Source organism: Tasmannia lanceolata, unplaced genomic scaffold (assembly GCF_043159265.1).
Source record: "Tasmannia lanceolata isolate RefF3 unplaced genomic scaffold, GAP_Taslan_0.1 ptg000013l, whole genome shotgun sequence".
Lineage (NCBI taxonomy): Eukaryota > Viridiplantae > Streptophyta > Magnoliopsida > Canellales > Winteraceae > Tasmannia > Tasmannia lanceolata.
The window spans coordinates 50,756,977-50,867,287 of NW_027518690.1; the positions used below are offsets into that span (position 1 = coordinate 50,756,977).

Here is a 110,311-nt window from a genome sequence, read left to right on the forward strand (position 1 = left end):
TCGAAGCAGGGCGGCCCTGATCTCTGACCAGCTCTTCGATTCTATTGTCGATCTCCTGGATCCTCAGCAACATTGGCAAATCAGCCCTTCCGGCCCTACCATAACCTGTTACCGATTTTAGACCTAACAGGGCCTATTAAGGATTTGGTCCAACTCAACAGGGGCAACTGCCCCCCTTTTGCTTAATGTAGCTCTAACCCTCCTTCCATTTACATTATAGAAATGTACAAAGGTTGAATAATGCAATCAGAAGGATGTTAAATAAAGCAAGTTCAACTACCAAAACATGGGTGTGTATATCATTTCCCGTGTATGCTTGAAACTGTCAATTTGATTTTTGTGGGTGAAAGAAGATAAGACTAGAGATTGGATGATAATTTAATTAGCAGCGTGTCTACAAAAAATTTTGAACTTAAAATTTTTTCGTTGGGTGGGCAACGCCGCGTGTTGGTTGTGCGACTTGACCAAAAAGTAGCACATTTCTTTCCAGCTCCTACGTACTAGAAGTCTAGAAGCATGGTTTTAAATTTCGGATTTTGGTGGGAACCGAAACCGAAATTTCCCAAAATTTGATATTTCGGGAAATACCAAATTTCGGCAGAAATTTCAGAATTTCGGTTCGAAATTTCGAGAAAATAGCATTTTTTAAAAAAATGTTGCAAAATTTCGGGCAAAATTTCAAAATTTCAGTCCCAAATTTCGAAACTTAATACCAAATTTCGGATTTTCGTGGGGTCCGAAATAGGTACCGAAACCGAAATTTAAAACCTTGACTAGAAGGATGACACTTTCCTACCCAAAAAACTTAATTAAATAATTCCTTCACCTACCAAAAAAAAACTTAATTAAATAATTTACCTTTGATTGACTTGCTACCTATTAATTTGGGCACTGCCACCCATATCAATTTTCTCATTTTTGATATATTTGAGAGAACGATAACACAAAAGCTCTTTTACAATTAATACTGCTTTTGTTGATCTTTTTTAGGCAAAAAATAGGAGCAGAAATTTACTGCGTCACCTCCGCATACATGGGATCCACCTCAGCCGACAAAGAGAATGAGGTAGATCGGAAAATCAACTAAATGCCAACCAAACAACCAACCAAGGGAAAGGGAACCAAACTGACCATAAATGAGGCTGTTCTCAAGGAAATTTGGCTTTGGATTAACAAATCTGATCATGTAAGCTAGGCAGAAGTGAGGCTAAAAGTAGCGTAAAATTAACCCCTTTCAAAAAACAGAACTACTCCTCATTTTATCTCAATAGATTTTTTACAGGAAGACAGAGATGAGAGCTAGAGCCACAAAGCACCTGCCTTTTTCAAGATGGGTACAAGATCGCCAGAAATATGAACGGCCATAAGACGATCTAGACCTCCAACGAGTCTCCCTCCAATGAAGACAGCCGGAAATTGCAACCTCCGGTCGCCGGAGACCCCTTCCATATCTTCCACCACAACAACCACATCCTCATCATCCTCCTTTAACTCGTAAACCACTGGGTTCACTCCATGACTCACAAGCAGATGCTTTACCACGTGGCACATGCAGCATCCTCGTCTTCCCACAACCAAAACCGCGTTCTCCAAAACCAGTCTCTGAATTCTCTCCTTAGCGCTCATCTCGTTGTTTTCCGTTTCTTTCTCGACGGACGGAGTATGAATCCCTGACCCCGTTGAAACTAGTTCCCTGGTTCTATAAGGAATTCCTTCTTGCATGCTTTCTCTCTTCTCGCCTCTTTCAATGTAATTGAGAGAGAGGGGAGAGAGAGATGGAAGGGGGTGCAAGAGAGGAGAAGGAGGGGGTGCTATTTATATATTGGGTGGGTTGACGTCGTTGGTCGGCATGTCCAACGTCAACGCCAATTACGCATCTCCTCCCTTCTTACGCGTCACACTCGTTGTGAATGACGTATCCTTACGACATCTCTCTCTCTCTCTCTGCGTGTGTTTTGACTAGTGAGTCACATGCTGGGTGGTCCTGTCATACAAGTATACAACTTGGAGTTGAAATTTATTATTTATGAAGTATCATTGTATATAGGAAAATGCTAATTAACAAAGAGAAAGGATGGTTGGGGGAATAGGGGTGCAACTTGGTTTGGGCTCAACTCGAACCCGACACCCGACCCGACACGTTCAACCGGATTTTGGCTTGGGCTGTTTTGGCTTTTTCTCGGGTTGGTTGGGTTGGGTTAGTGTTGGAAAAGCTAACACGATTTAATTTGGGTTTTGGCTTAGGGGTTGAGGGCAACCCAAACCAAACCTCAACCCGACCTAAACTGGACACTGGACACTAGGCACCACCTCCATCTTCTAATTTTTTCATATTTTTGACTTCTTACTGTTGTGCTTTCTGTATTTTTTTTCATGCATTTGCCCTTGGCTTACTCGGAACCAACCTGACTCAGCCTGACCTGATTTGGAAAACATAGGTTACACAGGACGAGTTAGGTTGAGAGATTTAGAGGCAGGTTTGTTAAGGGTTGACCATCTTCGAACCCAGGGTTGGGTTAGGCTATGTTAGGGTTGAGGGAATGTTATTTCGGTTCCGTCAGCGGAAGCTATAAGCCATTGACTTTTTCAGTTCTTTATATCTTATGAAGGAGACCAAGACCGTGTGTCACCTCATGAAATTCTAGAAGATCGACGGTATTGTATTGACACCATCATGCGGAACCCAGTATTGATCATCGCCATTGATCTTAACCGTTCTTTGTGCCTAGTCTCTTGTGTATTATATATTTTAGGGAAAATTACATTTACACCCCCTCTAGTTTCTGACACATCCACTTCCACCCCTATAGTTTAAAACGTGACAAATACACCCCTGTAGTTTCAATTTGTTTAAGGTAGGCCCCCTCAGTTGAAGGTTCGTCCATAGATTGAAGGGTTAGGATGATCCGATGGAGCTGATTTTTTAGGCACACCCTATCTATGTCAGGGCCCATCAAATGAACGCTTTGGATCATCCAAACAATGTGGGCCCACATTATTTGGATGATTTTTTGGTAGTGTTTGGATTCGGGTATGGGCCCACATTATTTGGATGATCCAAAGCATTCATTTGATGGGTCCTGACATAGATAGGGTGTGCCCAAAAAATCAGCTCCATCGGATCATCCTAACCCTTCAATCTATAGACGAACCTTCAACTGAGGGGGCCTACCTTAAACAAATTGAAACTACAGGAGTGTATTTGTCACGTTTTAAACTATAGGGGTGGAAGTGGATATGTCAGAAACTAGAGTGGGTGTAAATGTAATTTTCCCTATATTTTAACTGAAACTCCATGTAAAATCCATGTCTACGGTTAAAACTTTTATCAAATCTAATCGGTGCCAATTTTGGCCGCTCTCATTGGACCGAATTGAGTATCATAATTCAATGTATAATTCCCACGTAGGATTTTCGACCTTTTTCGTGTTTATAAAGAAAAGTAGCTAGCTATGAGAAGCTTGAACCCAGCACACCGAAATGGTGTCAGCATTATATAGACACTTGGCCCCACCATGTAGATGACATAATAATTAATCCCATTTCTTAATCAACCATTTGAATCAGATTAGTGCTATCTTAATATGATGTTATCTTTTTCGGAAAGCCCACCAAATGAAGGGTGCAGATCAATCAGGTTTCTATAAAACCCAGGAACATGATATTCATTGAATAAACCATTGTAACATACACAATAGATCTAATGAAAACTATACTAAATATCAATATAAATGAATCTAACCATGCATTAAATCTAGTATACAGGCAGAAAGATTAAAAAATTTATATCGATCAGACATGGCAGTGACTGATTGGGCCGAATCTTCTACTGCCTATCTGGTATGCCAGATCTTTGGTGGGAAAGATCTCCTTTGGTCAGGTTAGATGCCAGCAGAGGCCAACCACTTACTTGTAGAAAAGCCCTCCTAGAGTTCTATCCACAATAGAACTCTATTTGACTCATCTGTTTAACCAATTACACTATCAGACTTAGCTGATGCAGTTGAAATGAGCTATAAGAACCATCCACGTCTCACGAGGATGAGAAACATTGATTGCGAACAGAACTTGGCTCCGCAACGTTGCGGAGAACTTCCTCCGCAATGCACTAATAGCATGGGGTGTGGCTATATAAATTCCATGGTCTGTTGTTACAATTGATATTTCCATACCCCTTACTTACCCTTGCTTTTAGCGCATTGCGGTTGAGGTTCCTCCACAACGTTGCGGAGTCAAGTTGTGCTCATTGATTGCCCTTATACCTGTTACTGATCACTATGGTCAATAGGTAATTTCAGTCATTTCACTCTTAATCTCTTTGTTCAATCTAGACAGTCGATCTTCGATCAATGATTGCCCATATAAGTTCGTACAGTTTCTCATTGACCATGTCGAATCCCCCGCTTCTCACCTCTGATAATGTCAATCTTCTGTATTTACGCGCATAAAGAAATTTAAAATGGGGTGTTATGGTCATAGCATGAATAGTTACCAAATTAGGCTAGCTTTATTGAAGAATATTTTTCAAAAAAGAATTTGAAAGTTCCAATGTCCCTCTCAAAAACACACAAAAAAGAAGTGTAAATGTGAGGTTCTTCAAAAGAACGCAGGATACAGAGACAAAAATACAAAGAAACAGGAAAACAAATTATTCACATTGTTAGCTGCAAGTCACAACTCTCACGAATTATTTCGGCCCCAAAAAAGCAACTTCAGTACATTTTTGCTGGATATCGGCATTATTATATTTTGATAATGGCTCCAATCATTTTGTTGTACACTTTTCTGATCGTAATGTTGATAGAATCGTGACTACTGTGACAGTCACGAAAAACTAATTAAAATGTGTAAATGAAAGTAATCAGTACCATTATCAAAATATGGTAGTGCGGATATCGCTCACCTTTTTTATCACTCCATTTAAAACTTAAAGAGTTGTAATTCAATAAAAAGGAATCCAGTTAGAAGGTGCAATAGGAATAATTCGGTATTACTAAAGAATGCATACCACATCTCTATCATCCAATTAGTATCCATTTCATCAGTCCAAACCATCCAAAAAAGTTATAGTTGTAGGGTTTGGATTTCTCAAATCAACCCTCTAGAGTTTTATTTTTGTCTGTCAGTAAAATTTGAAATAAAATAGAGGCTTTTAACTAGGGGTGCAAGTTTGGCCCTGTCAGCCTTGACCCGTACTGAGCTCAAACAAGGTCAGAGCTGGATTTTCTAACCCCGAGGACGGGTCAGGGTTCATTTTGTTTTTTACCCTGACTCAGGTCGGGCGGGCTCGGGTACCCTGACCCGGCCCGACCCTAAGTTTTCTATTATAGAATTGAACCATATGTGCATGTTTCTTTTGCTAATGTTTTCTATTATCTTGGATTGATATTTCTTTAGATTATTATTATTAATTGTCTCTGTTGCCCGCATGTTGTTGAATTCATATTGTCTTATTTTGTTCCCTTTCTCTGTTTATTGATCATTTTGTTCCATATGATAAGTGGTTGCTTTATTTTTAACACTCTTAACAGTTATTTGCACTAGAGTCAATTAGGGCCGTCCCGGCCCGGCCCTACCCAATCAGGGCGGACCAGGGCCAGCACAATACCCTATAGGGCGGGTAATGGGTTGAGGTTTTCTGGCCCTGACTCAGGGTCAGGGCTAGACCTGGCAAACGGGCGGGTCGGGCCGGGTTTGACCCGGCCCGTACGGGTCCGGGTCAAACGGGCCGGGTCAAAGTGACCCGGAAAATATTACGGGTCATTGACATTGGACCCGCACCCGGCCCGTACGGGCCGGGTCGACCCGCAGGTCACCCGGATTTTTTACGTATTTTTTAAGAGTTTTTTTTATTTATTTAGGGATTTGCTAGCCACCTTCTCCTGGGCTATTTTTCGGCTTGTAGCCTCTCCTTTGCTGCAAAGATTGGGTGAAGTACGGTCTGGGCAAAGGTTGCTAGCAATAAGAGAAGTAATCATTACGGATTTTGCAAGATTCTCGAATTAACTAAGTTTGAAATGAAATATTACCGTAAAAAGGACACAAGTAGAAAAATTACCTAAAAAATACCAAAATGATGTAGTAAAATATGACAATTACCAAGAAAAAACACGCTTTTAACTTTTCTACGGCACCCGCGGGTCCACCAGACCCGGCCCACTTTTGACGGGCCGGGTGGACCCGCGGGTCAATTTCAAACGGGTCATCAATCGGTGACCCGGACCCGTAATTTAAGGGGCGGGCCGGGTGGACCCGCGGATCCGGGTCACTTTTTGCCAGGTCTAGTCAGGGCCGAGATAATGGGATCCAAGGTTGGGCTAAGGTTTTGAAAAACGAATTAAGTAGATGGTGGTAGATTTCAGCCGTTGGATGATAGCGACTTAATAGACACCAAAAATTCTTTGTAAGATGTACACCAGGTCATTTTTCAGAAAAATAAGTTGCTTTATCTAAGTTTCATTAAAGCTTATAACCTAGAACAAGAATATTTAGGACAAGCACCGATTGGTCCGTGTCTCGTTGTATGGTTTGATCTTGTCAATGGTTAGGGTTCTTCCCATGTTTCGTTTCTATTTTTTACTTTTTTTTAAAGCACCGATCGATTTGTTGGTGTACAACGCGGACAAGGATTACAGCTGACGTCACCTCCACATCGTGTGTTTCGTTTAACATGCTATCTGGGCCCACGATGTGCTCCCTGCTGACGTGGTATCTCTTCATTCCATTGTTGATGCTTTGCCACGTGGCATATATATGCAGTGCTTCACCGTCAAAGGCAAGACAGCAGATTATGGCTTTGACGTGAGGTGTAGTTAATCTAACGTCCAAGAGTAGAAAGGCACGTGGCACTAAGGTGTCAATTTTGGCTCGGCTCATAAGCTCGCTCGAGCTTGGCTCAGAAAAAGCTCGGCTCTAATCCTTAATGAGCCGAGCCCAAGCTAGGCCAGGCTCGGCTCGTTAAGGCTCATTAAGAATTTAATATATTTAAAGATATATATTATATATTAATCTATACACTAAAAGAGTTGTCCGGGAGTGAAAGGGAGAGGCAAAATATGTCACTTCTTTTTTGGAACCCCATTTGTTACTTGGACCACCCCCGTAGTGTAAAAAGAGTAGTCAAATTATACTAGATAGGGCTGTCCAGGGAAGATGAGGGGTATGAACTTAATATAACCCGAGCTCGGTAAGGCTCGCGAGCCTGACCGAGCTCGTTTACTGGTGGCACATGGGGAACAGACGGCCTTTCGTGGTTGTGGCCTCAGCAACTCCACGTGGACGCCGATCGAGATCATAAGGGAGGGTAACTCTCAGCCGTCCGATAATTTAATCTTTGGATTGGTGGGTTGTCCAATTGGGGCGATTCTTTTATCATGGATCCATCTCTACGATTGTCTTGATCTGGACCGTCCGGCTGCTCTTGTAGTCTAAAGTCTAACAATTGGTTGTTTGAGGTTAAAAGTTGCGTCATGTTGTTTGTACGACTACAATGGGAGGTTCTAATATTGACCTTAGGATATGATGAAATTGAAAACTAATATAAATATAAATACGTTAATTGATAGGAATTGTCCGCAAGGAGTGGAGTTATTAAAATAAGGGAGGGAGAGCAGATTATGGGTTTGGATGGGGGTGTGTTGAAGTAAATTGTGAGGGACATGGTCATCTTAACAATTAATTCCTACTTATAATGTCCTTTGGATCGTAGACATCAATCATCATCCATTTGATTTTGATTCCATTACAGCCCGTGTTGGGTGTATTTCTCCTTTGCAGAAAACTTAGGCGTCTGGACTTGCGACCAAAGCTACCACCATTTCATCTCCAATCAGACTTTGTTACTTTTTAGATTTAGATTTAGATTTGTATCTTTAGAGCGATGATTTTGTTTTTGAGGGCAAAATATTTCACTAATGGTCGGTACAACACTACCGGCCAGCATATGCATGTGTTGCGCATCGATTGAGGAGCCAATCTAATGGTTGCAAAGAATTCAACTTCAGCTATGATCAAATCACACAGCCCCTCTCCCCCTCGACTCTATATCCGCTACAACACTTCCACACTTCCAAACCTCTCTCTCTCTCTCTCTCCCCCCCTCCTATGTTCGGCCCTACAATTAATTTGTTGGAAATCTTTGAACAAGGTAGGCCCCACCCATATTTTTCAAAATGAACCGTGCAGCCCACGCCACTGGATGATCCAAACCGTCCATTTGATGGGCCACAATGTAAATAGGTTGCGCCCCAAAATCTCATTTCCGTAGCATGATCCTAGCCCTCCGATCTAAAGAGAAATTCCATTTTGCTGTAACCTCTATAGATTCGAGGGTTGTGATCATCCCATGGAAATGATTATTGGTGCACAACCTATTTACATTGTGGCCCATCAAATGGATGGTTTGGATCATCCTATGGTGTGGGTCCTACGGTAACATTAAGGCCCAATTGTAAGACCCACACCATAGGATGATCCAAGCTGTCCATTTACTGGGCCACAACGTAAATAGGCTGTGCACCCAAAATCATTTCCATATGAAGATTACAACCCTTGATCTATAAGCTTTCCATAATATTCAGTTTTTCTTTAGATCGGAGGACTAGGATCATCATGTGGAAATGATTTTTTGGGACACAACCTATTTACGATATGCCCCATCAAATGAACAGTTTGGATCATCCTATGGTGTAGGCCGCACAGTTCATTTTGAAAAACATGGGTGGGGCTTACCTTGATCAAAGATCTAAACAAATTAATTGTTGGACCCACCAACCGTTCATGTTGAGAGAGAGAGGATATCGGTTTGGAAGTGTTGCACCTGGTGTAGAGTAGAAGGAGGAGAGGGGTGATCACTGCCCAAAACTCAAAACACAATAAGATCTATGGGGATTTGACAAGTATGTGAAGATACTGGTTCCTATTTCTACAGAAAACAAATTACCAAAGAGAAAACGGCAAAAGAAAATAAAGGGAGTGTAGAAAATGCGTTAGAAGCGGCTACTGTATTGTAGCCACAATGGAATTTCGGATTCTATTGCAAATGGTGAATTTTTGGCATATCTATTGACATTTTGGTACCTCTTGAACTTGAATTGCACTCTTTAAATTGCGTCTGATAAAGGCGGGCTAAAATCTTACGACTACATTGCACCCGAGATTGTGATTCTACGATCCAGATCGTGAATGGTTATTTGATCGTTGCATCGTGACCAGTTGCCAACCTAGGGTGTGTTCGGCAACCATTTATTTACCGCATTCTTCCCTTTTTAGGCGTGGAGAATGATAAATGAAAAGTATCTCAAAAAATCTAGTTCAGCAATCCAGCCCGCTAAGCCCGTTTCTAAACTTTTGCCTTAATTTTAGGCTAAAAGCTAGGATTCTTTGGAGGACTAATAGTCGCTTCCAAGATTCTCATCGATTCGTTTTTAATTGGACAAGAATGAGAAGCCTTGACGAACATGCCCCTACTGTCTTGATTGCTCCCAATTGAGTTCCAATCGTTGGTACAAGTCCAATCATACCAAAAAGCATCACTGTGTGCCTCTAGTGCCCTATAAAACATGGTTTGAAATTTTGGTTTCGGCATAAATTTTGAACCTAGCCGGAATTCAGTAAAGACACACGAAATGTCAATTTTTTGGGCCGAAATTACCGAAATTTTGGTAATTTCAGCTGAAATTTGAGAAAGGAATAAAAAATTAATATTTTTTTTGAATTTCGCTTAAATTGACGAAATTTCCACAATTTTGACTGACATTTGGTACGTTTCGCCAATTTAGGTTTCGGTCTTGACTGAAATCCGAAATTTTGAATTTCGGACAAAATTTAAAACCATGCCTACAACTCACTACTCACACCGTGTGCTCGGATAGTGCGGTGCGTCCTATTGCATTGGCCCACCATTTGCAATAGACAAGTGCTTTTAAAAGAAGGGAAAACTCCCCAAAGTTTTCTTAATTACCAATAGCATGGTTTTGTACCTTAGATAGCTTTTAATTATTTCATTGACGCATTTTACCCTTCCTAAAAATCTTTCATCAATTAAGGATACATTAAATTGTATGAAAATCTCTCTCTCTATATCTCTCTTAAATAAAGGCAACATCTCATCTTTATTTTTTTTTGTAGGTAAGTTGGGACTGAACCTGATACCTCAAAGTTGAGATACATGCTCATCCAATTGGCTACAGGCCCAAGCCTCTCTATCTTTATTGGTGAATGTTTTTCTATATTTTTACTGTCTAGAATCCTTGGAGGGGGAGAATTTCGGTGCAACGTCCGTTCATAGAAAAGCCCATTAGATAATGGTTTGGGTCGTTAATGGCTAGCCCATGTTTCTTAAGAAAAATGCAAGCCACCATCATATAAAAACCATATTCCTTTGGAAACCATAATAAAATTTCGCATTTAACATAAAACAAATGAAGGTAGTGGAAGGATTTAAGACTTCAACGGCAAAGGCCAACCTATATACTAATTTATTTCATTTTTTAGATTATTTCTACAATCAAAATACATAAGATTCAAAGACGAGAGAGAGAGAGAGATTTTCAAAGGATTTAATATTGCCTTTTTTTTATAGGAAGTAAGCCGAAATCCCCACGGAATGCAAAAATTGGTGACTTTTTATGTGAAAAAAGTTTTTTTGTAATTCAAACTTACAATGGGGTGTTTTTAGTCATTATATGTATGCTTTTGGGCTTCTCATTCAAATTACTTGGGCTTCCCTCCAAAAGGACTGAAGTCATGAGAAAACTTTAGTCCTAGATGGAAAGTGTGAGAGGATGAGAGTGGCCATATATATACTTTCACTCTCTTAGCCTTGTGAATGAGCAAGAGGTCATGGGGATCCTACGCACACGGATCACCCACTTGGGTCCGGTGGGCTTTTGATCTTACCACACACTGCCGGGCCGGGCGTGGGCCCAAGGATTTTTCTTTTTTCTATTATTTATTTTTTTCTCTTTTTCTTAATGGTTCAAGAGTTTATTTTGTTTTAACTTTTTTTACCATTTGAGATTCCTTAATCGTGGTTTAGTGACCGTTTGGAAAACGTCTCTCACGCACTAAAAGAGTGTGACGTTTCACCCTAACGTGTCGATTGCTTTTCTATAAAATCAGTTTTAGAGAAAACAGAAAGATATCCTTGACGGATTCTTCTTCTTCTCTGGTTTTCTTATCTTTTTCCCCAAAGCTTTCTGATCAAGGCTTTTGGCACATATAAGCGAGTTCTTAGGCATCCAGGCTGCGTGAGTGCACACCCCTGGAGCAAGAGTTGTATTCTGGAGGCATACGCCGAGACGCCCATCTGCACCATTGATTCGTCATAGTGGAGGTGAGATTTGCCTTAAGGACAGCGTAGATCCTTCGTGCCTCAACTCGATAAGTGGTCTAACTATTTCTCTGTTTTATTACAATTGATTCTTGCAGAATAGTTACTGTTGATTTCTGTCTTCTCAAGTAAAAGGGTTAATTCGTTATAAGGTATTCTCGAATCCTAAATTACAGATTTGCAAATCATTTTCTAACAAAAATCATTGGGTCAATTCCAACTTCCAATCTCGTCTTTCTTTTTCCAGATGAAATCCCGTTTTGGAAGTGTTTTCCTAACGATTTTATTCAGTCAAACTCATACTTAAAGAAAGCTAAAGCAATAAATACCAAGTTATAGCTTTTGAAAAAGTTGGTAAGTTAACATGGTATCAAAGCCAAAGGTCTTGAGTTCAAACCTCCCAGATAGCAAAAATCCACATGCGATAGTCGGCTCAAAGTGGGACCACATGTGCCACGTGTTTGCCAAGTGGGCCACACATGCGGGGGAGTGTTCATGAAAGATAAATAACGCCTTTCTCCAACAGCTTAAGCTTTTGGAGAAGTTGGTAAGTTAACATTGGTTGCCGATTCTTGGGACTTTTGTGGAATTTCCGCAGGAAACCCACATTTGGTTGGTGGGCCCAAAATAATCCCAAGAACCAAAAGAACCCCGCACGAAACCCCAGGAAGGAAAAAAAATACTCCCAGGAACAAAAAATAAGCTTGCAGAAGAATTTGTTTTCTTCCCAATAGTTCAAGCAACCAAACAAAGCTTTTGTTCCAGGAAATTTTTTTCCCCACCATAGTCCGGTCAACCAAAAATGGGATTTTTATTTTACCAGGATACTTCTAGGGAATTTTTTTCCCACCAATCTCCCAGGAAGCTTTTTGTTCTACAAAAATCCCAAGAACCAAAAAAATTCTGGTATTGTTTGGTTGCTTGAACTGTTGGGAAGAAAAAAAATTCTTCTGCAAGCTTATTTTTGGTTCCTGAGATTATTTTGGTTCCTGGGAGTATTTTTTTTCCTTCCTGGGATTTCGTGCGGGATTATTTTGGTTCCTGGGATTATTTTGGGCTCAGCAACCAAGCGTGGGTTTCTTATGGAAATTCCACAAAAGTCCCGAGAACCAAAAAAAATCCGGCAACCAAACGGATGGTTCTGCGATGGTCCCTAGCTTGATTATTAGCATGGAAATCGTCATTTACAATAATTAAATCACATCCATTTCTCATACAGAGAATAATTAAATCACCACATGTGCCACGTGTTTGCCAAGTGGGCCACACATGCGGGAGAGTGTTCATGAAAGATAAATAACGCCTTTCTCCAACAGCTTAAGCTTTTGGAGAAGTTGGTAAGTTAACATTGGTTGCCGATTCTTGGGACTTTTGTGGAATTTCCGCAGGAAACCCACATTTGGTTGGTGGACCCAAAATAATCCCAAGAACCAAAATAACCGCGCACGAAACCCCAGGAAGGAAAAAAATTACTCCCAGGAACAAAAAATAAGCTTGCAGAAGAATTTTTTTTCTTCCCACAGTTCAAGCAACCAAACAAAGCTTTTGTTCCTGGGAATTTTTGTTCCCACCATAGTCCGATCAACCAAACATGGGATTTTTATTTTACCAGGATACTTCTAGGGAATTTTTTTTTTCCCACCAATCTCCCAGGAAGCTTTTTGTTCCACAAAAATCCCAAGAACCAAAAAAATTCCGGTAACCAAACGAAATTGTTTGGTTGCTTGAACTGTTGGGAAGGAAAAAAAATTCTTCTGCAAGCTTATTTTTGGTTCCTGAGATTATTTTGGTTACTGGGAGTATTTTTTTTTCCTTCCTGGGATTTCGTGTAGGGTTATTTTGGTTCCTGTGATTATTTTGGGCTCAGCAACCAAACGTGGGTTTCTTATGGAAATTCCACAAAAGTCCCGAGAACCAAAAAAAATCCGGCAACCAAACGGATGGTTCTGCGATGGTCCCTAGCATGATTATTAGCATGGAAATCGTCATTTACAATAATTAAATCACATCCATTTCTCATACAGAGAATAATTAAATCACCACATGTGCCACATGTCTGCCAAGTGGGCCACACATGCGGGAGACTGTTCATGAAAGATAAATAACGCCTTTCTCCAACAGCTTAAGCTTTTGGAGAAGTTGGTAAGTTAACATTGGTTGCCGATTCTTGGGACTTTTGTGGAATTTCCGCAGGAAAACCCACATTTGGTTGGTGGGCCCAAAATAATCTCAAGAACCAAAATAACCCCGCACGAAACCCCAGGAAGGAAAAAAAATACTCCCAGGAACAAAAAATAAGCTTGCAGAAGAATTTTTTTTCCCACCATAGTCCGATCAACCAAACATGGGATTTTTTCCAGGATACTTCCAGGGGATTTTTTTTCCCACCAATCTCCCATGAAGCTTTTTGTTCCACAAAAATCCCAAGAACCAAAAAAATTCCGGTAACCAAACGAAATTGTTTGGTTGCTTGAACTGTTGGGAAGAAAAAAAATTCTTCTGCAAGCTTATTTTTGGTTTCTGAGATTATTTTGGTTCCTGGGAGTATTTTTTTTTCCTTCCTGGGATTTCGTGCGGGGTTATTTTGGTTCCTGGGATTATTTTGGGCTCAGCAACCAAACGTGGGTTCCTTATGGAAATTCCACAAAAGTCCCGAGAACCAAAAAAAATCCGGCAACCAAACGGTTGGTTCTGCGATGGTCCCTAGCATGATTATTAGCATGGAAATCGTCATTTACAATAATTAAATCACATCCATTTCTCATACCGAGAATAGATTAGAGATTAGAGATTAGAGATTAGAGAGAGGTGAGAACGTGAATTTCTTTGTGTCGTTCTTATTTTAAGTCTAGGTCAATGGAAGCGTTTGGGAAGCCACGTTTCGGTTCTTATCCGTTCTCTATTATTTCCTAATAAACGAGCGGTGACACCTTAAAATGCATGTGATCTTCTGACTAAACATGCAAACGCCTTTTCATCTTAGGTAGGAGTCATTGGGCCTACCGACAGCTTGCTTGGAATTGCTGCAGGCAATCAAACAAGTTTTAAAAAAAAGGATTCTATCAAACCATGTGGGTGGAAATATAACTTCATATATCATATCACAAGATCCTTCCTGTCATCTTCCTCAAGCCGAGTGACAGAGAGCCAGAGAGGGAGAGAGAGAGAGAGAGAGAGAGAGAGAGAGAGAGAGAGATGCATTCAAAATGAACTGATAATCAGATAACTTCATATATCATATCACAAGATCCTTCCTGTCATCTTCCTCAAGCCGAGTGACAGAGAGCCAGAGAGAGAGAGAGAGAGAGAGAGAGAGAGAGAGAGAGAGAGAGATGCATTCAAAATGAACTGATAATCAGATAACAAGACGACTAAAAACCAAAACAGATGAGAAAAAGATAGAACAAAGAACATGAATTTGCGTATGAATGACAACACACTCCTATATTTAAAAAGCAACCCCCATGAACACCAATACAATTCCAAGTACAATACTCCCCCTTACATTCCTCCCCACATGACCTGCACTAGTGGGCGAATTCACCGATGCTGCCTGCCCTCCAGTCGACGGTGATGACGGAGAAGGTGGGGATTTCCCGGGGGTCGTCGGTGGCGATGGAGCTGCAGAAGGAGGTTTAGTACCAAAGAGATCAATTGGTAATAGCACCTTATCCACTTCGTAAACTGCCAAGGGGGGCTGAGAGTAAAGGGCATTGTTGATTTGTGTAGTTACAATGCCTGTAGAAATATTCACTTGGTTGGTGTTGGGTATGGTGGTGAAGTTTAGGTAGTAAAGCCCGCCATCATTGCCGGAGGCTTGCGTTCGTTCCGGGTTGCTAATGGTGTCGAACATTTGAAGGCTGTAGTACTTGGGCAAGATATGGTATAGGATTAGTGCCACTTGTTGTTGGGGCGAAAGGGAGTTGAGAGTGCCAGGCTTTAGAGAGTTGAACGCATTGTCGGTTGGGGCGAAGAGGGTGAGGCCTTGGTTGCTGTTGTTGAGCTGGTTTATGATCTGACTATCAATTTGGGTTGTGCTTAGGAGGCGCATGAAGATGTTGTATTGCCCTCCTTTTTCGAGGATGGCTGTGAGGTTGAGGGGTGATGCCGATGGGGCTGGGGCCAAAGTGGATTGGGCATGAACTTGAGGGGTGGTGAGAAAGAGAGATGAGGTGAGGGCTAGGAGGAGGAGAATTTGGGGTGATGGAGAACCCATGGAGGTGAATGAGTGTTGAGTTTGGGAGAGGAGATGGGGGGGATTTATGGGATAAGGTGGGGGTGTAGGAACATGGTGGAATGAGCTGGCCATGGAGTACGATAAAAGGTGACTTCCACAATATCCTAATATATAATATAATTCAGCTACCTAATCTATTTAGGCTACCTCTTCTAACCAACTTGCCCAATCTACTATCAAGATCATATGAAGGTTATATCTCATCCTAATTCAATGGTGAGATCTCACATATTCTAACATGCCCTCCAAACGCATGTGGATCGAAAATCAACATACGTTGTATTACCATAGAATTCTCCAAATTACAAATGTAATCAAAATCCGCTAATTCGATGCACAATGTCAAAAGTTGATAGCGAAGATCCCTTGATGATATGACTGATGTTGTTGCCGATGATGGGGACTAATACCATGATAACATTTAGACGAGGCCACTACAAATTATTGTACAATTTACATGTTAACCATTACACCACTTAATTAATAGCTAAATTCGTAATATCAATTAATTAATAGGAGAAAACAGTTCGATATTGGTGGAATTGACCAAAACAAGTGGGTGATTCTATTAGCTTTCTTAGTTAAATGCTAGATTAGAGGTGGTTTTGGGTCCCACACCATCAACGTTCTAGTGTGACTACACCTTAGTTTGAAATAATTTATTTGTTGGGCCCCAGAAACAGGTATTATACATCCTAAATTATCTGTTAATGTGATATTTTATAGATTTTAGCTATATTTTTTAGGATTTTCATAAGAATTTGATCAGATTTTTTTTCAGATATCGATTCTATAATTTTGATGCGAATTTTCAAATTCCAATGATGGAATACTGAGAAGGACAGTGTTGTGTTGCAGGTTCCTTCTTAAAAGTAATTCACTGGGTCCCACTTCTGCCTCCATTACATAATCAGATCCATTGATCCTAATAGAAGCGATAAGTGAAGTCAAATCATGTTGAGAACACCTTAATCAAATGAGCATAGGCACTTGATCTATCAAGCCCTGTTTAGTGTGTCTCCAAGAAAAGTTAAACCATTGATTATTGTATTCATTAATTATCTTATGCTGATAGTCATAAATCAAGCTACAAACTTTGGGTGGTGGATGAACTTTTACACACAACCATCAGCTATTGGATATTCCGATTCTATATATGAAATTTACATTTTCAAAGAATTTATTGATAAAAAAGACCCACATTTTTTCTTCCTTTTTTGTCTTTTTTTTAAGGTGAACACGTGTTTCATGGCTGTCACCTTGGCAGCATTTGAGAGGAACGACCCACCCAACTTATTTTTGGGTGTTTCTTTTTCCATTTATTCTTCCAAAGCTCTTTAAGGATGTAGCAGTAACAACAATATTGTACAAAAGGAAGGTGCTATGTGTTTTGTTTCTTTCCTCTTTCCAGCACGGGGAATGCCGAGGGCGAGTTTTGTAGTTTGCTCCAAACGGTACATATATTTGAGGAGAAAACGGTTCCTACACATATGTGTAGATAAGTTATCTACACACTAGCTTAAAATACATTTGGGGCCACATTATTTGGGTGATCCAAACCATTCATATTTAAGGCCCTCACATAGATAGGGTGTCCACAAAAAATCAGATCCATAGGATCATCCTAACCATTCGAACTGTGGAGGCAAAAAATGGACTAATTTGTGAAGGTTTAAAGACATCCATTTTACCTCCACAAATCGTAGGGTTGGAATGATCCTATGGATCTGATTTTTTGTAGACACCCTATCTATGTGAAGGCCTTTAAAATGGATGGCTTGGATCACCCAAACAATGTGGGCCCCCACTGTATTTTAAGCTAGTGTGTAGAGAACTCTCTACACATATGTGTAGGAACCGTTCTCTCATATATGAGTTGGATTTGTGTCATTATTACAAGAGGGAAATAGAGATAAGAAGCTTGGTGGGTTGTTCTTTTAGAATAAAGAAAGAAGATATTCATCTCTTAACTACCATTTTTCTATAATAATAACTAATAGTAGTAAGAGGCCATTTCATCCCAGTCGCCCAAAATCAGCCCAATGAACGGTTCAGATTAAAAAAATGGTTTTTCAGTTAGACTAATCTCACCCGTTCATGGGAAAGTTAACGGGCTGATTTTGGGCAACTATGTGTATGTCGCCACTGAAGGCCCCCCTTTCAAAAACCAGCTGCAAGGGCGCCCCCATTGGATCTTGTCACCAATATGCATTTACAATAGCACCCAAAATTTTAAAAGTGAAGGAAATTAGCCTTTACTTGAGATATTTAATCCGAAAGGCTACTGAAAACACAAAAATTGGAAAATTAATATTTGTGTGTAAGTGTGAATATGACTGATTGGTGAATGAAATATAAGATTGCATATAAATAAAATAAACGAGATAATTAATCAGATATATGGACTTTAAATAAATTTAAGCATGAATAATGGAATGAAATACGTAATTATAAGCAAACAAAAGATAATAATAAAGTAAATAAATAAGAGGGATCAAGTACTTCCCCGATCCGTGTGATTCGTTGATCCGAGTATTGATCGTGGATCCGACGAAAGCGGATGTGAAGTAGGTGAAGGCGGGCCTCATAGGCCCTCTTTGAAGATCGAGGTGGACTTGGGTGATTGTTGGGTTGCCCCAATTTGAAATTGTAGGAAAATGATAAAGTGGAATATTTGGTAAAGTGGAGGATTTGTAAGAGATTGAGAGGAGATGAGGGAGAATAAGAGGAGCCTTGGTCCCTTTTGTAGAAAAGAAGAGAAGTGATGGTTTAGGAAGAGAGAAAAGAAGAATCCTTGAGAGAGAAGCTTTTTTGTCCTCTTGTATAAAAAAGGGAAAAGGAGAATGGTCTCTTGTGTTGTAGAAGAGGAGAGAGTGTATTGAAAAAAAAAATAAGAGAGAAAGATTTGGATGAGAGGGGTGTGTGTTAGAGTGTTAAAATGGAGCTCTTTTTGTAGAAGAGTAGAGAAAAATTGGACGTTGGGAGATTGCCAAAGTCAAGAAAAATATCTTTTTTTTTTTCTTTTGAATTTTGTGTCTTTTACAATTATTGCAAGAGAGAAAGGAAAGCATAATTTGGTTTCTAGAAGAGGTGAGACATTTTGAGAGATGTAGAAGTTAGCTAGTTGATTGGAATTAAAAGAGGCATGAAAAGAATTTTTTTTAATTTATAGCAACATGATTGTTGGGTAAAAAAGAAGGAAATGTGATGTGTTGTATAAAAGAATATATAAGATTCCTTTTTATTTTATCTTAATGATTTTTTTTATTTAGGTGTTTATAGGTGATATATTACATGTTATTTCTCTGGACCTCACGGGGGAGAGGCTCATATTTGATAGCGAGAGAAAATGAACAGAAAAAAAAAAAAAAAAAACAAAAAAGAACATAAAAAAAAATAAAAGAAAGGATATTGAAAAAGAAAGACCTAGATTTATCATTTGCTCCTTAAGGATGCCAAAGAAGCTGATCTCATTATCCATTGACCTTACTCTTAGCTAAGGTTATAACTCTTCTTTAAACAAAGTAAGTGTTAGGAATAGATTTTCCTATTTAGATGCTTTCCTTATTTATGTTATTGCTATCTTATATTAGATTTCCTTATTTCCTTTTTCCTATTCTGTTGATTTCTATTTCCATATTTTGCTTTCCCTAATTTCTATATAATGCAGATGCCGTATGGCTTTTGAGCAAGGAATAATCAAATTAGTGCAGTTTGCATATTGGAGGTCGAGTTTCCTCGAATTAACTCATTCTATCCCTTTTTCTATCATCTTCTTCTCTTTTTTCTCTTCTGATAGAACGGTGTTCTATCAAGTAAGTATCAGAGCACTTCCTGGTGGATGCCTCTGACGCCGCCTTCAAAAGAACGAGTTCGGTATCAGAGATTTGAAGGCTTATTCCATGGCTGCCGGGAACAAGAATGATTCATCATCAGAAGAACAAGCCTTGAAAGCGAAGCTGAAAGCTGAAATCATAAAAGCACTCGATGCGGTTTATCAGGCGCGATTCAACAACATTGAGACACAGTTACAAAAGATCACAGATCTTCTTCTCCAAACCTGTCCGTCACCTGAGCCAACAATTACTCATGACAATTCGGGTGCAGGGCTTAGATCTGTCAACACACTGAATCGACGGGACGATTACCGTTTTCGTCAGGAAGGTGGCTCTGGCGTTGAACGAGAGCAATATTGTCCCCATATGAAGATAGACTTCCCACGATGGGATGGTAGTGATCCAGAGAGATGGATGACACGAGCGGAACGTTTTTCCGATTCTATCAAACTCCCATCAACCAACGGGGTACCATCACCTCCATTAATTTAGAAGGTGATGCCATCTAATAGTTCAAGTGGTTTGAGGGGATCTATCACGGATCGCCAAACTGAAGAGAGTTTGTAGATGGATTGTTAGTATGTTTTGGCCCCTCCCAGTATGAGAACGTTCACGACGAGTTAGCAAAGATACGACAAAGTACGACAGTCTTAGAGTATCAAAGCCGTTTCGAACGACTCGCCAATCGTGCACAAGATTGGTCGGAACCTCAATTAGTGGGAACATTTATTGAAGGACTTCGTCCGAAAATTTGGGGGGAAGTCAAGATGTATCGTCCACGATGACGACAGCTATCTCTTATACACGATTGCAGGAGAAAAGACTAGATGAAGATAGTCGACGTTCGTATGATGGCTTTACTGGCCGACCCCCTGATCTTCTTTGAGAAGGTCCCATAGAATCCACGGATCGTAACATGCATGTGAAGCAATTGACGGAAGAGAAACTCAAGGACCGAACGACTAAGGGGCTATGTTGGCACTGTGATGAGAAATGGCATAAGGGTCATCGTTGAGGACAAAAACAGTTGTTGATGATCGAGCCAGCTAGTTATTCCGACGACGACGATGAGGATAATCAACCTTGAGGACAAGGTTGAGATTAAGAGCGGGGGAATGTTAGGAATATATTTTCCTATTTAGATGCTTTCCTTATTTATGTTATTGCTATCTTATATTAGATTTCCTTATTTCCTTTTTCTTATTCTGTTGATTTCTATTTCCATATTTTGTTTTTCCTAATTTCTATATAATGTAGATGCCGTATGGCTTTTGAGCAAGGAATAATAAAATTAGTGCAGTTTGCATATTGGAGGTCGAGTTTCCTTGAATTAACTCATTGGAGGCCTGAGTTTCATCGAATTAACTCATTCTATCCATTTTCTCTATCATTTTCTTTTCTATTTTCTCTTTTGCCGTTCTATCAATTAGGGTGTGCTTTTTATCAGTCTTATTTTATACATTTTTCATTATAACACATCTATTTCATGTTAATGTATTTCTATTTTACAGAAAGGAAATGATTTAAGAGGGGATAAAGGCTACATCTCAAGAAAGAAATTTTGGCAACCATGTTTTTTTTTTTCCAGGGACTATTCGCTTCTCAAGTGTTGAGGAAAGGGTAGGGAGAGTGAGAAGAGGGAGAGAATTGAGGGGATGGTGGGAAGTGGCTGAAAAATATGGGAAATAGAAACTCTATTTTGAAGAAATTTTCCCCTTGGAATATTAGAGGAACAATGAGGGTAGAAGAGGAATAAGGTTGAACAGGTGTGGAAGGGCTTATAAAGACTTTGGCACCCTCCTTTTAACTGCTAGCTTTTATAAGGGTGGAAGAGCGAGAGATTTTGAGAACGGATGCCGAACACGCCCTATGTTTTCAAGTCATGCTAAAACACTAGGGAGAGGTGGCTAGATAACACTGGCCGTCCAAGGTTGCTTCCTATTTGGGCGTCCCCTTTATCATAAATTTCATTTGAATTTGCCTCGCTGAATTTTTACTCTCTCATATCCTGCTGCATTTCTCTGTCTAACAAATTCTGAGAAGAAAGTCAAACCCTAGAGAGTAGGAAACATGGAATCGACATCAGCTCCTCGTGGCAATGGCGGTGCTTCTACTAGGATAACAAACGCAGCTTCTACATTGTTCTCCGACAATCAATCTCTCATCGCTGTAAATCTCCTTTCACTCTCCTCTCTTTCAGTAAGACCTACTTCTTCTTATTTCTCTTTTTTTTTTTTCAGGAAATCCGAAGAGCGATTATGGTAATCAGAGCGATCGCTGTCGACTTGGAGAAGGCAAACCAGTCTGAAAAGGTAATCATGCTACCAAAACCCTAAATTAGTCTGAGAAGGTAATCTTGTTACTAAAACCCTAAATTCATTCGTAGTGGAATTTTTATTTTAATCAATAGGACTCTCTTAATTCAGGTGAAGGAATTGGAAGACGCTGTCCTAGAGCTCTTGGCGACGTCCGATGATTGCACCTATTACTCCTCGGCGATCCAAAATGTTGGCAATGGATACCAGCCTGGAGACCAGGTGCTTCTCTTTGCTCATCTTTGTTATCTATGCTTCTTTTTTGCCCTAATCTTTTTTTTTTTTTTTTCGAATTGTATGTAGCCTACGGATTTCAAGAAGTTGTTGGAGGATGAGGTTGCAAAGATCAGGGTCCCTTCAATTCCACAAAACCACCCATTATTCCGACAATTCAAGGAAGCTATCTGGGTATGTCTTTATGGTTTCGGACTTTAAACGTTGAACACTAAAATTCTTGACATTTTATTTGAGTTATAACTGATTTCTGAAAGTGGGTTGATAGCTATGCATTGCAATTGGATTCTTTGAAAGCCGAGGATTTGCTGACAACGTTGTTAGTCAACAATCTCGACTGCCCATAGGACTTCACTCAATGACACTTGTTTAGAGTATTTGCAGGCTAGGTTAAAACTAATGACAAATGATAATAAGATTGTAGGGAAGGGAGTGAGTTGACTGTAATTCCATGGTCCAGAGTAACTTAATAAGAAACAATGGTGTTGCTTTCATTTCCTCATATGGAGAAGGTTAGATGCATGGAGTTTGTTAGAGCAGGGTCACAACTAGATTAGGCTGCTGCTCTGTTGTCCTCTTATGAAGAGTGAAGTGTCAGGGTTCTTGTGAAGTTTATGGGCAGAAGCAATGAAGCTTGCAAGGTTCCGTCAGTGCCTGGGAAGTTTTGTAGGGGTAGAGGAAAGTTTATCTTCATCCATTGTGAAATTGACTATCCCTTTTGACAGATCTGTCAGTGAAACTAGTGTTTTTCGAAGAATAGTGTACTATTTTCACCTTTGGAGTTTGGATTGAAAAACACATGAAGTTTATCCTTGAAGTAGGTCCTTGGACCTTAGGTGGAAGTCTTATCTAAATTTTGAAGTCGAGCCATTGCCTTAGTGGTGATGCCCCCAAGCATGCAGTGTTAAGGTCGGAGGTTCAAACTTCATTCTTACCCATCAAAACATAAATAAAAATAGAAAAGCTGATGTTTCAAGTTACAACAACTCGTAGTTAATTATACTTAACTTTCATTTGGAATTGTTTTAATAGGTTCTTTCATTCATTTGGAATTGTTTTGGTAGGTTCTTCCATTTACATTTTTATTGTAATGGCATGTTTTGCTCAACAAGGGATGAGGTTAGCCTTTACACTAGTTGTGGTGTCCTCTGGCATGTAGCTTTGAGGTGAGGGATTCATATTCCGCCGTTATCTTCAAAAAATGAAAGGGATGAAGTGTGTTTTCTTTGGTCGATATTGCTACAGCCTCAAGAGAATGTCTCGCTATGCTTGAGGTGACTAAAAGTGAGTGATACTTTACTATTCACTTTATTTTTCTGGAGTTGCATGCCAATTAATGAGAAGCTCTTCTAAGCATATCTATGGAAGGTAGAGGCATGGTTTTAAATTTTGTCCAAAATCCGAAATTTCAGATTTCGGTTGGGACCGAAACCGAAATTTGGCGAAATTTCAAATTGTGTAAAATGGTGGTTGTTAGCTACATTTTCCCATGTTTGAATTTCTCTTTTATATATACCATATCTTAGGGCTAGTAACTCATCTGACAATTTCTATAAACATTTGAAAGCCTTTTGTAGCTTGTTTTAAGAGTCGAGTGAATCCATTCCTTGGGTTCTCTTTTGGTTGAATGACTCAGCAATAGTTATCTTATTTTGGTATTGTATCTAGTTTTATACCAACAAAGTTCTCTCCATGATTTACCACGTGGCCTTTCTTTCCGTTTCCATTACCCACTATATCTCTTCCTAATTCCACTTTGCATCATTTATTATAAGAGCAAGTTCGATTCATGATGGTTAGAGGATGAGGAATTCGGACTACACACATGGCACCAGTCCATGATCTCCCTATTCGTGCAGAGATTGACATGATATGACAATCTAATACCATTTTTCTACGCATGATACATGAGCTCGTGTAGAATTCCGGCACAAGAATTGCCAGTCCTGGACAACATGACTATATTCTTGAAGATCCTAATGAAGAGGAACCCTTTGACTCTTCAAGTTCAATTTCAGCCCCAACATACTGGTCCTTGCAACAATCAAACTAAGCGATGGGACGTCTATCACGTGCCACATATAATACTAATAGAAGTGTTGAATAACATGTATTAGGGTAGTTTAGTCATTAGGTGTATTTTAGAGGGTATTGTTGCCATTGTACATCACTTGACCTATATGGGCCTATATATACAAAATATCAATGAGGAGCTCCCTAGTGGAGACTCTCCATCCTTAATTCCTCTTCTTCTTCCTCCCTTCTAACCCTAATCTCATTTCTAACATGGTATCAGAGCAAAGATCCTTTGGGAAGGGGTAGAAGGAAAGAAGAAGAGTATCATCTCCACGCCATTCTCTCTCATCTCTCGTATCTCTCTTTGCCTTTACGCGCAAGGTGTTGTTTCCTCTTTTATTTTTTCCAAAGATCTCTCCCCAAATCTTCCTAATCTTTCTCTCTCGGTATTCTGTCTTTCTTGCAACTCTCTCACACATCTCTTTTTTTTTCCATTTTCTTGTTTTTGGAGTTACCGTAAATAACAAAGAAGAAATATCCTAAAATCTCTCCCCCATATCTCCCGAAAATATCTCTTCCCTTCTTTTTAGTTTTCCATCCCAAAATCTCATGCTTCTCTAAGTCCATACCCTTGTTGGGCTCTTTCTAGTTTCTTTCACTTCTCTTTATGCTTGAAATCTTTTCTTTCTTCAAGATGCCCACCAAGTGTTCGGTGAAATGTCCTAAAGAGATTTGGTGCCTTGGACATCTTTTTTTCGTTTCAAGTTGAAGGCCTTTGGCTTCAACTTGGGGGGGAGTGTTGTCTAGTGTTGTCATCTCTTTCTTTCTATTGTTTTGTATGTCTTTTGTGTTGATGTCATCTCTCTCTTTACATTGTCTAGTGTTGTCTTATATTTCTTCTTATGTCTTTTATGTTGTTCTTCAAAGGTGCACACCAAGTGTTTAATAAAATGTATAAGAGAGGTGTAGTGCCTTGTTTTTCTTTGTTCCTTTGTCTTCTTTTTCAAGGCGCACACCAAGTGTTCGATGGAATGTCCGAGAGGTATGATTCCTTACTTGTCTACGTTTCGTTGCAAGTTGAAGGTATTAAACCTCCAACTTCAGGGGGAGTGTTCTCATGTAGTTCTTTGTGTCTTTTCTTTAGGGAGAGTGTTGTTCCTTTTTTCTTATTTTTTTGTCTTCTTAGTGTTTGTCATCTTTGTTATCTTTTCTTGAGGGAGTGTTATCATCTTTGTTGTCTACTCTTAAGGGGGAGTGTTGCCTTAGTATTGTCTTCTTGTGGAAGTACTGTCTTATCTCTTCGTGTTGTCTTGATATTGTCATTCTTGTCTTGTCATCTCCGGGATCATGTAGTCTCGCCCGAGGGGGAGTATTGTTGGTGATTATGTTTGTCGTCTCCTTCGTCATGTATCTTCTTTTTCATGTCTTCTCTTAGCGTAATTTTTACGCATTAGTCGTGTCCGGCTTTATGTCATATCCTCTCATTTCGGCTTTATGCCTTTTCCTCTCTTTTCCGAGCGATGGTTTCCATTCTCATCGTTGGTCGGCTCTCTTACAGGCGACAGTCTGTTCCCGTCAACCTCTCTTTTACGGGCGATGGTGTCCCCATCGTTGGTCGGCTCTCTTTTCAGGCGACGATGTTCATGCCGTCGACCTTGTCTCCAGACGATGGTGTCCTCATCGTTGGTTGGTTATCTTCTCCTTCATTTTCTTCCTATCTTCAGGCGACGATGTTCATGCCGTTGACCTTGTCACCAGACGATGGTTTCCCCATCGGTGGTTGGTTATCCTTTTCCTATCTTCTTCTTATCTTCAGGCGACAATGTTCATGCCGTTGACCTTGTCACCAGACGATGGTTTCCTCATCGTTGGTTGGTTATCCTCTTTTCCCTTTCTTCTCTCCAGGCGACGGTTTTCCTGTTGACCTTGTCTCCGATGGTTTCCCCATCGATGGTTAATTTCTCTTGGCGTTGTGCTGCTTCGCCGACGTTCGTTGTGCGCACCTTTGGTGTGCCCTTTTTTGTTCGCTGGACCGTTATTGTTCCTACTACGGTGCCTCCATTGCTCGTGATATGCTGATCTGTTTGCTATGATGTCATTCAAGGGGATGCCTTGTTTGATCGCTCTCGCTGTTGTGCTACTTCAGGGGAGCTGCTTCTTTTGATGGCCGTTGATCTCCATGCTATTCACTATGGCCGTTACTACTTTTTATTATACTTTCATTATGTATTCACCACACCAGCTTGAAGAGTGTTATAACAAGCTGGATGTGTGTGTAAGCTTATTGTACTTTTTGTTATTTTTAGTTGGTTGTTGTAGTCTCCTTTGTAGCAAGCTGGAGTTCCATAGTATACACACTCCAGCTTGAGGGGGAGTGTTGAATAACATGTATTAGGGTAGTTTAGTCATTAGGTGTATTTTAGAGGGTATTGTTGCCATTGTACATCACTTGACCTATATGGGCCTATATATACAAAATATCAATGAGGAGCTCCCTAGTGGAGACTCTCCATCCTTAATTCCTCTTCTTCTTCCTCCCTTCTAACCCTAATCTCATTTCTAACATAGTATAAGAGCTAACGGGCTGATCCTTCAAGAAGGAAAGAAGAAGAGTATCTCCCTTCATGTCATCATCCCTTTATCTCGTATCTCTCTCGTATCTCGTTTTCCTCTCTTTATCTCTCTATAGTTTCTCCCTCAAATCTCAAATCCCTCGAATATCTCTCTCGTAGTGTCTCTCTTTCCTTGTCTTTAAAACCCTTTTTTTTATCTCCATGCTATTCACTATGGTCGTTACTACTTTTTATTATGCTTTCATTATGTATTCACCACACCAGCTTGAAGAGTGTTATAACAAGCTGGATGTGTGTATAAGCTTATTGTACTTTTTGTTATTTTTAGTTGGTTGTTGTAGTCTCCTTTGTAGCAAGCTGGAGTTCCATAGTATACACACTCCAGCTTGAAGGCGAGTGTTGAATAACATGTATTAGGGTAGTTTAGTCATTAGGTGTATTTTAGACGGTATTGTTGCCATTGTACATCACTTGACCTATATGGGCATATACAAAATATCAATGAGGAGCTCCCTAGTGGAGACTCTCCATCCTTAATTCCTCTTCTTCTTCCTCCCTTCTAACCCTAATCTCATTTCTAACAAGAAGCATTCGAGTGAAGCATTCTATAGACACCTCATTTTGTACAAACTTTAACCGAACATAGTCTAGCACACCAATTATGAGCATATACTTCTCGAATCAAAGAAATAACCATGACCTCCAAAACCACAAAATAACTCTCAAACGAAACCATTCCAGCACCGAGAAAACCATCTCTAGAACACTCAATTTACAAAGGTGAAGCCCCCCAGGAGGGTCTGAATGGACGGGTACCCGTCTGGCCTGATTCCATCTTCATGGGCGGCAGCGACACCGTAAAAAACCCGCCATCCAACGTGTCATCGACCAATATGATAAGACCCAACACTTTCCATGAAAACCCCCATGCGGTCCATTCGGCCAGCGCCCGATTGTCGGTGCATCCGACTGAGGCCGAAATGAAATTTCATTGTAGTAATTTTTTACATGATTTCATACAATATTTGACCTTTTTCAGCCTTATGCTAGTACCAACTGTACCATTTCGGTTCACACGGCCGTAATCATATGAAATATTGACGATTCTTGAGCTTTTCAACATAAAAAAAGGGGGGAAAGGGGGAGGACCGGAGTGAAATGGGGGAAACGGAAACCATGTACAAAGTGCAAGGAGACTGATGCAGGAGCTTCCCTTGGGCATTTTACGTCAGTTTCTATGTCTCCCTAGTGTAGGTTTATTTTGGTTTCACTAGTATTAGTCATGTGGTGTCATGCTTGTATTTTTCTTATTTTCATGTGTCTTTAGTGGCATTTGCTTACTAGGGGTAGTTAAGTCATTTCATATTGTAATGGGCTAGTATATAAAGCCCCATGGTCTTTCATTTTTTGGAATCCTTTGATGATTTAAAATTTGGAGAGAAATTTTCTCTTTTCTTGTTTTTCTTGAGAAATGAGAATTGCAAACTATTGATTGTTGTTTCTTTTCAATTTCTCCCATCTTTTCATCCCTTGTTGCATGGAAGGTCCTTTGCCTACGATTCTGTGCTTGATCCGATCTTGAGCCCCCCCACTCCCGAAGTACTATCTAGATCCCTAACTTGTTCAAAATTCAAAAAATAAAAAATAAAGATCTAGATCGCTTCCGCCAATCGTGCTCTACATCAATTTGGTATCAAAGCTGACGTGCAGAAGTTTCTTAATTTCTGCAATCCTCAGGCAAAATTGATAGATCCATAGCCGAAAACTTGAAGATCTGCAAAAACCGTGAGTTTTCCTCATCGAATCTCATCCTCCATATAGTCTGTAAGTGAAAGCCTATCGTTTCTGTTCGCTTGCTAAATTTAGAAGGAATTGGTGGAAAAATACCCAGATTAAGCCAAAGGATATTAGATGTATGTATTTCCGATTTTGATCTCGGAACAATTGAATTGAATCCATCTGATTTGGCACTCAATTCGTTTAGAATCGTCACATTCAAGCATTTTCTTTAAAACTAGAGTGTCTGAAAGCAGATCTGCAGAGTGTCTAAGGAAAATGTGTCTGGGCGGTTTGATCCAAATGAAGGCGTTTTTGTTTTGTTGAATTCAAAGCAGTCGTGCTTTTATGCTTCTGGAATGATCTTCACGACTTGTGATTTTAGCTGAATTGGTTATGCATGTTAGAGGTTGTACACATTCTTGAATTTAAAACGGTGATTTTGGTGTGGAATTTTCTCATTAATCCATAGAATCTACACGAATTTTGCAATCTGATGTTGCTCTCGGTTTTGGAGAAGTATGTGTGATGCTAATGAGATGAAGTTTATCTCAGATTTGGAACTCTTCTGAGTCTTTGTAGGAATTAAGCAATTGCAGTCCATTTCAGCAACTATCGTTCATGCCTGTTTTAATACTGCCATTGCATGTTTGACTTGAGGTTCCTGCCTGGGAATTCTATTGCTGGTTGCCATTTAGGTAAGACCTTTGACTTCCTCTTATATAATGCCAGGGAATTTCGAAGCATCTAGTGAGGAACTGAAACTAGGGAGCTAAGACGATCAACTCTTGATGCTGTCCTAACTACTTTATGCCAAAATAACACAGAAATTGGTTCTTTGCTAATGCATGTATGCTATTTGATAGAAAACATGTGAGAGCTTGGTTAGTGTATAAACTGTGACGTTGTGAAAAGAAAACTGCCACATATGTTTTTCTATTCCAGGAATCTATTTGCAAAGTAAATTGAGAAGTTGAAAGATCTTTTATTAATTGCAATCAAGTACCCATTCAAAAGAGAATTAGCAGCACAATCTTTGTGGTGACAGCAATATGTCTTGAGGATCTGCTTGATCATCTATACCATGTGCATGCTGCCATTTAGGAACTGTTTAGTTCAGTTAATTTTGGATTTTACATGCTATTTCGTGGAATTATCACCAAACATTAAGTCCGTGCTTATACTGGTTGCAATGGGTTTGGATAGTTTATTGTTTGAGCACTTGTTGGATCATATAGATCGAATCCCCTTCATATAAATTTGTGCCTACGGGATGTTTGAACCAAGGCCCGACAGTTTTAGTGACTGTTGATGCTTGGAGAATTAGCCCCTAATAGCTCCTTTCATGTTTGGAGCTTACTAATCTTAGTTGGTTCACAAAAGCCCGCTCATACTATACCTTTAGAACCCTTCTAATCTCAAACAACTTCCAAGTCTGTGACAGTTTGGTACATTATGATATTCAGACATGGCTTCATTTTTGACACCTATTAGAGGGTTGTTTCACACTAGCGCATTGTTTTGATGCTCATTCAAGGATTGTTGCCTCTGCTCATTTGTTGGATCGACTTGTGTTTGGCTCGAATACATGTGGACTAATTGGTACTGTGTTCACGTTCATCAATTGCCATTTTGGTTCTTGAAGGCTAGCTTGGTGGATTAGAAGCGGCTGGTAGTTGCAAACCTATTTGTCATTGTCTTACCCAAAGCGAGAGGCATTGTAAGCCTTTGGAATGGTAGCTGTATTCACGATGGAGTGACGTCAATTTCAGCAAGTTTGTAATCACATTTCAGCAACTACATGGCATTGTAAGTAGCATGGCTCCACGTGTAAATTGAGGACAGTGTTCCCAAGGGAAGAAGGAATTCAATCTCCACTATCTCTTTTGATTTGAGAGCCAGATCACCTACAGAATTCATTACACAACCTATGGAAGTTTGTCTCAGTTGAGAGCTGTTGAGTGTCAGTTAAATTTCCGCATGTCAGATCTCAGATTAGCACCTTGTTGAACCAATTGAAGCCTCAACTACATCTAAGTCTTTGATCTATATTGAATTCGGCCAACTAATGGAACCCAAGAATTATTGATTATTATGTATACCTCTTTTATTATCAACTCTTCTTTTATCTCTTCTTTAATTAATAATTTGTTGTTATATACCCTTGTATAAACCTAAAACCCTAAACAAACTGTTATTCCAATATTATATTCATTGCATCTAGGGTTGCAACTCAGGTTGGGTTGGGTTGGGTTGAGGCCAACCCGAACGTGTGTCGCTTCAACACTAACCCGACCCAACCCGAGCCCCAATCTAAGATGCATGAACCCAACCCTAACCCGAAACCAACCCTATCCCGACCCGACTTCCAACCCGAGGATTTGAATAATGCAAGAGAGAAAGAGGTTTACTGATCCAAGCAGATGATATACAGCAATAGGAAATAAAACTATAAAACCTATGGATGCTACACTAGAAAAAAAAACAATAATGGGGAGAGGAAGAAGAAGAAGAAAGGGAGTGAAAGAGCAAAAACAGATGAAAGACTTACCTTACGAATGGTGCAGATCGTCCTTCCACATTGAAGCGAATCCAAGCCCTCTTTTGCCCTCAGAAACCCTCTTTGCCTAAAAGAATGAAGTAACTGAACTTTTTCATCTTTGTTGATCAAATTTTTGGCATTGTTTCACCCAACCAACCCTTCCCTTTGCATCTTGTATTCTGCTTCGGCCTTTGAAATTTAGGGTTAGGGTTCGCAAGAGAATCACGAGAGATAGATGGTATTTTAGGAATTAATAACTTTTATTTTACATTTTTACCCTTATCATTTGTCATAATAATAGTTTTAGCTGAAACACGTTCCAGCGCAGCCCACCATCGATTTTTTTGCTCACCACCACAACCAACACGCAAGCATGCAAACGATACTCTATAAAATTGATTTGTGTGCACCGCCAAAACCAACACGCAAGCATGCACGCGATACTTTTAAAACCAATTAAATAACGAAAAAACTTTGGATTTTACATTGGTCGGTTGCCTACGCCTCAACCCTACCCCGACTCGAAATTAAATCAGGTTACATTTTTCTAACCATAACCCTAACCTGACCCGAGCAGGTTCCAACCCAACCCGAAAAAAATCGGTTTGAACCCGAGGGCTTCGGGTTGAACTCGACCCAAGTTGCTCCCCTAATTAGTTTGTTAAATGAATACCATATTTATATTGTTGCAAATCATGATAGTAATTTTATATGTATGTATGATTGTATGTGTATGCGTGTATCACAATTTTTTAAAATTTTTAGGAGTTGCTATGTCAGACACCTCGTATCCATGTCGAAACTCAACACGCAAATTCATGTTCACAGATCATGATTATTTATACTTTCTATTTCAGCGTTGTCACCATTTCTAAATTTACAATGTCCTACACTCCGTGTCTGTGTTGACATACGGCACTCTTGTTCGTGTCCACAAATCATAGGATATTAGTATTACTCAGTCAAGCGTTCCAAGAGAAGTATTAGATGGATAGCTTGGCATGGGACACTAGTATTATTCAGTCAAGAAACCGTTTAGTCTCTCGAGCAAGCATATTTAACAAGTTGAAATGAAACTTCATTTTTATCTTTTTTCCTCTTTACTCAAATTTCTGGCCTGGAGCTTATAATGAACCGATGGTTCGTTTTTCTTGGCTAGTCAATTAGTGAGTTGTATTCATAATCTCTATGGGCTTCTTTCTCCCTTCTGTTATTCGTTTATTCTTTAAAATATTCAATACTAAAAACTATGAGTCAAATTTACATATTGATTACAGTATAATTCAGTCCTATGTTTGGAGCTACTACAAGTACACTAATCTATCTTCTTACTCTGTGTTAGGATAAAGTCTTGTATATTTTAAAATAAATCTGCATGCCTTTGATTCTTTCTACAGAATGTTCATCATGCAGGTCAACCAATGCCTGGGGAGGAGCAGGAAGACATTGTAATGACCAGTACACAGATCAATCTTTTGAATATCACATGCCCATTAACTGGAAAGCCTGTTATTGAACTGGAAAATCCAGTGCGCAGGTATTTTACTTCTGTGGAAGTTACTATAGTGTTAATTGCAATCGATTACAGTAAAGATATAATTTTGTTTGCTGGATACCAGTTCTGTAAACATTTACAGACAAAACTGAGATCGGCTTATTTTATATTTGCTGAGTATTCCTGAAGTATTTCTCTTTAGCAGCTTGAGGAACATTCATTTTTTCAATTACCTAAAACGCCACTAGTTCAGCAGCTTGAGGATATGACTGATCTGTATCCTCATTTTTGGTTGTTTTTTACATTTTTTGTCACTATTGTTAGGTATGCAATCTTTGTTTTTGCAAATGATTTTTTGTTCCTTTTATATTCATCATCAAGTCATCATAGCGGAAATGAGAACCGTAAGCTAGAGGGAGGGAGGGAGGGAGGGAGTCTCTAGGAAAGAAAGGGTTGATTTGTTTTATTAGACATGAGTTTGCATTTCAAAATTCAAAGCTTGTTTGGTTTAAACTTAAACTATCTTAACATTTTCTCAAACTATTTTAGAAAGTGTTATCAGATTGGGAAACTACCCTTAAGTTAGTTGAAGATTGTGATTATGAGTCTTCTATAGGATCTTAGTGTACGTGATATTTAATGCCTAGAGTAGAGGAGGGTAATATTCATGACGCTGTCCATTGAAGGGCTTTTCTGTACATTTTTGCTATTAGGGACAGCATAAACAGTTTTAGAGCTTTATTCAATAAATCCCTTTCTTTGTTAATCAATTCTTTCTATGAATTCTATTTTTAGGCTACATCAAATTGTTATCAAAGCTGTGTGGAGTTTGTGATTTTCATGGGTTTCTATGGTTGATCTGAGATGAATTTGGATCTTATAAGGTGAAGTCTCGATTGAGGTTCAAATCAGCAAACCTAAGCCAAAAGAGGGAAATCTCTTCAATTTCATCACGAAATTGACAAAGGAATTCAATCTATCAATCATGATTTTTGGAGTTACGAAGGCCGGTTTGCAACCCTGTCATAAAAGTGAGGAATAAACAATATTACGGTCATCAGAGGCCAAAATAAAGAAGAAAACCAACTTCCAAATTGAGCTTCGTGCGGAGGGTTATTTGAAGAGGATATTTTTACTCGGAATTTTTGCATCCTTTTTTTTTTTGGTAGGTAAGCTGGGATCGAACCTACGGCCTCAAAGTTGAGATACAAAGCCTCAACCATTGAGCTACAGGTCTAACCCCAATTTTTATTTTTTTATTTTTTTGGGATCCTTGATTGTGGTTACAAGAGTTTTGACACTCAGGTTATAGGTGGAAAGATTTACTTACCATAGATCAAGGTGCAATATTTGCTCAAAGATGATCTGATTACTGTGGATTCTATTATGATTTTTATGATAAGGACATTTTGGAAGTTAGTCAATTGTAACAGTGAGGAAGTAGATTTTGAACAATACAGTTTTTGGAAGGAAGATGAAATTGATGAGGACTTTAATGAAAATGGAGTGTACACCGTTGATTCTATGATTACTTGCAAGTTTCCTTCTTTCTACAACATTGAGTATTCAAAGTTGGAAGTGTCAAAATTTATGATGATGATTATTGAGGAAGAAAGAAATTTGAACGCGTCGTCTTTAATGATTCCAGAATTATTTACTTAAAGGTACATATTATTCTCGAAAACTTATAAAGAAAAGCTTCTGAAGTTTGTGGATGGACAACCTGTGGAAGTGTGACTCTATTTTGAGTACTTGTTTTAGTGGGAAGTTTCACCATAATATTTATTGCTTGAAAATAGATGAAAGAAGGATGAAAGCCCTCAAGGAATTTAACTCTGGAATGGGTTTTCTCTCCAACTGAAAGGAATTTATGCAAATCAAGTTGGCCAGTGAGTACTGCAAGCCTCTTATCGAAGAGAAAATTCAAAATAGAGAATTATTATTATTTGTTTTCCATGGTTTTTTAATATCTTTTTTTTGGAAAATTCTCAAATTCTTTAAATTTAAGAAATTTTGGGTTTCTTAGTAAGTTGTTGTAAGTAGACTTTTTCTAGTTGGTGGGATTTGAGTTTAAAGAATTATTCAGCGAGGAAACGATCCTAAAGTTAATAGGAGTTTATAATAATGAGTCTCTTCGTTAGGGTCTTTGTATATATGCTGGTTTGTGCTTGGAAAAGACGAGATTATTATCCATGCACTCTTCATGTTAGTGTCCATCTCACGGTTTATTGTATGTTTGTACTTCTGGAGACTAAATAAAGAGGTCAAGAGTTTTGTTCCGTAATTTCTACTCTTTTGTTACTGTATTCCTCCTGGAAACCTCTGAAGTCTCTTTTTAGACTACGTTTGTTTCTACTCTTTTATTACTGTATTCCTCCTGCACACATTAATCATGATCCTTTTCTGTACAAGACAGCAGTCACATTATTCTTGTTTCATTCTCCCAAGTTTCATCAATCAGGCCCAGACTTCATGTGGTGGTTTCTTTGTTGAGTACTTTATGTGCTGGTGGTAGAATGCAGAGTGATTGTTGTGTACTCCTTCAGTTTGGGTTTATTTGTAGCTATTAATAAAAATGTACTTCATTATTGATAAAAAGAAGAAACAAATAGAGATTGTTTACTGCCTGAAGGATCATGCTATTGGTTCTAATTTTTTACCCATAAACGTTCATATGCTACTTTAAACACATGCTAAAATTCTTACTTGGGCTACTAAAGAGGTTGCTATTGAAGCATGTCCACTGTCAGGTAGAGATTTATGCAAACTCTTTTTTTTCTCTTTTGGTTCAGTATGGATTGCAAGCATATCTATGACAAGAATGCAATAATGCACTACATGGATAAATCAAGCTCCAAGTGCCCTGTAGCAGGTACTTTGATTTGCTGTTCAGTGTACCTATTCATTATTTTTTGTTTGATGAGTCTTATTCTTGACCGCCGTTGGCATACTCAGGGTGTCCCAAGAGGTTAGCCGCAGCAAGGTTGGTGTGTGACCCTTTATTGCGTGTTGAAATTGACGAGATGCGTTCGAGGAATGATGAAACTGCACGACCTTCCATTGTTGAAGATTTCACCGAGCTTGACGAAGAATGATGTACAGAGCCTAGCAAAACCAAAACTTTACAACTGCTGCTAACCTCATGGCATTACTCTTTTAGAGTATTAAATTTGTGAATTGCTCATTTATTTCTTGTGCTCCATCGTCATCCTCAGCTCTTAGATGCCTAAGTCTGGCAATATCTTGCTCTTTAACTGCCTTATCTACTCTTTGCATTTCATTTTCTAGAAATGCAAGTTTGCTCGTTTATGACCTGCTCTATGTATAGAAGTGGATATGGTTTATGTTATCTATGGTTCCTGAGGAGTATTGGCAATTTTTTCATCCATATGAGTTGGTTTTGATTTTTGTTTGGTGTAACAAAATTTCTTGTTATTTTGAAACTAACCAAAGTCTCGGGGGCCATTTGCCCATGCAACCCAATTGCATTTTTTGGTGCAGTGTGCACTTTACACACAAAAGCTCAAACGGCCATAGGGCTGGCAATTTAACCTGTGAAACCAGGGATCCGCCCCACCCCGAACGGGGCGAGGATTCCCGACTGGGGACGGGACGGGGACTTAAAAAATTCCCCGAAGCGGGGGACGGGGCAGGGATGGAGATGGACCCGCCCCGTTTTACTATGCAAGCCATTATCAATATCCTCTTATTTTAGTATTTTTTAAGTTAACATTAAATATTTTTTTTATGCTAGTGATATTGGCACTACCATATATTTGATTAAAAAGCTTTTTTGAGGTGAGGATTTTTGTGTGGGGGCGGGGATGGGGATTAGGTATTCCCCGATGGGATGGGGACGGGGAATGCAACATCCGGCCCCGCCCAGTTGCCAGCCCTAAACGGCCACAGTATTTTGTGAAAATAACAAAAAACAATTTTTCATTACGGGTAAATGAGCTGAAAAGCTATTGTTTGTTTCTAGCAGTGATAAAGGCACATTTACCGGTTGGTAGTCTTTGCGGACTAGCTAGGAAGACACCCCTGTGTTAGGGAGGTCCCTAACAGCCCATGGCACTCGCAACACAAGATCACATTACTTTCTTTCTTTTTTTTATGACAATAATACCCAAACTTTTTGATAAGATGATGATAATAACTTGGTTTGGTGTATCAGATATATGGGAGAGTTCACTTTATAATTGTGGTTATTTAGGTTTGGGCCCATTTGGATGCCTGTAAGACTGCCAACTAACATTTGAGGTTCGCAGTTTCGATTCAGTTTGGTTTGTGATTCGTAACCCTAGGGCCAAGGGGGGGGTAAGTTTTGTGCCATTTAGGGTAGGCCATGCTAAAAGATCATTGTTGTCTTTTCCACATCAGAATGTGGGCACTTGTTGGATGCCTAGGATTTCAATTGCCGAAACTTTTTACCATGGCTCAACCACAGAAGGCCCAGCTAGATGCTCACTTTCAATCACCATTCAAGTGCTAAAATGTATGCATTGCCTTACGTTTAGGTGCACCTGTTGCCGAAACCGTCCATTAGATGGGCCACAGCCTAAATAGGTTAAGCCCCAAAAATTATTTCCTAAACCGTCTTTCCTTACTTATATCTAGGAGTCCTCCTCCTTGCAGAAGACTCTCCATCCATCTACTTTCTATTTGAATGGCGTTTGCTAGGGTTTGGCAGTCATATTACACCTCTCTCTCACGCACCTTTCCCATCCTCTCCACTGCACTTGGCCCTTCGTCTCTCTGGCTTCCCTCAACCAGAAATTTCAACATCTCTGCCTCCATCTCATTCCCTCCTCCAACTCCAATATTGCCTCTCAACAGCCAAATTGAGAATCATTGGAAACCCATGTGTTTGTATTACACCCAAGGTCTGTGTACCAAGGTACGCTATCTATACTCTGACCCCACTTCCTGTTTATAACTTTTCGTCTTCTTTGATTACCATATGTATGTTTGGCCTTGCAGATGAATGATCCCATGCACCTAGACAAGTTCAATCACGACTGCTCCAAGGAGCTTCCGGTGAATGCTGCTACCCAACTCAAATATTTGAGATCTCAGCATCTAGATTATTTCTTGGTGCTTGACTTGGAGGGGAGAGTCGAGATTCTCGAGTTTCCTGTTATAGTCATTGATGCAAAATCTTTGAATTTCGTAGATTGCTTCCATAGGTATGTCTTGCTAACTTCAATTAGCCAGCTGATTGAGAATCGTTATACTTAAGTTTTTTTTTTCCCGTTTTTACCCTCTTTCTTATACCACTTCTATTCCCTGTACAGGTTTGTGAAACCTACTAAAATGAGTGAGCATAAAATAAATGAGTATATTGAAGGAAAATATGGCAAATTTGGAGTCGATCGGTATGCACTCTTAATTCTATTTTGGTTATTACGTCTCTTAAACCTCTGAATTTTGCAGCTGAGTACTACTCGAGAAATTCAATTTTTGACAGTTGATTGTTTTCCTTTTATATGTTGGGTGTTTTTTACTTTTAGTTAGAGTTCACTCCATTCTATGCTGGTCTCTTCAAGAAATACTAATGTATGCCGCTTTTGTGATATAATCCTCTTCATTGATCTTCACATTTCCATACGAAAACTACATCCATTCGATCTTCAACTCATTAATTGCAACTAGCATTACCAGTAGATGATCAGCCTTTGACAAAGGACATGAGGTTCTAATGGCAATCATCATTACAATGGAAGAGTGAACTGAAACTATTTTCCTGTTGTATGAATTATGTTGTGTGGTATTATTTGATGTGGTATGTTGCAATCATCATTGCAGTTTTAGGATTAGTTTGGGTGTGCAATCAAATTGCATTTGGCTTCAATTTTGTATAATCTGCAATCAAGATTCAAATTACCCAAAATGCAAATGCCATTAAGTTTGTTTCTTTGTATTATTTATATTAGGATTTTGTAAACGAGTGCCCCGGGGGCACTTGTTAAGGTGCATTGGAAATGTAAATCTACAATAAATTTACATAGGGATTAAGAGTTTTGCATGGCTTTTGAGTCTTTTTTCTCAAACAATGTGTAGATTTACATTTCCAATGCACCTTAACGAGTGCCCCCAGGGCATTCGTTAACAAAACCCTTTATATTATTAGTTATTCAATATTTTATCTCTGTTAAATACTTTTATTTTCATGTTTTCCCTGATATAAACCCAAAAAGAATAAAATAAAAATAAAAATTCCGGTATTTTTGCTCACCTAGAAATTCCTAAGAACTATATTTGTGACGTAGGTAGTATTAGTAACTGCAATTCTTGCTTACGTACCAAAGCAAAAGCACTAAAGGGACTGTTCACCGTGGGAATAGGAAATCTTTGGAGGAGATGTTCTTGGGATTGGCTACTTGCTTGGATAAGTTTATCTTGAAATTATCGTGTTCAATGTTCACTTCATGAACAAAGGATAACATGTCTATCCAAGGATAAAATAAACTCCAGCTTGCTATCCCAGTGGTGAACAGCCCCAAAAGCACTTCACTAGTTTCTTTGTTGTGTGGTGTATCCAATAGTTCCCATGGCTTCAACCAATTTTGAAGTCTATGCCCTTGAAACCAGTTTTATATCAAAACTGCATGTTCTTGCAACCAGTTACTTCTCTATTCTGGGGGACGAGGACAAGTCACTTGAACAGCCACATTTCTAAGAAAATAGTTTTTTAAGTTAGGCATGGATTATCTGCTTCCATCTGGCCGCATACTATTCTGCGTCTCAAATTGGGATGATATCGACTGACTTGTTTAGGGTCTCGCCAGGCAACATGGTATCCAAGGGGAAAACCTTTAAGCCTGCTCTGATAGCATGAACAAAACATGTGAAGCAGCAAAATAGTTCCATGCAACTCTAATCTCTGTTACTAGATTTACATATATGGAAAAGCAGAAACTAACAAGCACTGCCTCCTACAACATGAAGAAAACCATTAAATGATAAATAGGTATTTTTTGTATTGATGGAGTAATCCTTTCTAATATGTGATCAAGCCAACATCTATGTTTTTTTTTTTTTTTGAGACTTTGTCTCGATTGGATAGTTATGTGTAGCATGTGTTATAGTTATGCCTTGGTTATGATCCGTGCTCTTCGCCTGGGTTCTGTAGTCAATCTCCTTATATTCCAACTTTTCATTCTTTATCTCTTCTGCTCTTACTCATATTGATGGAAACAGTGCAGACTTCATCAATCGTTTTACAGTAATTTCTAGTTAGCATTTAATCCTGCTTGATATTTTCTGTCAGTGGTCTCTCCAAGTGTTCCCACAATCTGAGCCAGAGTTTTAATTGTTGATAGAAATTTCACTGTAGATCCTAATATTTTGCTTAATTGAGTATGAAACTGTTATGTTTAATACATCTGGTTTAGTAACTAATCTAACTCGGGTTTGCAGTGTGTGGCATGATACAGCTATCCCATTTAAAGAAGTGCTCCAACAATTTGAGGCCTGGATAACACATCACCAGTTGTGGAAAAAGGACCTGGGAGGGTCTCTACATCAAGCAGCATTTGTGACTTGGTTAGTTGATAAATATGTACTTAAATAGCCAATTGGTCCTATATATTTTAGCTTTTGGTTCTCCACCTATTGTCAACATGTCAATCACGTTATCAACACTGGCATAAAATTTCTTAATAAATGTTACTTTTCAAAAAAATAAAAAAATTGGGCATAAAAGACGTAAATTCATCTGCTGTTAACATGTCATCAATTTGCTGGGAACATTTTTTTAGATCATGTTATAAGTGCATCTGCAACCCGATATAAGATTCTCATTGGTGACATTATATCTTTCACAAGTCGATGATATCTGATTCACCCATGCAAGCTTTTGCAAGTTATGTTCTTAAACAGTTTAGCTTGGTTGAGTCAGGTTGATCTGTGAGGTTTTTCCAAAAATAATTTACTTCTTTTAAGAATTCAGCCGTGCAGAGCATTAATTACAGTTTGGGACAAAGGCTTTGTTGAGTTGAGTTGAGTTGAGTTGAGTTGAGTTGAAAGCATTAATTACAGTTTCTTTTCAGGCAGCCGATTCCTCAGCCGACATCTTAACTAATTCTGACTTGACCCACTACCAACTATTTCCAGCAAAATATGTGCCAATTGTGTTGTTTCTCCAAAAGTAAAACCTATTAATCCTAAGTAGCTTGTAGGGAATATGATACCATGTTCCTTAAATTTAAGTCTGTCATTTTCTTCTTTTATCCTCTCAATGAAATGATCAATTAGAAGTGGAAGAAGTAATACCCGCATGGCATTATCTTGTTAATTATCCCAACTTGCTTTAGTAACTTATGTAGATCTTCATTATCTTGTTAAATACCCCAACTTGCTGTAGGCACTTATGTGGATCTTGGTCAACCAATAGAGGCAAACCATTCTCGATTGATGATGACTACGTCAGTCTCAGCCTGCAAACTCACTTGACATGGATTACTGCCCAGTTATAGATCACTTTTGACTTGACATGGCTAACTGCTCAATGCTATAACTGAAAACCTATCTGCCCAGTTATAGATCACTGTTATATGAAAACTGAAAACCTATTGTAACACATGGTTACAGACCATTATTGAAATTTTTTAGAAAAAACATATGTATGAAAAGATTGTTAATATGTGGAAGCAATCTCATATTTCACCTAATGGTACATGGTCCATACCATTAGATGAAAAACTTCAGAAAATGAAGTCAGAAGAAAAGGATGGAAAATTTTGTGGAAGCAGATCTTATATTTTCAAATAGTAATTAAGGAGTTCTCATATATTCATATATTTTGTGGAAGCAGATCTTATATTTTCAAGTATTAATCTTATAATATTCATCATATCTTGTAAGGAGTTCTTCCAGCTTACTTCTAGTCTTTTGATTGGCAGTGGTAATTGGGACTTGAAAACAAAGGTACCTCAGCAATGCAAAGTTTCAGGCATAGAGATACCTCCGTATTTCATGGAGTGGATCAATTTGAAGGACATCTATCTCAACTTTTACAAGAAGATGGTGAGCAGGCTTGGCAGAACTACTCAATTCAGAAAGTCGAGTCTTGATTTTTTATTTTTTTTCCCGGTTGCGTCTGCATGGAAACAGTTTACTACATGTATCCCTCACCTCTATTTGTGTTATTGATTCACTACACGTGATTGTGTGTTCTTGGATGACAGGCCACAGGAATGTGGGCCATGATGACCCAACTAGGAATGCCATTGGTTGGAAGTCACCATCTTGGGATCGATGACACTAAGAACATTGCGAGGGTGCTGCAACGTATGCTTGCTGATGGTGCAATCTTGGAGATTACTGCAAGGAGATCCAAGGGTCGTCATGATGTAGAATTCCTTTTCGAGAATCGTGTGAGGTGAGACAGTTGCTTGAGGTCAAATCTCCATCTAGTCGGAATTGAATGCATGGCTACAATCAAGCTGAGCAGTTTATTTGTTTTTTATTTTTTTCAATGGTAGCAGATGCATTAATAGAGAAGAAGAAGACCGAGGTGGTCCACCAAAAAGTACAACAATATAAACAGGAAACAGAAAATACAAAAAGAGAGAAAAACTCAAGGAGGAAGAAAGTCAAAGATCTCTGAACCCAATTTCTCAATGCCCTCCTTAGCAAGCCTATCCGCTATACACTATCAGCTGAGAGGAAGAAAGTCAAACATCTCCAAACCCAATTTCTCAACACCCTTCCTAGCAAGCCTATCCACTACACTATAGGCGGATCTTGGAACATCCATACACCTGATCAAACCCAATTTCTCAACACCCTCCCTAGCAAGCTGAGCAGTTTATTCCATTCCGAATTGTATTCGACAATGCAATTCCCTATTTAGTTATCTGCCCATCTAGTTAGTTTTGACTGGTAGACAGGATTTTGGGCCTTAGGAACAATGTAAATACTGTTATTTCAGTGGGGCTTTTTGTCCCCACGATATAACGTGGTTTCGTCTTATATATAAAAAGTTACCTTAAAACAAAGAAGAAAAAAAACAATGCAAAATCATCATGAACAGGTTCTGAGGCCTCAACCAATGATAGAGCTGGTTCCAGTCGCCCACCAGAAGGGGAAAAAAGGGGGAAAAAATGTAGTTGGCCTCATGAACCTTGCAATCTTACTGTACATAGAAGTATGCTATCAAACTGCAATTTATATGGCACTAGCATTTTCTAGCACGTGATGCGTGCTGGGTTTAAAGGCAGTTGCAGGATTGCCACTTGTTTGTGTTTCCCTCATCTAATTGCAGTTTGGAGTGTTGGCCCAGAGGTGAATTTGCCTGTCATGTATTGGGTTGAAGGTGATCTGCCACATCTCAAAGGCTCCTCAGCCCCCAACACATTTAGTGATAAACCAAATTCATTTAGCCTGCAGCGAGCATACGTTTGGTTTCTTTCATTTTTAAACAGTAAAAGGAAGGCTTCCCAATCTTCAGAGGGTTGCAGTGCCCTAGGGGTGAGCTATGTTAGATTCCATGGTTCAAAATGTCGTTAGTCTTTACTGCCAGGAGAGGGATATGCTTCAAGGCATGGTTCAAGAAGTCTTTCTAACGGAATGGTCTTTTGTCATTGTTATTATGTAAGTAAGAAGTGGTAGGGAAGTGATATTTGCAACATCTTTCTAGCATCTTCACCCCCTCTCGTTGGGTTTCTCCTAAAAATGGCTGCATTTTCACCTCCTTTTGTTTGTCTTTTCTTGAAAAAACAATCATATTAAAAAAAAAAAGACCAACAAACGGGGTTGAAATATCAGATCTCTAACTGGTTTAAGTAATGGTCATTTTTGTAATGATAGATTGATTCATTAAGGGATAAAAATGCTACTGGGATGGTCAATACTGAAGTATAGCAAGCATAAAAGCAAACATTTTATCAAAGAAAAACCAAAAGCATGGGAGCTTTGTATGGGAGGAAGAAAGTAGATGGTCAAAATGTTCCTCTCGGGTTCCCAGCCTGAGCTAACCTATCTACATCACTGTTAACTGACCCCTGTACTGAATTATTTTCGGATAATCTACTGGATCTAAAATCTCATTGATCATGTGTGCAAACCTCCATAGGTGAATATGTTTCTCAACCAAGGACTAGATAACATTAAGTGAAGTAATGGTAAGTATTTAAGATATGATAACAACCTCCTCAAATTGGAGGGTTAGTATCATCGTGTGCTGATACTTGGATCATCAAATGAAGGACACATATTGTATAATCCTAAACTGTCAATTAGAAAGGGGTTTTGAGTCTTTCCTATTAACCATTTGACTCTTCTGATTTGCAAGCCAAGATCCAATGGGTAGGATTATCTGATCAATGCCTTTTTAATTAATGATTCAAACACATACATGCTGACCCACCATACCATCCAGCTTCCCAACTACGGGAAGTTTCTTTCAACGTGAAATGGGAGAAACAAAATTCAAGCGTAAAAATTGTTTTAGGCCCCCATTTTACGTTGAAAAAACAGTCTCAGTGACTAATCACCATTCACCAGGATATTACCACACCTTACGAGAGATATAAGAGATTATTCTGTGTGACTAATTACCCGGTTAGTACACAATCCAGTTTTGGAGTCGATCAGTTCTTGAAATCCAAAACAAGCATGGTCTCCCTAAGAAGATACATAGAGATGGTCGAAAATCTTTTTTAGCACAATTTTTAGCACACGATACCTCATTGAACCGATAATTAAATTGGGGAATAATATAAGTTGAAATAAAAATGTAAAATTGAGGAACCAACAGTGTAGACATTCCCACGGCCAAATTTTCAGTAAAAGTGTCCGTCACATTTGCACAAGCAGTCTGCCTGTGTTTTACCTTAATGCCAGAATATCTTTGAGAAATTAAGTGTGATAGTCCCACGCTTGCCTTTGCGTACACATGCCTTTGTATTCCCCTGTGGTCTGAACCAAGAGAGTGCCACTCCTTGGGCATGGTTCGTCGCCACTGGTAAAGCATTTCTCAACAACAGGGTCACAAGGGATGCAATAGAATGTGTATACATAACACCCAGCAAGGAAGGTGAACCAAAGCTAAGTAGAGGTAAGTGGCACTGTTCCACGCCCATAGAGATTCTGCCCAATCCCAGAAGTCACCAATGCTGACCCCGCCAAACTCCTTCGAAGAGCCTTTCAAGATGAGCAGCGCCGCCGGAGGAAACCCAACAATCAGCAAAACTAAGTTGCATGCCATCAGTATAACTGCTCTCAAACTGGCAGCCCTCAACATATGCTTAAAAGGGTGCACAATCAAGCATATCGGGACCAAAACTACAGCTCCGATTTGAGCTGCTGCGAAATTAATGATTGACATAAGACCCAAGCCGATAGAAGCAGCTGCAATCGTTACTGCTTTCAGTGTGGTCCAATTGGCTGTTTGAGATTGGCTTGGTGAGGTAGCATTGGCGGAATATGTGTAAGGGGAGCCCAAAATGCGGTACAAGATTAGAAGGATGAAAACCGAAAGAATAAGCCAAGTTAACATGCTGGCGGTTGATGTTCTTTCAGGCAATTGGCAGATGAGATAGGGCAGTAATGAAACAATGGCTGCCCATATGTGAATTATGAATACCACTTTTGCAGCATGAAGCCATCTCCATGACCCAACAGCAAAACCCAGCTCCTCAGGGCAACCGTTTTGAGGTGTTTGATTTTCTTTATTTGTGCAATCATTGTATCTATTACCAGAATAGAGGGCAGCTGCGAGAATTGGAAGGGGTGCGACAAGCAGCAGGAAAGCAATCATGTAGACTCCTACCGACACAAACTTGCTGGGAGAGGTTAAGAAATACAGGAAAAAGGACTGATGAAACTTCTCGAGGAGATTATTCACTGACCGTATGACTCCCTCAATCAACCTATATCATAGAAACATTATAAGCACAAATCAGCCAGAAGCAATGAATCTAAGTTTGAACTTCCATAGATAAAATCATCCGCAGTGCTATATGGGTTTTCCACCATTGGGAAGTAGAAAATCAAAATAATGAAACATAAACAACTCTCATGGAACAATTAGTTGTACAACATTCGAAATATGGGTGCAGATCACATATGAGGTGCCAAACATCAATACTAGTAAAAAACAATTTAACTCATGATAAACTTGGCTGAACAGTCTCAAATCGTTGGATGGTATCATCAAGAGACAAATTAGACTTTTCACTCCTGTTAGAAGAAGGTGCTCAAAAAAGTTACTTTTACCATTCAAACAAAAAAAAGTTTGCACTTATACCAAAAATAGCATGCAAATAAACAAGTTATATATTTGTGTTTTTGGGTGTGTGTATGTGAAACATGCATACACAAAATAACTTCCAAATCTAATGAGTGGTCTTATTTAACATACCAAACATGATAATGAATCCTAAGGTGGATGCCATAAAACTCAAAGAGGACAAATTTGCTATTTGAATGTATATGCCTCTTTGGATGCAGAGATTGGAACTCTTGAAGAGCTTTATTCAAGAGCTTGCAACAATGCAATCCAATAGAAGTTTAAGCACTCAATGGAAATGAGGCTTCGATAAGGGATTTCTTCCCCGGCAGTGATCAAATGCAACTTGAAGTCTCATACTGTTCTTTTCTTTTCTTTTTACCCTTTTCTTTCTAATGGAAATGGGGGAACCCCATTGGTTTCCAATGCCCCAACATAGTCCAATTTTATTTTATTTTTTTAATTTCCATTGGAAAGCAATGGTGGAACTCCCTTGGATTTCATGCAGAAAAATAGTATTTTGGAAGAATCAAAAGTTTTTTTTTTGATAAAGTTAACGATTGTGACCTGGTGGTCATGGGTTCAAGTCACGGAAACAGCCTCTCTGCAAAGCAGGGGTAAGGCTGCGTACATCTAGCCGTCCCCAGACCCCTCAATGGCGGGAGCCTCGTGCACTGGGCTGCCCTTTGAGAAAGTTAATGATTTTATTTAGAGCTGTAAATATTTTACAACCACGGGAACAAGGCTTCCCTCAAGTGGTACAACAATTCCATAAGACCCACCCTGATTACTTTAAAGCCCACCCCAATTAAGCTTAGAGACCATTTCACAGGACCCACAAAATCTGCAGCACGGTGGGCAGATATGGTTACAACTGCGGCAGAAACATTGCTACGACACAACATGATTCCTGCAACCCAACGACACCCGTTGATCCACAAACGTCCCTTCCCAAGTTCAAACTGCTGTCAACAGATGGAGACTTCCAGCAGGCGAGTTTTTTCCATTGTTACGCTCCGATTGTACGACTTGCAGCTCCTCCCTCTCCGCACCATCTTTGGCTAAGTTGTCTGCTTCTTCGTTGGCCAATCGTCTCCTATGCTGAAAAGTAGGCATAATCTGCTCGACAAGATCCCTTATTTCGTCAATGATATCTGCTAGATGCCATGGGCCGGCTGCTTTGTTTCTGGCCCAAGCTAAAATGTTTGCCGAGTCACCTTCAACTATCAGCGGTCCCGATCCATGCTCTGAAATCCAAACCATAGTAATACTCTTGCCTCCGCTTCATAGTATCACAGATCCTGGCAAGGCCCAAGTAGGATAGGGATGCAACGCCATTTGAATTCTGAAATATGCCTCTAATGCCCCCCCTTCCCGGGTTTCCTTTTGAAGTTCCATCAGAATTCAATTTAATCCAACAAGCAGGGGGTGTAAACCACACTTCAGCATCACTTTAACTTCTTTTCTTTTTTCCAACAATACTACCTTCCAATTGAGTAAAATGTCCCCAACACTATCTATAGGATGATCTTAATCACTCCTACACCAATGAATAAGGTTTGCCTTGATATCAAGCGCTATCTTTCCACAAGCTCACTCTTTGTCCTTGAATACCCGATTGTTCCATTCTTTCCATAGATATCAAATTGTTGCGAAAGGAAACAACCGCGATATAGCCTGACTGACATCGCCGAAGGGTTCCCCATTCCATTCCAACATAATGTTTTTTTGTGGAATTTGGGAAGAAGCACGAGAGTCCAAAGGTGGATTGGCCCTTCTTTTCCTTTTGAAAATATATTAATTTTTAAACCTCTATTTAAATTCCCTGTCAAACCAACCTCTCTCTCTCTCTCTCTCTCTCTCTCTCTCTCTCTCTCTCCCTCCCTCCCTCCCTCCCTCTCTCTCTCTCTCTCACACACACACACACACAAACGAAGATAATGGAATTTATCAAAGAAAGATCATACTACAGGTGTAGCTCATTATTGGGTAAAGTAGCCCAGTGTACATCTGAGATCTAAACACTCTTGATCGGCTATCCTATCAACGAGATTTTTTTTTTTTTAATTGACAAATATATTCATACCAGTAAAATTTACAATGGGGACTAGTAGTCTCACCAGATTTACATAGTATGAATTGCCCAGGAGCATTTTCCTTGGCCCAAAATAAAAACCCATTACCCCTTACATTACCCAATAGCCTCAATTAAATTGAATCCAGCAAAAAGTGCCATATTTGTGGGGGCCCACCAAGTCAAGATCGTGACCTGTCACGTCACAGCGATTTCTCCACCACAATCCAGCTGGCAAATTCGATTTTTAAAAATCCCGCTCGAAGGCCCAGAGCTATTGTGCGCCCCTAACCATGCGCGATAGCCAACCACCCAACATCATCATCCGATCTCCGGCGGCCTCCACCTCGAACCACCACCAAACATCGGTGGCTCCCCATTAAAAATATATCAAATCCTTCCACCATCCTCCTCTCCAAAACCTACTTCCATTAACCCAAAAATCAGAATCCTCCTCCCCACTAGAATCAAATCATTCAGATCCCATCCGAAAGTATACTCCAAGTCCTAACCCCAACAACTATAATACTCCCATCATCCTTCCCCCTTCAAACTCTAATCTCCAAACCCTAACCCTAACAACTATAATACTCACCTCATCCATCCCCCTTCAAACCCTAATCTTCACACCCTAACCATAACGACTATGATACTCCCCTCATCCTCCCCCCTTCAAACCCTAATCTCCAAACCCTAACCCAAACGACTATAATACTCCCCTCTTCCTTCCCCATTCAACCCTAACCCTAACAACCATAATACTCCCCTCCTCCTCCTTCAAACCCTAACCCTACATGGCTGCTAATGAGTCTCATTGCCGCCGTCCATAACCTCCCTCACCTCCACATCCAACCTCCTTTTTTTCCCCTGAATCCTGCCACCCTTTTCCTTACTTTGCCCCCTTCCACAGCCTCTGACGACTCCCCCACCCACTTTCTTCATCAACCCTAACCAGATCTAGCCCCTTTCACCATTAAATCCAGCCTTCTCGAGCCCAAATTCGGCAATTCCGCCCCTCCAGCCACCATCTTTGCAATTCCTATGAGATCTGCCCATCTTCGGGCAACATCCGGCCATCATCTTCTCCCTTGCCCATCAAGAGAGAGAGAGAGAGAGAGAGAGAGAGAGATAGATCAGAGAGAGAGAGAGAAACAGAGACCATAGAGAGAGAGGGAGGGAGAGATCACAAAGAGAGAGAGAGAAAGAGAGAGGGCAAGAGAGAGAGAGATGAGCCTCCTCCCTCCCTAGGGATTCCGCCGACCTAGGGAGGGAGGGAGAGAGACGAGCTTTTCTTTTCCTCCTTCAACTGGTCTCTCGACTATCTGATTTTTCAATCAACGAGATTATTAGCACTTCTCAAGTGAGATATACAATCTCTCTCCTTCTAACAAACTAATAAATATCATCAACAAACCTAGAATGTCCCACGATCCAATATTTGTCTTAGTGTGCCCATGAAATCATCTTGGGTGAATCTCCCTCAACCTCCAATCTTCCCTCCATCTGACTGGTGAAGGAAAGTAAACCAAAATGAATAGCTCTCACCTCATCCTTCGAAGAATTAGCATGTCCAATCAGAGCGACAGATATATTAGATACAACCCCCGCTACCTTTAAAATCTCCACCTATTACCCTCGATCTAGGGTTGCCAGGATCATGGTTTTAAATTTCACTAAAACTGACACAAAGCAACCTAAACGTTTCCGTTTCCATCCCCACTAAAACATATACCAAAACTAAAGTGCATATCGAAACCAAAACTGTAAGTATTTCATAATCATATTTCATAATTAGTTGGTATTTCATAATTATATTTATATGAATTGCATGTGAAATGTGATGTATGTATTATGTATAAATATTTAAATAAATTACATGTGAAATTTGGAATGTACTGAATTATCGGGCATGTGAGACAATGCATGTCAGTAGGTGTTCGATGTTGTTGAACCATTATTGATAGGTTTTTCACTTATGTGATGGTTTTTATAGTATATTTGTGCTTCTTCTAGCACTTCCTAAAGTTTCACCTTAAATGCCCATCATAATTTGCATATGTTTCCATATATTTCTACAATTTTAGAGGATTTTCACCGGAATTTTCATCCGAAACCGATATGTTTCCATTTCTGTTAAGACTGAAACTGAAACCTGAAACCTTGCCAAGGGTGCAGTCATCGAAATTAAGAGGGAGGTGCCACCTCACCACTGATTTAACCTTTGACATCATTTCCATCAAAATAACCTTCTAGTTCCCAAGGATATGATATGTGAATATCTCCAAAACTCTTTCCTAGTCATCACCCAAGAAGTCACGTTAAACTTGATCTTCCAAGTTCCAAGATATTCAAGCCACAGATGTGTCACTCCTCAAACGTGCGAGAGTTGCCCAACCCTCCCCCTCCCAAAGTTTGCACATCAATGCACATGGATTTAAATCCCAAACAACCCAAGCAGGGAAATACACCAACTCTCTAATAACTCGTGAAGGATGGTGAAGGAACCCATCAGACACCAAACAAATCATATTCCTTATGCCAATGATGAAAGTCTCTTAACAGTGAAGGAACATATGGTCTCTCCAACAGACACCATATTGATTTTCTTGACCATGAAAGTCCAATAAAAAAATCCTGTATTTTGGTTGGGATCATAGCCTATCAAAGCTCCCTCGATGGATACGATGTCGGCCTTGGAGGGATGAGATGTCTACAAAACGAGTTTATAGAGATCAGGAGCCCAGACCTTGCAAGCCACCAAAACCTGCGAGACAAAGGAATCCTCCGAAATGCAAAGCAGGTTAGCCAAACTATCAAATTCAGTGTCCTTAAGGTTTCTATAAAAGACCTATTCACACACTATCCTCCCTCCCACCCCCTCAAAGCATTAAAAAATACTAGAATTTTTATTTCTCACAATCCTAAAGAGGCTCAGGAAAAACTGGGACAATGGGAGTTGGCCTAACCAAATGTCACTCTAGAAACACACCCTCATCCCATTCTAAACCGTAAACATATTATAAAGAATAGGACATATGTACTTTCAAGCTCCCAAGACATAGCCTCTCCTTAATCGACCGATGTCCCACCCATCCCCAACCACGTCATATTTCCCTCTAATAACTCTCTTCCACAGAGCTTCCTTTTCTTCTTTGAACCTTCATAACCATTTGTCGAAGAGGGCCTTTTTTCTAGTCATCAGATTACCAATTCCCAAGCCCCTATCCTCCACTGGGAGACACACCGTGTCTCATCTCACTACGCCTTTTATCCACGTCCCCTCTTCTTTTCCTTCCCAAATAAAATTACATTGCAGCTTCTCGGCTCTATTTGCGACCCCCACGTGGATTTTGAAAAGAGATATTAAATAAATTGGCAAATTAGGGTGAGGAGGCCCCTTGAAGAGGAAGAATTTCTTCCGATGAGCCAATTTTTTCTACATTCTCTCAATGATGTAATTCCATAGAAAGCCAAAGAGAATGCCAGAACCCAATGGATGCCCCAAAAAATAATATAAAAAGCATAACAAATAAACTTCCCAAAATCCCATCCCATTGAGTAAGAATAGGCAGGTCCACACTGCAACCAGTCACACAGTTGTTCCCTAGGTTCACTCTCAACCCAGATACCACTTCAAACCATCTCAAAATAATTTGTAGATTATGGATTGGAACCTTAACAGCTCTGGCAAAAAAAAAAAAGTGTGCCAGCGACATACTAAAGATGAGCAATTGACCCCACCTCCCTAATTATAACTCCCTCAATCAATCCCACTTGGTCCGCCTTCACCAAAATCTTAAAGCATCCCCCATGATAGTGAATAGGAAAGGCGACAAAAGGTCACCCAACCTAAGTCTCCAAGAACTTTGGAAGAAGCCTTTAGGGCTACCATTGATCACCAAGGAAAAGGAGGGGCCCAACATGCATTCCCTCATCCAGCTTCTCCATAGCCCCCAGAGACATTTTTCTAGGAGAAAATCTAAGTAGTCCGATTCCACACGAGCATAGACCTTTACCATATCCATTTTACACACGACCCTATATATATATATATATGGAAAATTGTTTGTGAGCTTGAGCTCGTATAGCTTATATGAGCTAGAGTGCCACAATCACATGGGTCCCACATTTTTTGGGGTGATCCAAAGCATTCATTTGGAAGGCCTTTACATAGATAGGGTGTGTACCAAAACTCAGATCCATAGGACAGACACTGTTTGTCGACAAATCTGCCCATTTTTGCCCTTCACTTTTGGAGGGTTAGGATGATCCAATGGACCTGATTTTTGGTACACCCTATATACGATGGGGCCTTGCAAATGAATGGTTCGGATCACCACAAAAAATGTGGGACCCATGTGTTTGGGCCCTCTAGCTCATATAAGCATATATGAGCTCAAGCTCACGAACAGTTTCCCCATATATATATATATATATATATATATATATATATATATATATATATATATATATATATATATAGAGAGAGAGAGAGAGAGAGAGAGGAAAGTGAAGCTACACCACCGGTGTAGCTAACTTAGCTACACCGCCGGCTTAAAATACAATGAGCGCACATTGTTTTGGTGATCCAAAACATTCATTTGATTGGCCCTCACATAGATAGGGTGTCCACCAAAAATCAGCTCCATAGGATCATCCCAACCCTTCAAACTGTGGAGGCAAAAATGGACAAATTTGTGAAGGTTTTTAAACGTTCATTTTTGCCTCCACAAATCTTAGGGTTGGGATGATCCTATGGAGCTGATTTTTGGTGGACACCCTATCTATGTGAGGGCCAATCAAATGAATTCTTTGGATCACCAAAATAATGTGGGCCCATTGTACTTTAAGCCGGCGGTGTAGGTGTAGCTTCACTTTCCTCATATATATATATATATATATATATATATAGAGAGAGAGAGAGAGAGAGAGAGAGGGAGAGAGAAAAGTGTTCCTGCGCAGGGAGCTCCCTTCTCTTAAGTGGCTTAAAAAGCCACCGATTGGTCGCTTTTTGTGGACCCCGCAAAGGTGGACCGGCCATACGAACCAATCGGTGGCTTTTTAAGCCACTTACGCACAGGGAAGCTCCTTGCGCAGGAACACTTTCCTCATATATATATATATATATATATAGAGAGAGAGAGAGAGAGAACATTTCCTACACACTTGTGTAGGTAAGTTACCTACACACTACCTTAAAATACAGTGGGGGCCCACATTGTTTGGGTGATCCAAACAATTCATTTGAATGGTCCTCACATAGATAGGGTGTCCACAAAAAATCAGATCCATAGGATCATCCCAACCCTACGATTTGTGGAGGTAAAATGGACGTGTATAAACCTTCACAAATTAGTCCATTTTTTGCCTCCATAGTTTGAATGGTTAGGATGATCCTATGGATCTGATTTTTTGTGGACACCCTATCTATGTGAGGATCATTCAAATGAATGGTTTGGATCACCCAAACAATGTGGGCCCCCACTGTATTTTAAGGTAGTGTGCAGGTAACTTACCTACACAAGTGTGTAGGAAATGTACTCTCATATATACATATATATATATATATATATATATATAATAAATGGTTTCCGAGCTCAAGTTCAGATAGATTTTCTGAGCTAGAGTTTTTAAATAGGGTGGGTGCCTATGTTGTTTGGGTTATGTTAGATATTGATTCTATAGGACCTAACATAGATAGGGTGTCCCTAAGAAATCATCTCCATGAGATCATGGTAAGCGTTGATTTGTGGAGGTTTAAAATGGACGTCTACAAAATGGTTCATTTTGTGCCTCTACAGATCGTATTTCTACGCCCCTAGGAATATGTATATGGGAAGTGATATTTACGCCCCTTTTGATCACCAGGGACACCCAGCGTCAGTGCATCAATGACTAAAGGGGGGCTAATATACTTGACGTCAGAAGAATCCAGTGGATTTGATTGCCACGTACACTGACGCTGGGTGTCCCTGTTGACCAAAAGGGGAGTAAATATCACTTCCCTATGTGTGTGTGTAGGATATATATATATATATATATATATATATATATATTTGGAAGACGATTGGGCTAAGCCACCAATGACTCAGCTCGTTGTGAGTCAAACTTTCGAATAAGCCACCCATGTTTTTGCATTGCAGTGGTATAAACTGAATATGGATACATTCATGCATATCTCTTTTTTCATCCTTTCCTTTTTTGTGTATTTGGTAGGCGGGCTGGGGTTGGGTCAAAGCTGGGGATTGGAGGTACTCATGCTTTTGTGATGAATAAAACATACACTGGAGATTCATGAGTGTTCCAGCATATACAAATTATTTTCCAGATATCTTGCAAAATGAAGTTATATGAGAAGTCAAAGCAAATGGAATCAAACCAGATTATCCTTTCTGAACCTATGTCTGGAAATGATAAAATGCTGAAGTTCATTACCTAGGTAAATTAACACTGACCTGCCACCCCTCAAAAGAAATGCAGATTGCCCAATCTCGCTATTCAATGAAATCTTAGGTGCCATCTCCAGTGTAATTGCATCAATTTGGTAGTCACGGAAGGCACCATGTGAACCAGTGGGAACACCGAGTGCCTGCCAGAAAAGACAGAAACAAGCCTATGAGTGTAATCCCAAGAATGGGGCATATTCACTTGAATTTGAAACTACACCTGGTAGCAAGAAGACTGGCATTTGTACTATTTACCTGGTAATACATTGAACTTGCAAGTGTAGCGATGCCTTCGACATAATCCACAACAGGGATTCCAAATTTCCATTGGGGATTTAAGCTTCCAGCTATTTTGCTTAGCCACTCAAGTATTTCACCAACAAAATTCAACCATGCTGTGTTGAGTAAAGAAAATACTGTCTCCACCTTAACACGCAGACCTTGTCTATGAACTGCCAAATACTGCACAATATTGATGAGGTCTAGGTTTGGCATCTGACCATTAGATGCCTCTGCATAGATATGCAGAGTATCCTTCTCAGTTTCTTCCTGTCTGCCCACTATCTTAAAGACAAGTGCAGCAGCCATAGTTCCAGCACGTCTGAAAGCCTCAGAATCCCCCCCATGAAGCTGATGATTGCCTTCAAGACACATATCAAAATCAAACTTTCCTGAACTACCTAAGAAAACAGGATTATGATAGTCTCTCAGCCATGCAGAAACTGAGGCATATTCACCGTATCGTGAATCTGCAGCCAGCCACACAATATCTTTGGCCAGCCAAGTAGCTCTACTGAGGAGAGAAAAAATCGAGTATGCCAGGCCTAATGACAAAGCCTCGCTTAGTTCAATCTTCCCTGAATTGTAAGGTGTCACCAAGACAATTGCTTCTTTCCCATCACCACGAGGAGCTCTTATTATACCAACCGAATTGACACCGACTGAAGTACAACTACGATTATCATGTACCAATACAGAAAAGGGGGTACCAGAGAAGAAGTGCAGAGGATGAAACTGATTGTTTTGAGAATAGAACTTGTGATAATAAACTTCAGCACCGACATCTTCCATATGCTGCACTATCAATCTTGGAATTTCTCTGTATTGGTCACATAAATTAAGATGCACATCTGTCATTGGCTGAATAAAAAGTGGAAGATAGAAGATGGTGGTATAAATAAAAGAAAGTAATGTACCATTCAATAAAAAAAGAAAGTAATACATACAATCCAAAACAAAGAAATCCCAAATGTTGAAATGGCTGCTCAGCTTGTTCACATGGACGTATATCTACCATTTTGATACTTTAGCAAAACATAATGGTATACAATTTCGCCTAAGATGTTGCAAACAGAAAAAAAAATAGACAGCATGCTAATGTTTTGTTATTATATAATATCTGTCCAGATGTAGCTAAATTAGTACAGGGAGATCAAAGAAAAATAAATAAATAAATCCAATGTAGCTTGCTAAGGGTGTCAATTTTGGCTCGGGCTCGGAGGCTCGCTCGAGCTCGGCTCGAATCCTTAACGAGCCGAGCCGAGCCACCTCGCCAGGCTCGTTAAGCTTAACGAGCCAAGCCTGATTTAGGCCAGGCTCGGCTCGGCTCGGCTCGTTAAGGCTCGTTAAGAATTTAATATATTTAAATATATATATATTATATATTAATATATACACCATAGTTGTAAATTCCGTTTCGGTCGCCATTTCGTTTTGGCCACCGAAACGGAATTTCGGTGGGATTTCGGTCATTTCGGTGCATTTCGGTCGAAACTTTTCGTTCACACAAAAAATATATTAAAAAATATGAGAAAAATCCAAAAAAATAAAAAATCAATAGAAAAAGATGAAAAACTAATAAATAGTCCAAAATATGTGTCCCAAAAGGCATATTCATTACTTAAACACATAAAGTCTTGCACAAGTGCAACTGATAGTCTGATACATAGAAAAACATTAAAAAAAAAGATACATGAAAATGAAACATAGACAATAGCTAGTAGCAACAACTCTCAGTCATCATAACCCGGATGATCATACTCAATGTCTTCTTCGTCGTCGTCGTCGTCGCCGCCGCCGTCATCACCACTTGGACCACCAGTATGGACATCTTCTTCAAGAGGCATGAGAAAGTCGTCGTTGTCGTCCCCGGCCCCAACCACAACAGTAGGTGCTTCAAGATTTTCCCACCCAATGTCTTCCGGCGTGAATATGACATCTTCTTCTTCTGCAACCCAATCCATCATGACATCCAGATGGTCTATGCTCAAAGGGTCACTAGTGGTAGATGATTTCCTCAACAAGTCCCTGAAAAGGAAAACATTAAGTTTAATCAATGTCAAAGGTTAAACTTAAAAGCTTAAAGTGATGAGGTGAGAGTTGAAAACATTATATTACGTTGTATACCTTTCTCGAAACTTAAGATTGTAATGGACAAACACCAAGTCATCTAATCTCTGGTGCTCCAACCTATTTCTCTTTGCAGAGTGAATGTGTTCGAAGGTGCTCCAATTCCTTTCACACCCAGTCGCACTGCAAGTCTGACTGAGAATTCTGATCGCAAATGTCTGTAATTCTTCCACGTCACCTCCGAATTGATTCCACCATGCAACTGTAAAGTAACAAATAGTAAATCATTATTTGTTGAGAAACTGAAAGTTAAAATGAATTATACTTAATTAAACAAAAAACTCAAATATACCTGGTCCCAACTTCGTTCGGTTGCGGATTGCAAGCTTCATTCCAAACATACCCTTAGCCTCTCGATAATCCTCAATCTGATTGGTGATGAGGTCTTGTGTACCTTCATCAGGTACCAGTCGAGTGATGCATGCCAACAAGCCTCTGGTTACTTCACTGTGCCTAGAGAAGGTAGGAGTGAAAAAGAGAGCAGGGTTAAGAAAATATCCTGCTGCATGGAGGGGACTGTGGAGTTGCCTATCCCATCTTTGGTCGATGATCCTCCAGATGGGATTGTAATCTGATTTTCTCTTCAACCTCTCCTTGATGTTCTCTTTGGCCTTATCCATAGCCTCATATAGGTAACCCATCGCCGGTTTGTCCTGCCGATCTACCAAGCGCAGCACTCTCACTAAAGGCTCGCTGATGTTTAGAATGTACTTGCATTGTCCCAAAAAGATTTATCCAACACAGTACTAACTACCCCTTCACTCAGTGGGTGTTGGACAAACCTACTAGTACTATACTCATCAGACACAAACATCTGCTGAAGTGCTTTCCGATTCAACACCAGACTTTGTATGCTAATGAAATTTGTAGCAAATCTGGTTGCAGCAGGGCGGCACAACTCCTTCCCTCCTGTGAACTTCTTCCTCATCAAATTCAAGAGGCTTCCATGGTTGTAGATGAACTTTGTAATCGTTCGAGCCCTCTCAATTGTGGTTGCTATGTGAGGAAATACAGTCGGTTTGCACAGATGCTCCAAGATGAGATCTAAGCAATGAGCTGCGCACGGAGTACAGAAGAATGTACCAAACGCGGCTTCTAGTCTTTTCCCAGCAGCTTTGTAACTTGGTTCACTGTCAGTTACAAATTGCACCACATATTCCGGATTCACCTCTCCGACAATCTTTGCAAAGATATTGTATAATTCATCGGCATTCTTCACTATGCCAGATGCATCAACGGATTTGAGGAATATGACTCCTTTAGGGCAGTACACCAAAAAGTTGATTAGGGAACGTTGTTTGGTGTCTGTCCATCCATCTGCCATAATGCTACAACCAGTGTATCTCCACGACATCTTAATTTCCTCCAAGTAGTTGTTTACCTCATCCACTGTATTCTTCAAAATGGGACCCCTTAAAGCATGATAAGTAGGTACCTTATAACCCGAACCCACGGCATTCACAGCGTCAAACATAGGTTGCCAGAAAGGTGAATTGGCAACGTTGAAAGGGAGATTGGCATCGTAGCAAAGCATGCCAACCGCCATGTCTGCTCTATCCATTGTTTCTTTAGTAGCCAAAGCACTTTTAATGCTTGGCTGGGCTCCAGGGGTTGTTCGTGCTGCAAAGAAATTCCTGATCCCTCCTGTGATTCCCTTCTTCTTCCTTTTTGTACCACTCGGTTCTACAAGAACTTCCTTACCTCTTCGTTGAGGGACTTGAGGCAATTGTGTGCCAAGGTCTTCTTCATCCTGCTCTTCTTCTTCGTCTGGTGTGCCATAAAAACCTCCAACCTCTGCTCTGGATATGCTCATCCTAGCCCTTTCTTTTCTCTTTGCATCTAAAAGGTGCTTCATTCGATATTTTACATCTTCAGTCACTTTTTTGCATGATGCTACTTCACCAGGAACAGCCGCTAAATATTCTTTCAAGCGGGTTATACCTCCACCCGATATGACTTTGCCACAGAATATGCAAGTTATTTTATTTCTTTGACTCGGAACCAATGTACCGTAAGACCATGCCGGGTCATCCGATCTAGCGGGTGCCGAACCAATAGAGGATGCTCCTGCAGAAGGTCCCGAACCCGACCCACTCATTTTGAAATGAAGTAGAAGAAGGGGAAAAATGAATTAGAAGAAAGAAAATTGAAACAAATTACAAAAAAATGAAGTAGAAGGGGACAAATGAAGTAAGAAATAAAAGAAAGGAAATGGAAAGAAATAAAGAGAACCTTGGGGTTGAACTTGAGTTGAAGAGAAGAAGAAAAAATTAGCCTTCACTCACTTGAAATAAGCCTTTGGAAATAGTTCTTGACTTCTTGTAGTGGTAAGTTGAATGTATGCCTTCCCTTTGCTCCAAAATAGACTTGGATTGAGTTGAAGAAGAGGGTAGACTTGTAGGAAATTTAGTAGAATAGATAGTGTAAGTGAAAGTAGAGAAGAGAAGGAGAATCACTTATGTGAAGGTGGAGGAAAAGAAGGTAGGGAAAATGCTATTTATAGAGTTTTTTATTGATTGTGCATTTAAAAATGACTAAAATACCCTTCCCAACAGCTATAAACGGTCACATTTTGAGGTTAAAATGGTCAAAAACCAAAAAGAGCCGTTGCAGGGGCATTGTCGTAAATTCTGCAAGTCAAACTAGCCGTTATGGACGATTTCGGCCGGAATGGAGAATTTCGTCCATTCCGGACGAAATTCCGGATTTCGGAAAATTTCGTCCGGAATGGACGAAATGGAACGAAATTTCGTCCGAAACGAAATTTTGTCAATTTCATTCCGGAATTTGAACGAAACCGGTTCGTTTCGTCCATTCCGGACGAAACGAAACGGTATTTACAACTATGATATACACTAAAAGGGTTGTCCAGGGAGTGAAAGGGGGAGACAAAATATGTCACTTCAATTTAGGAATCCCATTTGTTACTTGGACCACCCCCCATAGTGTAAAAAAAGTAGTCAAATTACACTATATAGGGCTGTCCAGGGAAGATGAGGGGTGTGAACTTAATATAACCCAAGCTCGGTAAGGCTCGCGAGCCTGGCTGAGCCTGACTGAGCCCGAGCCTGGCCAAGCTCGGCTCGGCTCGGCTCGTTTACACCCCTATAGCGTGCTGATGTTTTGTTCATAGTTGCCAGGGTGGGAAACGAAACTTGAAATGGAAACTTGAAACGCTTGAAAAAAATATTAAGGGAACGAGAAAACAATAGAAAATCGTACGAGAAACGTCTTGAAACACATTAGAACCGTTTCAGAAACGATAGAAAAAACACACATGAAACACAATGAAAACACGAAATATGTGGTTTTGTAGATTTAAATTTTATTAATTTCAAATTTCTATTTGAATTTTTCTGATTTTTATTTTTCTTACAATATATGCTATTGTTTTCATTTTTAATATCTATTCCACAATTTTTGATGTGTTTTTTCTAAAATAATTTTCGTAAGTTCCACATATGTTTCCTACACGTTTCACATACGTTTTCTACGAGTGTTGCATATGTTTATCATGCGTTTCACACATGATTTACATAAGTTTCTCATATGTTCCTATGCATTTCAGAAATATTTCTCCAAATTTTTATCATATTTCGGAAACGTTTCTGAAACGCGTTTCCCACGTTTTAGGGGAAACGAGTTTCCCACCCACGAGAAACGCGTTTTAGGAGAAACGGGTTTCCCACCCGCCCAAGGAGTTTCCGGCAACTATGGTTTTGTTATTGTATAATATCGGTCCAGTTGTAGCTCAGTTAGCACAGGGACATCAAAGAAAACAAAAACAAAAAACCCAGCATTGCACATACATGTAAGCAGGTTTCTGTCTAACATGACTAGGTCAGTTAGAGCCAGCAAAACAAATATAATCCTTCCGGTTAACCCATCTGCACAAAAAAACTTTTAGAATTAAATGTATTTTAAAATGTACTTGGAAATAGGAAAGAAAAACATTCAAAAAAAAATATGCCAACGCAAGTCTATTATCATATTTATATCTAAAGAAAAACATCTGATTTTATTTGAGGATTTTTTTAAATTTCATTGAATATGCATAAAAATCTATTATTGAAATAAATATTACACATTCAATTACATTATAACCGCACATAATGGCATGGAATGTGAGGATAGGAAGACTTGGGAAGGGAACAAGTAAAGAAGCAGCTGGGAAGCGGAAAGCAGACAATATGTTTCTGAACTTTTTGTGTATATTTTTAATATGTTTGGTGTGCCTTGTTTGAAAAATAACACTGAAAACACCGGGTGTACTGTCCTAGTTTGCCACACAAAAATGCCCATAGAAGTTCATTACTTTGCCTGCAACCAATAACGAAGAACCTAGTACGATTGGTTCACAGTTATTGCAAAGCGAAATAAAACTCTATTTGATTCCACTACAGACAATAATTCATGGTTCAAACCTGCTGTAAGAAACCAGGAAAAGGTGGTACATACTCCACAATAACAATGATGTCTGATAGTTTCATACTAGCCTGTTAACCAAACCCAGAATGGATATTCTGTGCGCAATCATATAACTACGTAAATAAAATTCATCCAATATCAAAGCTGAATTGCTGGTTCCCTGTTCAGAAGATGCACACCTTTTATTTGGAAAACTTGAGAAAGAAGATTCATGGAACTTATGAGAGCCAAACTTAATCGGAATGAATGGTTGATTCTTGATTTGCAAACCAAACCAAATAATGTAAGTCCACTACAAAATGAACCAACTAATAGATCAATGCTAGTATTAAGGAAGCAAGTAACTTTATTTATTTATTTTTTTGAATGGCTGATTATATTATTAAAAATAAAGACGACCGAGATGGTCAAGAATAGAAACGAAAAAAAAAAAGCAACAAGAGGAATAACAAGGAACATGAGCAAAGAAATACAAAAGAGCCTCACTCTGGGAGGTAAGAAATCAAAAATGACTTTATCTTAACTCAACAATAACTGCAAAGAGAGATCAATGTCCCCCTAATTGTAACACAAGAAAAATGTAATATGAGAAACTTTATGAGTAGAAAGAAATCTATTCATGATATCAGCATGATATGAGATATCAAACAGTAGATAGTATCTTCAAATTTATTGTTTGCGTTCCCTAGCATGCATGTTTGGTGCAAACAGAATATGATGTATTCAGTATGGATTTCCAACAATTACAAGATAGCAAATGGTGAGGGAGAGAACCCAATCATCAAACCATGCAGAAGTAAAATATGGAGATAGTATATACATCCCCGCCTCTATTGGTCTGAATTTCCAGCTAAGTATGTCCTTAGCCAATTTGTTTGCTCCTGTGATATCTTGACCAGAGAACATGGGATTGGCAGAACCTACAGAATGGCAATTAGCTTAGTAAAACAATATATGTAAATATGATACCAAGATGTTTATTTATCGTAACAGGATATGGATCACATAGGAGACCTAGGAATAGACCACATTATAGGAAAGGTGTTTATCAAAGAAACCAATTGATGTACACAATGACATCCCAATAATATTAAAAAAAATTACATCCCAACAAAATCAAACGTGAAGGGCTCAGCAATCATCAAAAGATGAAGCATAGTTAAAATAGTCTAGACTGAAGTACTTGAGCTGCATCAAGAATAGCATACAAAAATGAACGGAAATATGGTGATGAGTAAACACAATTTTCATGTAAGAAAAGCAACCCAGCTTCCCATATGAAAACTTTTTCAACAACAAAACTCTTGAGAATAAAAAATTTCTACAACATTTGAAGATAGTTAGATACTTAGATGTATGCAACACTAAGAAAGCATTTCGTTAAGTAGAACATAGAATTGTATACACATATCAAAGAAATTCAGGCTTCATTTCGATGTCGGATGCATTGCAATTGCAATAATATCACAATAAATGAGCAATTACTGCCATGTCTTCAACCTACATCCAAACAGTAATCTGACGCTACATGTACGAGAATGTGAAGACCATTGCAATTGTTGCTAAGAACGACTGCTTAAACATAATAAAAATGAATTTGTGATTTCTTCGTATTTCCATTTTTTTGAAGGGTAGAAGATATTATTAAAAGTAGAACTTAGCAATACCTGGCATGAGTGCATTCTCGGAGATGTAGGTGTTCTTCGCAAGAACAGGAAGGAGGAAGAGTGCTAGAAAACCTGCAATACAGCACAGAATACTGTTCGACAATGCACTATCAGATCTGATCCTTGGAATAGATGAGAAATGCAACAAACGATGCTATAATAGAATAAGAGAGAGAGAGAGAGAGAGAGAGAGAGAGAGCATACCTAACAATGGTGTTGTGAGAGATGACGAAGGTTCCAAGACGAACGATCAGTCGAGGTTTTCTTTTAGTGTTTGGGTTGTTTTGCTCCATGTTTCTTCGCTCTGTATCTCTCGGCTTATATCAAGATGACAGTGATACCGTCACATAGCAACTAAGAGCAGAGTTGTCAGACAGAAGCTCATTAAGTTGTCTGACCGAAGATCATTCAACGGGATTTTGATGCACATAATTTAGATGTAAAAGGCGTTTGGATGCGCTGATTTTGCTTTAGCTGGAAGTTTCAAATTCATGAAAAAGTGTTAACAGTGGAAGGTTTTCCCTGAAATATGTTTTACATTGTTGGGGTGACATTGTGCATTCTCTAATGACACAGTTTTACGATGATTGGATGACATCCAATATTTTGTTGAAAATTGCATTTATGTTGTTTGGCTGACAATTTAATGAAAATTATCAGTTAGCAATCTGGGTTGGCAACTCTAATGAATATTCAAGCTTGTATTCAATTTTATAAAATACTCCATCACCTAGCACACTGCTATAGAAAGTATGCGACTGCAATCCCGACCACCTGATAGGTATCACCGAACACGAATAGTTACCAGTTCAAAAAAAACGAATAGTTAACTCGAAATCAAGTGTCCAATTAAGCTTAGACTCCATTTTTAGAAAGAAGATGAGACTACAACACACTCACTGCAAATATTGGCACTGTTATGCCACTCAAAATCAATTGTCCATTTGAACATAGGCTCAATTTTTCCAACAATAATAAAGCAAAAAAAATTAGACTACAACACACTCACTGAAAATATTGGCATTGTTATCCCACTTTCAGTCTCACAGTCTGAAGTAAATGCACAAAGATCAATTTCTAGAAGAGGTAATTTTGAAAAAAAAAATAGGAGAAACAACATCCGACAAATGAAAAAAAATGCTAATAATAGCTTCATAAGAAAACACAAACTCATAGTTGCAACCATTGTGCCAGCAGTTTGGATCTCCAAACGGTTAACCAAGATAATTTCTTTTGAAAGATTTAGTGAAATCCTTCAAAATTCAATGATGGGCAGCCCACCTCATATCAGTCATCTTGATCACACCTTCATTTCCTTTCTCATTTATAGGGCAATGAGAGCAGTAAAAATTCCACCTCCTGGCTTCTAAAGGAATTACCATTTTCTTAAAAAAAAGGTATCACCATTTTTGTCACCAAAATAAGCAACATAATGGGGTTGTTGATATCAAAAACCCCGTGCTAAAAGTACAACTTGCATCAACAATAAATAAACTGGGCGCTGAATTAACATTGCAAATTCAGTACATGAATACTCGAATAGAGGCATTAAAGCACATAAAAACCATCTTGATTCGTTTCAATTTCAATAAAAACAGCTGCATCAGAACCATCGGGATATCTGCCCAGTATGATGCACTAGAGAGTATCAAACGAAAAAATTGCTATCATCCACAAAGTGCAATTATTTATCAAATGTTATAAACCAAAAGATATGACTTTCTCTCACTGTTATGTAGGGGTGCAACTTGGGATGGGTCGGGTCAAGCTTTTACCAAAAATGAATCGGAATCAACCCGATTTTGTGGTAAGAGTTCAACCTAAAAATCGACCCGAGCTGCACCCCTACTGTTACGGCATGCCTAAAGATCAAATATATCAATGAAGCCAGACTGTTATATATCACAGTAAATGTGTCTGCCAAGTTCATCTACTATCGTTGGGTTTGTGTGATGACTGACTAGACAAACTAAGAGGTGGATGGCTCTGAATAAACAACATTACAATAAGCTCAATTCAACCATATCATTAAAGTATAACAGTTGAATTAAAATGTATATGTTCTCTGCCCTGAGAAAGCTTGGATTTTTGAGGAGGAATATCCAAGAAGCTCTGAGAATCCACTCTCTGTGAGAGCTTTGTCCAAGACCTATTAGACTTAATTTGATGACATCTTTAGAAATCCTTCGACTGTAAATTCCATAAAACCTTCAGCAAAAAGAGCACCCTCTCCATTGCAATCAACTTCAAGGTCCTCATTATCCTCTGAACTGATTCTCAGCCTCCCTGCTAATGGGTAGTAATCAAGTAGAACTCTGGAGAGGGAGATATTGACGCTCTCAAACCCAATAACTTTCTTATAGAGAGAGGTATTTGATAGAAAATCTGAGGAACTTTTGATTGAGTGTGTGCTTTGGTGTGGGACTCTTTGGAGAGATGAGGGTTGGTTGATTTGGGTAGAAACAATCTGGGATCTGTGAGGATTGCAACATTATCTTTGCTCTAAAGAGAAGAAGAGATGGAGGGGAAGAAAGGGTACAATTGTCCTTTAGGAAAATTAGTTTATTTTTACTCTAAACAAAGGGAAATGATATCCCCCCCCCCCCTCCCTATAACGGTTTCTGTGAGAATGGCTCCCTGCTTGAGGATAAATTCACCCCCTTTAACGTTTTTCTTTGCCTTTAAAACTAAGGGCCCGTTTGGTTTGTAGGAAAGGTATTTCCACCCTGGAAAGGCTTTCCATGGAAAGCCTTTTCTTTTTCTTTCCTATCCAAAGGAATCATTTTCATCGTTTGGTACAACAAACTTGAAATAGAAAGCTGTTTCCCTGAAAGGTATTCCTCTCGTTTGGATGCATGCTATTTGAAAATGAAATACGAGGATGTACAAACTATGGTATCTCTTAGTCAGTGTAGCTGCAAAAGACCTACAGTTATAACTATTCAAGAAATGATTCAAATGCTATCAGTTATAACTCCTGTGCATATCTAAGGAATGGAATTTCTTATGGTTAGTGAAGCTGCAAAAGACCTACTCACTGTTAGTAGCTTGAACATGACTCTTTTATGAGAATGCAAATTTCTGAGTCATAGGTCAGGGGCAGCTATCAACAAATAGGCCATGACTTCTCAGCCTTATTTTTATTGGTTTGATTGAAATACAGTTAGAGCTCCTCCAAACTTGAACTCGAGTCCACCAAAGACAATATCCCTTTCAAAACTACCTAGGGTCTGACATACATTTGCTTGCAATTCCACCAAAGACCTCAAAGTTCAAGCCCTAATTTTTTATGATGATCAGGACCAACAAAGCCAATGAAAAATCAACTAGCAATGGTGGTAAATAAGCAAGACCATTGTAAATCGGCACTAAAAGTAAGGAAGCTGAAACAGAGATTCTGCTTCAGAAGCATATGAAATCAGATCGTTCAAACCCCTAACCTGCAGATGAGGAACCAATGCAGCGATGATATTTAAAAGCAAATGAACGATGCAATATCGAATTTCAAGAACGAGAAAAACCGAAAGAGAGAGAATCAGATGTAGACAAATGCATAACCAAATACCAAATGGAGGCAGAGACAAAAACCCTAACTTCCGTTGTTGACGATCAGCTTTTACAGACTCATATGAAGCTTTTGGACAAAGAGAGAACTCAAAAACCACATATTAAAAACAAGAGATTGATCGATCAGAACTGAGAAGAAAAAATACGTACCCGTAGAAATGAGAAAGAAACCGCAGCCCTAGCAAAGAAGAGCAGAAGACGAAGGATCGGAGAAGAGAGAGAGGAGAGAGAGGTAGGGGGGACTAACCTATTTTCTCTTTTACACATGAGCAAGAGTCGTGGCTAATTCAACCCGATATTTCTTTTGCACATAGTGAGCTAAGAGCCCAGCCGGTTTTCCAAATCCCAGCCAGCTAATAGGAAAACAAAAACAATGCTGGTGCGAAAAAGAAGTAACAAGCCATAGAATTTTAGCCAATGCAGAAATTGATAGGAGCAAGAAAATCGTTTCTACATAAGCTACATAAGAAAAATACATTCTTTTACTAAAAACGGTTCCAACCACTCGATTATGCAGTTTTCCGCTTTGAAATCAATGACAATGAATTTATATTTGCAAACACTTGGTTTTGCAGTTTTCCACTTAGAAATCAAATACTTAAAAGTCTTCTCTGTGGCCAATTTCCAACCTTATTGGCAAGTAGAGTACCCCAAGGCGAACACTCATTCGCAGGACTCACGGGTCCTAAAGCGAGCAATGTAACAATATCAATAGCCAGAGGACTTCCCACTGGCCGCCCGAGATCAACCTTACGGGCAGATAAAATTTGACCGGTCAACGTGATCACGTCCAGTGTACTCACCCACTGGCAGGTTGGGCACTAGATCCCCACCAGAGATCAACCTTACTGGCGGAACACATTCCATACCAAGACTGTATACAATATAGGGAGAAGCAATTTAATGTTTGCAATACCGTGCCATAAATTTTATAGACGTTTCAAACCATTGGGGGCTCTCCCGTTCCAAACCATTGAAACCATATCATATATAGAATGCTTTTCAATAGTGTTTCATGAACTTGAGTTTCCAAAAATCACATTAGTCACAAAGCTCTTTTTTTTTTGTATAGATAAGGAAGCATGTTAAGACTAAAGCAGTTCATGGATAATGACAATTCAATCATTTGGAATGACATGCTAAAAGAGAACAGTGAGAAACCTTTTCAAAACAAGTTCCATGTAATGAACTGCAATAAAAGCTTGCAACAAATCTAAGTATATAAAATATACATAATACACTGACATAGGGTAGGATCACCTACCTTAAGTGCTACTCCAGGAATTTCCTTTGCAAGATCAAGACCCATGAAGAAGATCTTCCTAGGGCGTAGAGAGATGTGATGTAAAGTAAGTGGCTGAAATGAAAGAATAACTTAGAGTTATATATGACTGCTTGTGGTGAGAAATACACCCTAGAACACTAGCTATAAGAACCGTTTGTAATAGTTTTACTTGCCGAATTTGTAGCCATGAAAGCAAGGCACATGACCGTTAATGGGCTTCAGAAATAAAGGGCAGGAGGTGATGGAGACAGCTCCCAAGAAGTAGTTTACTAATGCTAATGCCAACCTCAATAGATATCAACCAAACGACTAGCAGTAGGCTTGGAGATGAAAAGAAATAAAATAAGGGCTGCTGACAACTGAGAATGTGGCGTTGGCTGACCAAGAAATGAGCATCCAATCAGCTAGTAATGAAGGACATCAAGGGTAATGAGATTGGTTGATAAAACTAAGAAAATATAGTGGGGCTTCGTGGTTGCCATCAAGGTGAACAAAAACAATAAACAAGATGTAGGATTTGCACTTTTGTGGCAGCGTACTAACCTGGATTGCAGCGTGAGAAAAGATAATGGATGTCGCTGATACTTTGCTCGATTGAAGCTCGAAGAGACGATGAAATTGCAAAAGGGAAGACTCTAATTGCTAATGACTATTCAACAATATACTTGCTGAAATTTGACTAAAAGTGGTTGTTTTGCAAGAGCTACGAGTTCTGAAATTCTGCATTGTGGCAAGATGGTTGGTCATTAAAGACAATGGAAAACACGGTGGTGGAAAGGAATTTATTTCCCGGGCAGCAATAGCAGTTTGCAGAGGTTTCTAGGGCTGATTACAGACTTATAAAGTGCAGTAGGAACTGATCTAGTAGGTGTATTGCAAGTGTCCCAAAGGCCCCCAATCACAATCTATGTTTCTTCTTACTAGGATCTCATGAAGCAACCAAGATCTCATGCAACAAGTAAATTTCATAAATAAAAGAGCTTTAAAATGGAAATGGATTTAGAAGGATACGTTAAATATAGATGTGAGATTTAAGCAAAGATTAAATCTCTCTTACGTAAATCCAAATTGTAAACGAAATTTGCACAGAGAGGCTGACACGTGGCACCACCACAGCTAAGAGGATTCCGCTTTACTTTATATATATATATATATATATATATATATATATATATATATATATATATGGAAAGCCCAATCCAAGATGGATTATTTTTCCTCCTACAAACAAACAATGGAAAGAGATGGAAATATGGAAAAGTCTTTCCTTTCCATCTCTTTCCACCTCTTTCTTGCAAACCAAACAGGCCCTAAACGAATAAAGGGGGATTTTATTCGTGAGGGGGAAATATCATTTCCCTAAACAAACCGTCACGTGGCATACTCTGACTGGGCCAGGTTGAACTGCGGAGGAATCTCCTCCGTCATGTTTCAGAGCTAAGTTTTGTCCAATTTTTTCTTTCCACTTTTCAAAGGGAAATGATATGGTTATGGGGGATTTGCAACGGGTGTGGACCCCGATCCGAGAAAGAGGTGGGGTACGAGCCCCCAACGGCCTCTAGGATCACCCACGTGTAAAGGAGAGCTCTGCCAATGAACTCTCAAAATAGGTGCCACTCTCACAGCATAGCACGAGTGACGATACATAACGAATGAGATACATCTTGATCCGGAGTCAAGGCTCGAAACCAAGGTATACCTAAAAATAACTCAGAGTCGCCATCCATGGATACGCCATGGAACCAAAACAAATGCTCTGTCTGCAACGGATAACCAGAGATACAAAAGGTCCATGCTTGATTACGAATGGGGAAGGTCCGAAGAGCACCCCCAATTCGTCCGAGTGCAAGCACTTGGTCTCTTATGCCATTTATTATTAACCTCAAAGAGTTTCGGGCGAAAATCATATGAAATGGGAACGAAATATCCCCGAGTGAACGTCTACCTAATCATGCATGACTAGGGGATGAAATAATAAGCACACAAAATAAAATAAAAGATGTGTCACCTAATGACAACTAGGTTATGAGTGACATGCCTAACTGGTATCTAAGTTCTGGTGAACAAACACATACATGCTACAGCTAAAGGTATAGGTCTGCACAAGAAAGTAAGAAAACACAACAAAATACACAATATAACAACACAACAAATCCCAAGACTCTAAACGATTTAGCCCGAGTCCTTGGATGGTCTGATATTCATCCAAAGAAGCCTACGTATCCCCGCCTCCACGAGAATCAAGGCAACGTAGTTCTTCGCACATATTCTAAACTATGATGCCTAAGACACCTAGACCTCTATCTTAGGCTCGATCTAAAAGACCGGACTACTTCTTAAAGCTTCTTGTGCGATTATTTAAATTCCAATGGATTGTAGATTTTAGGACACCCTATATGACCTAACTAAATGCAGGTTAGTCCTAAGCTAATGCAGGTGGTTCCTACAACCTATGTGTAACTAGGCTGTGTTTCTTAAGAAAAACAAAGGGGGGACTAACGCATCCTATTCTAGTCATCAATCGGCGATGTGGATCGCCAGCTGACTGAACGGAGGCGCTCCTATAACTCTAGGACAAACCTCTAACTCTAAAACAAGCACACAACAAACAGACAACAAATCAAAGACAAAACCCTAACTCTAAAACTCTCTATCTACGACAAAGTCCTAACTCTAGAGGAAGATTTTTTCGAAAACAATGTTTTGGAAAAATTTTTGGTATTTTTAAAAGGGTTAAATGATTTATTTACAAAGTTTGGCTGGACCTGAGATAAGAATTCCAAGCTGCACTACGTACCTCTTAGAAGAGGATCAAGCCAACGTAGTTCGAAACGAACTCTCCTACTACGCTCCTAAAGCTTTAAAACATTTCAAAATGACATAAGGTTTTTGATATTTTTCAACTGTTTTTGAATTTTAAGATATTTCAATGTTTTTAAATTTTAAAATATTCAATTGTTTTTGGGTTTCAAATTTCTACTGTTTTTTGAGTTTTCAAATATTCTAATGTTTTTGTGATTTTAAATGATTTCAATGCTCTTATGACTTTAAGATTTCAAAGGTTTATGGATTTTAAAATTTCAAATGTTTTCACCCTTTTGGTCAAAGGCCAAAGGGAACACACAATGCAACACCCTAGGGTAAAGAGGAAATCCCAAACTAACAAACTAGTATCTCAAAACAAGATGTAACAATCCACGAACAAGCAAACAAGTGTCTCAAGAACAATGAAAATGATCTAAGATCCCAAATAAGCAAAGCTCTAATAAGACTAAGTTAGTCTCCAATCAAGATGAATGATAACAACTCTAAAGGAGAAACTCCTAACTAAAATACTAAAGGAGAGGGGGCAAATGAGTCGATGACTCTCTAATAACGCTACCAAAAAGCGAGGGTAATAAGTCAAAGACTCGCTACAGAAGAAGGGGTTATTCTAACATGAAGCTGGGTAGGCCTCCTAAAGGGAAAAATCTCTAAATGAGACAAGGTTTATCTCCAAACAGAGACTCTATAAATGAGGCAAGGCATGCCTCCTACGAAAAAAATCCATACCAAACTAAGGTAACTCCCTAAGGGATAGGCTCTAAACGATAAGGCTTGTCTCCAAGGGAGGATCGCCTTGATGAGATAAAGCATGTCTCCTAATATAACTCCCTAATGAGACCACAATGGTCTCCTAAATGAGGGCTCCAGATGACTCTTTCATTGCCCCTGTAATGAGAGGACAAATATCTAAGGGTCTAATGTCTAAAGGCTTCTAAAAGACTTGGTAAGTCTACTAAATAAGAGGGAGAAATGCTACTTGGACTAGGTAAGTCCCCTAAAAGATGGGCTTGGGCTAACGCCTTCATCGCCCCCGCCATGGTAATCATTAGAAGGAATGACCAAATCAAATCCTAATATTAATCCTAAACACCAATAAAGATTCTCAACATATAAATAAGTTTTAATAAAGATTCTCAACATATAAATAAGCCTTAAGACTGAAATAGAACCCAATCACTAGCCTAAAGCCACAAGAATAAAGAAAGAAGAAAAACAATGGGGAAAAGAAAAGCATAGCATTCTATCTCAATTATTCGGACAAATGAGCAGGGAGCCAAGACAAATGCATACAGGGAATCAATCCTACCATTATGACATTCACATATATGCTATAAGTAAAATGAACTAGAACTAGCGATATTTTCAACAGTCCTCTTTTGAATTCTCATCAACTATCTTTTGTTCAGGTAAGGAATTGGTACCATATTCCCATAGAAAATGGAGGCTAAATCCTTATTAGAAAAAGCATGAAAATAATATGAAACTCGAACAAATATATCAAAGAATATTACAAAAAATAAAAGATCACCTTATGGCAGTACCAATCTACTAATCAGGAAAGACAAGTCATGACAAGAATTGAAGCCACATTATTATATGATTCAATCATGGCAAACCCATTTCAATGTATAACTTGCTGAAGGTAACTAGTGATTTCCAACATGACTATTTCACATCAATAAACGATTTAAACATGTTCAGCTTATAGCATTTACTGATCTTAACAATATACGCCATTTTGATTGATATTCTAAGCATATTAAACCTTGGCAACAAGATGGGCTTACATTGTTAAATGACTAAAAGTATGAATTTGCATTATTTGATGTCTTAACAATGTAAATCCACAACATAAGTTCATAACAGTCAATAATATGACAAATCTATTCACATTATTTTGGTAACCAAACCAACAAGTTCACAATATTAAGATTTCCTAGAAGTTGCATGAATTGCCACGAATTATTTCTAAATTAATGAGATACCCATTTCTCAAACATTCGAGAGCAAAACAATTAGGTATATATACTCACAGTAAACGAGATCAAATGATGCACACAATCAAACCCTCGACACGGGGTCTCCTATGAAATCAGATAATACTAATACTCATGACACGGAGTAGAGTAATAATCTGATTTCCTACACCAATTAAGCCTACATCCCTCCTTTTTTTTTTTAGAAAATCAGTTGAGTCTTCTTTTAGGAACCAAAGAGAAAACTATCAGATGAAATCCACCCCATTTAAGCAGGAAATACCGAATCAATGAATTGAAACTAAGGTAAATTTTATCAACTGAAATTTGATCCTACAAGTCATTTCAGAACATCTCAGTATGTGCACAAACCATACCTATCTTGAAGCATAAATATGAAAAGAAAATCCCCCGACAAAAGCAAGGAAAGGATATAAATCATTTTGCTCACCTAGGAGGTTGAGAGTGATGGTAACAATAGCAGTAGCGGTGCCGGAGTGGCGGCGGTCGGAAAAATGAAATTGAACGGCCGGAGATCCAGTAGAAAAGAAGATGGGGTGCGGATTCCAGTGGTTTCGCTGGAGCTTGGAGGCTCGACCACCCCTCTTTCTCTCAGTCTGATCTTTCTTCTTCCCCTCTCTGCTGTGATTTTCAAAATGGAGCAGGGGTTTCAATAGAGTAGGGTATATAGATATGGGTTTGGGAAAATGAGATGGGTTTGATGGGAAGGAGATGGTCGGAGATGGGGTATTGTCCGGAGAAGATGGGTATCGGCCGGAGGAGAGGGTGGGGATGGAACCGGATTGAATGGGGTTACAACTTTCAGGTTTAATGGAGGAGGGTTGATGGGGGTTCTGGGTTAGAAAATGGTGGAAATAGAATGGGTTTAGTGGAGGATTTAATGGGGAAATGGGAATGGGGTGGTAGGATAGAGGTAGAAGAAGGTGGTGGTGGTGGTGAAGACCGGAGAATCGGCTAGCGTGGTCGGATTCCGGTGAGAATCCGACCGGAGAAGGGTTTGATGGGGGTAAAAGGGTTTGGGTGGAATGGTCTTTGAGAAGAGAAAAGAAGAAAAAGAAGATGAAGAAGATGGTGGTTGTGGGTTTGGATTAGGGGAAAAGGAGATGGAGGATGATGGTGGTGGGTTTGGATTTGATAGAGGTTGGCGTGGAAATGGGTTTGGTTGTTGCAGGTGGTGGGATAGAGGTGGAGGTGGTGCGGCTGAGATGGAGCCGGAGGGGAGAAGATGGTGGGGCCGGAGTTAATGGCCGAATTTCTCTTCCTCTCTCTGGTTTTTTTTCTCAAACCCTATTTCGTTCGGTTTTAAGGAGAAAGGGAAATGATATATTCGAACCCCCCCCCCCCCCTCTATTACCTGGACAGCCACCTCAGTGTATTGTGACTACTGATTAATTTTACGGCGGTGGGTGCATGGGTAAAACAAGCCCACGCAAAATAAAAATGAATTTAACCTCCCCTCTCCTTCCATGGACCACCAACCTTAGTGCAATCCCTGACAACCTTTAACCTGCAGGGGGGCCCAAGCAAAAAACAGGGAAAAATATTTTTGAGAAAATATCTTCTCCTCCCTTTTGATCCTAGCCCTTCAAATCGGCTTTTTGTTTAAGGGCTGGGATAAAAGGAAGCCCAACCACCTAGGAAGCTTCAAGGCTTGAAGCTTCCTAAGATTCTCCCCTAACTAATTTTGTTACACAGTAATCTGTATGCCCTTCCGTATCTCCCTGGACAACCCATTACGGAAAATTTGAACTGGTTTTTCAGGTTCCAGCCCACCCCTATTTCTGGCTAAATCGCCACCCTTATTCCTACACTACGCTACACCACAAACGTCGCCCGTTTGCTAGGCAAACAGCAACGGATTCGGACGAAATTTCACGGAAACTTTAGTGGGACCCTAACCTACCTCAGGAACAAATTGGGGGCGCTAAAACACTAGTTTGATAGGATTCCTGTCCTAACGACTCTATTAGGGTTCGGTCAAAATTGGGTGTCTACAACGGGCCATGGCACAAGGCATTTCGCAGAACGCCAATTGCATAAGTGCAACCACCTCAGATGAATCAAATGAATAAGACAAAATCTGAGCATATGTGGTTGCACTGTCATGCAACAGCCGCTCCACAAAATGCCTTTGGGATGGTCGCTAGCAAATCCCTTACTATGGTTAATTTAGAGGGAAATTATCATAAATTGATATGATTATGCTTAATTTAGAACGATGTTATCATGTAAATCTAAATTCCCTCAAAGTAAAAATCGAATAGGATTTGTTCAAGTTATCTCTTTTCATGTGTTAAAAAAAAAAATGTAGAAAATTTTAGAAATATCTTCCTCTCCAAACTTTTTCGGGATTTTCTTGAAATCCTAAACCTACGACCTTAAGGTTGAGATACATATCCTCAACCATTTGAGGCCTATGGTGGTGCAAGAACGGGAAAACATCTCCCTTGCCTGCTCTATATGTGGGCCATATTTGTGCAATACACACTTCTGGGGTTTAGCCGGAGTTGGTGTTTTAGGATTCTCTCACAGATAATTTTTGCAGCTCTCAAAGAAATTTTAGGAATATTTTCAAAGAATTAGCCGGAGTTGGTGTTCAAGTTATCTCTAGGCAAGTCCAAAGACATGGCTAGCCCTGTCTTTGAACTTGACTATTATGTCGTGTACCCTAGCCCCGAGCCAGCAGCCTTCGCGCCAAGCAAGACCACCCTTGTCCCTTTCCTTTCTTCATTCAGCCTCGTTCCAATAGAGTCTAAGGCAAAGTTTGGCCCACAAAAAAAGGCCATCCCGGCCTTGCATCTCCCTCCGGTGGCTTCCTCTTGGCAAGCCTCAAAGAAATATGCAAGATGTGGCTTTCAATTTCTTATGGAAGAAAATCTGATATGGGAAGCCCAGTTGCAGTATTATGAAAGAGTAATTTTCAAACAGAGGAAATTGTTTTTCGTTACATCTTATAAGTTTATATGAAATGCTAGACATGTCCGTGCGATTGAAGGCCTTCTCTTGCTGGGCATGATTTGCATGGCTTCAGTATTGGATACAGTGTGTCAAGTTGCTAGCAACAAACAAGCTGAGGATGGACTCTGCTAAGGTTGCTAGCAGTCCTCATATAATTGAATTATATTTTAAGAAATAATGAGGTATGCTTGGAAAATGCATTTTGATTTAAAAGAAAGGGGTGAATACTGTGTAACATGTTTTAAATGGAAGAGGAAAATAAGGGGCAAGCCTACAAATAACAACTGATAGAATAAAATGACTAAAGTGTCTCTTAATGCAAGTGTTAATTTTCAATCTAACTCTCATGTGGTCAAAGAAGTCCAACACCAACCAGATACATCACTCCGTCCACTCAAGGAGATTGAAATGATCAATGACAGTACTTACAGGTTGTGACCACCCAATCACATTCAAACTCCATGACATATTCAATGTGAAGCACTTGGTACCGTATGTCAGCAATACCTTATCAGACGATGCAAATCTGGGGTCAGATTTTTTTCAACCTGGGGAGGATGATGGGGTCCATGCCATCCACGATGACATTGAGAGGAGGTGGGCCCATCCCAAAGCTCTACGGAGCAGGATTAGGCTCCATGGGCTCGCTTCCTTCTATAAGTGGTTCATCCATAACTTACGTGAAATCATGGCCCCATTTCACTAACTGCATGAAGAAGGCTAAGAGCCACTTCACCTCCACCCCCAAGGCAGAAAAGAGCTCTACGGAGATCAAGGCTAGACTCTCTACTACCCATGTACTAGCCTTACCCGACTTCGAGGCACTTTGAGGCTCTTTGAGGTGGACTCTGATGCATCCAAGCTCAGCATCAAAGCAGTATTGAATGAAAGGGGGTTGCTGAGAAAACAACGGACAAATCTGATTCTATCCTGCAAAAATAAATGAAAAGTATAAATAAACACAAGTCACAAGATAAACCCTGAGATTTTATGTGGTTTAGCCAAGATGCCTACATCCACGGGTGAGAACACGATCTTCCACTACGAGAAGAAACATAATTTACAAGGATTATAATGGGCTTTAATTGCAAACCCAGAAACCACAATCCTTTCCCTGCACTCTCAACCAAGACAGTACACAATAGTAATCCGAGAAAACACTGAGAGGAACCCTGGAAAACAACACCAGAACGAAACTCTCTCCTCTCTGTCTCTCTTCTTCTCTCTCACACCCAAGCCTCTTCTCTTTCTGCTACCTAGCTTTGTCGTTGAAGAAGAGTTGATATCTAGTTTTGTTTTAAAACCTAAAATCAAAGCCAAGTTTCATGTGGGAAATTTAAAAAAGGAGGTCCTTAGGATGCTATAAAATCAACCTGAACTCTGTGTCAGCTTTTAGACAATTTTATGAAGCCATTTTGACCTGCCTTCGCTGGCCTGGACTCCCCTTCAACACTATACTTGGTGGCGAGACTTTGATCGGCTTTCGTTTTTTGTTTTTTTTTTGCCACCATAGTAGGCTATATACATGATAGTGTTTTTCAGAAAATTAATGTAAAATATAGGGCTGCACCATTTTTTTGAATGGCAGGGCTCCACCATTTTTATTGCAAAAAATGGAGTTGTGTTTCCATGTTATCTTTCCATAAATTTAAACACAAATTTTAAAGGGAAATGATTTCAGCGCTCCAATGTTTTGAAAAATATGCGCTCACTTGTTTGTCATGTTGTATTTAAAGGGCTTTAAGATTTTTTTGAGAACCGTAATATCCCTTTAAATAAGACACGACAAACAAGTGGAGCGTATGTTTATCAAAACACTTGAGCGCAGAAATCATTTCCCATTTTAAAAATATAAAGAGGCAATACAGGGGGTGGCGTGGCGTGGGGTGGGGTGGGGAGGTATCAAACAATAGGATCAATCCTTAGAATCGACTTAAGATTTTGACCAGAAAAACTGGGTGTTTTCTTTAATCATTCTCGTGATTCTGATTCTAGAAATAAGAATCAATTCTTATTCTTTGTAGTCATTCCAGAATCAGAATCAGAATCACCATTCCTAACTCATTTCTAAGAATCGATTTTTCTATTTTTTGGATGAGAATCACGATCTCCTGTGAACAAAAAAAAATGATTCCAAGGTAATAATTTATGAGCGATATAATTTAATAAATAGTCGCCCGTCCATTTTAACCTCCACAAATCGAAGGGTTAGGATGATCTTATTGAGCTGATTTTTTGGGCACACCCTAAACCATCGATATCTGTAATCATTTATTTTACGGATGAGATATTTGGTCCGCATGGGACCAGGGGCCGTCTCAAATGATGGTCCACCAAATCAATAGTCTTAATTGATCGATACAGGGCCGACATAATGAGCCAGAGTTCCGGTTGCTAGTTGGGTGGGTCAGTGGATCGGATCATGTCCACATGCCACATGTGGGCCCATAAGGGGTTATTAGGAAAAAAACACATAGCAATAAGATCAATAGTTCTTATTAGCATTTTCTTCATGGTTGAGTGCTCTTCATTTTCATGTATTGGCCCTACACTTTACTAGTCAATTGCAAAAAGAGATCCATCTGGTTGGCGGTAATCGTTTGGTGGGAAAGGAGGGGGAAACGTTTATTCAAGAAAGAAACCCCAACCTTTGTAAACGTGTATTTAACGTGTGCTCTCTTTGACGCTGCGCCCTAGCGGTGGAGCAAGCGAGAAAGCAAACAACAATCTACCCAGAACTTAAGCAAAGCAGAGCAAAACAAGACATAGCGGCAGGTAGAGAGATAAAAGTAGAAGACTGGTCTATGGATTCGCGGGCATTCCGTCGAACACGTCTTCTGCAACTATTCTCCTTCTTCTTTTCTTTCTATTCACCGATCATTTATTACATCAGGTCAGCCTCCTTCTCCTTTCTCCTATAAGATTCTTACTCTTCGATAAACCAGAGCGCGGTTGAATCAAGAGCCTGAAAACCAACAAGAGAAACAATCTCCCTCTCTCTCTATATCTACTTTGCCCTGCGTTTCGCTCTATATCCCTCTCTATACATATATCTTCGTTGTCATGCGGTTACCACAAACGGAGATCGTTTCGCTGGCAAAGGGTCGCGAGAAAAGGAAGCCTCCTCCGTCCTCACAATCCCGTCCGTCTGGTCACGAACGAGAGCGCTTTAGGGTTCGAAAAAAGCAAAAGAGACTCGATGCCATCCGTGATCTTGTCATTATACCCAGGGAACATGGTGTCGAAGGCGGTTCGGGGACTGTGGATTCCGAAGCCGGGCTCGTTCGCCGGAGCTCTCGTCTCAGAGGGCCTCCTGTCTACCTTGACTTGTCTCCCTCACCCGTGAAGAGAAAACCTAAAATTGGTAATGCTGCTGGCAAAACGAATAAGAATAGTAAGGATTCAGTCAATAGAAACAAGGGCAAAGCACGTCTTGAGAAGCTTTCTCCAGGTGAAGGTTTAGAGGAAGAGGGGAATTGGAGATCAAGGCTCAGATCTAGGGTTCAGAATGTTAATGTCTCACCCAAGGGAAAAGGCTCACCTGCCCGAGCTAAAAGGAAGTTCGTTCATGAACTCGATTTTTCTGGAGAAGAATCTAAGTTGATTCGCGAAAAAGGAGATGACGGGAATGATGGATTAGATGGTGCTATTTCTCATCTGTCCAAATTGAGGAGGATGTCTAGTAGGGTTAGGGAATCAACAGATGCAAAGAGTGGTGATCAAATAACTGGGTCATCTAATAATAAAGGAGACAGTGAGGAGAGAACGTTAAGAGAATGGTTACACTCAATTGATGAAGCCCCATCGCCCTTGAAGAATGCAATCGGCCGTGGAAGTGAAAGGGTGGCGGACGATAGTTCTGCACAAATAATTGAGAAAGAGGACGGCAAATTTACAGCTAATTTACAAGTCAACACAGGACACACACACAGCAATGAGTTAGAGACGATAGAGCGAAGCAATGACCAACTTGAACAACCAAATCGGGAGGAAGGAAGATACAAGATTGCTGTTGGAGATGATTCCAAGCATCCAAATGCCAGTAAAGAGCGTATGCCTTCCACAGACCCATCAGAGAATGATTGCTGTCGGACTAACGAAGACGCTCACCCAAATGAGGTTGACAACAAGCAGTTGGAAGATGGGAATGGCGTTAAGGTGAATACATTGAGTTCAGTTTCTAAAGATGCAGGGCTTTACAAGCCACGCATAAGAGAAGGGCGGAGATGTGGTTTGTGTGGCGGAGGGATTGATGGGAAGCCTCCAAAGAAACTGGCTAGAGATTCTGCAGAGAGTGATGCCGAGGCATATGGTGGGTCCTCATCTTCTGAGGAGCCTAACTATGACATTTGGGATGGATTTGGTGACGAACCTGGTTGGCTTGGACGTCTCCTGGGTCCTATACATGATCGTTTTGGTATTGCTGGAGTTTGGGTTCATCAACACTGTGCAGTGTGGAGTCCAGAGGTGTGGTTCATTGACTCATCTGCTTTTATTATTGAGCTTCATACTTATGGGTTGCTTGATGGAAGCTGTGGATGTATGAACTTTTCAGTGTATTATAATATAAGTAATCGAGTCAAATGTTAGAGGTATTGTCTCTTTGCTTCCTAATCATACATTTTTATATAATTCTCTACTTTGCTATTTCCAGCATTGGTATGACTAATTGATAACTATTCAAGTTTATGAGAATATGCTTCAGCCCTCCTGTTTTCATTCGTTGGTGGTTTACACCTCATGTCAGTTGTTTGGTGATCTATTTGTTCGTGTAGTAATTTCATGGGCTAATATGAGTTTGAAGAACTGATTCAACTTATATACATGGACATCCAAGACAATTTTGAGTTGGATGTCACCGACATTTCCCTTAAACATATATGTTTCCCTTACCATATAATGCCTACACATACCCACGCGCGAGGATTTCTATAGCTTAGATTGCTTGAGTAATCTTAATCAGCTTGGCAAGATATAAATGTGACACATTGATCTTTTGAGGGCTTGCATTAGATTCAGGTTTCGTTCAAGGTCTCGTGTGCAATTTTGGCAGGGTTCAAAAGACATCTGAGAATTGATTTTTCAGATCTCTTCAGTGTTGCGGCGGATCATGAGGCTAGTGTGGCCTGTGGGTGATTCCTTTGTTCGCTTGGAGGGGAGGGTCGAATGGAACGCTCAGTTTCGCAGGGCTTTCTTTGATCGAGAGATCGATTCTGTATGCGGTTGGATTCAACAAGTTTCAAAATGAGAGGGGAGGACCAAAGAGTTTGGGTGTGGAGCACTGGCGAAGCGTTTTCAGTTGGACCATTCTTGAACCAACTTTCATTTCTCAGGACGGTAACGTCTGCCGAAAGGGCGTGGTCGATACCTGCCCCCTTTTGGGTTTGTGCATTCTGCTGGACAGCCTGCTTGGATAAGATTCCGGCGATCGATGACTTGCACAATAGACATTCGGATATTATATCCCTTTGCAACATGTGTGGTACGGAGGAGATAGTGGGTTATCTTTTAACCATTGCAGATTTATGAGTTAGGTATGGGCCTTCATCTTGGATTTGTTAGAATTTGTTGGGTCAAACCCTGTCACATTGCCGATCTCTTTGAAGCTTGGTCTTTTACTCATGGCCTTCATCTTGGTATGGGCCTTCATCATGGCCATTTAGAGGGCAAAAGCTATGGACTATGTCTCTTGTGGCGACTCTATGGTGGGTGCAAAAGGAAAGGAATCGAAGAATATTCAAGGGTATCGTTCAGTGTGTTGGGGCCATTCGGTGTTTAGAGGTTTGGAATCCTCCGTTCACTATTTTTGGGCCAAGATCAAAGAGAGTGTCACGCGCCACCTGACCAATCCTTTGCCATGTGGTCTCCCCCCGTCTCTCCACCCGATAGGGTTCCTGAAACTTGATTTTGATGGTTCAAGTTTAGGGAACCCTAGTCTAGTAGGTTTTGGTGGACTTCAAAGGGGAGTCGATTCTATTGTTAGATGGGCTTATTCGGGCCCATTTGGTATAACTGATTCCAACAAAGCGGAAATTCTAGCTTTTCTTCATTGTATTCGGTTATGTTATTGTGAGAAGAGAAGAAGGAAGAAGAAGAGTGAGGGAGAAGATGGAGTCTCCTTAGAGAGATCCCATGTAATATGATGTATATATATGCCCAAATAGGGTTATATGTACAAAAACTATAATGTGCCCTTCAACACTCCCCCTCAAGTTGGAGTGTATATATCATACAACCCCAGTTTGTACAATTATCTCTCAACTTAGACTTCCCCAACAGTTTGGTAAACACATCTGCTAACTGACCGGTAGATCGAGTGAAGGAGGTGCTAATCTCTCCTTTTTGAAGTTTCTCACGAACAAAATGGCAATCTACTTCAATATGCTTTGTCCTCTCATGGAACACTGGATTGGAAGCAATGTGAAGTGCTGCCCCTGTTATCACAATAGAGTGATGCTAATGTAAAGTAAATGCTAATAACTAGACATTGCCAATTCACCCCACTTCTAGAATTAGAGTTTTCCTTGAAATTTGATCCATCACATGGTGTTAAACTTCCACCGACATGTGTTGCTTTTGGCCAACAAGTGTCAACTTCTATGTGGACTGGAGTTGAAGTCTGGAACAAAGTCCGAAGTTTGATTCCTTGCTGTGTACTCACACAACCAACATGCCCCATAGATCTAGTCATCTAGGGAATATTAATGCTATTCCATTAATAAGATGAGTAAGTTGAAAAGTAAACGAAATGCCTCGATCTTCTACTTTCAAAACATGCGAAATATCTATATTTAGAATGAACATTATTGTTTGACATGTGAGCCAATTCGATGTGTTTGATCTTGTTAAACAATTATGGACGGTTGTCTTGCTTATGTTATGATTTCTAGGTTTTGCTTCTTCTCTTTTTGAAATGGTATTTCTAGGTTTTGCTTATTCTAGTATTTTCTAAAGTTTCCATCATTTCTATGGACTTTCATAAACTTCCATGATTTTTACTGGATTTGCATAGACTTCCATGAAGCACTTCCACTTTTGTGGGGACCAAAATCTATAATGAAACTGACATTTGAAACCTTCAACCCTCCCATGTGTACAAAAGAAATTGGGATATTGCTCATGATGTTGTGAGCCTCTTCTAAAACATTAGGAAGACTCTAGCGAAGGCCATCCAAGGATGACATCCATCTAATCGTGTCTGATGAACCAAAAAAGATGCAACAAATAGCTTAAAGCCTTGTCTTAAAGCCATCAGCTCTGCCTCAATAGCATCCTTAGCTCATATAGGGCTTAAGAACACCAACTGCATCCCTCCTAGCCTGTCATAATGTCCCCAATATCGACAGGGCTAGGATTATCCAAACATGACCCAGTAAAGTTTATTTTGATTCTTGCGACAAAGATGGGTTTCATCAATGAACCATCCTGCTGATCTCTACTTGGCTAGAAATGTAATAGCCCTACATCTGTCTAACCTTTTCTGTAACTATTCCTTGGAAATATTGTCACTTTTGCCCATTGGGTTACTGAGGATCATTTTTTTAGGCTTTTCAGACCTCTTCCTTTTCCTTTGACATTCTTTTGCTATGCTCTTTCCCATTAGGTCAGCACTTTACACATCAAAAATAGTTTCCATAGCCTTTCACTGGCCATGCAGCAAATGCCCAAATTTCCACCAATTTCACAAATGAATTAGGCACTGTTACAATCGAACAAAGATCAAACCATACACCAAAATTTAGAAACTAATGTGCAGTGAACAATGTGATTTAACTGCAGCATACACCTATTCCAAGTCCTCCTTTTGTTGCAAATCAAATGTTCAACTGTTATGATATTATCAAGGTCAGCTGTCCAGAAGAACGTGACGATCCTAGGAGGCCTAGGATTTTCCATTAGCTTGCCGTCAGAGCAGGAGCACCACTTTTTTTTTTTTGAATGGTGAGCAGGAGCACCACTATGATGCAATAATCTCAGACAAAGGATTTATTGAGAAAATACCATTGGAATGTCATTTCCATATTGTTGGTCTTCTTTCTTTTCGGTCAGCCGTGTTTGGCTAAATCACTTCCTATACGTACTCATCCACACACATTACACACACACGCACTAGCATTCTTGGGCCATGCTATGCATGGGTGTCAAATAATGGCCTCAACCCATCAAAACATGAGTTGCAAAATGGTGGGCCTCAGTCTATGCATAGGCTTGGGTGGATATCGTAGGACTCACTCCATCAAAACACGAGGTAAAATTGTGAGCCCCACATGGTGCTGGTGGGACCCACCCTGTCAAACACATGGTGTAAAAGGGTTAGCCCCACGCTATGCATGGATTTGGGTGGGGATGGTGGGCCCACTCATGGGTGTAAAATGGTGGGCCGAGATGATGGGTCATACCATATCAAAACGTGGTGTAAAATGGTTGGCCCCACCCCTGATATGCATAGATGTAAAATGATGGGCCCACACATGCTATGATAGAGGTGTAAATATAATTCTGCCATAGAAAAAATTCCATTAAAAACTTTCCATGGAAAAGGTTTTCCAATAAAAAAAATTCTTGGAAAGGAAACGAATGACAATGGAAAGATTCATGGCTAGTATACATTATAGATATAATATGGGACATCTCAACTTACAATTTATAAAGTCCAAATTGTTTTACATCACCTGATGGAAAACCTACAAGATGCTGCATGTTTTTTGCTTTTATTCCTTTTACTTTTTGTATTACTTATTTGAATATGAAAATGTGGAACACCCGTCCTCCCCCCCCCCCCCCCCCCCCCCCCCCCCCCCCCCGGCGCCCTTTCTCCTCCTCTCTTGGTTGAGCTTCTATTGTAAATCCATCTGTAAGAAGCGTAGCAAGCTGGAGAACAGCTTATGTTGACAAATCCTTCAGAACTCATGAGACTAAAGCCCCGCTGGTTGGTTAGGGCTCTTTCCTCCGTGATAGGCTTGACACTTCCCGCGTGATAGATAACCACCCACGACGGGCCCTTTTGCATGACTTCCATGCGGCGCGAATTTGACGGCAGGCACAATCCTGGCAAGTTTGCTGCAGTTTAGTACTACCATCCCTGTGTGAACAAACAAATCAACCACCTTGCGCAACTAGCTTCAACAGTTCCGCAGGCTTGAAGCTGGTATGATGTATACTATTCTGATTTGAGGTGAATGTGGAAATGGTGCATATAGTAAGCATGGATGGACTGGTTGCAATTTTTTGCGTTTATTTGCTGGACAAACGGGTTTGTCTCTTGTTGCATTCGCTTTATGTACGTATGTGGTTAAAGAAACTGGTGCTTAACATTGGCCCCTCTCCATTTGCATACATACATATACACGCATAATTCTGTACCTTTTGTTGATCTTGATATATGAAAATATCATTCTGAATTTGTTCCCATCAATATTGTGAATTTTCAGGTTTATTTTGCTGGGTTGGGTCGCCTGAAAAATGTTAGAGCAGCGCTTTGCCGCGGAAGAGCATTGAAATGTAGTCGCTGTGGGAGGCCTGGAGCGACCATTGGATGTCGCGTTGATCGATGTCCTAAAACTTACCACTTGGTCGTGTGATGTTTCCTTCCTATTATCTATTGAGTTCCATCTTTCGTCTTACTAACCATGTAGCAACTATGGGACATGTATCTTTCTTAGCTCACATTTTTTCTTTGTTGTTACAGCCATGCGGGCGGGCTGATGGTTGTATTTTTGATCATCGCAAATTTCTCATAGCTTGCACAGATCATCGGCATCTTTTCCAACTTCAAGGAAATCATTATAAGAGCCACATAAAGAAGTTGAGAGCGAGGAAGATGAGGTTGGATATGAGGAAGTTGTCAACTGATGCTTCGAGGAAGGATCTTGAGGCAGAAGAAAAATGGTTGGAGAACTGTGGTGAGGATGAGGAATTCTTGAGACGCGAAGGCAAGCGGCTTCATCGAGATATCTCAAGAATTGCCCCTGTTTACATCGGGGGCCCCTTCCCCGATAGTGAAAAGTTACATCAGGGTTGGGAATCTGTTGCTGGGCTTCAGGATGTCATCCAGTGCATGAAGGAGGTGGTCATATTACCTCTTCTATATCCAGAGTTCTTTAGTACTCTAGGGATTACACCTCCTAGAGGAGTTCTTTTGCACGGCTATCCCGGAACAGGTAAAACTCTAGTAGTGCGGGCATTGATTGGTGCATGCTCTCGTGGTGATAAGCGAATAGCATATTTTGCTCGTAAAGGTGCAGATTGTCTCGGAAAGTATGTTGGTGATGCTGAGCGGCAGCTAAGATTGTTGTTTCAGGTTGCGGAGAGATGTCAACCATCTATAATATTTTTTGATGAGATTGATGGTTTAGCACCACGTCGCTCTAAACAGCAGGATCAAACTCATAGTTCTGTTGTGTCAACTTTACTTGCTCTATTGGATGGTTTAAAATCCCGTGGCTCAGTTATAGTAATAGGTGCAACCAATCGTCCTGAGGCTGTTGATGCTGCTTTAAGACGACCTGGGAGGTTTGATCGGGAAATATATTTTCCGCTACCATCAGTTAAGGATAGATCTTCTATTCTCTCACTTCACACTCAGAGTTGGCCAAAACCTGTAGCTGGATTCTTGCTCACGTGGATTGCAGAAAAGACTGCTGGTTTTGCTGGAGCTGATCTGCAGGCTCTTTGTACTCAGGCAGCAATGATTGCTTTGAAGAGGAACTGTGCCTTGCATGAACTTTTATCCGCTGCTGAGAAGTATCCCTGCCACGGTAGACGCCTTTCTCTTCCATCTTTGGTAGTGGAAGAAAGGGATTGGCTCGATGCTCTTGCATGTGCTCCTCCGCCATGCTCCCGCAGAGAAGCCGGAATGGCCGCGAATGATGTTGTTTCTGCGCCTCTTCCCGCCCATCTTATTCCATGTCTACTGCACCCATTAACATACTTGCTTTTGTCTTTTTACCATGACGAACGCATCAGATTGCCTCCTTCCATTTTTAAAGCTGCGAAGCTGATAAACAGTGTGATAACTTCTGTTTTGGAACAAAAGAAGACCCCTATTCTTCTCTGGACGACCCATCTTCGTTATTTGATACAGGACCCTGATGTTGCAAAGGAGTTAGAGAGAAGTCTGTCTCGTGCTGGCTTGATTAGCACATTGGCCTTTCCTATTTCTGATCCATTAGATAATGATAATGATGATAATAATTATGGGAAGTTGGGGATTCACAGATTGAATCCTTCTGGTGGTCATACGAGTAGCAGTTTGATGCAGAATTTTTCCTTCTCACACTGCAACAGAACAGGATTCCGTGTATTGGTCGCTGGAAATCCCAGATCTGGCCAAAGACATCTTTCTGCTTGTCTTCTTCATGGTTTTGTTGGCCATGTTGAAATTCAGAAGGTTAATTTGGCTACAATTTCACAAGAAGGACGCGGAGACATGGTTAAAGGACTCACACACATTCTATGTACGTCTTCAGTTGTTTGGTTTTTTGTTTGCTTGTCTCACAAACAGTTTCCTACTGTTGTCTTTAAGTTAATTCTTACAGACTTGACTCCAATTTATTTTTTGGCTGCAGGTATACCTGTTAGGTATAATTCTGTCTGCTTTGACAGTCTGCCAGATTTCTATTTCTGTTTAATTTTATTCGCAATTGCATGCACTTCCTGAAACTCGCCTTCTGTAGAGCATTTTGATTTAATGGATCGTGTAGATTTTATATGTGTGATTGCTCTTCAATCTGATTACCTGTTAATATCTAACCCAGGGCTAGATGTTTTAAATGTTTTAATACTAGTCTCTCTCATCTTTATGAGGTGGCTTTAAATTTAATTTTCATGAGTTAAGCCTATGGGATGGAATCGAATTTTAAAAATCTTTTCTATTCTGGTTCCGTTGGTGGGTAGCAACAGCCAGTTTACTTGAGATACCAGATTCTTGTGGAAATTCTTGTAAATCACACATCTGACCTTCTTGAGATACCAAATGCTTTCTTCTGTATTTTCAATAATATTTGCCTATTTGTCAATAAATGCGCTCATATTACATGAACTCATGTTACATTGCCTGTGTTTGTAGTGCATTCAGACTTGATTGTCTATTTTTTATATTGATTTTCGTAGTTTTTCTTGTGGATTTCCTTGAAAAGACACCACATATCTTTGTATTGTCTTCATATGTAATGTACCATGCATTTGATTCTCATTCTTCAGGTTAATTTACATTGCGAACAATGCCTTGAATATTTTGTGCATAATCTGCAGAATAACATTTTTTTCAGATCATTACAGCATTATGCATCTGTCCTGGAGGTCTCTCGTATTTTTTTTTAATTAATGAACTAGTGTTCTGGCCATTAAAAAAAATGAACTAGTGTTCTGAAGATTGGATAATTGTTTTGGTTAAAAAAAAGATTGGGTGATTGTTATTAAATATGATTGCACGTTTGTTCTTTTTTGCCATAGGATAATTAGAATGACACTATAGTTGACTAATTTTCAGTGTCGGGACCATTCAATATTGTCATTCTTTTGTTGAGAACCTTAAATATCTTAATTTTTGTTTGAGTTCTTTGCTTGAATTGCTTTGGGCTTTATTTAACTTTAATACTATATCACATATATGCACATTGTCACATGTGACCTTGCACGACACAACATCCATAATTTCTGCTTCTGTCTTCTTTATTCACTTATCAACCTTCCCTATTTTCCGTGACAGTAAAATGTCTCAGTGTGGGGCAGTGCATAATTTACATGCCTAGGATTGATTTGTGGGCCATGGATGAGACACACCATCAAACCACTGAAAAGGATAGCTCTTTGTGTTCAAAGACCTTCAAATCCCCGAAAGTGGGGCTCAGTGATGCTGTGGGTAATGCTTCGGAGGCATGGAACTCATTTGTTGAGCAGGTGGAATCTATGAGTATGTTTGCATCCCTAATGATTCTGGTAAGATATTTGTGCCTGTAGATGATTACCATTTATATTCATTTACTTGATTTCCCAAGTCTTATGGGCATACTCATTCCTCCCTCATGCAAATTCTTATTTTGCTTTCTTTACTTATCTAAGTGATTTAGCTTGTGGCTTTTGGTTCTACTATAAGATTTTAGAATATGTGACAGTACAGTAGTTCTATAACCATAAATTTTTTTTTTGAGAAGGTGTTCTATAACCATAAATTATACCTGCTGATCATCTTTTTTCATCTAATCTCATTTTTTTGCTGTATTTGCCTTTCATCCTTTGTTATATGTGATTATATCCAACTTCTTTTGCAATATAAGGTATCAATTTTGTTTTGTTTTGAAATGTTTTGTTCTAGTCCGAAAAAGGGAGAACAGAAACACCTTCTATTCCGTTTCGACCAGAATTTCGTTTTGTTTCGTCTTGCTTCGGTTGTTTCATCCCGTTTCGTTCTGTTTCATCCCGTTTTTTTTTTCACCTTAGCGGCTTTTTTTTTTTTACCAATTCACCCTTATTTTTAGCAGTTTCTGACCATTTTATAGCCATTTGAAGAGTATTTTCTGCCGTTTTCCCTTCCCCAACATGAAAACCTGTATATAAACTCATTTAAACCCGTATATAAACTCATCTAAACCCTATGAATTTTCTTTCTTTTACTTATGTATTGCAATAAATTTAATGTTTTAAGTAATAAAATGTGTTTTTTTGTTAAATTTGGTTCTTGTAATTGTTTCTTATATATTTTCTAGCAATTTTTCATTTTTTGGATTTTTTTTAAATTTTATCTATCAAAAAACTTCTCTGATCATAGCATTTTTTTCCGAAATGCAGGCCCAAACAGCCGAAACACCAAAACGTTCCGTTCCACTAACAAAAACGTAATGACGAACGAAACAGAATCGACAACTTAGTTTGCAATCTAACTGGTGTAAACTAGTATCAAAGAATAAAAAGGGGAATTGGGTAAATCCTAATATTATCCATAGAAAACAAAGCAATGCTTCTCTTTTTTTTCTTTTTTTTCGCTTCTATATGAAAGCCCTAAATTTAAGATTCCCACTGCATGAATTTTTATGCAAATTACGAAAATAAATTCACTAAAGTGCCACCCATAAGTTATTTAAAAGACAATGACAATATGGCCCCTATTTGTTTGTAGTCACTAACAAACCAGTCCTCTTCTAGCTACTAAAACCATAGCAAACACGACATGTTTCATACCAAATTTGAACCATAGGTAGACCTGATGATCCTCTTTGCCAATTTTCAACTCATATGCTCCAAGGTGGGGCCAACACTAGTCATTTCAAGTTAGGTCAGATTATGGGTCATGTCAATTTTATGCCTATGCAATATTAGTTGTCACTTTAAATTCTTGAAATTGAGTGCCTTTCTTACCTAGATGCTCTCAAAAATTTAAAATCTGATCTATTTTGGGTATATTGTCTGTTACTTCTGCTTCTTGAGGGCTAACTGCATATGGCATTGTCTTTGAAATTTGTTGGCGATGCAATGGCTAGTTGATCTGTCATATGCTTGTTCCTGATCAATGATGACTATTCACAGTGTGCTGTTTAAGCTGCTTAGCTGTTGGCATGAAAGAGAAGAACTGTTTTGAGAGTTTTATTATTTCTTGGTTTTGCAGGCTACATGTGAGATGCCAAATCATGTCCTCCCTGCTAGAGTAAGGCAGTTTTTTTCGGCTGATATATTGAACTCTACAGGTTCAGCCCCTTCAGAACACACAATACCGCGGTTCTTTGTGCAGGTTGATGGGACTTTCAATCATGACTTGATATTCAGTTCCTCTGCAGAAAAATTATCATGGGATTTAGTTAAGCAGTATGTTCAGTTGAGTTACCGTGGTACTCATATGGGTAATTCATGCAAGGAAATTGAAAACTGCGATACTTTGAAAGTTAATTCAGAAGTTCAAAATCACAAGGCGGAAGAAGGAAAAACCAATGAAGAAATGGGTGTAGCAACTGATTCAGAAGGGTTAGCTTTAAATGCTGACGCTTCTTGTAAAGGTAATCAAACTCAACAATCGATAAATGGTGATAAGAGATGGTCTCTGATGTCTAAAACAAGTACCCACCAGGAAGATCAGGTTTGGCTACAGTCTCATCAAGATTCTGTTTTAAGAAGTCCTCCTAGTAGAGTCGTGAAGGGGAAACATAATTTGTTGTTAACAATAGCCACGTTTGGCTATCAGATTTTGCAATATCCTCATTTTGCTGAACTTTGTTGGGCAACCTCAAAACTAAAAGAAGGTCCCTGTACAGGCATAAATGGACCATGGAAGGGTTGGCCATTTAATTCTTGTTTCATACGTGCTAACAGCTCAGTGAAAAAAGAAGATGTTGGAAGTATCTCTAGCATTACTAAGAATAGAGAGAATTCTGATGTAGTAAGAGGGCTAGTGGCTGTTGGCTTATTGGCATATAGAGGTGTTTATACGTCAGTCAGAGAAGTTTCCTTGGAAGTACGAAAGGTTTTAGAGCTCTTGGTTGGACAGATTAACATTAAAATTCGTAATGGGAAGGATAGATATCGGTTCCTTCGCCTTTTATCACAAGTGGCTTATTTGGAAGATATGGTCAGCAGCTGGGTATACACGACACAGAGGTACTGCTATTATCATCGTTATTTTGATTACTCTTCTATTTGCACTGTGTTTTTAATCTGAGATTATTCTCTGTGCTGTTTTTTATGGTTTTTCAGTTTAGAGCTTGAGAGTCAAGTATCATCATCATCATCAAACAAGCCAATGATTGTGGGAAGACTGGATACAGAGAATCAAGCATGTGGTAGCAGCCAGTTTGGGACCGGTGAATGCATGCCAAATGTCTCTAATGAAAGGCAGAAAGAAGTAAAACTGCTTGTGGAGGAAGAAAGTCCCCTGGGATTTGCTCCTGGAAATAGTAAATGTGGAGATTCCAGCAAAGGGGTAACTCCTGGTTTGCCTAATTCTGATACGAGCATTGCGAGGACAGTGTTGCTCTCTCATGAGTTGGTCCCCTCGGCCCCTTTTCCTCCTGGGATACTTCAAAGTTCTGCCCTGGCTTCCGGTTCATTTTCCAATGAAAACACTATGGACAAAGTGCAAAAAAGCAATCATCTGGAAAGTTGCAGTTCAGAAAATCCTGTCTCTTCTCCAGTGCTTCATGGAGAGCTTGAATCCCTGAATAAATATAATGGTTTTGCCGTGATGGAAACTGTTATGCCTTCTAGGGGTAATCTGTGTGCTTTGGGTGATTCGAGAAGAGCTAGTGATCAGCGGTGTAATGGTACGTCAGTAACAGATACTTCTCTCCCTTCTGAAAATGGTGGGTGTAATCCTGATCAAAGTGTTGGAGTCATGAACTCTAACTTCAGGAAAAACAGCAATCTTCCATCTCAATCTGTGAAGTTGTGTCTCTATAACTGTTGCTGTGAATGCATACATGCTGTCCATGTATTGGTTAGGGAAATTCTTACTGACAGCTGGGAATCAAATGCGTGTGGGTCAACAATAGAGGATGTCCATGATGTGGTGGAAACATGTTCCGCGACTCTTTTGGCTGCAATTACGAAACATTTTGTCGCCGGGTTCTGTGACGGGAACCTTCAACGTGGCACTCCTTGTGCTTGTCAGGATGTCGGTAATATCCGGCTTCAGGAAATGTCACATTGGTCGAAAAGTTTGGGAAAGAGGGAAGTCATGCCAATGGAATGCCTTTGCCACTCGAAAAGCAAGGAAGTTAGAACAACAAATGCTTGTAAGGATTCTTTATTTGGCTCCGGATTAAAATTTTTCTTTAGAGACTATGTGCTGATGCCTTCAGTTCCTGACAAGGATGCTGTATTTCATTGCGAATTTGAGAATTTGTGCCTTTGCTCTACCATTGAAAAGATATTAATGATCAAGCAGCCTTTGAATTAATGTGACAGTGTAAATTTGCACAGTCCACTTGGAGAATCAGCATTAACTGGTGCGGCAGCAAAGTTAAATGTGAACTTCCATTGAAATGCATATAATCAAGTTTTGTAGTCTACAATTCATTTAAAGCCAGTGCGCCCTTTTCTTTCATGAGCAACAATCTAGTATTGTTGCTTTTTTTTTGTTTATCACTGAACAGTTCGGCAAAGTTTTGAAGCACCCTGGATAGGAGCTAATTCTATACCATGTAAGTATTCATTTATGGTTTCTGATGATTTTGTTAGAATTATATTCATGCTTCCCATGAATCTTTTGCACTTGCGCGATTCCTTTTGGTTTTGTTTTTTTGTTTTCCTAAATAACGTGAAGTTTATTGGGGAAGAAACTATAAAAAACAAAGATCCAAAGTATGAATTTGTTAATTGTAGCATATAATGTTGCTGAGCATTATCTTCATCTGCTTCAAATTTATGTATCTTCTAGTGTTAAATATGATGTATGCACCCATTTTCCCCCTTCTGTTTATGTTAAATAGGTAAATGTATGTAGTTAGATGTGCTTTAATACGCTTGGATGCATTAATGTGGTTTACCATGGATCGACGAATGCACACTGCATCATACTGTATCTTCAAGATAGCACCTGCATTTTGGTGCATTCGAGACCAGAAATGTTATTGCTGCACTAAATATCTCAATTTTAGAGTTAGATCAACAGAGAATGTTTTAAAAGTTTTAGTAAAAAAATGGGAAGAATGGAACAAATAGAAAGATCGTCCAAATATCTTTAGAATGCAATGATATGGTAAGAGAATGGATTAAACCTTTGAGGTTTGTGACTGACTAACCAACAAAAATGCTAATTGCAAGTGTGCTATGGCGAATGAAGTAGAAGTATTTTGAATTTCTGATCCGATACTGGACTTAAAATAAGAGGCACTATCATCATGGTTTTATACATACAAGTGAGTTTTTGGCCATATAGTAGTAAGGTGGTAAAGGCATCCATGTTCTTTGTAGGTAGCTTATGTGGTATGATACTTTTCCATTATGCTGTTTTTCAGTTCCGAGGCCTTTTCTCATCTAAGATGCCTATGAAGGTTTCATGCGTTGTCTGATATCATCATTCATAAAATTTAGTGTCCAATACTGATACATATTTGATTTTCAGGTCACTGTTAAACGATACAGGAGGTGTATTATATGCATCCCCATATTGTTTTTGGATTATGCAATTCGTTCATTGGACGTTTAGGTGCAATAGAATCAATATGCGATGTGTGTATTGAAGGTGGACTGGGTGATGAAAAATGACAATAATGGGGTTTTCGCAACCCTATTGATAATAATGGGGTTTTCGTAACCCTATTTTTTCTCATTCATCTTTCACACCAACGCCTAAGAAAGGTTCCTAAAGCGACTTTGGGGTCTTGTCTTGTATCCCTGAGGAAGAACACCATTTAACACGTCAATTTTCATACTGTAAGCAGTGGACCACCTATTGTGGTCATTATGCTCTGTCTTTTCACAACTAATATGGAGGCAACGGTATTAGAAAATGAAAAATCAGTCTCATCAGACACAAAATTATGTAAGATGTAGAGTTGATCTAAAGGGATGTGGAGGCAATCATAGAGACAAAGGCAAGGGTAACAGGGAGACCCAAAAATCTTGAGAAACTTATAATCGGGATGCGATAAAAATTCATTCTAATAGAGATTTGAAGTGAATTATAAAGGAGGGCAATTGCTTTATTAAATAGACTAGCTGCAAGTACTTCATCTCAGCAGGACATAGAAACAAAAGTGTGTGCAAGAAAGGTGAGTCCACTTTAGAGGTTATCTCTGTGCTTCAATTATGCGGAGCCATTTTTATCAGCGAGTATGTGGGTAGGAAACTCAATGACCAATCCCATAGGAACATAGGATGGTCTGAAGTTTTTGATACTCACCACACCAGTCAATTTGTATTAATTGAATCAAATAAGTTTCCAATATGCACTTTCAAATGTAGAAAACATTCAGTGCATCAGACTTTTTAGCAAGAAGATAAATTCAAGTATATTTACTAGAAGGGAAATGATATCTGCGCCAAGGTGTTAAGGATAAACAAGCGCTCCACTTGTTTGTCGTGTAGTATTTAAAGAGATCTCAGTGGATACTAAGGTTCTCAAAAAGCTCTTTAAACCCTTTAAATACCACAAGACAAACAAGTGGAGCGGTTGTTTATCCAAACACCTTGGCGCGGATATCATTTCCCTTGCTAAAATCATCAATGAAATGATCGAACATAGTATGTGTATGGATTAACATAAAAATAGGAGCGGGGCCCAAATATCAATGAAAATTAAATGAAGAGAATCAGAAACAATGTTGAGTAAATTAAATGGAAGATGATGGAATTTACCAAGTTGACACGTGGGGCAAAAGAAATCTCTCTTATTGGACACAACCGGAAAACATGCAAGGAAAAAATATCTTCATCCACGCGATACCTTTTTTGCCTCATTTTCTATTCTATATATCAGTTTGGTTTACAAATATATTTACAAAAGATTACCTCACATTGATTTAGGTAATTGAAAACAAACTAGAACTTACCAAAATAGAAAGAATACAAAATCGAAAAGTCTTGAGGAAACAAGGGGCCGTTTGGACACGCGGATTTTAGAATCTGAATCGTTATTTACTTCTCGCCCTTCTTTCCGTGAGCAAGAGAGTCGAAGATCCTCCCATATTTCCAGGTTTTAGAAATCGTAGGATGTAAGAGAGATTTTTAAAACCTGAATTTCTCACTTAAAATCCAAGAAACGCTGTTAGGACAGCATACAGAAGCTTGATCATGAACCCTCTTTTACACTGTTTTCAAACTAAGAACCTAGATTCTAAAATCCGTATATCCAAACGGCCCCTTACAAGCGTAGGAATTTAGGTTCTCTTCCAACATGTTCCAAGTTCTTTCTCGACGAGAGATGGCGACAAGATAATAAAGTAAAAGGCTATTTCTTGTAAGCTTGATTTCCACATGTATTTCAACTGTTATGTGTTTCCATTATCATCCACAATAAGGTCTTTTAGCTGTACATTTATGCAAAACTAAGATGGAAAAGGGTTTTTAAACAAAATCTGAGCAAATAGTAACATGGGTACTGGTCCAAATAGTTGTCCACAATAAGGTCTTTCATACAATAAATTCCTTTTGTAATTCTGATGCTTCTTTTCGATTCCTATTATCTCCTCTCCGTTGCGACCCCTATAATGGCTAACATCAAACCTTTCAAAATACTCATATCCACAAAACATCCACGTACGACTCATTTGCTAAAGAATTACTTACATGAAATAGAAGGGAGACCAGATTCAAAAGGTAAGGAATTGCAATCAACATTTACAGCATAAACCTTGTTTAGTAAATTCTTGCAGTTTATGAGTTTGCTAGGCTTCCTACGGAACTTTCGTATGTAGAGAAACCAAGCCCAAGGGAGTTTCATCGATGGTTAGTTACCTGCTCGCAAAAAGAAAATCACCAGTTATTTCGAATCCCCCTCCGAAAAGAGATCTCACCATCATAGGTCCCCTTGGTTGCAGTATCTGGCTCGCTTGTCTCTTCTTCTTGTATTTGTAACTTTAAGAATTCAGGCTCTGGTGATGGCTGCTCAGATTCAGTCATTTCCAACTCTGGTGCATCCGATAACAGTGTATCGATGGTCTGAAGAGAGGAGAATGCCGGTGAAGGACTGCTCAGACTGGATTTATTCACAGTCAACTTGTGTCTTGCAGTAGAGTGCCAGTTCTTTAGACCCTTAGAAACTTGCTCTGTGAATACCACCTTCCGCATGAACGAGCCCATCTAGTGCAAAGAAATTTCCATCATATAGTTAAGAGGAAGCAAAAGAGAGTGAGATTAAGACAAAGTCATAGTTATCTTGGCTTCACCTGTGTAACCAATGCATATAGAGGTAAAGTTACATAGCCAATGAGGAGCTGAAGTAAGACGCCCATTGCAATCCTTATGATGAGATTTTCCTTCTCATAATGGAAGCAAGATCTCAGCCCGAACTTGTACTGTGTTGCAAACAAGTTAGTCGGGGTTTTTACTCGAAATATGAGAAGATCAAGTGGATTCTACTCAATCAAAAACCTACCCATGTCCACGTGAAGAATGCCAGTTGAAAGGAGTTCTGCAATACCCAATTTTGCTTCCCATTAGAACAACTACGTCATGGAGCAATGTATGGAATCATGAAAAAAAATATTGTTTGTAGAGCATACACCAATTAAATTGGTTCTATGTAATAGAAGACTATCACTAGCAGTTCTCGGATGGCGGGAAATGTTATTTAAAGTTAAAACTTCGATATAGGGTTGAACACACGATGTTCAAGTAGTTCATCATGTTGTGCAACTAACTTCCACGCGAAGACGATCAAGAACTTCCACTCTGGGTAAATATTCCGAAGTATAAGGTATCAACTGTGGGTGTAAGGTGATATGCCCCACTCTTGTACTTCTTTTATTCATGAATGAAATTTAAGGTGCGACTGGGTTCCATGATAAATTCCAGGTAAAAAACCAAGACATGTTTCACAATCATGAAATACTTTGGCGCCAGTTGTGAGCGATTGGGGGAAGAGATGAAATTAACTTGAGGGGTAGGAGTGAGGGGACCGTGAAATGCCCCCTACTCCGCCCATCTCTCATAATTGGGCATGCGAATATCTCATGGAATAAATTTTCAGTGCCAAACTTGTCCTTAGATGGAAAAAATTCCCATAATTTGTACTACTTAGGCACTGCCGATGTCATCAATTAGGAGAAGCCCCCGAGGGGCACTCATAGGAGAGGCATAGGAATATATTCGGAGTGGAATACTCCACTCAACTCAACTAAGACTTTGTCCCAAACTAGTTGGGGTCGGCTAATGAATCCTTTAGAAAATTTTCATGAAGCCAATGCAGCGCGTCACTAAGAGGGTTACGCCCCAACGAATTTTCTATAGGATTCATTTCATAGAAAAGTGGGAAAGTTTATGGTCAGCTGCCAACCTGATGCCAACCCTCCTCCTAGCTTTATCCTGCCTTGGGACAGACTGTGAAAAACACTCCTAGCTTTATCCCCCCTTTGGACAGACTGAAAAACACGGGCGGAGTTTTTCACAGCCTATGCCAAGCCAGGACAAAACAATCTGTCACTTGGTAGAGAGATGCGTCCCCACTGAGAAGGTCCAAATTAACATTAGTTTTAGGGTTTATCTAAATTAATAACCTAATAACATACCTGAAGTAAACTAAATATCTAACATAAGTAATTATGATAATATGCCTAACGTGACTTGATAAATAATGTATATTTATATATTAACTTTTAAAAATTCATACCATATTATAAAGTATATTATTTGGGAGTTGCTAGGGAATTTCGTGGAATGGCATTTCTCGGGTGACTTTTGCATGAGAGAACAACCCCACAGCTCACTTTTCAGCAGATTTTGTATTATTAATTCAATTCATCTGAGGTGGCACGCTGCTCTCTCATGCAAAAGTCAACTTGCGAAATGCCTTTCCGTGGAATTCCCTACCAAATCCCATATTATTTACTTGGGATTTACCACGGAATAGCATTTCGTGGCGGACTTTTGCATGAGAGAACAACCACACAGACTCATTTGCCAGCAGATTTTCTCTTATTCATTTAATTCATCCAAGTTTTTGCAAAATTCCCTAGAAAATCCCTATTTACATTTTCATTTTTATAAGGTATTTTATATATTATTTTTCACGATTAAATATTTTTTGCAGTTCCTTTTTTACTCATTTTAATATATTTTAAATACATTCTATTTTTAATTAAGGAATTAGGATTTATTTTGATCATTAATGATGTTTTAGTAACATTTATATTCTTTATTAAGAGTTTAGTATTCATTTTACCTAAATATAATAAGTTTAACGATAAACTTAATGTTACAATCTTATTAAGATTTGCTAGGGTCCATTGCAAAAGGCATTTCACAGATGGTTTGTCGCACGTCATAGCAGACACACAGGCTCACTTTTCAGCATATTTTGTCTTCATTCACTAGGTGGCTGCTCTGACATGCGACAAACCGTCTACGAAATGTTTCGGTCCCACACAGGACCATGTATGTGACATCAAGACCGTTGATCTTGTAGGCTTCAAGATGTGCCACATGAAACATCTCATTCTTAAGATGAACAGCAAAAAAGGCATCTCGGATCAAAGATAATGATCAAATTTTGGGTGTCACAAAATCGATCCTGTAAGACCCATATGGTTCGAGTCCCGTGTCCAAGGGACATTCGATCCATCCACTACTAAATTTTTATATGGAAAGACACACCTAGGTAACTTACAAAAATAGAGACGTGCTGTAATTTTATTATATAAACAGATGTAGTTCTTGAAAAGTGGAGTTTACCTGGAATAGGATGAAATGGATGAGATGGAGAAGGTAATGAGGTCGACCAAACCAGAAGAGATTGTTATTGGGCTTCACAAGTAAAGTTCCACGAACAACAACCGACTCATCACGACTCTCCAAACACATCTTAGTTATGATAACTTGCAGTTTTGTTCCTACAGCCAAAGCCATCTGGAAGAAAGATACAAATGTTTCGTTGTTCCACAGCCAGAAATATCTTTCTAACAGATTTTAGATTGTGTTCTTGGGCTTACCATAAAAGGAATAAACGGAAGCCAGAAGTAGTTATAAAATCCTGCCAGATAAAAGAAAAGAGAAACAAGTAAGCATTACTCCAACTTTTATAATAATTATGTAAAATTTTGTTCATAAAAAAAATACTTTTATTTACCGTGAGCATTGAAGAATATGAAAAGTATTGAGAAAACCCATATCCAGAAACTGCACGACCCAGAACCAAAAATCAAATTCATGTGTCTTAAGTTTCATACAAGAAATTAAGTGCAATAAATGTTTTCATGTTGATTGTTAGAGACACAAGACACACCTGATTCCCACCACCACCTGAAAGTCTTCCTCCAAAGCTCTCCTAATAAAGCTTCGGAAATCAAATTTGCTGCCCTCTGCAAAGTGGGCCTAAAAGATGATGAAGGTCAGACGTTTAAAACAAAAACAGAACAGATTGATTTGTTATATATGTAAGTTTTTCGGTACGTCGATCGATCGTGGGCCTACCGTGATGAATCCGTGGCGCAGGATGAAATAATCAGTTTTGGGGACAGACCCATAAAACTGTCGGAGGAAACATACCTGAAGATGTGTGATAATAACACAGGAAATTAATTAAATAACATTTTCCTATTGAGATGACAAATAGAACAGTGGTAAGGTTTTGATGGAACTAACAGGCCAAAGAAGCAAAGGGTGCTTGCTCCAGAACTTCAAATGTCTTCTTCCGAAAGATGTTTGGCGGGTGAGCCTAAATCTCCGTGGATCTAAATATACAGGTTCAGAGAGTCTCCTTAGAAAAAGAAAAGGATACAAAACTAGAGATAAAACAAATCAAGCAAACACACTTTGAAAATACTAGAAAAGAGAAAAGAACACTCGCTCGAAAAGAGCTCCAATTAAGTTGTACAATAAAAATTGACATGCAATAGAAGGAAACTGATACTGGCCCGGCCACTTTTTTGAGAGTTGACCCCATTCTCCTTATTGACTTCCCAAACGTCACTCATGAGAGAATCAGAGGAAAGTGAAAAATAAAGAGAGAGGGTGCAAATACCAAAAAAAACAAAAAAAAAAAGGAGGAGGAACAGGGGTTCAACCCATCTAAGCTTACCATTAGTGAATTGATATTCCAGCGTGCTAGTCTCTTCTTCCCAAGATTCCCACCGCTTCATCTGAAGAATAAACATAAAAAAGAGTATACAGTCAAAGGCAATCCCATAAAAAATGAACTCCTTCCTTGTTAATTTTCTAATATGGTTTGCTCGAGAAATATATTACTAGACAAGCTGCTCTGATTCCAAATTATAGAAAATCATGCAATATGATAATCCCCAAACGACAACAATACCTGGCCCATGAAAATATCATATACTTGTTTTATTTAGTCTCAACAGCTTACCTTGGCCATCCCAAGTCCCATAGTAAGAACACAGGAAACAACCTGAAAGACAGCCAACAAGAAGATCAAGACCTGGAGCTCATTGACTCCGTCTGTAGTGAGTAGAGAAATCTTCCCCTGCCCATACAAAACATAAGCAACTCAATCAGACCCACCAGATCATTAACATAGATTCATTCAAAAATCAAATTTAGTATGCTTTTGTTTTACCTTGTCATGGCAAGAGGGTTCCTCAGAAATATCGGTTGGAAGGGTAGTGTTTTTGCATGGGAGGAAATGGCCCCCCATGCTCTTCGGGATACAGATCTTTGAAATGGGTTGTTTGGCAACAGTTAGCAAGAGTGTCATGAATCCGAAAAGCATCAGCTCTAAGTTGAGTAAAGAAAAACAAAAGTGATCGAGAACCAGTTAGACAAATTTATTTCCAAGACAATAAAATAAAAATCTCATTCATTCAATTTCAAAACACATAATTATTCGCAATTAAAATCTCTCCCTCACCTGACCTTATCTTGTAAAGAGCCTGATTGAGAGACTTCCTCTTTCGTCTCTTAAGAAACTGAGACAAGAACCGACATGTACGTTAAGGAGAGAGAGAGAGAGAGAGGGAGAGAGAGAGAGAATACCTTTGTGAAGAGATGGAGGGCATATTCGATGAGGATGGAGATGGCGATCAATAGAGAACAAACGACGGCGACTGCCCACGTTGGGGTTTTTTCGAGGGAAGCCTCCACTGTCGTGGTGGATGATGATGATGATTCAACCATGGCCGTCGAAGTGTTTTTTTGGCCACGAGTTTAAGTGCCAATACATCAAATTCTCCACGGAAGGAAATTAATGGAAGTGCTAGCTGTTGTTGTTCTATAGACCGTACCCTTGGACGAAAAAGGAATGGATGGAGTGATACGGAGCGTCAAAACACGTGTTTTGCACTTGTTTTTCTACAAGAAACGTCCTCATTTTTTTTTCATAGATTGTTTCAAAGATCTTGATTGAGTCACATTCTAGAGCAAATTAAAAAGATGAGAGACCAAAATAGTGACGACTCCTAAAAATACAAGTAATCAATTAAAGGTGAGACCCCTCCAATTAAAGATGAGACCCCACCTTACCGATTCTCAACTCAACTCAACTAAGCCTTTGTCCCAAACTAGACCCAGCTTACCGATAGAAAAAAAAAAAAAAAAAAAGTGAGACCCCCTACGGTGTAGTGGATGGGCGGCATTGTATTTGCTCCCCCAATCACTACTTTCGTGAGCCTTAGGCGAGCTATGCGTGGGACCATGCCTGTGCTCTATGTGGGAGGACATGTCTACCTATGTTGGGGACCAACTAATAAATGGTTTAAACCATCCAAAGTACTTTTTTCCTTATCCCACAACAACTCTTAGACCACTGCTCGTTATGGATATTGAGATTTTTTTGTCCAAAACTGGTCGTTGGACTCAAAATAGTTGAGTCCAACACTCAGTTTTTCAATCAAAATTAATTTTAAGGAGAATTTATATGATGGGTGGCCCTGAAAACACGTGAAGTCTAAAAAAAGTAGGTACGGCCCACTTTTTTTGATGATCCAAACCGTTCATCTGTTTGGGCACAACTTAAATAGGTTGTGCCCCAAAAATCATTTCCATAGGATATTCCTAACCCTCCGATCTGTAGAAGATTCCATACATGATTTTTGGAAATCTCCATACTCGGATCAGTTCAGATCGGAGGGTTAGGATCATCCTATGGAAATGATTTTTGGGGCACAACCTATTTACGTTGTGCCCAAACAGATGAACGGTTTTGATCTTCAAAAAAAGTGGGCCGTACCTACTTTTTTAGACTTCACGTGTTTTCATAGCCACCCATCATATAAATTCTCAATTTTAAAATCCAAAAGAAGTTTGGATCTAGGGAAAATAAAATTGTGGAAAATAATATTTTACATGAAAGAAATTCCAAAGTCAAATAGGTTTGTAGTTTTTCATATCAAGGAAAAAATTTATTTTGAAAAAAAACAAAAAAGCTAAAGAAAATGTGTTTACCAAATGCTGGAAAATTCATTTCAATGAAAAAAAATGAAATTTTTTCCCTACATTCAACAGCTCCTTAGAAAACACTCTACCCTCATGTGTGAATCAACTCAAAGACCAAAATCTTCTCCCCTTCTCCATTCGAGGCTTCCTTACATTGAATTGTACAGTGACCTAGATTTACCAACGTTCAAACTTTGGTCCCCACCAAGAAATTATTGGATGAAGGCCAAATTTTCAAGCATTGAAATTGGAGACCCTCAAATTTCCATCTTTCAAAGTATGACTTTGCATTTTCACCTTACAAGGCAATGAAAAGAAGACTGAAATGAAGGAGGGGGACGGTTTTTGTGACTTAGTCTTGGAATTAATGGGGGACGGTTTTTGTGACTTAGTCTTGGAATTAATGGTCTGATTTGTGACTTAATCGAACCCAAAAAGGCGAGAAACTGTTACGTTAAAGGAGAACCTTTTTGTGTTGGAAATCAGAAATGTAAATAAACCAGTACTTATCTCTTTTGTAGAAAACGTTTCTGGAAAACAGATTGAGAAGAAGAAGAAGGCTGAGTCGTGCCACTGGTCACTCTCCTTAAGAATTGTATCCGCCCCCTACCGGTGCAACCGGGATTCGCGAACCGATCATCCAAGATAAAACAACCAAAGTTGGCTCCAGTCCACATGCACTCGCTGACTGGTCCACCAAGAACCACCTTGGAATAGTGCTCAGACACAGAAAGATTGGAGGAAGAAGATGATAAAAACATAACAAAAGTTGCCTTTAAAAATTAGAATTCGTGTACGGAGATCTGTATTCCAAACGGTGTTGTTCTCTCCTTTTTATAGATGATGAGGAAGTGACCGTTGGAAGAGATTAATCACCACCATTAGTGTCTTAAACGTTTCTCTCCCAACAGTCACAAATATGACTGCTGAATATGAAATGATTTGCACACTTATTAAGGGTGTTAATACCAAAACGTGGGGAGATTAAAAAACATATTTAAATTTAATGGGAAAAATTAACTACGATTTGGCACTAAAAAGATACTTTAATTGTACCCAAACCCGGACCCGGACCACGGGCCGGCCCGACGAGGCGAGGCGAGGCGCGCGCGCGTGTTATTTACACATTGGCTTGTGCTCTTCTAAAAGCCCAAGACCCAACAAATTCTAAAGCCCCTTGAAGGCCCAAGCCTTTCTCCAACTCTCCATCTTATATGGATGAGAAGAAATTTCTTCCAAAGCAATGTGGGACTATTAATTTGCCTTTGGTTTAGAGAGCACAACATGCATACACACACTCCAAGGTTTTGGGTTCAAGTCCCCATTCAATCAAAATACATTTGTTTTCAAAATAAGAGGGGGAAACTTTAATTTGAATCTTCCCTTCAAATTTTAAACCCAAAGGAAAAGGCATCTTTGACTTTTCAACTTAATTTTCTTTTAAAATTTCTAACAATCCCCCACAAGATTCAAAATACAGTTGAAATTTGAAAACGGAAGTATCTGACCACTTTAGAAAATAGAGTGGATTCATACCGGTGTCTTTTGGACTTCAACCGATATTTAGATAAACAGATTACGTTACCGAGTACGGGTAGAGTTAGACTCCTTCAACCTTTCGTCGTAGGTGTAACCGACTAACCTGTCACCCACACCCTACCATCGATTCCTTAGTGATTCATTCACAGTATTAGAACATTTTGGCCTTGTTCCCCTCTTGGTTCTCATGAATGTTCTAGAGAATTACCCGTTATATTCTCATAGGAAGCGGCTTCACCTCCACATTCACTTAGGTCGGCCATCAAGTATGTACTGCAAGTAACATACCACCCAATACAGGTTATGAACTGATTAAGAGTTTACAACTCATCCTACCTTGCAGTGAACACTATCTTCCTTTATTTTGCATCTAGGAGTAGGGGGTGATACTGTTAACAAACCATCTGGTGACTTGTTAGTACCCATTGAACCAAATTCCAGGAATCTCCTTTCACATTGGTTGGGTGTCCATCACAAATGGTTCATGCCACGAGCTTTAACCACATTCCTTGCGATGCCTCATAAACCACCTTGTTTATCTGTGGTTTTGTCAGAGGATCTGTCAGATTCCTCTCCGACCTTACAAAGTCGAGTGCCATAATTCCTTCACTCAAGTATTGCTTTACCAAATTATGCCTCAGGCGAATGCTTTCTTTTGCCATTATAGGTCTTCCTTTTGGCCTTGGCTAAAGCAGCTTGACAGTCACAGTGTAGAAACACTGAGGGAACTGGCCTTGGCCATAAAGGCACATCTGCCATAAAATTCCTGAGCCACTCGGCTTCAGCTCCTGCTAGGGCTAAGGCTATAAATTCTGCTTCCATAGTGGAACTTGTACCACATGTTTGTTTAACCGATTTTCAAGAAATCGCACCACCACCAAGGGTGAATACATATCCACTGGTAGACACTGAATCTCTTGAATTAGAGATCCAATTCGCATCACTATAGTCTTCCAAGACAGCAGGATGCCCCTTAAAATGCAGTCCAAAGTTCATTGTACCCTTTAGGTATCTCAACAACCTAGTCAAAGCTTGCCAGTGTTTATGTCCTGGTCTATGTGTGTGTTGACTAAGTTTTTCAACTGCTAGTGCTATGTCAGGTCTAGTACAGTTCATCAAATATGACACTGAACCTATAATCCTTGAGTATTCTTTTGGGATGCCATCTCACCTTTGTTTTTCTTTAGGTGAACTTGACAATCTAAAGGTGTCTTTGCAGGTGAACTATTATATTGTCTAAATTTCCTTAGAATGTTCTCTATATAGTGAGACTGTAACAAGATTATTTCATTTTCTTTTCTAATGATCTTTATTTCTAGAATTACATCAGTTTCACCCATATCTTTGGTTTCAAAGTTTGACATTAAAAATCTCTTAGTAGATTTAACTATGTCCAAACTAGTACCCAAAATCAGTATATCATCTACATGTACACACAGAATTACACCTTTATCATCATTAAACTTACTAGAAACACATTTATCAGATTCATTTATCTTATAGCCATTGTAATTAAGGTACTATCAAATTTGTCATTCCACTGTTTATGTGCTTGTTTCAAGCCATACAGTGACTTAATTAATTTACAAACTTTGTTTTCATGTCCAGTTACAATGAATCTTTCAGGTTTAATGTAAATTTCTCTTTCTAAATCTCTATTTAAGAAAGCTATTTTTACATCAATTTGATGTATTACCAATTTATGAATAGAAGTTACAGCTAATAATATCATAATGGTGGACAACCTAGCAACAGGAGAATAAGTATCAAAATAATCTATCTCATTTTTCTGTCTAAAGCCCTTAGCCACCAGCCTTGTTTTAAACTTATCAATTGTCCCATCAGGTCTTAGCTTCTTTTTAAATATCCATTTGCTATCTAGTGCTGTAGTTCCAGGTGGAAGGTCCACCAATTCCCATGTGTGATTTTCTATTATGAAATCTAATTCACTTTTAATAGCTTCTTTTCATAATACAGCATCTGGAAATGTTACAGCTTCAGTAAAAGTTACATGATCTTTATCTATTAGATAAGTGAACATCCCATCTCCTATATTTGTTTCTTTCCTTTGATTTTTACTTCTTCTGAGTTCTTGAAACTTAGGGTCCAATTCCTTTTCAGTTTCAGTTTGATTTCTTGAAACATTACTAGGTTCTTTAGGAATTTCTTTCTTCATAGGGGAAGTGATGTTCAAAGAACTCAACATTCCTAGATTCAATTATAGTGTTATATTCTAGGATATTTTTAACTGATTTCAAAACTAGAAATCTATAGGCAGTACTATTTTTGAGCATATCCTATGAAAACACAGTCACAAATTTTAGGTCATAGTTTTCTTTTCTTAGGTTCAGGTATTCCAACCTTAGCCAAGCAACCCCAAACTCTCAAGTGAGATAAACTAGGCATCTTGTCATGCCATAAATCATATGGTATTTGACCATTCTTCTTTGGAGTTATCCTGTTATATATATAACACGCCGACAGAAGTGCTTCCCCCCCAAGTTTAAGGGTAAACCAAAACTTATCAACATAGCATTGACCATATCCTTTAAGGTTTTGTTCATTCATTCTGCTATACCATTTGATTCAGGTTGGTATTGGGCTTTGGTTTCATGGATAATACCATTATCATCACAGAACTTAGTTATAGAGTATTCTGTACCTCTATCTGTTGTAAATATTTTTATCTTTTTGTCTAATTGATTTTCCACTTCATTTTTATACTTTACAAAGGCTTGTTCAGCCTCATCTTTGGATCTAAGAAGGTATACTTTAGTATATCTAGAGTAGTCATCTATGAAGGTTACATAGTACCTTTTACCTCATCTAGATTCAAGATTTCTGAAATTAGCCAGATCACTATGAATTAATTCTAATAATTCAGTTTTTCTTTCAACACTAAAGTGAGGTTTCTTTGTGAATTTTGCTTCAACACATATTTCACATTTTTCTTTATTAGGTTCAATCTTCTCATTTATTAAACCTAAGTTACAAAGTCTTTTAATGTAAGGTGCACTTCTATGTCCTAATCTACCATGCCAAATATCAAAAGATTCAACTATGTAAGCAGAAGTAGAGGATGATTTTTCATTTAAGATTTCAAGTACATTCAGTACAAACAGACCATTGGCATTGTAGCCATATCCTACGAACACATTATTTTTGCTAATGATTGCCTTGTCTGCTTCAAAAGTGAGCTTCAGTCCATTCTTGTTCAAGAGCGCACCAGACACCAAGTTACTCCGTATATCCGGCACATGCAACACCTTCTGAAGTTAACTTCAGTAAGCCTTGCCCTTACCAACGGCTTTTGACGTCTGTGAGTTCCCCATGAAAACTTGATCCCCTTCCTTACTATGGTGTAGTTGTAGAAAGGGTTTCAGTTTTCACAAATGTGCCTGGTAGCACGAGTATCCAGAACCCACTCATTTGGATTTTCCACCATATTTACCTCAGTTACAACTACTGCAATTACATCCACCTCGGTTAGATTAACCTTGGCACTGGACGAACCCGTCTTTCGGTATCGGCAGTCCTTCTTGTAGTGTCCGGGTTTTCCACATTAAAAAAAAACTCATTTCTTCTTAGGTGCATTTTTCTTCTTCGGTTTCAAGTTCTTAGACCCATCATTTTTTGTTTCAACTATGTTAGCCTTAGAGGTATACTCTTTGGCCTTTAGTTGATTATCTTTAAGTCTGTTTTTCTCTTCAATTTTAACCCGAACGCCCACTTGGTCTAAGGTCCATTCATTTGTCTTGTGTTTCATTCCGATTTTAAAATCTTTCCAAAACAATGGCAATTTCTCAATGAGAGAAACCAGCCACGAATGTATCAGGTAACTTCATACCTTCCTTAGCCAATTCACCAATAAGGAACTGATACTCATCAATTTAGGCAGAAATAGGTTTCATATCTTCCATAGCAAAGTCTAGAAAATTTATTATCACATATTTCCTATTTCCAGCATCCTCTAAGTCATACTTAGTTATTATGGCATTCCAAAGATCAGCAGCATGCTCATAGGAATAATAGACATTATAAAGTTCATTTGACAAACCATTCAACAAATGGTTTTTGCAGATATAATCTGCATTACCCCAATTAGCAGTATCTTCATTTGGTTTTGGTTGGGTAAGGACAAAAGCAACACCGATTTATTGCAAAGCAAACAAGATCTGTTGTTTCCACCTTTTGTAATTCAAGCCAGTTAGTCGTTCGATTTTGGAAAAATCAGGAACAGTATTGAGAATTCTATTCCCAACAGGTGTTCGAACGACAGAATTTGGATTGGAATTCTCACCAGAGATAGGAAGAACAGAACTTGGGTTCGGATTATCAGAAGCCATAAGATCATATTTGTTTTGGTACGATTCTTAAGACTGTTGGAATTAATGGTCTGATTTGTGACTTAATCGAACCCAAAAAGGCGAGAAACTATTACTTGAAAGGAGAACCTTTTTGTGTTGGAAATCAGAAAGGTAAATAAACCAGTACTTATCTCTTTTCCAGAAATGTTTTCTACAAAAGAGATAAGTACTGGTTTACTTACATTTATGATTTCCAACACAAAAAGGTTCTCCTTTCAAGTAACAGTTTCTCGCCTTTTTGGGTTCGATTAAGTCACAGATCAGACCATTAATTCCAACACTTAGACATTAGATCCTTCCTGTGAAATTCAATGGAAGGTGCATGTCTGTTCTATGTTTCGAAGGTGCATGTCTCTTGTGTCGGGAAAATTGCCTTGTTTCCCACGGCTATGGGAAGTTGGTGGAAGCAAAATTAGAAACCAAAGAAGACAGGATGTGATCTCTCTAGTGACGAGGGAGAGAGAAAGAGAGAAGGGTTTTTATTCTTGAGTTTTTTTTTTTTCGGGGTTCTTCTGGGTGTACGGTCTTAGTTGAGAGGGCAAGATAAAGTTTTGGGTTTGTGGGTTTTGGATCAATCCATTGTAATCCTTGTAAAGGTTATTACTGTTCCAAAAAAAAACTCTTCACAGGCCAATTGAAAAAGAGGCCTGCTAGCCTATAATGTCAAAAATTAGTGCCCAAGTGCCACTCAAGCATGATAGTATTGTATCTACCTACCATTAATTATTTCTTTTGGATGAAACTTGGAATCACGATTGCACACGTGATGTTGCCACCCAGATCTTACTCCAATCCCTACTTTATATATACCACATGCCATGATCATTGATCAAGATGTTGGGCCCCACATTGATGTGTAAGTCGTGGGAACCATTTGAAGAAGGCTCAGCTATGGCCAATAAAGGGGGTCCAACCGATTTGGAATTCGGGTGATTACAGTATATTTTCCAAGTTTCAATAGATTTTGCTAACTATTATATATAGCGGATATGATGCAGAACGTGTGTGGAAGAAGTCTTTTATTCCTATTTTCGTCATTAAATTTGTAGCATACGTTTTAGGCATCAAATCTTGTCCATTTAGCTTAATTTTAGTATTATTAGAAATATTTTTTTATTACCTATCTAACGAGGTGCGATTTGCACGTGATTTGATGAAGTTATGGTAGATTTATAGATATGGTATAGGTCTATTAAGGGAATTCTATTTTAGAATTATTTTTGTTGCTTTAGATGGAAGATTGAGATTAATTTTTTAGGTAAGTTAGTATTTAGGATTTCTATTTTTAGGTTTTAGCCATCTATATAATGTAATGACATGAGCAAAGAAAGATTTATAGATTTGAATTAGGGCTGGACATGGTTCGGGTAAAACCAAAGAACCGAACCGAACCGGCTGCTTCGGTTCGGTTCTAAAATTTGTTCGGTTCGGTTCTGGTTCCCAAATCCTGGAACCGATGGATTTCGGTTCGGTTCTGGTTTTGTAGACGAGGAACCGAGAACCGAACCGAACCTAGAATTCTTTCCATTATGTTATTATTTTCATATCATTTTATTAAATATTAACAAGAAAGGGGGGTGTTGATATCATTCATGAGGCTATGAATTGGTTAATTCTTTAACAAAAGAAAGGGCTGCTAATATCATTATGAATACATGTTCAAAAAACCAACACAACAGGTTCAAAAAACCTACACAATAGGTTAAAAAACCTACCATTTGAACTCCTTGCAAACCCAGAACCGAACCGAACCGAACCGAATGAAATCGGTTCTGGTTCGGTTCTGGTTCCAGTATTTGGGAACCGACGATTGGTGGTTCGATTATGGGTTTACCCTAGAACCGAACCGAACCATGTCCACCCCTAATTTGAATAAAGTTTATTTTTTGCCCATTCTCTGTGAAGAGAGCCATGGCTCCTCTTTCACGTGGGTGAAGGTGATTGGTTCCTTTCACATGTTATATTGGAGTTTTTCTCCAAAACTGAGGCATGTGATTTTCAAACCCCCAGGAGATGATTTAGTGCATGCTTGTGTTATTTCCACCTCATGTTGTTGCTTTTCTTCTTGATCATACTCTGAATAGGTCTTGAAGAGCTTACTTTGACACTCCCTACATCAGCGTGGGTCACGATCTAGATTGTTTACATGGTGAGTCAACGATCAAACAATCCATAGGAAGACCTC

General features: G+C 39.3%; 7 protein-coding genes across 17 annotated transcripts; 3 read left to right on the forward strand and 4 right to left on the reverse strand.

The window, feature by feature from the left end:
- Nucleotides 1-14,641: 14,641 nt before the first annotated feature.
- On the reverse strand, nucleotides 14,642-15,600 carry LOC143889336 (fasciclin-like arabinogalactan protein 6). Its single transcript, XM_077393519.1, has one exon. The coding sequence runs from the start codon at nucleotides 15,546-15,548 to the stop codon at nucleotides 14,781-14,783; it is 768 nt and encodes a 255-aa protein (XP_077249634.1). The 5' UTR covers nucleotides 15,549-15,600; the 3' UTR covers nucleotides 14,642-14,780.
- Nucleotides 15,601-21,206: 5,606 nt separating this feature from the next.
- HPY2 (RING/U-box superfamily protein) lies at nucleotides 21,207-35,732 on the forward strand. Of its 2 annotated transcripts, XM_077395234.1 has the most exons (8): nucleotides 21,207-21,335; nucleotides 21,449-21,574; nucleotides 21,646-21,717; nucleotides 21,832-21,942; nucleotides 22,024-22,128; nucleotides 32,259-32,398; nucleotides 35,149-35,228; nucleotides 35,312-35,732. In XM_077395234.1, exons 2-8 carry the CDS (start codon nucleotides 21,476-21,478, stop codon nucleotides 35,449-35,451), a joined length of 747 nt encoding a protein of 248 aa, XP_077251349.1. In that variant the 5' UTR covers nucleotides 21,207-21,335; nucleotides 21,449-21,475; the 3' UTR covers nucleotides 35,452-35,732. The 2 variants fall into 2 exon arrangements, with proteins under 2 accessions (XP_077251349.1, XP_077251348.1); XM_077395233.1 differs by having other exon boundaries at nucleotides 21,213-21,574.
- Nucleotides 35,733-36,928: 1,196 nt separating this feature from the next.
- Nucleotides 36,929-42,880, forward strand: LOC143889337 (Polynucleotidyl transferase, ribonuclease H-like superfamily protein). 2 transcript variants are annotated; one of them, XM_077393520.1, is made up of 7 exons: nucleotides 36,929-37,253; nucleotides 37,337-37,542; nucleotides 37,651-37,731; nucleotides 39,776-39,901; nucleotides 41,260-41,383; nucleotides 41,545-41,738; nucleotides 41,845-42,880. In XM_077393520.1, the coding sequence occupies exons 1-7, from the start codon at nucleotides 37,023-37,025 to the stop codon at nucleotides 41,900-41,902; spliced, it is 1,020 nt and encodes a 339-aa protein (XP_077249635.1). In that variant the 5' UTR covers nucleotides 36,929-37,022; the 3' UTR covers nucleotides 41,903-42,880. The 2 variants fall into 2 exon arrangements, with proteins under 2 accessions (XP_077249635.1, XP_077249636.1); XM_077393521.1 differs by lacking the exon at nucleotides 41,845-42,880 and having other exon boundaries at nucleotides 36,931-37,253; nucleotides 41,545-41,823.
- A 1,166-nt stretch (nucleotides 42,881-44,046) lies between these two features.
- Nucleotides 44,047-73,559, reverse strand: LOC143890517 (GPI transamidase component family protein / Gaa1-like family protein). 6 transcript variants are annotated; one of them, XM_077395237.1, is made up of 8 exons: nucleotides 72,720-73,559; nucleotides 67,446-67,538; nucleotides 62,819-62,968; nucleotides 62,615-62,706; nucleotides 61,768-61,867; nucleotides 54,366-55,209; nucleotides 54,120-54,253; nucleotides 44,047-45,231 (listed from the first exon to the last, which is right to left on the reverse strand). In XM_077395237.1, exons 3-8 carry the CDS (start codon nucleotides 62,905-62,907, stop codon nucleotides 44,349-44,351), a joined length of 2,142 nt encoding a protein of 713 aa, XP_077251352.1. In that variant the 5' UTR covers nucleotides 62,908-62,968; nucleotides 67,446-67,538; nucleotides 72,720-73,559; the 3' UTR covers nucleotides 44,047-44,348. The 6 variants fall into 6 exon arrangements, with proteins under 6 accessions (XP_077251352.1, XP_077251351.1, XP_077251353.1 ...); XM_077395236.1 differs by having other exon boundaries at nucleotides 62,819-63,088; XM_077395238.1 differs by lacking the exon at nucleotides 67,446-67,538.
- Nucleotides 55,835-57,607, reverse strand: LOC143890518 (uncharacterized). The gene is made up of 3 exons (XM_077395241.1): nucleotides 56,812-57,607; nucleotides 56,517-56,721; nucleotides 55,835-56,417 (listed from the first exon to the last, which is right to left on the reverse strand). Exons 1-3 carry the CDS (start codon nucleotides 57,158-57,160, stop codon nucleotides 56,123-56,125), a joined length of 849 nt encoding a protein of 282 aa, XP_077251356.1. The 5' UTR covers nucleotides 57,161-57,607; the 3' UTR covers nucleotides 55,835-56,122.
- A 4,294-nt stretch (nucleotides 73,560-77,853) lies between the features above and the next one.
- Nucleotides 77,854-92,561, forward strand: LOC143890519 (P-loop containing nucleoside triphosphate hydrolases superfamily protein). Its single transcript, XM_077395242.1, has 6 exons — nucleotides 77,854-79,714; nucleotides 84,679-84,819; nucleotides 84,936-86,703; nucleotides 87,957-88,186; nucleotides 89,850-90,832; nucleotides 90,929-92,561. The coding sequence occupies exons 1-6, from the start codon at nucleotides 78,311-78,313 to the stop codon at nucleotides 92,127-92,129; spliced, it is 5,727 nt and encodes a 1,908-aa protein (XP_077251357.1). The 5' UTR covers nucleotides 77,854-78,310; the 3' UTR covers nucleotides 92,130-92,561.
- A 2,701-nt stretch (nucleotides 92,562-95,262) lies between these two features.
- On the reverse strand, nucleotides 95,263-101,232 carry LOC143890521 (MLO-like protein 12). 4 transcript variants are annotated; one of them, XM_077395244.1, is made up of 14 exons: nucleotides 100,823-101,232; nucleotides 100,698-100,755; nucleotides 100,407-100,564; nucleotides 100,197-100,238; nucleotides 99,909-99,969; nucleotides 99,473-99,561; nucleotides 99,302-99,376; nucleotides 99,114-99,202; nucleotides 98,958-99,007; nucleotides 98,821-98,861; nucleotides 98,564-98,737; nucleotides 96,270-96,305; nucleotides 96,061-96,189; nucleotides 95,263-95,974 (listed from the first exon to the last, which is right to left on the reverse strand). In XM_077395244.1, the coding sequence occupies exons 1-14, from the start codon at nucleotides 100,961-100,963 to the stop codon at nucleotides 95,648-95,650; spliced, it is 1,470 nt and encodes a 489-aa protein (XP_077251359.1). In that variant the 5' UTR covers nucleotides 100,964-101,232; the 3' UTR covers nucleotides 95,263-95,647. The 4 variants fall into 4 exon arrangements, with proteins under 4 accessions (XP_077251359.1, XP_077251358.1, XP_077251360.1 ...); XM_077395243.1 differs by having other exon boundaries at nucleotides 100,197-100,313; nucleotides 100,823-101,215; XM_077395245.1 differs by having other exon boundaries at nucleotides 100,197-100,313; nucleotides 100,703-100,755; nucleotides 100,823-100,907.
- Between the last annotated feature and the right edge of the window lie 9,079 nt (nucleotides 101,233-110,311).

Bases quoted from the DNA above. Each gene is read 5' to 3' on its own strand.
- LOC143889336 (XM_077393519.1), bottom strand. From the start codon at position 15,548: ATGGGTTCTCCATCACCCCAAATTCTCCTCCTCCTAGCCCTCACCTCA.
- HPY2 (XM_077395234.1), top strand. From the start codon at position 21,476: ATGGAATCGACATCAGCTCCTCGTGGCAATGGCGGTGCTTCTACTAGG. The intron at 32,399-35,148 runs GTATTTTACTTC...CTTTTGGTTCAG, and splicing joins CTGGAAAATCCAGTGCGCAG to TATGGATTGCAAGCATATCT. The intron at 35,229-35,311 runs GTACTTTGATTT...TGGCATACTCAG, and splicing joins CTCCAAGTGCCCTGTAGCAG to GGTGTCCCAAGAGGTTAGCC.
- LOC143889337 (XM_077393520.1), top strand. From the start codon at position 37,023: ATGGCGTTTGCTAGGGTTTGGCAGTCATATTACACCTCTCTCTCACGC. The intron at 37,254-37,336 runs GTACGCTATCTA...TTGGCCTTGCAG, and splicing joins CCCAAGGTCTGTGTACCAAG to ATGAATGATCCCATGCACCT. The intron at 39,902-41,259 runs GTTAGTTGATAA...TTTGATTGGCAG, and splicing joins CAAGCAGCATTTGTGACTTG to TGGTAATTGGGACTTGAAAA.
- LOC143890518 (XM_077395241.1), bottom strand. From the start codon at position 57,160: ATGGGTTACCTATATGAGGCTATGGATAAGGCCAAAGAGAACATCAAG. The intron at 56,722-56,811 runs GTATATTTGAGT...GTTACTTTACAG, and splicing joins CCGAACGAAGTTGGGACCAG to TTGCATGGTGGAATCAATTC. The intron at 56,418-56,516 runs GTATACAACGTA...TTTCCTTTTCAG, and splicing joins AATCTTAAGTTTCGAGAAAG to GGACTTGTTGAGGAAATCAT.
- LOC143890517 (XM_077395238.1), bottom strand. From the start codon at position 62,907: ATGGAGCAAAACAACCCAAACACTAAAAGAAAACCTCGACTGATCGTT. The intron at 61,868-62,614 runs GTATTGCTAAGT...GCCATTCTGTAG, and splicing joins CGAGAATGCACTCATGCCAG to GTTCTGCCAATCCCATGTTC. The intron at 54,254-54,365 runs GTAAATAGTACA...CTTTTCTGGCAG, and splicing joins CAAGTTCAATGTATTACCAG to GCACTCGGTGTTCCCACTGG.
- LOC143890519 (XM_077395242.1), top strand. From the start codon at position 78,311: ATGCGGTTACCACAAACGGAGATCGTTTCGCTGGCAAAGGGTCGCGAG. The intron at 84,820-84,935 runs GTCGTGTGATGT...TTGTTGTTACAG, and splicing joins GTCCTAAAACTTACCACTTG to CCATGCGGGCGGGCTGATGG. The intron at 90,833-90,928 runs GTACTGCTATTA...ATGGTTTTTCAG, and splicing joins TGGGTATACACGACACAGAG to TTTAGAGCTTGAGAGTCAAG.
- LOC143890521 (XM_077395243.1), bottom strand. From the start codon at position 100,963: ATGGTTGAATCATCATCATCATCCACCACGACAGTGGAGGCTTCCCTC. The intron at 98,862-98,957 runs GTAAATAAAAGT...TTTATCTGGCAG, and splicing joins CATATTCTTCAATGCTCACG to GATTTTATAACTACTTCTGG. The intron at 98,738-98,820 runs GTAAGCCCAAGA...TCTTTCTTCCAG, and splicing joins TTCCGTTTATTCCTTTTATG to ATGGCTTTGGCTGTAGGAAC.